The sequence below is a fragment of the Heptranchias perlo genome, chromosome 36 (assembly GCF_035084215.1).
Source record: "Heptranchias perlo isolate sHepPer1 chromosome 36, sHepPer1.hap1, whole genome shotgun sequence".
Taxonomy (NCBI): Eukaryota; Metazoa; Chordata; class Chondrichthyes; order Hexanchiformes; family Hexanchidae; genus Heptranchias; species Heptranchias perlo.
In genome coordinates, this window is record NC_090360.1 from 6,422,295 (window position 1) to 6,563,612 (window position 141,318).

Here is a 141,318-nt window from a genome sequence, read left to right on the forward strand (position 1 = left end):
TCGGAGGCTTCCCCCTTCGTCAGGTGAACGATGTGACGAAGGGGGAAGCCTCCGAAAGCTTGTGAATTTAAAATAAAATTGCTGGACTATAACTTGGTGTTGTAAAATTGTTTACAATTGTCAACCCCAGTCCATCACCGGCATCTCCACATCATGACTACAAAGCGACAACAGCGACAAAGAAGCAGGAGTCAGCCATTTGGTCCATCAAACTGGCTGCGCCATTTTATTAGCCGTGGCAGCTCACATTTCTTAACAACTCAATTAACTTTGCGTTTGAACTTCTGGAGAAGTGTGTTCCAAATGGTGTCTTTTCGCTGTCTTACTGAAGAAATGGGCAATCTAGATTAGTGAGAAGCAAAGGAAAAATTTCTGATTTTCAAAACAAAACAGTATCAGTTTTATTACAGGGCACGAGTGAATTTGCCATGCTGGTAGTTTACAACCCTGTATTTTATTACTGCAAATCCCTACATGCCCTGATCCTGCTCAAAATTCCAGTAAAGATCAGTGAAAACCTATCTGAACCAGTTGATCTGCTGAACTGTTTTGCGTTGCAATCTGGAGGAGGGAACTAAGTTCATGTAACACATTGGTTTTCAAATGTTTCTATATGGGGTCCGCCTGCAAGTATTGACACATTCCCTGGGATTTCTTGCAAATCTTGATTCGCTCCTGGGGGACCCCCGTGCTAGCTTTTGAAACACGTCGTTAGCCACCCCAAGAAAAACAGTGCAGTCATTGCAGAAAATGTTTTTTTTAATCTGTAAACCGAAAGAGTGCCATTAATGTGGAAAGACTAGAGAAGCTGGGATTGTTTTCCTTAGAGCAGAGAAGGCTAAGGGGAGATTTAATAGAGGTGTCCAAAATTATGAAGGGTTTGATAGAGTAGAGAGGGAGAAACTGTTTCCATTGGCAGGAGGGTCGGTAACCAGACGACACAGATTTAAGATAATTGGTAAAAGAACCAGAGGGAGGAGAGATTTTTTCACGCAGCGAATTGTTATGATCTGGAATGCCCTGCCTGAAAGGGTGATGGAAGCAGATTCAATAGTAACTTTCAAAAAGGAATTGAATATATACTTGAAAAGGAAAAATTTTCAGGGCTATGGGGAAAGAGCAGTGGAATGGGACTAATGGATAGCTCTTTCAAAGAGGCACGATGGGCTGAATGGCCTCCTTCTGTGCTTTAAGATTCAATGATAAATCAACAAATATAGAATAAAGAATTATCGAGGCATTCGATGCATGGATCGACATAAACCTGATGACCCCACAGATCTCCAGTAATCCCCTTAGAGTCTGTGGACCCAGTTTGAAATGGTGTAACATTGCAGGTTCAATTCAGGAAAGTTAGCTCTGTACTGCAGGAGGAACAAGGCGAGTTAACCTGCAGTTTCCAGACTTTCCGTAGTCTGTGGTGAGGACCTTTCCCTGTTGTGTCACAATAACAATCACATGAGTTGCCCAACAAATTATACGGATCCTGTAACAATTGCACTTGTATACAAAACTGACTAGACACTAGGGAGCTCTTGATACAACAATCAAATCATTGAATGCAATAACCTTGTATGACAGAGAGTGATTATTCTGTCACAGTGACTAAATCATGGCTATATTATAAAGAAGGAACTTGCATTTATAGAGGACCGCTACCCACGTCCTCAAAATATTCAACAGTGTATTTACAACCAAGGAATTACTTCTGAAGTGCAGCCACTGTTATATAGGCACATTTTACTAATTTGCTGTACTGGAAATTTAATAATTATGTTTCAACACTGCTAACATCTTACAGGATGTGGCAATATTAAAAAAAAAGTAATTCTATGGGCTACTTGTGTAATTCTTCTGCTAAGAGCACTTAATATTCGCAGTTCTGGGTGATGATTTCCTTTGTGCGCTATGAATTCTTTATGAATTAATATGATTTTATTTTTTTAAAAACACTTGCATTTATATAGTGCCTTTCATGATCTTAGGACGTCCCAAAGCGCTTTATAGCCAATGAAGTACCTTTGAAGTGTAGTTACTGTTGTAATCTGGGAAATCTCTCCTCCTCTGAAATTTCATAAAGATCCCTTAAAAAAAAAAACCCTTCTCTTTTTCTTTTAGCCATTCTCAACATCTGTTATCCTCTTTTCCCCTTCTGCTTGGCATCCATTCTTTATTTTCTGTGTCCTGTAAAGTGCTCTGAGTCGACTCTTAATGTGAGGAGTGCAGGTGTTTCTGTTTGTGCTGAACACTTTGTGGACAGCTTTACACACTGGAAGCAGGAAGCAATGGAAACATAATTATTTGGAGTTGTTATGTGCATAGATTTTGATGGTCAATATAGTGCATTTAATAAAAGATGACTGTGCTTTGTATAGAGGTGACTGAGATTCAGCTTAGTTTCCTCGTCACATTTAAAGATATCTAAATTTTTCATCTTCGTGACATGAAAAGGAAATTGGGAGTCCGAGGTGAAAGAGTGTTAAAGGACATTATGAGCAATAATGTCTTACATTATTTTAATGAGACCATTGTTTTATCTTTGACATTGAGAGATCATTCCGGTCGACATTCCACCATCCCTGTTCCACCATTGTTGGCAGAGCCATTACCATCATTTCCCTGCCTTTTCAATCATACCGTGAGATGTTTTGCTACTATTAAGGAGCTGTATGAGTGCAAGAACACTGGTAAACAAAACAATCCCGTAAACAGCAGTAGGATGGGTGACCACCTAATTTGTTTCTGGTTGAGGGAGGAATGTTGGCCAGGACAGTAGAAGAGCTCCCTAGACTTCTTCAAATTGAATCTTTAATGTTTAGACAGATAGAGCCTCAGTTCAGTCTCTCAGATGATACATCAGACAATATAGCACTCCCTCAGTCTCGCACTAGATTGTCACCTTAGATTACATTCTCAAGACCTGGATTAGACCTTGAACCCACAACTTTCTGTTGCATTGGTGAGAATATTAACAACTGAGCCAAGCTGACACACAAGTTGCAAGTTGTTGGTGAACACTCAGTTGCAGGAATATGGGTTGAGTGAATGGGTTTATATTAGAAATGCTGGTTAAACATATCTCCCTATCTGTGTGTTTACAGTTTGGCACTAACTGTCATGGTCTTTGTCAACTATGGAGGTGGAAGCTACTGGTTCTTTGAACATGCCCCATGGAATGGTATTGTAAAAAAAAGTTCTTTTTGCTTTGCATTACTGTACAAAAAAATCAGACTGCATAAAAAATGATAGATATTCAGTGCTGTGTTACACAGATGGTCAAGGAGCTCTGTGTATAGTGCAATAAGTAATCAGCATTGTTACTGACTTTTAATTTCAAGCTCATTGCTAGCTTTGAGACTGGATGATTGTGGAGACTTTTAGTGAAAAGTTTTATTTTGTCTCTTACAGAATTGGGGCGTAGCTATTTATTTTATTTTCACACAATGATTGACAGTCCTCTACCCCACTCCCTCCACCCCTACCCCCACCCTCTCCACTCCCCCCACCCCATCCCCTCCACTCCCCCCATCCCCTCCACTCCCCCCACCCCATCCACTCCCCCCCCCACCACTCCCTCTACCCCCGCACCACTCCCTCTACCCCCCCCATCACTCCCTCTACCCCCGCACCACTCCCTCTACCCCCCCCCACCACTCCCTCTACCCCCCCCACCACTCCCTCTACCCCCCCCACCACTCCCTCTACCCCCCCCACCACTCCCTCTACCCCCCCCACCACTCCCTCTACCCCCTCCACTCCTTCAACTATCAGAGAATATATTTACAAATATTTTTTGACTGCCACACTTTTTGTTGGGGGCTAGGAACAGAGAAAGTTAGAAATATAAGAAGTAAGGGATAGAGAGACAAAGTTGAGGTCAAAAGAGAGATGTAGAAAGCAAAAGATGCATTTGCACTGCAACTTATCATGTCTCAGAAATGCGTCAAAGCTGTTCACGCACAATGAAATGCAGTCACTGTTACAGAGGCAAAAGCAGAGATCCAATCAGAGCGGGAGAGACAAGCAAAGCGATGTAGTTAGAAATGCACACCCAATGACAGGAGTCGTCTGTTAACTGACATGTCCAGCTTGATTTAATTTTTTTTTTAACTCTTCCCTCACCTCCTCTCCTTTTCTTGTTGCTGTCTCCACATTATCCTCCTGACAGGAGAGAGGATGAGCTGGATGGTCCATGTCTCTGCAGCTGCGTCGATGCTGCTTTGTATCAGGCTGGCAGGAGATACATTCTGCTGGTCCAGTTATTTCCGGCTGATGTTTCTTTTTCCCTTCCCAAAATGAAGCCGCTGATTTCACAGCAAGGCACAACACTGTGGGACTGAGCCAAGAACTGTCAAAAATCACATGCTGAAGACTGTCAAGTTTGATGCCTGGGAAAGGCTGGAATTTTATGCTCTCCAGATTATAAGCCGAATGCTGTGCAACAGCAGATACAGGTCTAGAGTCTTTCCGATCTCTAATGCAGTGAAAATTGCACACACAGCATTGAAAGTACATTGTCCATTGAATCAAAGAAATTCTCTCATTTAAGCAATAAATCAAAAAGTAATTTTCACCAGAGCTTTGCAACCTGAGTCCGTGGTGTTATTGATTCTCATATTCCTGAAGGTTTTCGACCTCAAGTCAATTTTGCATGTAGCATCATCCTGCAGGGCCATACACTAAACATCCATTTACTTCTTATAGTACTCTGCAGGAAGCTTATACATCTTTCTTTGGGGTGGGGGGAGGTTATATGTCAAAATGGACACTGGAATAAATGTGTAATTGGTGCAGAACAGAAGCTGAATGTTCACTAAACAATACACCCAATACACCCAACACCCCTCAACCTGCCTCAGTTGCTAATCTCGGTAGTGCCACTGGAGGGAGACTATGAGTGGAGGCCAGATGCTTCCAGTCAGGGGAAGAGTTGGAAGACTGAAGGCATGGGTGAAGAGGTAGTGTTTTGAAAAGGCTTCTGAAGATGGGGAGAGATGTAGTAAGGGGAAGGGACGATATGGCATTAAAGCCGAACAAAGATTTCTACATATTAGACCCTATCAAAGACTATGGAAATCTGAAAGATACTAGGCGATGGATGCATGTCTGTCACTTTGTGTGTCCCTGCTCCAATGTGTACTCTTTTTATATAAGCCTTCATTTTCTCTCTTACAGGATTGACAATTGCTGACCTTGTGATGCCTTGGTAAGTAATAATGGAATATAAAACTGTCCTTGTATTCGCACCAACAATTCTCACTGGTTTGTCCATGGTTGTAGCCCACTTCCATGATGCTTTTATTGTATGTTTATGCATCTGGTTTCAACAAGAACTGCAAACTCCTAAGTGAGGTGGGAACAGCCCTTTACTGTAATGTGCTTTCAGCAGCAATATACTATGATTGATGTGTGTACTGTAATAGTCGATGTGACACAGAGGGCGAACAACAGCTGGTTCATTTTACCAGGAAAGATGGTTGACTGGGCTCATTTAAGAAGAGGCGAGATGTTATGATGGAATGATGGTAGGGTTGGTATTCTGGAAGGATGGAATCAAACAAGCTGGAGAGCCGCCTTCAGCCCAAATTTCAGGTTGAAGGTCCTTGTTGGGCAAGGCCACACTTCTGATCTTGCAGCAATATATCCTGCAATAATAAGGAAGGAAAGAACGGACTTGTATTGACATGAGGTCATATTACGTCCTCAGGACATCTGAATTGAGGGATTAATTATATTTGAAGTGTAGTCACTATTGTTATTTGGACAAATCACGGTAGCCAATTGTGTATAGCAAAGTCCCAGAAACAGCATGTGAGATGAATGTACAATTAGTCTGGGTTTCTGATGGTTTTGGTTGGTTGAGAGAGGAACGTTGGCCAAGCAATTGGAAGAACGGCCCCCTCTTGTCCAAGTAATGCCATGGGATCTTCAACATCCACCTGATCAGTCAGACAGCACCTCAGGTTAATGTCTCATCTCCAACAATGCAGCACACTCTCAGTCTAGATTACGTGCTCAAGTCCTGGAGTGGTTAAAGCCATAGAGAACTTACCTCAAGAAATCCACCAGGAAGATGTCTGGGATGGGAAACTATAATTATGACGAGTGACTTAAGAATCTGGGACTATTTCCACCGGAGCAGAGAAAGCGAAGAGGAAATTTAATTGATGTTTTTAAAATTATGAAAGGTTTTCATAGGGTGAATAGAGAAAGATTATTTTCTTTGGTTTGGGAGTCAGTGATGAGGGTTCATCAGTCACTAATGGAATGAGGAGAGAGTTTTTTATGCAGAGAGTTATTGGAACATGGAATGCTTTGCTACAGAGGTAGTTGAGGCAGAGACAATTGGATCTTTTAAGAGAAAAGTAGAATAGAGGAACATACAGGAATATGAGAAGAGAGCAGGGCAGTGGGATTAATTTGGGATTGCTGTACCAAAGAGCCAGCAAAGACAAGATGGGCTGAATGGCCTCCTTCTGTGCTCTAGGCTTCTATGGGACGTGAACCCAGAACCTTCTGACTCAGATGGAAGTGCTACCAGTTGAGCCAAGCTGATAAAATACAGGTGGTTTGAAAGCAGAACAACTGGACAGTAACAGTCTGCAAGTGAGTAACCTTTGGTATTTTGTGGACCTCTGTTATTGATATAATGCAGTCTGTGCATAGAAAGAGTGTGCTGTAATGTCCTCTGCTGTCAAGCTTTCTAAAGTTACATACCTAGATTCACCAAAAGCACCCAATTGGCAACTCTGGCTCACCTTTCACTTCTGAATAACCGCCAGAGTGAAACTAAAGTGGTCCTAAAGAGGAACAAGATTATTTTTGTAAGACTTATGTGGATGAGGTATTCCACACTGTGCATTGTTATGTCCAATGTAGCGACGGGGAATGGTGCTAGGCTCAGCCTGGGCTGGACCAGGGCAGTGTAAACAACAAATCATAGTAGCTAACCTATTGCTGAGTATGATGTCAAAAAGTTAGATAACAGAATGAAGGACAAACAGAGTCCTGTCTTAGTGCGATTGTGGTTATGATACAGTCTGGTCATCAATAAAGCACTTTAAAAAGATTGAGACAGTCACTGCAGAGAATTATTATCTACTTCACAAACCATTAACATTAATGGCACACATTGTGGAGATATGTTAGATGGAGCTCAACCAACTCCACAATAGTTGATTTACCTAGGGATTGTAGACATCACTGTGTGGTACTAGTAACAGTTGACACAAGATATACATAATCCAGAACAAGAAAGAAAGACTTGCATTTATAAAATGCCTCATCACATCTTTCAGAACTGCCTACAAGTACCTCACATACAGTGAATTACTTTGAAATGCAGTGACTGGTCTTGTGTAGGTGAAAAGCAATAGCCTGTTATTTGCACAGCAAGATCCTGCAACAGCAATAAGATGACAAACTGTTTAACTGTTTTGTGGATGGGGCTGGTTGAAGGAGGAATGTTGGCTAGGACACCTGGAGAACTCCCTGCTCTTTGGTTTAATATCTCATCCAAAGAAGGCAGTTCTGACACTGCTACACTCCCCCCACCGCACTGCAGTGTCAGGCCCAGATTATGTACTCGTATTCCTGGAGATGGGGGTCAAACCCACAACCTTCTGACCCAGAGGTGAGTGCTGCCAACTGACACAAACGCACAACTGCATTTCACAACATCACCTCTCAGCCAGTGGCATACAACAATTAGAAAAGCAAAATACTGGTCCAAGAGTATCATTTTTCATTTCCTGTTCCTAAGTTTTACTGCTCCCATTTTACAATACTCCTGATCCAGCTATAAGCAGAATTCTCTGAATACTCATTACGCCAATCAACAATGAGAGAAGCTTTAAGGTGATGTTGTAAAGATCAGCTTCAGTGTTTACTTAACAAAGGGCTATTACTTGTATTATTGCAAAAGCATCAATTGATAAAGATTTTTTTCTCCGACTACAGACTCATTCCAAACATGTTGTTTGGACAGTTGCTGTCTATAGCCTTGTACCTTTAGTTACTGCAGTTTCTATTGCTGGAATGAGTTATATTCCACAAGAAGGTTTTTGGCCTTAAATTTAGGCTGTCTGAATTCCTTTGTCCACTAGTTCAACAGAGGATCGACGGCTTCTCTTCAAACCACCCCTTCAGTGATCCTCCTGAGTGAACCAACCTTTCAACAAACCAAACATTTCAAAAACTTTTTTACTCAGCGAGTAGTTATGACTTGGAATGCGCTGCCTGAAAGGGAAGCAGATTCAATCGTGGCTTTCAAAAAGGAATTGAATAAAGGAAAAAAATTTGCAGCGCTGCGGGGAAAGAGCGGGGGAATGGGACTAACTGGAGGATTGCTCTTACAAAGAGCCGGCACGGACTGGATGGACCGAATGGCCTCCTTCTGTGCTGTAACCATTCTATGATTCTATAAATAAGTCTCCAGAATAATACCTTCTCTGAAACAGCCTAACCCTTTGAGCTCCCTGAGCGATGGCCCTTCTGAACAAGCCAGATCTTTAATAAGCCTCCTGAATGATGCCCCCTCCGAATAAACCAAACATTTAATGAGTCTCTGGAATGGTTCCTTCTCTGAAACAAGCCAACCATTCATTGAAACAAAAACAGAAAATGCTGGGCACAAATCAGCTGGTCAGTCAGCGTCTGTGGAGAGAACAGACCAGTTAATGTTTCAGGTATAATCTTTCACCAGAACTGATAGTTCAAAGCTGACTGCACAGCTGAGAGTTTCCAGCATTTTCTGTTTTCATTTCAGATTTCCAACACTTGCAGTTTTCTGCCTTTCAAACGTTCATTCAGCCTCCTGAATTATGCTCTCTCTCAAAAAAAACAGCCCTTGGGTGAGCCTCCTGAGTGGCACTCCCTCTCAACAAAACCAACCCTTTAATAAACCCCCTGAATGTCATCTGTCTATGTCTATGCATATTCTCATTAACAACTAATGTAAAATGAGGATGATATCAAAATCGTTAGCTGACAATTTTTGACACACACACAATGAACTTTTTTTTTCTATATAATCCCCAATTAACAATTCAGCACAAAACCCTATTCAGACATTTCCATTCGACTGCTGCTACACTCTAATGTTTCTTGCTCCACGTGGAAGATAATGGAAATTGATGTAAACAGTTTATTATTAATGAAACATAATCTCCTCCTGAGCCAGAAATTTTGGTGTACAGTCAGTCTGTTTTTCTATGTCCTTTAGTGCAGGGTGAATATTTTGTGAAAACATTTAACAGGCTGTGGTGGTTTTATTAAGCTGATGAACTCACACTTTCCATTTGTCTCCTATGAGTGGAACTGTTCCTTTAATTGGTCAATGTGGACTATTATATAAAAACCAGGTGCCATACTGTAGGGCCGCTGGTAATCATTTTAGGAAATGGTGTCAGCTAATTGAAGGCTCTGTACAGTCAGACCCTGAACATACACTGTGATCTGGTGTCACGTGACTGGTACTGTCCTCTCACAGTATCGTGTGGTGGAGCAAGTTTTTCTTCACTATTTTGTTGCCCCACTTTCTTCTTCTCTGTTAAAGTCACCCTGTGCCACACACCATTCCTGGCTAATAGAGATTGCTCCAATGATGCTTTATAGTTAGTCAATGTCCAAGGGTGAATAGCACTTTGTCTTCTCTCTCTCTCAGCACCTGACTTGGACACTAAGGGAATCAAGGGGTATGGGGATAGTGCGGGAAAGTGGAGTTGAGGTCGAAGACCAGCCATGATCTTATTGAATGGCGGAGCAGGCTCGAGGGGCCGTATGGCCTATCCTGCTCCTGTTTCTTATGTTCTTGTGACTTGTACTCTGTCTTGAACAGAGTTCAGTGGGGTTCAGGGACTTGTCACTGGGCATAAACGTGCCAGTTTGCTACACCAGGCATACTATCCATCAGTTTTGGTGTTTTACACTGGAATCTGTACAATCACATGCATATGCGGCATCAAGTAATTTGTGATCTGCACTTAGGTTTGTTTTCATCATTGGTACATCTGTGGCCCTGTCCTTCAGTGCCATGCTACGCCGGGGCATTCACCGATTGCAGTTGCTACGTAAGCTAACCTGGAGAACCATCATTCTGCTGCTGATTGGAGCTTTTTACATCAACTATGGCCCAGCTGATGGTCCTCGTAAGTACACAAACCCAATCCTCTGCTGTTAGGCTGTACTGTTCAAACTGGACTGAACATGCCTCTGTTTTTGATACTGCAAAGAAATTACTTTCTACTCTTGTGATGTAAGAATGTCAACTAAAATAAGCATTTAATTCTGTACGTCTGAGGTTCGCGGATGACGATGGTAAAGTCACATTTATTGCCCATGACTAGTTACCCTGAGAAGGTGTTGGTGGGCCTTCTCCTTGAACTGCTGCCGTCCTTTTGCTGATGGTGCTAGGTGGGGAATTCCGGGATATTGACCCCACAGCAAGGAAGGAATGGTGATCGATAGCCAAGAGAGGATGATGTGTGACTTGGAGGGGGACTTGGAGGTGATGGTTCCCACGATATTGCTGCTCTTGACCTTTTTGGTAGGGTTCGCAGGGAATGAAGGTGCTGTTGAAGTAACCTTGGTGAGTTGCTACAGTGCATCCTGTAGATCGTACATACTGCAACCTCGGTACATTGGTGGTGGACAGGGTGGAGATTGGGTCCAGTAGCAGAGGCTCCAATCAAGCCTGCTCTATCCTGGATGGTGTTGAACAGTAGAGTGCTGTTGTGTCTGCACCCATCCGATGGAGTAATAAGTTATATTATTGCATACATCACTATCCTGATCTCCAAGGCTTATCCTTGGGTTACTTGCTTCAGATCATTCCAGTTTAATTTCTTATTTCCTTATGTATAGGTAATATGCAAAATGGGGCCACAGTAACTCCCTCTGTGAATTTATTTATGTCATTACTATTCTATAATACTTGCATTTACATAGTTCCTTATTGTATTGAATCATCTCAATGCACTCACATGATCAATTACTTTTCGAGTACAGTGACTGTTGTGATGTTGGAAAACCATTTTGCCAGAAATGTTTTACAAACAACTCTGAGACAAATGCCCAGTTAATTTGCTTTTTGGTGGTATTGGTGGAAGTGGGATTATTGATCAGGACACTGGGAGGTCCCCTTGCTCTTCTTCACATAGTACCATGGGATCTTTAACCTCCACCTGAACAGGCAGATGGGTGTCGGTTTAACATTTGATCTGAAGTAGGTCACCTCTTACAATGCTGCACCTGCTCAGCACTGCGTGGGACACATAGCCCATGATCAGTCTCTGATGAAAGAAATGACCTTAGTACTGAAGATTGGATGCTGCCATTGCTCTCCTTGAGGCTCCTGCCATGCTGTGTAACTCTGTCCAAGAGTTGCAGGAGCCATTAGTGGGGAGGCCTATAGTCTGGAACATCTTTTGCTTGTGACCAAAGGATGGACAATGAGGGTTAGCAACTGATCTGTAAGAGGAGAAAAAAAATTTGAATAAAGGGAAATAATTTTGGAATACTGGGAGCAATTTTCAATTTCGCTCACTGGATGGTAAACTGACCGAGCGGATTGTCCAACCCTTAAAGAACCCGCCCGATTTTCGTTGTCAGTGGAATAAAACTCGCTCCGCTAGTTTACTGCTCAAACGGGGAAGGTGAAAATGACCCCATTATGCTTCTGAATATTTTGCCACCAGTGAAAGACATTAGGCACAGAAATACACAGGCTGGGATTATCACTTCTTGCCATCCAGCAAGCTTTCTGTCCCAGACTAACTGTCGCTCAGCATCACTGAAAGGCTAAAGACATTGCTGGCTGGGTTTGTCCAGACAAGCATCGTGTTATCAATGTCAGACATTCCAAAGTGGGTACTTTGGTCTGCAGCACTCCACATTAACGGGCCATTATTGTATCTCACTCTGCAGGAAAGATAGCTCTGTAATCCAGTTTACAAAAATATTACAGGCCTTTACTAGCATTAATCTGATTCAGAGAATTCTTGTGAATTATGAACGAATCACTCCAACTACTTGATACCAGACTGTCATATGATTTAATGTCAGTCCCAAAGGCAGCAGTACATTCTTGCAGTAAAGCATACTCCTTTTAAAGGCCATCATCTCCTCCTCTGATATCACAAAACCTTTTGGCCGAGAAATTGGTTCGCTTCCGACTTTGGGTGGAAACCCAGCGACGGCCACTAAATGCCGCATCGGAACTAATGCACAAGAAGACCAGGCAGAATCGGTCCTCTTCCGTCAACAGAACGTGATTGGTGTGCTGGGGACACTAGTCATACTCCAAGAGGCAGTGTGTCGGTCGCAAAGAACACGGAGATTGGTCGGTGGGGACACCGGCGCTGGACCTACAGCCAGTCCTGGAGAGTGGGGTCGGAGATCGGGAGGAGGGGTTGTGGAGATCGGGGAGAGGCGAGCGTGGAGATCGGGTGGGGGGGCACGGACTCAGAGGTCGGGGGAGAAGGGGGCTCAGAGGTCGGGGGAGAAGGGGGCTCAGAGATCTGGAGGACGGAGATCGGGGGGAGTGGGCGGAGATTGGGAGAGGTGTGATTGGGGAGGGGGAGCGATCGGGGAGGGGGACGGAGATCAGGGGGGAGTGGGTGGAGATTGGGGGAGGGGATCAGGGAGGTGGAGATTGGGGGGAGGGCTGCGCAGAGATTGGGAGGGGGTGACGGGGAGCGGGGTAGCGGAGATCGGGTGGGGGGCACGGACTCAGAAGTCGGGGGAGGAGGGGGCTCGGAGATCTGGAGGACGGAAATCGGGGAGGGGGAGCGATCGGGGAGGGGGACGGAGATTAGGGGGAGTGGGCGGAGATCGGGGGAGGGGATCAGGGAGGTGGAGATCTGGAAGAGGGAGATCGGGGGGAGGGGTGCGCAGAGATCGGGAGGGGGTGACGGAGATCGGAGGGGGCGGTGAGCGGGGTGGCGGAGATAGGGAGGGGGACGGAGATCGGGGGAGGGGGTGGCAGAGATCGGGAGCGGGGTGGCGGAGATCCGGGGTGGGGGGGGGGGGAGGGTTGGTGTGAAGATCGGGAGGGGCGGGAAGATGTTGCCAGGAATGGGGAGCTATAGTTATGTTGTAATCCTATCTTCGATCTGCATTACCTGCGGCTCCCTGCTGGTTGTCGACAGCAATGGGGAGGTGGTTTCTTTTAAGTCTTTAGTGTTGTGCTGGATTTGTCTGCTCCACATGTCTGGTGCTTTCCGGTGGAAAAATGAACGGGGCAGAGAGACGATGGGAGGGTGGTACAGTCTGGCTATCTAAAAACACCCTTATATATGCACCTCTGACTAACTGATCAAACATTGTATGCTCAGTGATATGCTTAAGAGCTGTGCAATGTTTATTAGAACAGGACAGTTGAATTAATTGGCATTAAACAGCTGTTGCACTTTTTCAATTCAATGCTCTTTTCCTCCCCTTAACTCATCTGACAGAAATTGCATCTGTAAATGTTATGGAGGGTGCAATTTAGTGCACATCTCCCCAGTAAAGATGGTTTTTAATTAAGTAATGAGCTGATTTTAATAAATCTCTTGCCGAAAGTGCATCCAAGCCCAGGGTTAATTCTCTATTCTGGTAATGATTTATACGCTGCTGATGTGCTTGTTCTGTCACACACAGAGTGCTGACCGCACTTAATCACACGAGCTGTTTCATTTAAGCATTTTGCTTGTATTTTTAAAAAATTATCAGTGATGCTTGAAAGGCCTTGTTCTTCCAACGCTGCTCTCCGTGGATATTCGTGTCAAATTCTGATCAATAACTCAAATCGCAAAGGAGACCTAGTGGAATGCTCTGGTCACAAAAAGAAATGACCATGTAGAACACATTAGCAGGCAGAGTTTCCCAACAATTAAATGTGCAATTCAGTGTCAGTTAAACAGGAGTAATATCACAGTTGATGATTTTGGTATCTGACATTATTGGCATGGCCGCTGGTTTTCATTTTTCATGATAGGACAGGCGTAATTTCGGAATGTGACTCTTCCCTCCCCCCCCCCCCCCCCCCCCAAAAAAAAAAACTCCAGTAACAATCTCAGAATTTGACCTGTGAAGCCCCAGTAAATCAGTGACCCTGGTCATTGGCCTTGAAATTGCACTGTAAAAATATCACACTCGCTAATTCAATGGAGACTAACTCATTTAAAATAGTGGGACAGGGAACTTAACCGGTTACACTGATATTCCCGCAGTGTAATTCATGGCTTTTGTGTATCAAGGACCCAGCGTGAAGCATTCAGCCAACTGCTGTACAGACAGAACATGATCAGAAACAGAATAAACCCACCTTAAACAATCAAAATCATGATATTAAAGCTGTAACGTCGATTAGAGTGCCACCAGTAACTTTCCAAGCATGTCCACTATATCTTACCATTTTATTCACAGTGAATTGGGTCTCCATTACTTTCCATAGACCCAGTGCACAAGAGTGAACATTGGGTGGCTTTACAACATTGAATTCAATAACTTTAGATCATAACCACTGCTCCCATTTTCTCGGACAGCAGGTGCTGGTAATGGTTCTGCTGTTGCCATTTATACTTCCTCTGGACCCATCTTTTGTTTCTTTACTTGTCCCATTACCACCCCCTTTTGCCTTGCACCATCATCCCTTTTGTCATTTAATCACTCCTGATTTAAATTCTATCACAGACCTTCCCCTTTGTTCTTTCCTTCCTTCCCTCTTTCCCTGGCTCTGCACTTGCTTAAAAACTGTTAAATCTCTAACTTCTTCCCGTTCTGATGAAAGGTCATCGACCCTGAAGCATTAACTCTGTTTCTCTCTCCACAGATGCTGCCTGATCTGCTGAGTGTTTCCAGCATTTTACTGTTTTTATTTCATCTGCAGTATTTTGCTTTTGTTTAGTCGGTTGCTGTTGTTGGCAGAACCATGGAAATATATTTTTAAAAAATCAACTCTGGTTATGACCATCCACGGGATTGGTTTGTGTAAATCACAGTTATTAAGTTACATCACCAATAGTGTCCAATGTTCCGGTGGCTCCAATACCGAGTTTTACCTAGGATGCTAATTGTTCATTCTGGCAGTTTGTTGGCATTATCTTCCTCCCTCCCCATTTCCTCCCCCAATACATGTTCATACTTTTACTCCCAGTGCATTTAAAAATAAAGACCACAAGCCTTTCTTAACTTGAGGCGAGAGGAAAGAGTCTGGGTCAAGGCCTGCACAGTGTTTAATCCTCTCTTTACAGCTGCTAACTTGCGATGGTGGAGAGGCTTGCGAGTCACGAGGAACCTGAGAGCAATGCAGTTGGGGGTTTAAACTCCTGGTAGGTTTTACCTTGGACAGGCCTCTGGTGAGATTCCAGACGAAGTGTAGTAACAGTTTTGAGAAGGAGAAGATGATTCGTGCTTTTAGCCTACACTTACAAACACATTCCTTACCATGATTCTAGGACTAACAGGCCTGTATTCCTCTTACAAACATGACATTTTTTTCATGGCTGCAGGGTGACCTCTGGTACCTTGCCCATGTGACCATTATCCATGTACAAGCCTAGACAACGTGAGTCAATAAGCTAGTTGACTTTGGGGGACATCATAGCCAAGCCCAATCCCCTGCTCATCTGCATAACCAGCGGGGATCACTGGTTGACAATCAGGAGTAGAACGCTGGCCAATTATTTTTTCCCTAAGTCAGGGAATTGAAGGCCAATTGTAGCAGCCCTGCTGCCACCCTATGTCATGCACGGTTGCTGACTAAGGTACAGGTCAGAACCCCATCTTATCTACTTGGTGCCTCCCTTTAGGATCATAAGCACTTTTGGGAACTCAGTTCACAGACAACTGGAGGGACAAACCTGTGACACATCACTTCATGTCACAGTGGGCTGGGATTTCTACTTGTGATGCCACTCCATTACATAAAGCAAATGTTCGTCAGTGCCATCAACAGGATGTTATAACATCTCTCTTCCTTCTTTCCAGTATCATGGGAAAGGACCAGAATCCCTGGAGTCCTGCAACGTCTTGGATTTACATACTTTGTTATTGCTGTGATGGAGACTTGCTGTGCTAAAAAGGAACTGAAGCAACACACGGTGAGGAATTCTTTAAGATGATTGACTATGCAACTCTGCCATGGGATATTATTCTTGCCAACTGGAACTGAATACATTCCATCAGTGACGGTGGTTTCACGAGGCAAGTGATTTGCTATCGCTCACACCCTCTCCAAAACCGGCATCTTCACCACCTTCGGGACAGGTAATGCAAAATCGAGCCTCAACTGTGGGGAAAGTCACAAAATGTCACAGCACAGCAAATCACTTGTCATAACCAACATTTCAGGATGTTTTACCACCAGACTAACAGTGAGTGGATTAAAAGGATGATGCATGCCTTTGAAGAATGCTCCAGGACATGGCTCTAGAACTGCCTTGCCTTGGAATCTACTATCTCAGACCATACCTCTGCGAAGATTGTGTGTGTGTGTTTTTTTTTTAAGCTATCCCAAATACATTAAAAAATAAGTCAAGTTCTCTGGCCTCTGGCTGGTTTCTCAATTGGAGTTCCCATTTCTGTTTTCAGAGAGACCCTAAACCTCGACGGAATTTCCATTTCTTATAATATACAGTTAATGATGGTCTCAAAGCTCCTCAATGTTACTGCTCTGTAACACACTTCACCCTACATGTCATCTGCTGTGGTACCATAACAGTGTTTTTTATCTTGTGTTTCTGTGTTTAATTTTCAGCACTTCTATCTTCTCATGCATCTTGTGTATATTATGATTATACCCTTAGGACTGCATTTGGGCTCCTGTTAGGGATATTCTCATCTACTGGCCAGAGTGGATATTTATGGCCTTACTGGAAACATTGTGGCTGTGCCTCACCTTTCTCCTACCTGTCCCAGGATGCCCCAGGTAAGTGGGTTAACCAGCTTTGCTTTAAGCATGCAAGATACCCATGGGATATGATGCTCATCCAATAGGCATGTCTAACTAACTTTAAGTATTAGACACAAAAGGGCCAAGTGCCTGCTATAAGGGCCAAGAGCCTCCCCCATCAGTCACACATATCGGAAAATCATCAGCAAGCTGCCCATGATTTTCCATTCATTAGTTTTAATATCACAAAGGCTAAGATCTAAGAGGTGGGAAGGACAGGGGCTGAGCCCCAAGATCCAAGGCAGCAAGGATTAGGTCTGTGAGTAGCAGTTGAGGCCTGAGTTGGTTTTGAAACATGGGGCGAGGCCAGAAAGCAGCAGGAAGAGGCTGCAGGAATGGTGGGTGCGGCATTGGAAACCGTTTAGGGCATCAGTGCGGCAGGAAGAATGGGGGGAGGTGCAGTTTATTTTTTTTAAAGTTGCACATTAAAAAGAATCAAATTAAAAAATACTGCAAGCCTTAAAATACCTGAAGCTACTCCTCACAGTGCCATGCAGGCTCGACCTGGGCAGTCTCAAACATCAGTGGCCAACTCCAGCACCTAACTAGTACGTCAAGTGAGTTGGACTCAATCAGAGGTGAGTAAAATCAAGTGTAACTATGACAGAAAAACGTGTCAAAAAATGTGTTCCTGGAAATAAAATTTACAAAACAGGAAATGTGCACAGAAAGAAAACTTTTAATGTATAAATACTTAGGATTTTGCTAGAAATAGAAAAGTCTTCACAAATGTATTTACCAAGCTATTATACCTAGCCAACAGAACAATTGAATGAATGTACTTGTATTTATATAGCACCTTTCAGGGTATCTGAAAGTGCTTCACAGCGTTTGATACAGCACAGAAGGAAGCCCTTCGACCTGTTTCGGCTCTTTAAAAGAGCTACCAATTAGTACCATTCCCCTGCCCATTCCCCATAGCCCTACAAATTTTTCCCCTTCGAGTATTTATCCATTACTTGCATCAATTACCTTTTGAAGTGTAGTTACTGTTGTTTTGTAGGCAAATGTAGCAGCCTATTTGTGCACAACGAGGTCCCACTAACAGCAAACCAGTTAATCTGTTTTGAGGTTGTTGGTTGAGGGATAAAAGTTGGTCAGGACACTGGAAGAATTCGCTGCTCTTCATATAATAAGGAGTCTTACAACACCAGGTTATAGTCCAACAGCTTTATTTGAAATCACAAGCTTTCGGAGCTTTCCTCCTTCCTCACCTGACGAAGGAGGAAATCTCCGAAAGCTTGCGATTTCAAATAAAGCTGTTGGACTATAAACTGGTGTTGTAAGACTCCTTACATTTGTCCACCCCAGTCCATCACCGGCATCTCCACGTCATGACTTCATATAATGCCATGGGATCTTTTGCTTCCACCTGAACAGGCAGTCTGGAATGGGTTAACCAGCTTCGATTTGAGCATATAAGATACACGTTGGATATGATGTTTATCCAACAGGCATGTCTAACTAAAAGACAGAAGCATCAAAAATGCAGCACTCCCTCAGTACTCATCGAGGTGTCAGCCTAGATTACGTGCTCAAGAGATGGTCCTGAACCCCCACACCCTTCTGATCTAGAGGTAAAAATGCTGCTGCTGGGCCAAGGTGACACTCACCTGTATTATTCACTGAGTCAGTTCAAAACACTGGCACACTCCCGGTATGATTGTTTGCCTCTTCAGTTTAAACTGCTAGATCGGAATACAGAACATTCACCCATTCTGACATTGTGCTTAGACTTGCCGGGTTTAGTAGAGGTGACCGAAAGTTTGATTTATGGGTTTTGAGAAGGCTTTTAAAGGTAGAGAGAGAAATGCTGAGGTAGAGGGTTTAAGGGAGGGAGTTCCAGAAACCAGGACCAAGGCAGCTCAAGACTGTGAAGGGGGTGGGGAGGGTGGTGAGAAGTACACAAAAGGTTGGAGTCAGAGGACGAAAGGGTGCGGGAGGAGATATAAAGCTAAAAGAAGTTGCAGAGATAGATGGGGCAAGAACATGGAGGGACCTAAGACCGGGACGAGAATTTTAAATTCAATTAAAGGACTTTCTCCAGTTGTTTCTGTGAGAGGACACTCCTGAAATATTGAAATTGTCATGCACTAGGCCTAGAGAGTGGTTGTGTATCTCCTGAATAATAGAAATCGGTCACAGTAATGAGGCAACTAGTCAAACACATGCTGCCTTACGTGATTTATCCTGCCAATGTTCTCAGGTCTGTCTCACAACCTCTCCTGTAACATTTCTTCCCACGTGCCGAGAATTTTGGATGGTCAAGCCTCGCAGACCTCAATCAGCTGCTGTGGGAACTCTGTTTATTTGAAGAGCTGTTCCTTATGATTTATTGCCTCATATTACAGACCTTGCTAAGGGATATTAGATAATCATATTCTGTCACACACAATAGGGTGGGCGGAATGAGAGTGCATCCATCTTCAGCCCAGAGGTGTGCCACATTTAATCTAGAATTTTCGTTATGATTCTGGTTTTTTTTGCTCTTTCAATGTAAAACCCCTAGAGGCTACAGAATGCATTTGCAAAGAAGGTGAAAGTGTGGACACAAATTTAAAAATAATTTCTAAGCTTTGGTCATCTATCTAAACAAAAAATACTTTTCAATGTCATTGCTGCAAAGTTTTTCATATCTTCATCCCTTCAGCCATTTAGATTGATCCTTTGGCCAAATTTAAATTTCTTTGAGTGTCTACCTCCTCCCCCGTGCCCCCACCCCCTCTTCCCCCACATGCCCCCTCTCCCCCCTCCCCCCGCCCCCCCCGCCCCCTGCACCGTCCAGTAGCTGGACTAGTATTCATGGGTGGTGTGTAAACATTTAGGGATAGAAACGTGACTTGGGCGATGGAGCAAAGCGGGTGATCGCGAATCTGCAGCCCGTTTTACTCGCCACTTGGTTTTCTTTTCTCGTTTTGCGTGCTGTAGATGAATTTCTATTATATTTATATACGTGCATTGCTGAGAAACTAGCATCTGACGAACAATGGATCTTCTACCATTGGGGCACCCATTGTGTTCTTCAGATCTCTTCAAATTGGTGGAAAACACAATGCTGACACACCACGTGGCCCAGGTTAAAACGTGATTCATGTTTATTAAAGTGTTAAATTATACAGCAGGAAGAATAATTAGATTTAAAAAGAATTACCACACAGCCCTTAAATCTCATTGTTATTTTAAATGGTTTCTCTTGAACCAATATAACAAAAGCCTTTTGAAGTGCTTTTTATGTAAACACATGCCATTGTGCCCACACAGTCCTGCCTCACCACAACAAACTGTGCATATCATGGAACTGTGTGGTCTGAACTAATGAACTAGGGAAAACTTCGACATATTTATCTCCAAATTCAGGCAGTTTCTGGCTACATAACTGCTGACCAGAAATCGGAACAAAATCACAAAGGTGGGAAATGGCTCACGTGCTGATTGATACTTTTTGTCTTTGCACCAACGTCCTCCTCAGCTTTCTCACAAATGTGATGCAGACTGCCTCAACTCTGCACTCCCAAGTCAAGTATAAAGCAAGTTAGACGCAAGGTGAAATTATCTCGGTTTTATCCAATTGAACATCAACAGGTCAAGTGTATTACAGGTAATGCTTCTTCCGCATTGACCAATTAAACAGTTCCAAGGCAGGTAAATTACAGGTTAACCGCAGTCTAGTGCTTCCTCCATTCTATCACCACGTAGGATGCAGGCCGACCAAGCAGGGGAATCCCAGAGGGAAAGAGAATCATGCACATTGTAGTACAATAGAAATGCCTTGCAGGACTGCTAGCATAGGATAGGTATAGCATGGACCAGAGTCACTATAAATCTCCCTTTCCATTGTCCCATTCAGTACTTCCATGTCAGTGTTTGATGTAGTATACGATATGCCATAATAGTAACTTGAATTTATATAGCACTTCAATATGCCAGACATATAAGAGAAATGAATGCCAAGCCATGGGAGAGAGGTTAGGTGAGTGATCTATAGGCCACATTGGAAAGATAGGATTTGATAAGGTAGCATAGTGGTTTTGTTACTGGACTAGTAATCCAGAGGCCTGGACCAATAATCCAGAGTCAAGAGTTCAAATCCCGCCACAGCAGCCGGGGAATTTAAATTCAATTAATTAAATAAAATCTGGAATTAAAATACCAGTATTAGTAATGGTGGTCATGAAACTACCGGATTGTCGTAAAAACCCATCTGGTTCACTAATGCCCTTTAGGGAAGGAAACCTGCTGTCCTATATGTGACCACAGCAATGTGGTTGATTCTTAATTGCCCTCTGAAATGGCCCAGCAAGCCACTCAGTTGTAAAATCTCGCTAAAAAAAGTCATAAAAAGAATAAAACCGGACGGACCACCCGGCATCGGACCACTAGGTCGACCCTGCAAAGTCCTCCTCTCCAACATCTGGGGACTTGTGCCAAAATTGGGAGAGCTGTCCCACAGACTAGTCAAGCAACAGCCTGACATAGCCATACTCACAGAATCATATCTTTCAGCCAACATCCCAGACTCTTCCATCACCATCGCTGGGTATGTCCTGTCCCACCGGCAGGACAGACCGACCAGAGGTGGTGGTGCAGTGATATACAGTCAGGAGGGAGTGGCCCTGGGAGTCCTCAACATTGACTTTGGACCCCATGAAATCTTATGGCATCAGGTCAAACATGGGCAAGGAAACCTCCTGCTGATTACCACCTACCGTCCTCCCTCAGCTGATGAATCAGTCCTCCTCCATGTTGAACACCACTTGGAGGAAGCACTGAGGGTAGCAAGGGCACAGAATGTACTCTGGGTGGGGGACTTCAATGTCCATCACCAAGAGTGGCTCGGTAGCACCACTACTGACCGAGCTGGCCAAGTCCTGAAGGACATAGCTGCCAGACTTGGCCTGCGGCAGGTGGTGAGCGAACCAACACGAGGGAAAAACTTACTTGACCTCGTCCTCACCAATCTACCTGTCGCAAATGCATCTGTCCGTGACAGTATTGGTAGGAGTGACCACCCCACAGTCCTCGTGGAGACGAGGTCCCGTCTTCACACTGAGGACACCATTCAACGTGTTGTGTGGCACTATCACCGTGCTAAATGGGATAGATTCAGAACGGACCTAGCAGCTCAAAACTGGGCATCCATAAGGTGCTGTGGGCCATCAGCAGCAGCAGAATTGTATTCCAGCACAATCTGTAACCTCATGGCCCGGCATATTCCTCACTCTACCATTACCAACAAGCCAGGGGATCAACCCTGGTTCAATGAGGAGTGTAGAAGAGCATGCCAGGAGCAGCACCAGGCGTACCTAAAAATGAGGTGCCAACCTGGTGAAGCTACAACTCAGGACTACATGCATGCTAAACAGCGGAAGCAACATGCGATAGACAGAGCTAAGCGATTCCACAACCAACGGATCGGATCAAAACTCTGCAGTCCTGCCACATCCAGTCGTGAATGAATGGTGGTGGACAGTTAAACAACTAATGGGAGGAGGAGGCTCTGTAAACATCCCCATCCTCAATGATGGCGGAGTCTAGCACGTGATTGCAAAAGACAAGGCTGAAGCGTTTGCAACCATCTTCAGCCAGAAGTGCCGAGTGGATGATCCATCTCGGCCTCCTCCCAATATCCCCACCATCACAGAAGCCAGTCATCAGCCAATTCGATTCACTCCACGTGATAACAAGAAATGGCTGAGTGCACTGGATACAGCAAAGGCTATGGGCCCCGACAACATCCCGGCTGTAGTGCTGAAGTCTTGTGCTCCAGAACTAGCTGTGCCTCTAGTCAAGCTGTTCCAGTACAGCTACAACACTGGCATCTACCCGACAATGTGGAAAATTGCCCAGGCATGTCCCGTCCACAAAAAGCAGGACAAATCCAATCCAGCCAATTACCGCCCCATCAGTCTACTCTCAATCATCAGCAAAGTGATGGAAGGTGTCGTCGACAGTGCTATCAAGTGGCACTTACTCACCAATAACCTGCTCACCGATGCTCAGTTTGGGTTCCGCCAGGACCACTTGGCTCCAGACCTCATTACAGCCTTGGTCCAAACATGGACAAAAGAGCTGAATTCCAGAGGTGAGGTGAGAGTGACTGCCCTTGACATCAAGACAGCATTTGACTGAGTGTGGCACCAAGGAGCCCTAGTAAAATTGAAGTCAATGGGAATCAGGGGGAAAACTCTCCAGTGGCTGGAGTCATACCTAGCACAAAGGAAGATGGTAGTGGTTGTTGGAGGCCAATTATCTCAGCCCCAGGACATTGCTGCAGGAGTTCCTCAGGGCAGTGTCCTAGGCCCAACCATCTTCAGCTGCTTCATCAATGACCTTCCCTCCATCATAAGGTCAGAAATGGGGATGTTTGCTGATGATTGCACAGTGTTCAGTTCCATTCGCAACCCCTCAAATAATGGAGCAGTCCAAGCCCGCATGCAGCAAGACCTGGACAACATCAAGGCTTGGGCTGATAAGTGGCAAGTAACATTCGCGCCAGACAAGTGCCAGGCAATTACCATCTCCAACAAGAGAGTCTAACCACCTCCCCTTGACATTCAATGGCATTACCATCGCCGAATCCCCCACCATCAACATCCTGGGGGTTACCATTGACCAGAAACTTAACTGGACCAGCCATATAAATACTGTGGCTACAAGAGCAGGTCAGAGGCTGGGCATTCTGCGGCGAGTGACTCACCTCCTGACTCCCCAAAGCCTTTCCACCATCTACAAGGCACAAGTCAGGAGTGTGATGGAATACTCTCCACTTGCCTGAATGAGTGCAGCTCCAACAACACTCAAGAAGCTCGACACCATCCAGGACAAAGCAGCCCATTTGATTGGCACCCCATCCACCAACCTAAATATTCACTCCCTTCACCACCGGCGTACAGTGGCTGCAGTGTGTACCATCCACAGGATGCACTGCAGCAACTCGCCAAGGCTTCTTCGCCAGCACCTCCCAAACCCGCGACCTCTACCACCTAGAAGGACAAGGGCAGGAGGCACATGGGAACAACACCACCTGCACGTTCCCCTCCAAGTCACACACCATCCCGACTTGGAAATATATCGCCGTTCCTTCATTGTGGCTGGGTCAAAATCCTGGAACTCCCTTTCTATAACAGCACTGTGGGAGAACCTTCACCACACGGACTGCAGTGGTTCAAGAAGGTGGCTCAACACCACCTTCTCAAGGGCAATTAGGGATGGGCAATAAATGCTGGCCTCACCAGCGACACCCACATCCCATGAACGAATAAAAAAACCCCCACAAAATCACAAGATGGATTTAGATGCAGGCCCAAATTTCCTCATGTTTCCAAAATATTAGCCCTAACATCTTTCGAACAGCTTTACTAATGACCCGACCAGGCAGATAGGTTCTGTATGTAACGTCACTGCAAAACTTGACTACCTATAGGTTCCTACCTCATGTAGTCCCCTCCCTCCCCCGCATCCTTCAGTGTGAAGTATTGATTTCCCTGCTGTTCTTGTACCTGTTTGAATCAGTTTGCCCACTTAGCTGCTCTTTAGCGATTAGTCCCAGATGCCATGCAGTCTTTCCAGAAACTCAACCTGTTGGAAGAGATCCAATTGTTGTACTCTGTGGAAATGTAATAAGATCAAAATAATTTATACAGTTGATGTTTGTTTACTGAGATTTTTTTATTACTGCTGCACTAAAGTGTCAGAGCAAAATTATTTCTCAACAACATTGAGGTTTTGCTTTGAACTCCCAAGCTTCCTTCTTGAAGGAGCTTTATCTTATCCTCAATAAACTGTTGTAGTTTCATTCCACATGTTTTCCATAACATATGCATAGGTGAATACTTTTGAAAAATATTACTGAATAAATTTATTATTGAATAAATCTCCACTGTGGGGTAAAGGAGATTGTATTAATTAAAACATTAACAGATGAGTCACATATTGTATAATTTTATACACCGATAGCTAAACTATGACTTTAAGATATCACTCATCACATGTGGCCTTGCCCTAGTCTTCTACTTCAGCCTCTTCCAGCCCTACATCCCAACTCGCATCCTCCGATCTTCAGGTTCTGGTCTTTGTGCCCCTCTCTCCTTTTGCTCCACCATTATTGACAGAGCCTTCAGCTGTTATGCCCTTGCACTCTGGAATTATCCTTCTAAATCACATTGCCTTGTTATATCCCTGCCACTTTTAAGAACATGTTCAAAATGTACCTCTTTGACCTAACCTTCTGTCACCTCCAATAACTCTTCTGTCTACTTCTGCTTGGTATCTGATTCCTGGATATATACTTGAAAAGGAGAAATTTGCAGGGCTATTGGCAAAGAGCAGGGAAGTGGGACTAATTGGATAGTTCTTTCAACACAGACACGATGGGCCGAATGGTCTCCTTCTGTGCTGTATGATTCAATAATTCTTTCTCTCCCTCATGGGGCATGTTGTTGATGCTATATAAGTGCAGGATGTTGTGAATTGTTTTCCACACACATTAGATAACAGGGTGTACCCCACTCATTAGTGTGTAGAGTTCTCTTAATCCCAGACCTGTGCTGGAAATTTACAAAATTCTTTAAAAAATTAAAGATCTTCCCCGCTCCCTCTGGGGTGGAGGGGTGGGCGGGGAATGAGGATCTGAGAGGTAGCACTTTCACCTCTGAGTCCAAAGGTTTTGGGTTCAAACTTCACTCCCAACAGTTGAGTACATAAGGGTAGATCTTGCACGTGTGCTGTCCTCCATTTTCCGATATGTACTGGCTGTGCATAAGTCTCTAGAGAGGCAGCATTGGACATTGCAAAAAAAAAAATCACCCTATAACTTGACGCTCCATGCAGTACTGAGGTAGTGATGTGTTGTCAGATATGCTGCCCTTTGACAAGATGTTAAACTAAGGCCCTGTTTTGGTAGTTCATCTGGAGATTAAAGATCCCTCATCACTAGTCGCAGAAAGACAAGGATTTTGTGCAGCGTTCTTGTCAATATTCCTTTCCTCAGCCAACAGATGAAGTGATCATTCGCTATTTATAGGATCTTGTGTGCAAAAATGACTGCCACCTTTTCTTACATAACAACAGTCACTGCACTTATAAAGTAGTTTGTTCATTGTGAAGTGCTTTGACCATTTCTGAGAGACATAATAAGGTGGAACGGAAATACAAGTCTTTTCTTTTTTCTTTATACTGGTTGATTTCCTCTAGCATTGCACTCGAGAAATCAAGACCAAATGTCGTGTTCAGATGAAGCGAGGTCAGAGAGTTGGTGATAATTGAACCAAGGTATGCAGAAGTAATCATGCATGCTATCCTTATTTTTATATATTTCCATTATAAATTCCTATGCCCACATCCACTGGGATGAGAGTGTAATTACAGTGTGACAAGTTTACATGGGCAGTTTCCATTATAAATGTAGACATAGGAATTTATAATGGGAAAAGTTAACAGGATGTGCGTGTAGATGCAAGATTTCAGATATAATATAGATAGTGTAACTTCAGAGTTTATTTCTAACTGCAACACTTACCTCTACTGTCCATTGGGATAAGTCCAAACAGGAGGTATAGGGTATCACGGGAGATACTAGAATTAATCTGTATCTGATCATTTTATATTGGAAGATGGATTGAGAGCTCAACCTTGGCTTATATTACTATGTTTGACTTTATAGAGGTTATCTCGGAGCTGGAGGAATTGGAGATGATGGGAAATTCCCAAACTGTACTGGAGGGGCGGCAGGCTACATTGACAGATGGCTGCTTGGAGCTAATCACATCTTTAACTGGCCCACATGCAAGGTAATGTCTCTGTGGTACCTGTGGTTTGACCTGAGATCAACTAAACTGATCCTGTGCATGCACACTAAACATTAGAAGGAAGGCATGTTTGTCATAGATTTTACCAAAGAAGAAAGGAAAATACCACACTGGCAGGGTAATTGCAAGTAAGGAGCACCATGCCCAATGTGAGCACACCAAACTGGGGTAGAAACCACCATAGGCAACAATGCCCAGGATCTGAATTTTTGGATCAGGACTTGTTAAAAATCTCAGCGTGCAGTCTGGTGGACCTGTGAAGTAAGTTGAAATGCTGCAGCATCGATATTCTGATTTCAAATATAGCAACAGGAGGAGGCCATTTAGCCCCTCGAGCCTGTTCCATTCAATGGGATCATGGCTGATCTGTGACCTAACTCCATATGGGCCTTAGCCCCATATCCCTTAATACCTTTGGTTAACAAAAATCTATCAATCTCAGATTTAAAATTAACATTTGAGCTGGCATCAACTGCCATTTGCAAAAGAGACTTCCAAACTCCTACCACCCTTTGCGTGTAGAAGTGTTTCCTAACTTCACTCCTGAAAGTCCTGGGTCTAATTTTTAGGTTATGTCCCCTAGTCCTAGACTCCCCAACCAGGGAAACAGGGTAGATGGGGAGAAACTATCAGTTCCCCTTAACATCTTGAAAACTTCAATCAAATCACCTCTTAATCTTCCAAATTCCAAGGAATACAACCCAAGTATGTGTAATCTCTCATCATAATTTAACCCTTGGAGACCAGGTATCATTCCAATAAATCTACCCTGCACTATCTCCAAGGCCAATATATCCTTCCTATAGTGCGGTGCCCAGAACTGACTGTAAAGCCAACTGTAATGTTTAGATGGGCTCTCTGTGAATCAAAGTGGCAGAACCTGGGTACAGCATTATAACAGCACAACACCCACACAAAAAATGTTGGCTGTTTATAGTACTTACTTCATTTTTTATACTTAAGAAATAAACATGTAACAATTAATGCGCAAGTTGAAAATAGATGGCAGAAAGCACTGTGATGTGATGAGATCTTTGTCATCTCTTAAATTATTAGGTCAGCCTCTGAGCATGGCCAGTGAAGTGACAAAATTATGGTACAGGCGATATTTCAATGCTGGAAAATGGGAAAATTCAGGCCAAATATTTTCAGTAAAAGTGTGAGCATGTGGGCTAGATTACCAGCAAGGGTGGTGGAACAACCTGACAGGATCCAAAAAGGGACTGAACAAGTTCCTGTCAGCAAATAGGATTCAGGGTTATTAAATTTCGAAACACATCAAGGTAATCTTTTGAGAAGTGGACCAATGGCGTACAACAGAACACAACAAAATAACACAGTGTTTTCAACTAATGTTTTTATGTCATGCTTTTACAAAATACTATCAGAAATTTTCCAAACTACTTCATACCAGTGATATAAGTATAAACACCATTTGACCATGGAACTCATCATAATGAGGATCAGTGAAATGACAGTGCGACTGTTTTGGCATCTCTGAATGATGTGAATTCCCATCCATTCCAATATTTATCTTTAATTTCAGGAATTGTACCGCACTACTGTACCTTTTGATCCAGAAGGAATCCTGGGAACCATCAATTCCATTGTAATGGCATTTATAGGAATGCAGGTAAAAATGATCAGCACAAAGTCACCTAAGCTCAATGGAGCTCACCCACATCAATTACTATTTCACCGATTAAAATTGTTTTTTCTAATTCAAAAGTTCTATTTTCAGGAAGGCAGAGCTCACTTTAGATCGTTTTGGTGGAATAACTTTCTTCCATGAAATAAGTTATACATATCACCCCATGGTATTTATGAAATATGCTGGGCGACCCAGTTGGTTGGATACTGATCTTTCTTGGTTCAAATCAATAGGATGAAAATAATCTTTGGCTATAAATGTCCTCTGTGAAATGAGGTTGGCTTCCTCAATCAGGTTCCTTGTAGCCACGAGTCTGTAACAGAAAACCACCCCCAATTTGGCAGCACTGGGCATTAAATTGGTTCAGAGAAGATCCCAAGTAGCAACGGATGAGCTTTTTCAGCCTGGAAAATAATGCAGTTAAGAGGCAACCTCACTGAAGTTTATAAAATATGAAATTATATAGATAAGGTGAACAAGAACTTTCATTCATCTAGCGCCTTTAATGGGGAAAATGCCTCATTGCGCTTCACAGAGGCCTAATCAATAAAATGGATGCGAAGCCAAAGGACAAGATATTAGGAAGGGTACATAAAACAATAACACCAACTTGCATTTATATAGCGCCTTTAACGTAGTAAAACATTCCAAAGTGCTTCCCGGGAGCGTTATCAGACAAAATGTGACACCGAGCCACATAAGGAGATATTAGGACAGGTGACCAAAAGCTTGGTCAAAGAGATAGGTTTTAAGGAGTGGCTCAAAGGGGGAGAGAGAGGCGGAGAGGTTTAAGCTCGATAAGAGATGAATTTTAAGGAGACAGAGGCATTTAGGGAAGGATTTCCAGAGCATGGGGCCTAGGCAGCTGAAGGCATGATCACTGATGGTGGGGTGAAGGGAAAGGGGTTGCAATTGAGGTCAGAATTAGAGGAACTGAAAGTTCGGGGGTGGGTGGGAGGGTGTGTACGGCTGGAAGAGGTTATGGAGATAAGGAGGCGCAAGACCATGAAATGATTTAAACACAAGGATGAGAATTTTAAATTTGAGGCATTGAGAGACCAGGAGCCAATGTAGATCAGTAAGGACAGGGGTGGTTGGTGAGCGGGACTTGATGTAGGATAGGGTATGGGCAGATTATCACTTCAAAATAAAAGAGGAATGTAAGGCTAGAGGACAGTTAGCCAAAAGTAAACTTAAAAGAGTTATCAGGAAGAACGTCATTACTGAAAGAATAAGAAATGCTTGGAATAATCTATAGGCAGAGGAATAGAGATTAAAATGTTAGGGATGTTTAAGGTACAGTTGGGTGATATGAGAGAGTTTGGATACTGGAGCGATGAGCTTCAAGTAGAGAGTTAATGTACTAGCAGGATAAGCTTCGAAGCGCGGAATGGTCTGTACTTGTGTTCGTGGGAATGAGAGCCAGTATTTAAAAACATTTTTTTTAAACAAAGTGAACACAGGTCATGGCCTACTGCAGATTCCATCAGTGCTCTCTCTCTGTGCAAATGATGAAGTGGCTGTGGTGGGAACTTCCATTTGGAAGAAAATAAATGAGGTGCTGCTGCAAATGCCTTTCAGCTGTTCCCCTTCCTCCCACAAAAAAAAAATTAAAGGAGACCTGCATTCTTCTAATATTCCACATGGAGAAAATATTTTAAAGGGAGAGATCTGTACGCTTACTGGTGCCTCTCAGCCATCCAACTTTCCTGTCTTTTATGCTTTAAAATAGCCGGTCAGAGGCAGTCTGGAAGCAGCCATTTTTTGTAGAACTCTTTCTTCAGTGATGACGAAGGGGGTCGAGTGACACGTCTAGCATTCTGTTGGCGATGTCACTACAAAGCTGATTTGCAGAAAGTTCTCTCCAGTTGCATCTGATGCTGTAGTTTCTGAATATTACTACCTTGTGATCACTCCCCGTTATCTATAATAACATAAGTACAGCATGTCTAAAATACTTTGACAAAAGACCAAGTTGTTCTTTTTTGTTCCTGGAACCTTTGGAACCGTATTGATGATGCTGCTTTAAGAATGCTCTGGGGTTGTTAAACACAGCTTATCTCAACTTCTGTTATGGCCTTACCCACTTGGGACACTGCTATTAATGTCTTGTGAACCGGAACCTCAAAATCCTTCTGCTCTTGCACATCACCCAACCTTCCCCCAATCAAAGCAGTTGTGGAGGCTTTCATGGATCCTGAAGTGACTTTTGCCAAGCTGTTAGATATTCCTTGAGCAAACAGGGACACAGCTAATAGAAAACAGGAATGCTTGCTGCACAGCTGAGGCTGCCACACCTCAAGCCAGGTGAGGTATTTCACTGTCAGGGCTATGTCTAAATCCATGTGCTATAACTGGGGTGGCGGGGTGGGGGGGGGGTCTAAAACCATGTGCTATAAATGTGGGGGTCTAAAACCCTGTGTTATAACTGTGGGGGTCTAAAACCATGTGCTATAACTGTGGGGGACTAAATACACAGAGCTGCCAAACAAAGGGTCGAACTCCATATAAACCAGAGTAATCAAACGCAGAGTCACACTGCTCTTATAGGCTAATTACAGATCTGAATAGCACAGTTAGTGCCACCTAGACCAGTGTTATCCAATACATTAGCCACTAGTCATGTGGCTAATTGGGAATCCAGATGTGGCCAGTTGCATTTCTGATTAGTAAATAAAAAATGAGTAATAGACACTGTCCCTGGGCATGTGACCCTTTTACTCATATTCGCTGCATGTATGTATGTATGTATGTATACTTTAACCTTTTTGTGTGTTTGTTGGTAAAATGCTAAGACAAAAAGCAGAGTTTGACCATAGTGAGTGCTTTACTTCCTTGATTACTGGTGGTATATATTAGTTAAGTAAGAATACACATGTGAAATACATTTACCTGTATTGTGCGAGTATATTATGGTGTTTTCTACTAAAATGAGTGCATGTGGATAAAACATTACTCTTGAATTCAAGAATGGAGGATGGTGGGAGCTCCGAGGAACATGGAGAAATTGTATTTTGCCGCCTCTGGATAAGCAAAGCTATTCCCACAACCTAAATGGATTGGAGAAATTGTGGGTATGACAGTAGTGATGAATTTGCAGGGGACACCATGGTGGAATTGGCTTGAATTTACTGGACAAATTGAGATCAATGGGCATGGTTCGACTGGACTGACTGAATTCAGCTATAGAATCATGGAAATTATGGAACAGAAGGAGAAGGAGGTCTTTCGGCCCATCGCGCCTGGTCCGATGCTGACTGCTCACCTGGAGCTATCTCCTCGGATCCCATTTCCCTAACCTTTCCCTATTAACTTTTTTATTCTTTCTTTTCAAAAACTTAACCAATTCCCTTTCAAATGATCTTATAACCTTTGCCACAAATGTCACTTGTGGCAAAGCATTCCATGTTCTAATATCCCTCTGTGTGGAAAAAATAATACTTCTAATTCTCCTCTTCTTTCCACTATCTGGTGATAATCCTGAGTTTATGCCCATTGAAGTATAGCCTAAATGGGGAAGCACTGAAAGCGATGAATGAACAAAGGGATTTAGAGATCCGGGTACAAAAGTCATTAAAGGCCAGCACACAGAAAAAGTGATCAAAAATGCTAATAGGATGCTGGGCTTCACCACGAGAGGCATATAAAAGATAACTATGCTGGCCAGATTTCATTAAGAATATTTGGGAAGATTTTCCACTTTGACACTTGCAGGTAGATGTAAAATATCCCACTATTTGAGGAAGAGCAGGGGAGTTCTTCTGGTGCCCTGGCTAACATTTATCCCTCCACCAACGTAATCAAAACCAGATTATCTAGTCATTTATCCCATTGCTGTTTGTGGGACCTTGCTGTGCGCAAATTGGCTGCTGTGTTTCTCCGCATTACAACAGTGACTAGACGTCAAACAAAAAATACTTAATTGGCTGCAAAGCGCTTTGGGATGTCCAGAGGTTGTGAAAGGCGAGGTACAAATGCAAATTCTTTCTTCTCCTTTTCACTGATATCCAGCTGTGGTCTGGGGGCCAAATGCAGCCTGGGAACTTCACTGAACCTGCCCTCTTAGGCCCTCGGACCTCCTTTTCTGAGAATGAAAGCTCAGCTCTAGATACAGGAGCTCACACCAAGAGATTCCAGACAAATAGTGTTATAGCTGATATCCTGTGAAGAATTTATGGTATCATTAACTAGAGGTTAAAAGTTGTGGAAGATATGTCATGGCCTGTCTGTGACACAGTCAGGATAATGCAAGTGCCTCAGTTTTTTTAATCTGAGCGTTAGAAGTGATTAAATTAATATCACAGTTAGAAAGGAAGTAATAAATTAGTAACCATCACTGGATTGGAAACGTTTAGAGCCAATATTTAAAATCACATACAATGAACAGTACAAGCAGTGGAAATCTCCAGCAATGATTTTGCCCCTGTACTGGGTTTGTATGGATTTAACTCCAGTGTATGCTTAGAGCAATGTCCTTCAATTCTGAATCATGTTGAATTGACAGATGAGATAAGTGGAGTTCATGGACAGGCTTAAATCTGGCCCAAATATGTGGAAGGAATATCTCTACACTCTGATGATGAATTGTGTGTAACAGTTTGTGATAGAGGAGTGCCCTTTCACTTTTGGAATCTTGGTTTGAATCTAGCCCAGGCAAAATGATTGAAATTCCTCCTCTTACTGATGTCTGTAGAACACCCCAAGTCAAGTGATATTGCAACTTTTGACAAAAAAAACACTCTGTAAATCTATAGATTCTTACATTTTTTAAATTTTCCCTGTAAGTTTGGCTCAGTTGGTAGCCTTCAGGTCAGCAAGTTGTGGGTTCTATTGCCACTCCAGAACTTGACCACATAATCTAGGCTGATATTTCAATGGAATAATGAGGGAGTGCTGCATTGTCAGGGGTGCCATCTTTTGGATGAGTTATTAAACTGAAGCCTTGGTCTCGATTTTTGGATGTCCGAGCGGGTGGGTTCGTGGCGGGGGGGCTCCGAAAATTGGGGATTCCCGGTGCGGATCTGGAGCCCAGCTCCAACCCGCCCAATTCCGGGTTCCCCAGCTTAGATGTGCGCGCAGCCCCCGCATGCGGGACTCCCACCAGCAATTAAAGCTGGCGGGATCCCACTTAAACCAATTAACTTGATAGTTCAGGTCGTTAGCAGACCTGATTTGTAGGATATTTTAGGAGGGGTGGGATTTTCATCTAAACTGAGAGTGTTTCCAGTACCTGGGGAGACACTCCCAGTTGAAATGGACGTGTTGCAGCCGCCAGCCTGTGGCAGCTGCAAAGGTCCATTTGACAGGTGCGGGGGGAGACCCTCACTCATTGCAGGAGGCCGCTCTGTCACTTTGGACAAAGTATGGCCTGCACCACCCTCCTCCTAACACTAAAATTCACAAACTTGCAACCTAACTCCGGTGTGCAGACACATTTACCTACCTTGCAGACCCCCTCAAACATACATCTTCCGGATGGGAGCCGCCGTAGCTGCAGTCATGACCTCCTCGGAGGACGAACAGCATCACCAGCCTTGCCCGCCACACCGTCCACCTCTGACACGTGGAGCTCCACAACACAGTGCTGTGACACATCTGCCTGCACACCAGGAGGGAGGGCAACCGCAGAGAGAGATGCGTCGCAGAGGGCACTACCCTCGCCACAGGGTCTACAGACTGAGGCTCAGCTTCCTGGACCTCTCTGAGCAGCAGTGCACACGGAGGCTCAGGGTCACTCGACATGTAGTCGTGGACATCTGCAGCCTCCTTGATGCCGAGCTGCTCCCGGCTGACCCAAGCACCATCTTCTTACCTGTTGCTGTCAAAGTCACCACTGCCCTCAACAACTTCTCCTCCGCATCCTTTCAGGGTGCCACCGGGGACATCGCCGACGTCTCTCAGTCGTCTGCACAAAAGAGCCCTGCAAATACACCTACACCCACTCTGCAGTGACGCAATGGGTGGCATCAGTTGTGGGTCTTCATTGTGATCCTCAGGAAAGGGCATTATTGCACAAACCAGACAAGATTTTCAAAGACGTGGCAGTAGTGGTGATAACTATTTTTAATGATTTTTTGCAAAACAAATGAAAATAAATCAAAAACATGACATTTTGTCTTACATCCTTGTGCATCCCCTTTATGCTCTCAAAACCTTTGTGCCTTACGTTTACGGGAACCCTTACGTGGTGCTACCCCTGTGGCTTCAGCAGAGGTAGTGGCAGGTTGCTCTTGTCCGTGCCCTGACCGATGAGATGCTCTGCGTGGACTCTGGGTTTCGGTGCCCGTGAGGGCCCCTCCAAAGACTGCTCCACCTGCACCTGTGCAGGGGCAGATTCGGCCACCTGGAGAGGGGGCAGCATTGCGGGTACTGGTTGAGAGGGGGACAACGGGTGAAACGTGGGAGTGCCTTGAGTGGCGTCCCCACTTCCATGTCCCCTTTCACAATCATCCCTCTCCTGGCCCAGGCCCACATCACTCCTTCCACCCTGCTGGACGACAGTTTGAAGGACTTGTGTGAAGCCTTGGAAGGCCAGTTGTAAGGTATCTGTCAGGCTGTTTAAGGCGGCAGAATGTTGCTCACCCTGAATCCGAATGGCCGTTGTCAGGGCCTGAATGGACTCATTGTTGAGCCGTGCTTGACGCTCGATGGAGGCTAGCCTTTCCTCCATCGCAGACATTCCCGCACCTACCCGTGACACTATCTCAGAGATGCCTTCTCGTCCCTGTGACAGTATTTCACTCATGCAGGAGTTGGACTGCTCCATCCTCTGTGCGATTGTGGAGAGTGCGCGTGACAACTGTTCCAGTACCTCGGCAATGTGCTGCTGCTCCTCGATGACTCTCCTTTTCACGGCTGGCCCCCAGGGTTCAGCATCCGGGTCCAGCTGAGCAGAGCCTAGAGAAGAGTGCTCCCATCGACGTGGACTCTCCACGGCTGCCCCTGCCACCAGGGTCTGCTCGTGCTCACATGTGCGTGGTGACTCACCATGTGCAAGCCCAACTAAGTGAGGACGGGGACCCACCGAGATGTGTGTATCTGCGCTGGTGGATGGCTGGCTCAGATGTGATGATGCACCCTCGGAGGCCGGCAGGTCCTCTGAGGAATCGCCCTCCACTGTCACGGTGCTCGCAGATGGCGCTGCAAGAGAACAGAATGCAATATTAAGCACGTGGACAGATGTTGAGGTGCTGCAGATGCCAAGTGACACTAAGATCATTCACTATCATGAGTGCTGAGTGTTAGATTTCCATCACCAGCCGCTTGTGCACTCCCAGTCTCGGCATCCACCACAGACAGGCACTCCAGCGTCCGGCTTATTTCGAGTGCCTGCTGCTCTGCATCTGTTAAGGCCACCTGGTGTGGTGGGCCCCCTCCGGTCCTTGCCCTCTCCCGGGCATTCTAGCATCTCTTCACCTATCAAGGCAAAACACAGAGGCGTGATTGAGTGATGGTTGCATGCATTGGTGTGGATAGGGGTGAGCGTGAGGGAGATGCATGGGAGGGTGCGTGTGAGACATAGCCATGAGATTGTATGAGGATTGGGTTGCGTGGTATTGTTCGAATGGGAACTGGGGCGGTGAGTACGTGCAGGCAAGGTGAGGATGATAGTTGAGTGGATGTGAGAAGTGATGTGAGAGCGTTGTGGTGGCAGTGCACAAGGAGTTGTGTGGTGGTGGAGGTGATGTGGAAGATGGAGTGTGGGAGAATGCGTAAGTATACTCACTTTGGCTGACCTGGTTAGTTAATTAAATCTCTTCCTGCACTGCACCCAGGTTCTGGACACATTGCCGCTGCTGGTGACCTCCTCGGCCACCTCCAGCCAGGCCTTCTTGCTAGTGGAGGGAGGACACTTCCTCCCATCCAATGGGAAAAAAAATTTCCCTCCTCATCCTCACCCCATCAAGCAGCACCTGGAGTGAGGAGTCAGAGAACCTTGGAGCAGACTTGCCTCTGGCCTGCTCCATGATCCTAAATTGGTTCTTTGCTGCAGGAGGAGCATTGGAGGACTGCCCCTTTAAATAGGGCTCCTCCTGCTGACAGCCTGTGATGCGGGTGCGCAGTGCACCCGCTGCCCAGGTCTAGAATGGGAAACCCGGAAGCCAAGGTAAGTGCCTTCAATTAGGCTGCGATCGCGTGCGGAGCACCCCAAATTCACTGGGCGCGTTACCCATGCACCCATGCGCCCAGTCGACCCCCTGCTGCCAACCCGCCTCCCTCTTAATATTGAGCCCCTTGTCTGTCTGTTCTTGTGGTTCAAGTAGATGTTAAAGATCCCATGGCACCAATTGAAGAAAAGCAGAGAGTTATTCAGCTGTCCTGAACAAGATTCCTCCTCAAACAACACCAGCTAAAGCATAATAATTGGTCACTCATTTCATTGCTTTGTGTGGGATCCTACGATGTGCAAAATGGCTGCTGCATTTGTCAACATAAGAGCAGCCACTTCAAAGTAATTCACTATATGGAAAGAGCTTTGAGATGTCTGAGAAATGTGATATGTTTCTATATAAATGCAAGTCTTTCCTTTATAGACATTTACAAAATACTTGTTTAAATTGTATTTTTAAACGCTGAAGTGGTTTGTGCTATTAGTGAAAAATTATTGATCCTTCTGTTGTGACACTCTGATAACTAAACTATTTTTACCATAGCCCCGTCAGTTGCTGTGCTGAGATCAGAGATGTGCATTGTGGGATGGTAGTGAAAAACTCTGAAACAAAGATTAGGAGAGAATTAAAAATGAAACTCCAAAACCTTCCAAAAATCAAGAAGCCTGCAATGCAAATAGGTTGAACTTGGGCTGTGTGCCATTAGTAACAGACATGCATTTGCCTTTATATAGAGCCTTATCACATCAAAGTGCTGCACACAGTTATATTATGGAATGCAGTGACTATAGTTATGTAGACTGTCCCAGTAATGTCCCATAAACAGTAAATAAAATTCATTAGTTAGTCCATTATAAATGGTTGGCGTCTTCATTAAAGCAGCAGGGAATTCACACAATATGTGATAGTGTGATTTCGAAGTCTGCAAGTGTTTGAAACACATCAATCTAAAATGGATGTCATTTCAGGATGGAAATTGCACACAGCCCCTCAGAATGGCCAGACTAATTCTGCTATTGGAATTTGGTGGCTAGTTCTGTCAACTAGTTTGGCTGTTTGAAGGAGCACGATGCCATTTACGTTTTAAGTTTTTTGTTGTGGGTTTTCTGATATACGTTGTACAATTGTTTTTTTTGACAGGAGTCAAAAATAATTCCTGCCAAAGAAATATTTTCGTTCCCTGTATGCAAGAACTGTGTGCACTTTAGAAGTTGGATGGAAAGTTTAGTCATTAAATTGGTAAATTAGAAATATTTTGCTTTTGAGAAATAATTGGCTGTTGACCATAGACACTTCATTTATTAAATTGACAAAGCTTAGTTATAGTCACCTTGAAGTCTACACAGCTGTGTGAACAAGGCTAAGGAAAATGGTCCTGGGAATATCTCATATTTCCACTCTACTCACATTAACAGCTATGTTGACTACACAAGACTCCCAATTGGGTCCAGCTGCCTTCTGATGTCACTGGGTCTGATTGAGAATTCCCTGTATGTCAGCCAGAGTGCGGAGAGAAATGTACAAGAGAGAATTCCACAAACACGATTTAAAGAGACAGCTCCTCAGTCTTTGCTAAAAGCCTTTCATTCAACTGTCACAAGAAGAAAATGAACCTGTGGGAGCGAAGTAGTTTAGAAGCAGTTAACAGTGCCTTGAATTGGGAGACTTGAGTTCTAGGCCTTATAACAGCTACAGCTAGTGAACCTTACAAGCAGATTTAAGGCTGCATCTTCCATATACCTTTAACAGCCTTTAGTCTTTGAACCTTACTTTCTAAACAAGAGAGCCTTCTGTCTCCAAGCCTTTTAGAAGTCTCCTACTAGTGAGCTGCTGCCAACAGAACTGAGATAATAATGCTTGCATTTATATCTTATCACTTCAAAACATCTCAAAATGCTTCACACAATGAATTACCTTATAACATAGCCATTCTGTATCAATAATGTTCCACAAACAGCAATCAGATGAATGACCAGTTAATCCATCTTTGTTGTGGGTATTGATTGAGGGAGGAATGTTGGCCAAGATACCAGGAGAATCTGCTGCTCGTCTTTGAATGGTGCCATGGGATCTTTAACATTCATCTGAACAGGCAGATGGAACCTTGGTTATCAGCAGAAGCACAGCACCTCCAAATGAAGTGTCAGTCTAGATTATATGCTCAAGTCCTGGTGTGGGATGCAAAACCATAACCATCCAATTTAGAGATGAGAATGCTATCCACCACACCAAACTGACATGCTCGTCCATAGTCTGCAGCCAATGAACTCCTACAGGTAGAACAAAGAGGCACTTGCCCAAACTAATGCTGTGTGTTGCATGGAGCCCCTGAAGTCAGACAAGGCAAGGGTTCCTCTAACATCAATGAGTAAGTGCAAAAAAATGCAGCTCATGAAAACCATAGAACCCAACACAGCAGCAGTCTGCTATAGTGAGCCTTACCACAGAGCTCTGAGATGCTGGCAATAGTCTGTAGCCTGTGCGATTCTATGGGCAGAACTAAGTAAAAAAAGAAACAACTTGCATTCCGGTAGCACCTTATCATGTCCTCAGGATGTCCCAAAGTAGTCACTGTTGTTACATAGGCAAGCACTGCAGCCAATTTTGCACACAGCAAGATCCCACAAATGAGGTTAATGACCAATTCATCTGTTTGTAGTGGTGTTGGTTGATTTAAGAATGTTGGTCATGAAACCAGGACAACTCCATGCACAGTTAGCCTGAAGCTGTTATCAAGATGGATGATGAATTAAAATTTCTTGTTGATTCCCAATTGCTCAGGAACATCTTAGAGTGTTATCTTTGAGGTGCTCCAGTGAATTTAGACATAGCAAAAAGTGGAGAAAATAGGAGATTTCATAGAATGCATATGACTGGCCGATCAGTTTGTGGTAAAGCTTCAGCAACCACATCATTTCTGAAGTTCCTAAGGGACCTGAGAGCCCAAAACAATACAGAGGAGTTACAATTACATTGGTTGTGGGCTTACTTGGTAGCTACTAATTTAGAAGCTCTCGGTCACATTTATGACGCAAAACAAGTGGGAATAAGGATTAATCACAAGTTTTTCCAAGAGTCTGAAAGCTCAAGGCGGCAGTTAATAAATTTAGAAATTTGTGACATGTGTTACATGCAGATTTCCCGTGCGCAAATCTCTGCTCCACAGAGAGTATCCGTTGCCGTGTACTTTGTGTTGCATCCATCAAACACAGAGTATTGAAAGTACAAAGTTGGCAGCTTTTAATTCCAAGTACATCAGCTTTTTAAAAAGATTGTGTTGCCATAGCTCGGGCTCAAACTTTTTAGTTCGTGCTTGCCCCATGTTGACAGCTAAGAATTTTTAGTTTATTTTCCGTATGTAACTTTTTTTGAATATCTTTTTCTTTGACATGAATTTGGAATTTATCCTTGGACTGTGACCATTCATCTTAGCTTGGTAATATTTTCACCTGCATCAGAAGGCTGTGTGTTCAAACCCCGCAAACATATAATCTATGCTGACATTTCAGTGCAGAACTGAGGGAGTGTTGCACTGTGATAAGTCATCTTTCAAAACCAAGGCCCTCCACTTACAATAGAGGAGAATGTTGAAGGGCCTACAGCATAATTCAGAGAGAGCAGGGAGTTCTCTCTGTGTCGTAGCCAACATTTCTCCAACAACCAATGCCACCAAAGCAGAGTTAAGTGGTCATTCACCTCATTGCTGTTGGAGGGACCTTGCTGTGGGCAAACAGTTTCCAACTTTGGCTACACAACAGTAACTACACTTCAAAATAATTCATTGTATGTTAAGGACTTTTGGATTTTTCTGAGATGTAATCAGGCACTATACAAATTACATTCTTCCTATCTTAAAATCCAATGTACAAGCTGCAGCCTAAGTACTTGTCTCAGATGTCCTCTAAATAGGTGGGAGAATCTAAATAGATACAAGCAACTTATATACTGGCACAACTGTATTGTTTTTCAAAACAGGAACAATAAATATAGGAGAGTGATTTAAACACAAATCCAACACTTGGAATCATTACAGTTTCTTACTTTCTCTTTGTTCTGTCTCTTGTTTGTTGACTTTTTTTAATAGTTATTCCTTCAGTCCGAGATTAAGTTCTTCCTATAATGAATGCCCACCTTTCTCTGTAATGAATGACCTGTTAACAAAACTGCATCCTCAACAACCACATATCTCAAGCAACACATTCTTTCTGAGAATTTATGGAGAAAAACAGACATTCTCCCATTTTGTTAAAAAAAAGAATATTACATCCATCAGTGTATTTATTAAACTTTCTGGCCAATGAAACAAAACCTTCCAGGGATGAAATAGCACTATGCAACTTTAGCAAATAACTCATGAACACATAGTGTGATTTCACCATGTTTGATTATACTCAACCATGTAGTAATAGAGATAATGATGAATGGGTGAGAGTGATTATGAGAAAAGATCTCTCTGGTGTTGAAATGACAGTTGAACAGTTTGTCACTAGCCACACTATGAAGATAAATAAGACTTGCAATTGGACATGTTGGGCCGAAGGGCCTGTTTCCATGTTGTAAACTTCTATGATTCTATATAGGAGCCTTACGTGTCTCAAAAATATTGCAACATATAATTAATTACTTTGAAACGCAGTGACCATTGTTGGTTATGCAAGGCTTCACAAACAGCAGTGAAGTTAATCTGTGTTTTGCTGGTGTTGTTCGAGGAAGCAGTGTTAGTTAGGACACCAGGAGAACTCCATGCTGTTCCTCAGATAATGTCATGGGAGCTTCAACATCCACTTGAAACACCAGAACATCTCGTCCGAATGTATGGCAAACCCACGACTTTTAAATAACTGAACGTGTGCAAATGTAGATGTACATAGCGTGGTAGGATCCAAACTGCAAACTGAATGTGATGGTCACCACAACATCAGGTATCTCAGACTATCGAGCAGAACCACTTCAAGAAGTAAATTTACACAAGTGAAAGAGTCTCTGTCACAGATTCCCTGTCAATAACCCAGTTATCTCACATGTAGAAAGGAAGTTTGTTCACAAACTGCTTGGCCTGTTCACAATGTAGATTTTTCCTGAACTATTTATGCTGTTAGTAAGACTACCTTGGCAACTATTTATCCCCTCCCCCCACCAAAAAAAAAGCAAATGAGAAATGCAACACAGATTTTCAATATTTTGAAATTTCATAATCTGAGATTATATTTTCTAGTATATCATAAGCACTACAGAGTTTTGAAAAGATGTTGGAGTTGCCCCCCCCCACCCCCCCCAACAATGGTTGAACTTCAGACAGACTTAAATAGGGGAGCAGCTGTGTCCTGCAGCCTTTAGCTGGGAAATATACTTAGAATTGGCTGCCCTTGCAGAAAGCTGAAATTTATCAATCAGCACCCTGTTATAAAGGAGCTGGATGAAATGAATGCTTTTCATGCTGTTGTGACTTGCTTTGGAAATTCTGAGAGTTGGTGGTGAAATGTTGTGTGATTGATGAATGGGTCTGGCCTTGCCAACAGCTGGTGACCATGTGCTGTTTGCACCTTCACCAATACTAACTGGAACACACAGACATCTCCAACCTTCGAAATCTCAACTCAGGGGCACATCGCAAGAGCTGTCATTCCACCCTTCACTCTCATTCTAAAATACTCTAAGCTAGAACATGTGCGAGGAATGTCAGTGTGGAGCATTTTCTATTGCACTTTGCTTAGATCAGAGACAGCACTTTATTTTCAGTCAGCAGTGGATGTACTATACCTCAGCTAACTTAAATCGGAGGAACTCTGACCCAGCCTGGGTGTGGAATAATTACGTACAATACCGGAAATGCAGCATCTTTTGGGACTTCTGCACATTGCTTGAGCGTATTACCGAATTCTTGAACACTTATCCAAGTACAATAACTTAATGTATTTTGAAGACTGCTTTTAATGGGACAGATTTGGAATTATTTAAAACTCTGAGCACAATAACTACAGTTATACAACCTTTACTGCTGTACAAGCTTGTGCATTGACTTTTTATGTAGGTAAAAACAGCAGCCATTCTGTGTCAGCATCATGCCACAAACAGCAATGAGATGAATTAAATTGTTTTTGAGGTGGTATTGGTTGAGGGAGCAGTGTTGGACACCAAGAGAATGCCCTGCTCTGCTTCAGGTGGTACCATGGGGTCTTTAATGATCACCTGAACCACCAGAATAGATAGACAGAGCCATGGTGCAATGTCTTATGCCAAGCATGGCACCTCTGGCAATATAGTGCTCCATCAATACTGAACTAGAGTGCCAGCCCACATTATACACTCAGGTTCTGGAGTGGGGCTTCAACACACAACCTCCTATCCAGAAGCAGAGGTCCTGGGGACTGAGCCAAATTGATAAACTATTAATGGGTAGGAGTGAGAAAGTGAGTGATTCAGTCCATCCAACTGGTCTTGTTTTGGATCTTTGTTCAGATCCTCCATAGACTATTTATATCTCCCTCCTACAATAGCTTGGTGGGAAATTTCTCCAGGTATAATTAAAAGTTGAAGCAGCCCTCCTGTGTTCAACATCTGTCCTTATGTCATCTGTTTGGAAGATATTTAAACGTCTTTGCCCAAAGGGGTTTATTAACAGTGAGGCATAGTTTTAATAATTAAACCTTTGAACTCCATGATCGACTTTCTTAAATTTGTGTAGTGTTTAGATACTCAACACATGGGGGCCTTGTGGTTTTTCTTGTTTGTGGTTGGGAGAGCACGATGAACTCTGAAAATGTTTTCATTGATTAAAGCTAAGATGTCTGATGAAATGAAGATCTATTTATTCTAATGGGTGTAAAAGTCCTAAGTGAAATGAGTTTGGACAGTTTTATCAGGAGAACTTGGCAGATTCCTCTTGGCAAAAAAAGTCCTCGAGACTATTCTGTTTTATTCTGTTCTTTAATGAACAGCTGTCAGAGTCAGGATTTCGTTTCCAAAGTCAGTAACTTCCTTGGAGTTCGAGAATAGATATAAAGTATTTTAATAAAAATCTTAAATCTGCGTGCACTTCCTGTCTGCAAAACCCTTACTTTCTATTGTCACGTTTTTGTATCATCTTTTCCCTATTATAATTTCCTATGTCTACATTTAACAAGGAAACAGCCTATGTAAACTTGTCATGTTGTAAGTACACTCTCCTTCCAATGGTGGCGCTGCAGCACTTCAATTTTGCATCTCCCAGCTCCTCAGCTTATACTGCAGAGAAACGCCTCTGCTCCGACCTACTCTGCTTCTCTACTTCCCAAATTTTCCTAAGTTTTGCTCTTTCACTATATTTAATAATAGAAAATCAAAGTATCATGTGAAAATAAGGACAGAATGTGCAACAGAATCATGTCTGTTCCCACTTCAATTATGGTGGGAATTTCTCCAGGTATAATTAAAAGTTGAAGCAGCCCACCTGTGTTCAACATCTGTCCTTACTTCATCTGTTTGGAAGATATTTAAACGTCGTTGTCCAATGGGGTTTAGTAACAGTGAGGCATCATTTGTATAATTGAACCTTTGAACTCTTAAATTTGTGTAGTGTTTAGGTACTCAACACATGGGGGCCTTGTGGTTTTTCTTGCCTGTGGTTGGGAGAGCACGATGAACTCTGAAAATGTTTTCATTGATTAAAGCTAAGATGTCTAATGAAATGAAGATCTATTTATTCTAATGGGTGTAAAAGTCCTAAGTGAAATGAGTTTGGACAGTTTTAATTATGTCCTGATTCATAATTATGTCCTGACCTCTACTCCCACTTCACCTGAAGACTACAATCGATCTTGAATCCCATGTGCAGTGCCACAGGGGATCGTCAAGTATGGTTTGAGAAAAGGCCTCAAACCTACCAATCCTTCCCTACTGCTGGGCCATGTACAATCTGCACTGCCATAGACAGTGCCCAACATTTTAATTTCTATCTCAAATCATATTGAATTTATGGGGAAACATATGTGGGCAGATTTTCTAGGTCTGGTCTACTGGATCATCTGAGCGCAATGGATGCAGGAAAATTGGGCAGGAGGAGAACATCAGTATAGGAGCCCACCCGATTTTTGATTCATTATGGGCATGCACTCCTCAAGTACTTGCTGTGCCCAGGCAATTTAGTACAGCCTGGCGCAGGACCGGGAAAATGTACCCTATCATTTTTATATTTCTTCTTGTTTAAGGTGTACTTCCTGTCACTTCAACACTTTCTAACCCTAACAACTAATATTCAAAATAATGTATTTCTTTAAATTATGTAAGATAAAGCACTAGTCATGAGCAATAGTCTGCTGTGGCATGAACTACTTTGAAGCCAACAGAATGTTAATGGCAAAAGAAAAACATTGGTGCAGAGAAGTCCCAACCAGTAACAAATGTAGAACTATGTTTGTGCATTACATGTGCCACTGTTGCAATATTGTCATGTTGCTGTGCATCTGAGTGAGCCCAGATTCCACAGTTTCATTGACATTGGAACAACCTGATTGACATTGGAACAACATATTGAGCCAGTTTCTTCTAGTTGCATGCTCACGCGTGGTGTGTGGTGGAGCGATGAAGGATCAGCACTGATCCACTGTGGTTGATAGGCAGCTATATCTATTTCACTAGATTCTCTGGCTTGTATAGTGCAATCCAGACATAGCCTTGAAGACTGTTATTCGAAAGACGTGTGATGTTTTCAATCTTCAGTTGGATCCTGGATCCCTTGTCTTTGGACTTTGTGCTCTGCTTCCCTTTTGCAACATCATCTTGGTTATTGTCACCTTCTCTTCTGACATGATGTGATGTCTTATACTTGAGCCCTTAATACATAGATGTGAAGATATAAAATAATTTTATTTGTGGATTTTGGCTGTGTGTGTTTTAGCAATTTTATTCCTTCAGAAGGCAGACAACAAAAGAATTCCACTCAGTCGCCAGTGTGGGAAATTAATACATCACGATACAGTAATGAATGGTCTTCTAAGGTTGTGGGCAAGAATTACGCTGGTTGCTGTTCGTAGGAACATTGCAAATGCATTTGAGAAGATCGCCTAAGTTTGGTATTTCTAGTAAAGTCATAAAAAGATTCTTGATGAACTTGTTCACAATTTCAGTTGAATTACTGACTAGTGAAAGTCTTCACAAACATGTTTACAGTATCACTAGACACAACATCAATACTCTTGATTATTGGTGTAGTGTAGAGACACTTTTACTAACTCTCAAGTCTACATCAGAAGTCTGTGGGTTCAACTCCTACTAGAACCTTGAGCACATAATTAGGGCTGACACTAAAGATGTGTTGCATTATTAATCGTGACATCTTGCAGATGAGTTGGGAAACCGAGGCCTCATCTGCTGGTTCAGAAGGATGTTAAAGATCCTATGGCACTATTGGAAGACGAGCAAGATGTTTTCCTGGTATCCTGACCAACATTCCTACCTGAACCAACACCACCAATAATAGCTAATCTAGTCATTCATTCACTTGCTGATTGAGACCTTGCAGTTTGCAAACTGGCTACTGTGTTTTCCTACAAAACAATGACTTGAAAAGTAATCCATTGGGACACCCTGAGGAAGTGGTGAGATGCAATATAAATACCAGCTCTTTCTTTCTATGCTCTGCTTCAGACCCAATCTGAGTGTGCTTAAGACTGGCGCTAGACATAAAACAATGGAACAACGTTCCCTTTCCAAAATCTTTTACTTTGTCGATCAGAAAATTATTAAAAGAGAAAGTAAGTGAGCCCTAGTACTCCATTGGTAAGTCCAGTATCTACTGGAGAGTTAAACTAAACTTGGATAAGCAGTTAACAGAATACATTATATTCTGGCCATGGATTCTCTTGTTAATCAACTGCTAATTATTTCTCAATAAGCTTGTAGTATTGACGTCACTATCATTAATCCTGCAGTGTGAATATCTGCACATGCCAATAACACGGAGTACGTTGGCACCCAGCCCAGAATTGGAAAAAGAAACATCCTAGAAAATTATAACTGAGCTTCATTTTAAAGGAGCAAGGTGATCTTAAGGGCAATAATCGAATCTTAGATTCGATTATTAATAATCAAATTATTAATAAATCAAATTAATGATTAATAATCAAAGATTATAAACCAGTTGCACGTTAGCTCTTCTGGTTTATGTCATTGCCTAATCCACTGGGTAGATTGCTGCCTTGTAATTGCTCCCATTTTCTCAGCACAATATTCTACAAGAACCAACAATACCCCTTAAACTGCAACTTGGTAGTCACTCCAGACTAGAATGTTATGTGGATAGTCAGCGTTTGGGAGCCAATGTTCACTGGTCTCCATTTAGATGTTAGATTAATGAAGTTGCCAACATCCCTTCTGCAGAGGTGGCTCATCACTCTATGGGCGGTTATAACTCCCAGTGGGAAGCCGGCAATCCCACACAGGAGTGCGAGTTGAGGCCTGGCAGATTTTAACTGCCGAGCCTCATTCGATTCTTGCAGGTCAGCTGCTCGGCTTTTTACAGAGGAAAGTGGCAGCTGGCCAGCCGGGAAGGACTCGGATCAGGCGGCCCGGAAGAAGAAGGCTGTCGGCAGCTAGGTAAATCCGGGGTGGGGGGTTGGTGGAGGTGTTCTGGGGGTCTTGCGGCTGGGGAGGGGGAGCCTGGGGCAGCAGAGGCTCAGACTTTCCTGCTCCTCCGGGCCCCACTAAAGAAAGCTTTTTTGACTTACCTCGTCTTGCTGGCTTCCTGGCGGGGCGCCATGACAGATGCCCTGCAGGTTAAAATTCCATCAGGGTCCCACATACGTCTCTGGATGTTGGCGATGCTGGCAAAGTCACATTTGTTGCCCATCCCTAGTTTTACTGAGATAGTGGTGGTGGACCTTCTTAAACCACTGCTGTCCTTGTGGTGATGGCGCTGCCACTATGGTGTTGGGTAGGGAATTCCATGATATTGACCCAGTGACGATGAAGGAATGGCAATATGTCCAAGTCAGGATGGAGTGTGATTTGGAGGTAATGGTGTTTCCATGACGTACTGCATTAAACTGAATAATGAGGAGTCAGTGCTGAAGTATTACCTACGTTATCTGAAGGGTATTTGCCAGATTTATATGATATAATTAGATTTAAATAGCTCCAGTGGATGATGAGTTACCTCCACCGTACCCAGATAATAAATCTACGCACTTGCATCAGTGATTGAATATTGGATAAATTGGCAGATTAAGTTACGACAAGCTTATTACCCACTGCACTTTCAGTGCAGCTACTTATTTCCACATGTCATAGGCCTATATTCAGAACTGTTTTGAGTTATCCCTTGCTGTTTGTGGTATATATTAATGATTTGGACTTGAATGTAGGGAGCATGATTGGCTAATTTGCAGACGACGCAAAAATTCGCCGTGTAGTTGATAATGAAGAGGCTAGCTGTAGACTCCAAGAAGATATCAGTGGGCTGGTGGAGTGGGCGGAAAAGTGACAAATGGAGTTCAATCCAGAGAAGTGTGAGGTAATGCACTTAGGGAGGGCAAACAGTAAAAGGAATACGCAGTAAACGGGAATATATTGAGAGGGGTAGAGGAAGTGAGAGACCTTGGAGTGCATGTGCACAGGTCCCTGACGGTGGCAGTACAGGTAGATAAGGTTGTGAAGAAGGCATACGGAATGCTCTCCGTTATTAGCCGAGGAATAGAATACAAAAGCAGGGATGTAATGGTGGAACTGTATAAAATGCTGGTAAGGCCACAGCTGGAGTATTGTGCACAGTTCTGGTCACCATATTACAGGAAGGACGTAATTGCTCTGGAGAGAGTGCAGAGAAGATTTACAAGAATGTTGCCAGGGCTTGAAAATTGCAGCTACGAGGAGAGATTGGATAGTCTGGGGTCGTTTTCCCTGGAGCAGAGGAGGCTGAGGGGAGACTTGATTGAGGTGTACAAAATTATGAGGGGCCCAGATAAAGTAGACAGAAAGTTCCTGTTTCCCCTAGCGGAGAGTTCAGGAACTAGAGGACATAGATTTAAGATGATTGGCGGAAGGATTAGAGGGGACATGAGGAAAAACTTTTTTACCCAGAGGGTGGTGGGTGTATGGAATTCACTGCCCGAATTGGTGGTAGAGGCAGAGACCCTCAACTCTTCAAAAAGTATCTGGACCTGGACCTGCACCTGAAGTGTTGTAAGCTGCAGGGCTACGGACCGGGTGCTGGAAGGTGGGATTAAAATGGGCACCTGGTTGTTCTTCAAGCCGGCGCAGACACAATGGGTCGAATGGCCCCCTTCTGTGCTGTATCTTTCTATGGTTCTACGTTAGTCAGCTTTTGCTAGTTTTTGTTCAGGTTGTATTGTATGCTGGAAATCAATCACAGGTATCCAGTGTCCCATAAATAAATCATTAAAATCTATTCCCTGTATCTATGTGGTTTATACAAATGCCATTGAAGGCCAAGATGCTATAGATAAAGATTATATTTTACCACTCTCTCCCTGATGGTCTTTACTCACTCCACAAACTTCCTCGCTTATTGTTTCTGTGGCTATGATATTTAAAATCTGCTGCTTGCTCATGAGCAAAATGTTTTATTGCTGACCCAAGTGTAAAGCATCATTCATATTTTTATGACCTCTCAATATAAGGGTGTCAGTGGTTTACAGTGACCGACTAAGTCAAATTCCATTTTTTATGGGATTCCGAGATTATTGCTGGTGTTCTTGGGATGCAATCCATGTTCTATCCATTTTTCCATGAAAATCGAAAACCGGTAGCCTTGGGGGTGATTCATAAACCGGTGTATCTTGTAGGGTCTGTTCATCAAAAAGGCAATCATAATATGGGAATTATTTACACATTGGGTCTGACTGTAAATATAAATAAAGATATATATACATAGATATGAAACCTTCACCTGAAATTGAATAATTCTCACTTTGTGGCTCAGACAACACTCCCTCCCTCTGAAATGAGTTTGATAAACTACAGCTAAATTATAAGTGATTGCAAGGATTTGTGCCCACGAACTGTGTACTGGGAGTTTGAAATAGCCAAATTGATTTCACTTTGGACACTTAATAGTCATCGGACAGAAGGAGCACCATCCACTCTTCTCCTTCCACTACTCAGACTTTGGTCCGCTGGATTCGGACCAAAGTCTGAGTAGTGAAAGGAGAATTTTTAAACATACTGCACCTCCTAGTCACCCATCGGAGGAGAAGCTTTCATTTCCTCCAATTGGACTGAATGTTGGTGCTAAAGATGATATCACAGTGTTTCTCTGAGAAAGGAAAGTTTCATCCCCTCTGTTCAGGTTGTATTGAAGTCTAAGTTTCAGAGATCAAATGACAGTCATAATATTCAGGATCTCCCTCCCCCCAACTCCCCAGCTCTTCCGCTAGATATAATCGTTAATTTGTTTTTTCTAATCTCTTCATAGGCTGGAAAGATTGTTCTTGTATATCGCCCTAGCAACATCAGCATCCTAAAGCGGTTTCTCATCTGGGCTGTTTTATTGGTGAGTCAAATTAGCCGCACCCACAACAATGAGCTCGTGCCATTGAGTTCTGTTTGGTTTCAGAAGTGATTTTCAAAGGGAGACCACAGAGCCCAGTGACATCAAGTTGTTGGTACTGCTGAAGAGAGCAGAGTCTACTGCAATTTTTACAAACTTCAATCCATTTTAAATAAATGAGTTAATGCATTTGTTAAAATGTCAGATAAAGGACTTTAATGTGAACATGTTAACTATAGCGTTACTCGTATTGTATAGCGTGAGCTCAACAACAAAGATCAGCTTACTTTTTTGGCAACTAACTAAATTTAAGAGGAACGGAAAACTGAAGGCAGAATCAACACGGGGTCTCCGAGATATTTAAACTATTTGTTTTGCTCGCTGGCTATTTTGAGGCACAGAGAGTGACCTGTAAGCATGAATTGCTCTACCTGGTTCTCAACATTGAAATGCTCAGCAGCTTATTTATGGAGAACAACAATAGGTGCAGAGGGAAACATAAAAGGTAAGAAAGAAAATACTCGGGGATGGAGAGAAACAGAGAGAAAGTAAAAAAAGAGCATGGAAATAAATAAAAGACCCAAAAAGAAAGCTGATAGAAATGGATTGGCTCCCAATGTCCCAACATCTCAAATTTAAAATTCTCATCCTTGCGTTAAATCCCGCCTTGGCTTTGCCCCTTCCTATCGCTAACCTCCTCTCCCTTAAACTCTTCGTTCTTCTGACTTTTGGGCATTCTCCCCTTCCTTTGCCCAACTACTAACAGCTGTGCCTTCAGCTACATAGTGTCAGCTGTGGCTCATTAGGAGCACTCTCACCTCTAAGTTAGAAGGTTGTTGGTTCAAGCCCCACTTCAAAGACTTGAGCACATAATCCAGGCTGACACTTCAGTGTAGTGCTGTGGGAGTGCCGCACTTTGGAGGTGCGGATGAGACGTTAAACTGAGGCCTTGTCTGCTCTCTCAGGTGGATGTAAATGCAAGTTTTTACATTGGAAAGCATGTAGGACACATTTAGATTATTTTCTTTACTATCTAGGAAAATATCAGTAATCTAGGTTGACATTCCAGTGCAGTACTGAGGGAGTGCTGCATTGTCAGTGGTGGCATCCTGTGGATGAGATGTTAAACTGAGGCTCCATCTGCCTGTTCTAGTGGTTAAAGATCCCATCGCACTAATGGAAGAGGATCAGGGCGTCCTGATCAACATTCCTCCCTTATCCAGCACCACCAAAACATTAGCTTTTCGTTCATCTCATTGTTATTTGTGGGATCTCGCTGTGGTTGCTATGTTTGCCTAAATAACAACAGTCATTGCACTTCAAAGTAATTCATTGTATGTGAAATACTTTGAGACTTTTTGAGAGATGTAATAAGGGACCATTTAAGGTAAGTCTTTTATTGTTACTTTGTCGATATTTTTTCTGGTGTGTTTTTATATTTAGGAGAAAACAAGGAAAGTACAAAGGAAGAAATGGTAACGTACAGGAACAGTGGAGACAAAAATCAAACTAACCCAAAACATATTTATTTGTGAAAAGGTGCTACAAGCCTGGTTTTGCCAAAATGCCTGTTAAAGGGATGGACATTATTATGTTTAAATTAGTAAGAAAGATTTGCCTTTATATTACACTTTTCACATCTGTGAGAAACATCTCAAACAATTAATTACTGTGAAATGCAGTGACTGATGTTAGGCAAACACGACAGCCATTTTGTGCACAGCAAGATCACACAAACAACAGTGAGAAAATGACCAGTTAGATAGGAATGCTGACCAGAACACGGGGAGAACTCCCTGCTCTTTTTTGAATAGTACCATAGGCTCGTTAATATCAACCGGAACTACGAAAACACGGAGTGAGGGCCTTGGTTCGACATTTCATGCAAAGGACAGCAATTCTGACAATGCAGCGCTCTTTCAACACCACACTGGAGTCAACTTGGATTATGAAGAAACGTACAGAAGCAAATTTACGGCCTACACTAGTGGTATTAAAGCTCCTGATTCTCTATCGGCTGCTAAATAAAAATCTCTGCCATGCTCTCTGACAATCTGGAGTCTTCTGTCGCTCTATTTCAGAGGTGTTTAATGCTCCATCCATTGTACACCACTGTGCGGCCCATCAAACCGTATGAGGTTCACATCACAAAAAGCTTTAGGACAATCATGGACAACGATGTATTTAAAAAAAAGAATCAACCTTTCTCTATTTATCCCCTTCCGATTCATAAGCAGGGGCAAATTTTTTGACAGCTTCCATGATCCAAAAGGTAATGGGTGGTTGAGAATCGTTGCTTTAAATTGATGATGCCAATTTTCTGAAAGCGATGATGTAATGATTTATAACCTGACCCTGGAGCACTTCCTATCTCTACACAGGACGTTTTAACTTGTGCTTTGAATCCATCTGAGATTCATTGAAAATTGTGCTGTCTCAGTGGTACTTACAAAGAAGTGTACATCCGATGGCACACAAGGAAAGAATTCATTACTTTTTGTCCACTAGATTACTAAAGCCACAAGGGGACAATAAATTCACTGAGACGCCGTCTCTCCTGCTGATCATTTTCAAATCCAGGTTCCGGAGGTGAATGGACAGTTTTCCAACAACGTTGCGCCATCCAGTTAATTATTGAAGTGAGGAGACCTTTCATCCCTCAGTCTGGAGGTAGATTTAAACACAGATGCTAAGCCTACGTCCTAGCAAACTGTGCCACCCGGTTCCCTTATAGTATCGGTTGAATTTAAACAGAAAAGACCATACTCCAGCATTGACTTAAAATATCTTACAATATGTACAGTAGTTTATATTGTGCACCTCATGAGATACAATATTGAGGCACAGTTTTCATTTGCAATTTGACCAATTGGTGGAGATGCTAAGTTGTGTTGCCAATCTGATCTTTAATTATTATTCCTAAAGTAACAAGCATTGCCTTTACATTGCCAGTCTTTCATGACATAACATTGTCACTATGCATCATATCACATTGACAAAAAGTTAATCGGGGTGAAATTGGATGTGGGCAGGAAGGCGAAACAGGCGGAACTGCATTGGCCGACCATTATACCACACACCTGATATTCCATTCTATTGAAGTCAGCGGAGCAGAATATTTGGGCGGGGGGTATACCAGGGCGGTTTGTGTTCCTGCTCATGTTCAATTTCACCCCCAATGCTTTCAAATGTTTTAAAACACCGTTTCATAATGAAACCTAATGCTCATGACAACAGCAACAATAACTTGTATTTATATAGTCTCTTGTACGCAGCACAGTGTTCCAAAGGCTTTTCGAGGAATCAACACTGAGCAGAGAGAATTAAGGGAGTTGATTGAAGGCACGGTTAAAGAGATGGGTTTTGAAGTTTTTGAAGGAGGGTAAGATGTAGCAAGGCAGAGGGGTTTAGGGAGAGAATTCCAGAGTGCAAGGATGTGATGGTTGAAGGCCCTGCCACTGATGAAGTGTGTGTGGTGGGGGGGTGCATAGTTCACTTGAATCGAAAGAGTAGAGGTTGCAAACTGTGCCATAGGCAAGACGAGGGTGTAGAAATAGAGTGCAGTGAGATCATGCGAGGGATTTGTAAATGAGAATGAAGACTTTGAAGACCTTGCACTGGTGTACAGGAAGCCAGTGGAAATCTGGGAGGGCAGGAGTCATTGGTGAGTGGGATTTAGTATAGGTTAGGATGTGGGTGATGGAGTTCTGGATAAGTCGGAGATTGAGTAAGGGTGGAGCTCAGGAAGCCAGTGAGGAGAATGTAGGAGGTGACCAAGATGTGGATGAGGGCTGAACAGCAATGGAAGTGAGGTAGGGATGGAAGCAGGAGATATTACGAAGGTGGAAAGGAATGGTCTTGGTGATGGAACCAAAGGATAAATAAGAAATGTAGTTATGTTGAACATGATATTTTAAAACTCTCAGTGAATCTCTTGTGATCCATACTTGTGTCACCTGATTGTGTGTAGATTCCTCAGTTTGCATTCTTTAGAATGCTGGTTAGTTACAGGAATTTTCATATTACAGATGGAAATTGGTGCTCAAATGGAGACCTTCAACCTCCATGCACTGCTCTCCCTGATTTACCTCCAGATCTGTTGGGAGTCCATTTTGTAAACTTTGCACAAATCAGCAATTCTGGAGCTGCACACGGATGGATTGTTGACCTACTCGTGTAGCTGCATCCTAGGCTAAGTTCGGGCCTTGCTTAAGAATCATTGTGTCATGTTGCAATTTGTTACCCTCAGATGCACATGTTTAGAAGTTGGATAGAGGAAGCCGGGACTCCAACAGCAGTCTGTAGGATCCCAAGAAAAGATGATTCCTTGATCTTATTAGGTTCACAGAGTCCAGGTTGTTTTGTTTATATTTGGTGCACCATTAATGGCAGAGGACTTCAGTGGCACTCTATTAAAGTAGAAGTTCCTCTGTTAGATATTGTCTGTTCTTCATATCATGTTAGGCAAAATGCCTATCAACTTTTCATTAGTTTCTAATAAGTTTGGGTAAATTGGGTGAACAGAAACTAACAGAAGTCATTGTCCCATATCAGTCAAATTTTATGTTTTTTTTTCTTCTCAACAAAGTAAAGCCCCAGGAAATGGAACATTTTACCATTTCAGGCTGCCAAATAAAAGCTCCCTCGTCTAAGTGAGAGGTGTGTTCTCAGAAGTTAGCCGCAAGACAGAATTCTGCAGCACGTTTCAAATTGACTAAGTCCTTTTTCCTGGAACATTAAACCCTTCTTAAGTGCAGCTTGTCCAGAGAATTTACTGATCTACTCCAACCCATTTCACATAGAGCAGCTGTTGATGCTATCAGTTTATGTTAGGCTGATATGTGAAGTGCCCGAGGAGCCCCAGTTACCGCCGTGTCAGCACACATTTGTGCTGTGTGTGGTGAGCCATGTGAGAGAACAAACAAAATTTTAATACATTTTGCCACTTTTGTTTTGCGCTTTGGTGGTTCTGCAGTCACCAAATTGAACGTAGCTCATTAAATAGGAGCCAGAATGGATACTGCATCCAGTGAAAGCACTGAACAGTCACAGCTCAGACCGGAACGAATAAGAATACCAAGGCTTAAACTATACAAGTGCAAGGTGGCAGTGAACCTCACACACCACAGAATATTGGGGAAAATCACCCTCCCCGCCCCCTGCTCCCTGCACCACCCATTGATCCCTTATTTTAAAGAACCCTAAGGGGTAGGTTTTCCACTTTGGCACTCGAAGTGTGGAAAGGTGTTACTGGGAATGGATATCTGGAAACTGCACACTGCCTGCCCGTAATTCTTGCCTCAGTGGGACATTTACTCTTGTGTTTCTTTCCTTACCTGCTCAGAAAAAAAAGTCAGGCAGCACTGTTAATATCTCTGATAATATCCCTTTCTCAATAGGTATCGATCCAGCCCCCTTGTGACTCTGTCAAATGATCCTGAATCAACTATTTACTCCACACGTCCACACTCTTGTTTTTTCCAGTCTCTAACCTTTGCTTGAGGCTTGCGAATTTTGAACTTTTTTCCTCAAGTCCTGTGCTCATTGTCCAAATTAAATAGTTTTCTTATTTCGCACAATATTGAATTCCTCCTACCTTCCCCACACACTGTCCAATCTTTCACTAAGATCTAGCAAACTTACCAGATTTCTTCACTGAGGAGTTTTTTGTTGCAGCCCGTGATGCATCTCTTCATGATTGCATTTTTCTTGATTAGTAGTGATTTCACTAGCTAGTGGAAATAACGACAATTTTTAACTTCCGTTTGCACTTCTAAGGAAAAGTTGCTGGGACTTCCATTAATGTGTGTCAGCTGGGCTCTGTTTTTAGAACTCTCGCCTAAGGTCAGAGGTTGTGGGTTCAAACCCCACTCCAGAATTTGAACATATAATCAAGGCTGGTATTCCAGTGTAGTGCTGAGGGAACACTGAATTGGTGCAGATGCCATCCTATGGATGAAAGATTAAACAGAGTCCCTGTCTGTTGGTTCATATGGATGTTAAAGATCCCATGGCACTATTTGAAGAAGAACTCTCCTGATTTCCTCACCAACCTTCCTCCCTCAGTTACTACCACAAAAACTGGTCATTTGTCTTGTTGCTGTTTGTGGAATTTTGCTATTTGCAAAATGGCTGTCACAATTGCCTGGTAATGAGTCACTGCACTTTTGTAGGTGAAGTGCTTTAAGATATTTCTGAGAGATTTGCTAAAATGTGATATAAAGGGAGTCTTCACATGAATTAAAACTGTGGGTCTATCAGCAAATAATTCAAACAAATAATTGTTTGACTGAAGGTTTCATTACAGAATGGTTTATGCTAATCCATCAACACCCGCTTTCAAATCCTCGGCCCAGTGAAATATGGCCTGACGTCTCATTATTGCCTCATGTCACCAGCTGGGATGCTTTGTCACTAATGCAAACTGTCAGCACAGGGAAAGGATCAAACCTAATTCTGTTATATGGCATCGCCCGAGTGACGGGAGCAGGCTACACAAATGAAAAGTTGACAGATGGCACTTTAACCAGCTGATGTGATTTTTTAAAAAAAAGATGAGAAATCCATGATTGATTAGTCATAACCAATTAGGCAAGGTCATTGACACCACTTGTATGTTAATTATTAGGTTTGAACGTGACTTCCTTATTAATCAGTGTTCATTTTTAAAAACAGTCACGATGTAATTTTACTGATGGTTGCGTTATTTCTATATCAGCTTGGTTCGGTTGGTAACATTCACTTTATCACATCTCTCAGAAATGTCACCAAAGCGCTTTACATACAGTGGGTTACCCTGAACGACTGCGGCCATTTTACACACAGCAAGATCCAACAGAAAAATTAATCAGACGAGTAACAAGTGATCTGTTCTTGTTGACCTTGGTTGAAGCAGGAATGTTGACCGGGACACCGGGGAAGAACTCCCTGAGCTTTTTCCGAATATTGCCACGGTATCTTTAATAGGCACTGGAATTGGCAGACGGGACCTCGGTTCAATGCCCCACCTGAGAGGTGGCACCCCTGACAGTGCAGCAGTGTTACACTGGAGTGCCGCCCTTGGTTATCTGCTCAAATGCTGGCGCAGAGCTGGAACCCACTTGATCAAGAGGAGACATTGGCCTGCTGTACACATGAGGGGAGATCTGGTGTGCCATTGGCTCGTACATTGAGAAATTGGGCACTAAATTATAACTGGTTGAAAATCAGGGGCTGAGGAGGCGCTTTGTGAGATCTACAACAACAACAACTTGCGTTTATATAATGCCTTTAACGTAGTAAAACATCCCAAGGCGCTTCACAGCAGTGATTATCAAACAAAATTTGACACCGAGCCACATCAGGAGATATTAGGACAGGAGCTTGTCAAAGAGATAAGTTTTAAGGAGTATCTTAAAGGAGGAGAGAGAGGTAGAGAGTTGGAGAAGTTTAGGGAGGGAATTCCGGAGCTTAGGGCCTAGGCAGCTGAAGGCACCAATGGTGGAACAAAGAAAATCGGGGATGTGCAAAAGGCCAGAATTGGAGGTGATTGCCGGGAACATTAATACGGAAATCTTCTCCTATAATGTTTAATTCTTGTAAGATCCCAGTGCATGTGTGTACAATGAAAGGATGTGGCTGTTCATTTCATTAAATTAGTTTGTAGACTGTCTATAAGAATGTGGCTGGTTCAATATAACTTGCTTATAGGTAGAGTGGTTACTTAAAGATCAATATCAATGAAGATCAATTTTCAGCAGGGGGATTGTCACCCCTTTGATGTTGTTGGGAGAGCTTTATCTGTCTGTAAACACCCAATGAAACAATGTCATTCACATTGTAAAAATGCCTCTCTGCCCTGACACTATCATTGCCTCATTTGCTAATGGCCTGACCTTGAACCGGAAGGTTTTTTTTAAACTGGTGTGAATGAAGATTTAAAACTTCTACAATAAGAAACAAACCACGATCCCAATGTGAGAGTCTGCATCTCACTAGACAGGTTCACATTTTCCAGCCCAGTGTCTGCCTCACTGAACTGCAAAAGTAATTTTAACATTGGAGTTGGTCACATTTTGGAAGGTAAAGGAAAAAAAAATCAAGAAAATCAGGATTGAAAAGCAGCAGCCCTGCCTGCAGGTAACCCATAATGGTCACCCGCAAATCTGTTCGAAAAAAAAACATTTTGCTAAAGGTGTGTGAATGCATATCACTCCCCATATAGAAACCAGATACAGTCTCTGAGGCTACCTTGCATTACAAGTTTAAAAGAAAAGACTTGCATTTATATAGCGCCTTTTACGACCTTAGGACATCCCAAAACATTTACAGCCAATTAAATATTTTGAAGTGTAGTCCCTGTTGTAATATAGGAAACGCGGCAGCCAATTTGCGCGCAGCAAGGTCCCACAAACAGCAATGTGATAATGATCTGATAATCTGTATTGGTGACGTTGGTTGAGGAATAAATGTTGGCCAGGGCACCGGGGAGAACTCCCCTGCTCTTCATTGAAATAGTGCCACGGGATCTTTTACTTCCACCAGAGAGTACCACCACTAAAATTGTGGATCACGAAAATCATCAGCCGTTCCAACAGATCCTGGCCATGGGTCTGGGGAGAGTCTGCTGGAATGGCCACGAACTTGGTCCAGGATATGCAGGGTTACAACACCCTGGCACTCAGTCAGGTTCCGACATAGCTTGGGTGGAGGCACAAAGTACATCACATTGACCTCTGGTGGAAGTGTGGCCCATCACTGTGTCCGAGCTAGGGTTGAGCCCCAGACCCCTGAAGAGGGGATCAAATTTTATGGCCACTTATGCTGTTATATGTTGCCTCTTCTGCTGGGAACCTCAAATGTACGCCTCCCATCACAGGTACCAAAGGCCCACTTCCTCTGGCCCCGCCCTCTTGGCCCATGAACTTTGACAGGGTCAGCAGCAGCTGTGGATGGACACTTGCACCGTGGGCGAGCTCCATGGATTTTGGGTGCCGTGTGGTGTTAATCAGTCCACCGTGATGCAGAGTGAGACTCCCTCCTCCAGAGAGTCTCACTCCACTGTGCTTTGGTGTCAGGTTGGCCCTGACTCCAGATTCAAACTGTATTTACACTACAACTGTAGCGTCAGTGCGCAGCATAACTGCACCAGTTGTAGTGTCAATCCTTCAATTATTGTAGTGATGATCACAAGATAGGGACAGCTGGGGAAAGTGTTTCCGCCCTTCTTGGCTCATCCATCCAGAAAGATCCCGAAGTTTTCCCATCACCGTCGGTGTTCCTTAAAGGATTCCAGGCTTATTCCTGAACTATCCCACACGGAGTCCATTCCACAAGTCCATTACATGTGTTGATAACTCTTTGTATGAAGAAGTACATCTGTCCTAAAACATGATTTTACTAATTTAACTTGTGACCCTTTGCCCTTCTGACAAGATATAATTTGAATTAGTGTTCTAGATTTACCTTTGTACCTCACTGAGATCCCCTCTCGGTTGTCTTCTTTCAGCAACTATCTGTGTGGTTAGTCTGATGCATTGTTTGATTGTTTAATCAATGAGAACACTTAAAGATTGCCCTGGACATCTCTCTTGTTTCTCATTCCACGCGCGCATGGATTTCCTTCCTTTAGCTCTGTATTGACCAACTCTGTCTTTCCTCTTCCCACAGGGAATTATTTCTGCTGTTCTTACAAAATGCAGAAGGGAGGAAGGATTCATCCCTGTCAATAAAAACCTCTGGTAAGCATTGCTTCATTCTACCGGAAAAAGCCATTCCATTGGAAGAGGACAAATGGGAATTCTTTAATTGGAGGCTGTCAAAGTGTGACTTATATGGTTTTTCAAGCTGTTTAGGAAAGAAAGACTTGCATTTATATTACTTCCTATCATACATCTCTGAAATATCTCAAAGTGCTTTACACAATCTGAAGTGCAGTGATTGTTGTTACTTGGGCAAATGTGGCAGCCATTTTATACACAGCAAGATCCCATAAACAGCAATTAGATATTTTGGTGGTGATGGTGGTTGAGGGAGAATCGTTGGGAAAACTCTGTGCTTTTCTTCACACAGCACCATGGGATCCAGGAACGGGAAGGCGGGGCCTTGTTTCAGTGTCGTATTTAAAGGATGACACCTCCGACAATGCAGATCTCCCTTAAAACTGTACTGGAGTGTCAGCCTAGATTATGTACTCTATCCTGCTTTGGGGCTCGAACCCACAACCACTGACCCAACAGTGAGAGACCCACCGACTAGCTGAGCTGATAGCTGTAACTAACTATCTTCGAAATGTTGGAACTGAACAATAAAAATAGAGGTGGTGTGAAATTTTTTTTGATTAAAAAAAAAACTATTTTAAAATTATTTTTTCTTTTCTTCCTTCCTATTTGAACCTGGATGTATGAAGCTGTTCTGCGACTTACATCTAGTGGGCCTGCTCCAAAGGACATGAGGGTAGTGACTCAGGCAGCATTATTTGCATTGCCAGTTGTTTGGCAGGGTATAACATCTGTTTGCCACTCATCATGACCCCAGCAGGGAGCTGTCTTCAAAGGGAGTGAGGGTTGTAAATAGCTAGCACCTAATCTCTGACCCACATTCCCTTTGACCGTGGCTCCCAGCTGGGAGTGCGGGATGACTGAATTTATGCTGTAAGTTAATAGTCATTGGAACAGGGTGCAAAAAACCTGTAACGGTGAAAAAGAAAAGGGTAATGGGCATGATTATTGACCATTCACTGAAACTGTCCACTCACTGTTAAGCTGTTATGAAGAAAGCCAATCAAGTAGGATCCATCCCAAGAGGATTTGACTGTACTTTGATTTTCCAAGTACATTCTAATAGTGAGGTACCTCAGTAACCCATTGTGGGCACATAATAGGGAATCAACCCTTAAAGGAAAATCATGGCTTGTGCATCCGATATGTGGCTTCGGCAGGTGAGGCTTTGCATCAGAAGCATATAAGCAGAAAATTTACCCTGTTATTGTGTAGAGCAGGGGGAGAGCATTAACCATGCACACAGAGCAGGGAGAGAGGATTTGCATTGTGCACAGAGCAGGGAGAGAGGATTCACAGGGCGTACAGAGCTGGGGGAGAGCATTGACAGTGTGCTCTATAGCAGGGGGGAGAGCATTGACAGCGTGCTCTATAGCAGGGGGTGAGCATTGACAGCGTGCACAGAACAGGGGGAGAGCATTGACAGTGTTCTCTATAGCAGGGGGCGAGGATTGACTGCGTGTATAGAGCAGGGGGAGAGCATTGACAGCGTGCACAGAGCAGGGGGAGAGCATTCACAGTGTGCACAGAGCAGGGGGAGAGGATTCACAGTGTGCACAGAGCAGGGGGAGAGGATTCACAGTGTGCACAGAGCAGGGGGGAGAGCATTGTCAAAGGGTATGAAAATAGAATTTTTATCAGCACCAACATCATTGGACTTCCCTTTTGAAGGATTGAATTGGGAAAACACCGATACCATTTGATCAGGACTTTTACAGTGATTTAGAAATAAGGGTGATTTCTGCATTGGACCTGGACACTTTAGGTCTTTAAAAAAAATGGCTCCTGATCTTTGTTGTTTATCCAGTTTTCAACCTTGATTCAAATTATTTTGCATACATAATCAGCTGTTGGCAACCACAAAATCTTGTATTGTTCATTGATTATCTGCCTCCTGACATACATGAGATGCAGCAAGAGGCAACAATGTATTTCCTTGTAATGTCGGCTTTCATTAATGGTCAGTTTATGATTGGAGAAATAGACAGTGACAGTTAATGTACTTAAATGCACAGGGTATGCTTAGATATGCAGGCCTGATCTTGCATTTCCAGTGAGTGGAAAGAAAGCTTCCCTATTCTCCTGACCCTCATTCACAGGAATATTTTTTATCACACTGACTATTCTATTAAGAACTACTGATTTCCATAAATGAGTTAAGGACTTTAAAGGAGTTGTTTACAGCTTGACTCACTCTTTCTTCTGGGTTAGATCACATAGGTTCAAGTCCAGTAAAAGGACTTGAGCTCATAATCCAGGCTTACTCTCCAGTGTAGTACTGAGGGAGTTATTAAGAGTTACTTCAGAGAAATAGAGAGTTTTATCACATTTTAAATCATAAGAAAGCCTCTGTGTTTTTAATATCTAATGTCTGGGAGATGGCTTCAAATGTGTCTTATTACAACTTCATCAAGCTCAATATGCAAACATTACCGAGAAACTCAGTAACCAGCTGTAGTAAGACAATGTTTCATATGCTCATGTGTCAATTACAATCTGGTTTACTTGCTTTGTTCTGTGAATGATCAATTGAGTCTGAAGGGGTCTAGATGGCCTTAATATGCTAGTGTTTTAGTTGCAAAGTCATCAGCGTTGATCAAAGGTTGGCTACCCTCAACCTTCGCTACCTTTCTTTCTGGCTAGCTCTATGATCGTTATCTATCAATCATTGGGGCAGCCAGGGTTATAATCCCAAAGTGGTGGTGGGAGGGGCGGGGTCCATGCATACCAGTTCTTTATTGTATTACTATTCCATGACTCGTATGCCGGTGGTCTCACGGAGCTCTGAGGGCCATTACAGATCACCTGGTTACAGTATGGATGTCGGCCTAGGTTTAGTATCAACAGTAGAATTAGCAAAGTGTCAAATCTTTAATTGTTTTGTACCGGGGGAAGGAGTATGAGTAAATATAATACAAGTTGTTGTATTGTCCCTTGCTACTGTTTATCTGTTACTATAAATTATGGAACAGGTTCATTAAAAGCATGAAGCACAGTCTGGTAGAACAATCTGGTTGATTCTTCCACTATGTCTAGGAGCTCATGAGCGGGTTCATGTCATTATCTAGTAATGGTGACCTGATTATGAAAGAGTTTGATAGGGTAGACATAGAGAAGATGTTTCCACTTGTGGGGGAGTCCAAAATTAAGGGCCATAAATATAAGATAGTCACTAATAAATCCAATAGGGAATTGAGGAGAAACTTCTTTACATAGAGAGACGTGAGAATGTGGAACTCGTTATCACAAGGATTAACTGAGGCGAATAGCATTTAATGGGGAGCTAGATAAGTACATGAGGGAGAGAGGAATTGAAGGAAATGTCGATAGGGTGAGATGAAGTAAATAGAGTGGGAGGAGGCTCATTGGAGCATAAACATTGGCTTTGGGCTGAATGGCCTGTTTCTGTGCTGTAAATTCTATGTAGTAATTAAATATAGTAATACAGGTTTCTGTTCAACCCTTGGCCAATGATATGTTACCAAATTTTACGTGTATAATGTCACAATTTGGTCTGAAGGGAGCATGGGCTCAGTTATGGCAATTACCTTTAACCCTTAGCAGGTGTGGCCCTCGATGCTGAGGGAAATATTTGGTGAAAGCCAAAAACATGACAATGCCGTCTTTAGGATCAGATATTGAACTAAGGTCCCGAGTCTGATCCAGGACATAAAAGATCCCATGGCATTATTCAAAGAATAACAGTGAGTTCTCAGTGTCCTGTCCAGCATTCCTCTCTCAAACAATCACCAAAAATAGATTAACTGGGCAATCATCTCATTGCTGGTTGTGGGGTCTTCCTATGCACAAGATGGTTGCCACATTTGCCATCGTAACGGCCACTGCACTTCAAAGTAATTCCTCATATGCAAGGTGTCTTGCTGTGTTTCTGAGAGATGTGATAAGGTGCTACATAAAGTCTTTGTTTTTTCAACAACAATAACAACAACTTGCATTTATATAGCGCCTTTAACATAGTAAAACGTCCCAAGGCGCTTCACAGGAGGGTTATCAAACAAAATTTGACACCGAGCCACATAAGGAGATATTAGGACCAAAAGCTTGGTCAAAGAGGTAGGTTTTAAGGAGTGTCTTAAAGGAGGAGAGAGAGGCAGAGAGGTTTATGGAGGGAATTCCAGAGCTTAGGGCCTAGGCAGCTGAAGGCATGGCCGCCAATGGTGGAGCGATTAAAATCAGGGATGCGCAAGAGACAAGAATTGGAGGAGCACAGAGATCTCAGAGGGTTGTAGGGCTGGAGGAGGTTACAGAGATAGGAACGATTTGAAAACAAGGATGAGAATTTTAAAATCGAAGCGTTCCTGGACTGGGAGCCAATGTAGGTCATGGTGTACAGGGGTGATGGGAGAATGGGACTTGGTGCGAGTAAGGATATGGACAGCAGAGTTTTGGAATGAGCTCAAGTTTATGGAGGGTGGAAGATGGGAGGCCAGCCAGGAGAGCTTTGGAATAGTCAAATCTTGAGGTAACAAAGGCATGGATGAGGGCATCAGCAGCAGATGAGCTGAGGCGGGTGATATTACAGAGGTGAAAGTGGTAATGGAGCGGATATGTGGTCGGAAGCTCATCTCAGGATCAAATAGGATGCCATGGTTGCGAATGGTCTGATTCAGCCTCAGACAGTGGCTAGGGAACAGAGTTTGCAGCGGGGATCAAAGACAATGGCTTTGGTCTTCTTAATTTTTAGTTGAAGGTAATTTTTGCTCATCCAGGTCTGGATGTCGGTCAAGCAGTGTGACAAATGAGAGACAGTTTTCACATTTAAAGGTGCATTCCATAATCTGATGCTTCCAATGGGGAGTGCATCTTGAGAAATAACGGGCGCATGGCCACTGATTTTGTTCTATTTGTTGATTTAATATGAGCACATTCTCCATAGGAACCTTTGAATCACAGAATCACCCCTTTGAATCAATACTTGGTTCAGAATTCTGTGTTTATAGCAGATGGATTTATTTAATGTCATTTGTGCTTTCTATTAAATACTATATTTACTGGCATCTTTTTAGGTCCCTGTCCTTCATCACCACAATGGGTTGCTTCTCCTTCATCCTGCTGAGTCTGATGTACTACATTATAGACATGAAGGAGTGGTGGGGTGGAGAGCCATTCATCTTCCCAGGTAAGCAGCTGGAGTCATCTTCGTGTGTTGTGCACTAGATCCTAATCCTTAGTATCCAAGTAGCAAGAACCCTGAACACCTTTCTAGATGCAGAAGGCATCAAGAGATATGGGGAGAGAGCAGGAATATGGTGTTGAGGAGGATCAGCCATGACCATATTGAATGGCAGAGCAGGCTTGAAGGGCCAAATGGCCTACTCCTGTTCCTATTTTCTATGTTTCTACGTCACTCACAATTGCATTGTGTTTTGAGTAGCTTGGAACAAAGTGAAGTGACATTCAGATATTTCATCCAGTTTCATCACACTGAATGAAAAGGGCTCGGGATATTTCTGTAGCTTAGCTTCAGGCAGCCGTTGAATTTCATGAGCAATGTTGCATTATTTCTGTGACTTTGATGAATGTTTTGGTGTTCAGTGCTAGAATGGTGAAAAGAGAGGTGCATTGCAGCTGAAGGTCCACATTAATAGAGTAAAACACCCTGAAGCATGTGTTGTAAGCACAAAAGCAGATTATCTGGTTATTATCACATTGATGTTTGTGGGACCTTTTGAGCAATTTGGCTGCCGTGTTTCCTACATTACAACAGTGACTACACTTCAAAAAGTACTTAATTGGCTGTAAAGCGCTTTGGGACATCCTGAGGTCATGAAAGACGCTATATAAATGTAAGTCTTTCTTTCTAATAGAAAGGACAGAAGGGGGCACAGAATAACTGTACCAGTCACAAACCTGCAGTGCCATTTGTGCCCTACTGATCACATTCTGCAAATAAGTACTTCAGTTGCACGTTGTCTTCTGTCTTGGTCAGTTAGGCCACTACATTCTAATAGTCTATTAGTATCTGTAGGTTAGAAATTGCTGTTGGTTATAATAGTGACAAAGGCAGCTTAATGCCTCTGTTGAAATAGCAGACAGAGAAATATTATACGAATGCATTGAGAGTTAATTGCTATTGCCATCAATAATTTCTAGCCTCGTGACATTAATGGGTATAGAGACTATTTCTGCTTATAGAATATATATAGGATGTTCAATGGCTGGCAGTGAATTACGAGGCAATAATCCAGTTGAGGGGTTCAGGTGGCACAAACCTAGTGGGCAAAGGTTGATTGATTTGTCTGTCATCTGAGTCCTGATGTTAGATTGCAGCTTATAATCCGTTGCTGGACAATTAAGGGCTGATTTTCCGAATGGCGCTCTCAATGCAGAGCCTCCCCACCCACAGGAAACCGTGGGTACACTCCGTGTGGTTTTCCATCCAGGGAGCATGTCCGTGATTTCCCGAGGTGCTCTCCCAATGGATGAGGCTATGTACTGGGAACGCACATTAAGAATGTTCACCTGCAGTGCTTTTTATATAATGCGGATTTCATCTTTTTGACAGGGGCAGCAGCATTTGACATTGTGGGTTAGTACCGAGTTAGGTGAGAGCCTGACTGGATACTGTATTATCTTGGATTGGATTTGATTCTTATACAAGATAGGATCTCTCCGATGCTGAGCTGTGTAGTAGGATCTCAGAATATTTGGGGATATAGAACCTCATTGTCTTGGATAGTGACGGTGGAGAGATTTCAAACACCAAATACGGATTGGGAGAAGATTTATGGAGGTAGCTGAAGGCAAGGTCAAAGATATAGGTTTGAGGAGACTTTTGAATGTAGGAAGAGTTGAAGCAAGGCAGAATAATTTAGTAAAGGAGTTCCAGAAAGTAGGGCTGTGATAGCTGAAGGCTCTAGCTCTTACTCTTGGAAGGAAGGCTCCTGATCTGGTCCCAGACTTCTACCAATATTGTTGTGCAATCAACTACCAGAGATATACAAGAGTCAACCAACGAGGTGACTCTTCATCCAATTTCGCTCACTCCCTCTCTGCACCTGTCTTCCGCTTATCGCCTGCCGTGATGGCACAGTGAGGATGGGAAACTTGTCGTGTGGCCGTACGAAACCGTGACGCACAGAACAAGAAATAGTGGGAAAAGAAATCAGTACAAAAATGGAAATAAAAGCAGGTAATGTACTGAAAGCTGTAGCTTCTCTGCTCAGCAGTATTTCTCACGTAAGTCTAAAAAAAAACACACTCCAGGGTCTGATAGAGAACCAGTATCATTCCCATTTATACTCGGTGTAAATGAGAACAGATGGAATGTGGACGGTTTAATGAGGGAAGAGAATGATCTTGCAGCAGCTATTTTCTGTCTGTCTGATGCAGTTAGGAAATGCATCATTTGAAATGAGCTGACCCAGTGCCTCTTTATAGTGAAGCCCATGTGACTACTAAAGCAGTGATGTCATTGAGTTATTTATTGATGTAAATGTACCAATTGCCCAGGCAGGATTAAGCTCTCTGTTTAGTGGTCATGTTCAGTTTGAACAGGGCAATGAGGCACAGTTGTAGCAACCTATTTATTGACATACTGTGAAATTCTTTATAAATGTTTTATTTTGAAGAGTTAATTCATTTTTTTTTAAAAGTGTTCACAATTAGGAAAGGTTATTGAGAGAATAAATAGTGAAAGATTATTTCCACTAGTCAGTAAATCAAAGCAAGGGGGCAAAAACGTTTTGGATTGGATTGGTACCAGAAGTACAATGGGGGGGAAGTAGGAAGGAATTTTTTCCGCACACGGGGTTATTGGAACAAGTGGCTATTAAAGCTGGTTCAGTCGTGACATTTACAAGGGAATCAGATAAAAACTTGAAGAGCAAAGATATTAAAGGGTACAGGGAAAGATCAGAGAATTGGCATTAGATTAGGTATCTTTGGAGTAGGACCTCACCCAGGCACAGGGATAATGTACCAAATGGCCTCCTTCTTTACCAAAATTTCTATGATTCTAGGCTGTGAAATTCCTTGGTGCTCCCACTCCGTCGCCTCAACTTTGCCGGATTTGCAGCAGAAACAGCACTTCTGGCGAGATTGTGGCTGCAGGAGCAGGAGCACCTCCGAGGAATTTCCCGGCCTATGACCTAGCAAATCTCTAGTATAAAGTAACATACATTATCCTTACTGAGAAATTGAAGGCCTTTCATGATATCTTGCACTGTTATAAAGATACTGTCAAACCCAGAGTTCCTCTACAAAGGGGGAAGTGAGAAGAAATCTTTTCACACAGAGGTTATTAGAACTTCATCGGGAATACTTCACCACAAGTGAGGCAGAGACAATGACATCATTTAAAAAGGAATTCGATCAGTCTTTGAAAAGGAAGAATTATAAAATGGCAGAGAAATGCAATTAGAGCAAGTGGCCCAATCTTTCTCTGGGGTTCCACTGGATTCTTGCTGTAACTCCAGTGGAGTCAGGCACAAACCACCAGAGAACAGGAGGAACCTCCCCCACCCCCCCCCCCCCCCCCCTGGCCTCCAACAGCAGGCACTGGATACTCCGGCTGTGTGGGACAGGTGCTGGAGAAAACAAAAATTTAAGGAAGGAAAAGGGAAAGGTAGGAGGGGATGACTGAAAGAACAGTCAAAGAGAATTTTTTTTTTAAGGGGACTTTTAAAGGCAAAGAGACAAAATAGTTTTGGAAGAGAATTCCAGAGGGCAGGGCTGTGGTTAATGAAAAATCAGCCCCCTGTGGTGGAGCAGAGGGAATAGGGGAGAAGTGAGGTGTGTGCAGGGACATAGGACAATAGAGCGAGACTGTGGAGGGAATTGAAGACTAATCCTAATTATTCTTGTTCTCTGTTGACATACAGGAATGAATTCAATCTTTGTGTATGTTGGGCACTCTGTATTGGGCTGGTACTTCCCATTCAGCTGGGAAATGAAATACAAGAATTCGCATGCTGAGCGCCTCCTCCAGGACCTAGTGGGAACGGCAGTCTGGGTGTTCATCGCGTACCTGCTGTACAGGAAGAAATTCTTCTTAAAAATCTAATTTGCACAGGAATAAATGGAACCAAGTAATTAAATGTTAAAGATTGGAATTAAAACAAAATCGTTGCATTATTTTGTTAATTTCCTTCTCTTTCTTTTCTCAATCATAAGCCCATCCTTACCCCTGTCCCTTACCTGCAGAACGGTCTGTACAGACAGGTCCATCAGGGATCCCTGCCAGTCAACACAGGCTGCCTGAATTACAATCAGGGCCACTAATCTAGATAGTTTATCACATTGGCTTCTGGGATTTTAACCAGTGTCTGGGATTTTAACCACTGTAAATCCATCCCTTTTTCTATGAAAACTGAAAACCAGTAGCTGTGATAAAGACCAAGAAATCTTTTGTTGGGGAAGGGATTTTCGTGCCAAAGGCTGTTGACAATTAGAAGTGACATTTTTTCCACTTTTAGTATCCAATGTCAAATCAAAAAAAAAAGAACTTGTATTTATATATCACCTCATCAAATCACTGAATCATTCCAAAGCATTTCAATTTACTTTGAAGTGCAGTGGTGGCTGTTATGTAGGCACGTTCTCTCTCATCCGACCCGGATACAAGGTAAAGCTTACTGTACACTACCCCAACAATGCAATGTAACCGCAACCTCAAACAAGCATCCCTTACTACATCAGCATGGCATTTCCACACAAGGCGTCCTTGATCTAGATTATCAATTTAGTATCAAATGTTAGACTAGGAGTGGGTTGAGTCTGGCTAAACTTTGTTTACTTCAGACATTTCCAACAGCCCATATACCATATATCTGCTCTAGAATGACAGTACAGAAGGAGGCCATTCAGCCCATGATGCCTGTTCTCTTGTTTCTTTTATCTTGCCATTCATTCTCCTGGTCTTAATCCTGAGTCTATGCCCCCTTATTACCCCTTTGCCAACCAGTGGAAACAATCTTTCACTATTTACCCTCTCAAAATCTTTAATTAAGTTTGAAAACCTCTATTAGATCCCCCCTCGCCCTTAACTTTCTCAGTTCTAGTGTGAAAGCCCCAATGTTTCAAGCCATTCTTCATAAGTATCCTTGGCACCAATCTAGTGAATCTTCACAATCCTGATTTGATGCAGACCACACCAATGAAAGTAGCTTTTTAAGTACCCCTTAACTGTGATGGCAAAATTGTGGCAACAGAGGAGCCAACAGCATGACCAATAATGATTAATCTGTTTACTTTTAGACTGTCTTCCCTGAGTCTAAGTGATAGCTCAACCAGAAATGTTAGACAATTGTAAACAATTTTACAACACCAAGTTATAGTCCAGCAATTTTATTTTAAATTCACAAGCTTTCGGAGGCTTCCTCCTTCGTCAGGTGAACGATGTTACATCGTTCACCTGACGAAGGAGGAAGCCTCCGAAAGCTTGTGAATTTAAAATAAAATTGCTGGACTATAACTTGGTGTTGTAAAATTGTTTACAATTGTCAACCCCAGTCCATCACCGGCATCTCCACATCAGAAATGTTAGAAACAGGGCAGGAGATTTGCAAATCTGTCAATTACCTCTTTTCATGAAAACTGTAGTCACCGTCAATCATAAACTGCTTGATATATACCTTAAATGCAGGAAGTGAAATGAGACCTCAGCAATGGAATAAATGGAGTAGATTTTATGCATTAGTGCCAATTCAGGTGGATGTTGAAGATCCCATGGAACTATTTGAAGAAAAGCAGGGAGTTTTCTAACATTCCTCCATCAACCAACACCACCAGAAACTGCTCACTGCTGTTTGTGGAATTTTGCACAAAACTGCTGCATAACAAGTTACTGCACTTCAAAGAAATTCATTGTATGTGAAATACTTTGAGATGTGATGAGGCACGATATAAATGCATGTATGTTTTTCTTTTTTAGACTTACTGTAAGAGTTTTAGTCTATGCTTTATAAAGTATACCTTGTTTAAAAAATATCACTAAAATGCAAATACCCAAAAGCTAATTAAAATAATATATTTGAAAGGCAGGTTAATAGAACCATAGAATGATTCCACAGAAGGAGGCCATTCAGCCCATTGCGCCTGTGCCAGCTAATAGGATTTAGTGCTCATCTGAAAGAGATGCTTGTGCCACAAAGTAAAATGACTCAGCGAAGAATGTCCATCTGAATCCCTCAATTATATTAGTGCTTTCTAGTCAGTTTGGTGGGTCCATTGATCGCTTCCATATAAAACAGCTGAACCTCTTTCACCCCCTCCTCTGCCAAGATTGCTATCTTATAATCACCTGCAGATTCAGCAAAGTCTACTTGTTAAGAGTTAATCATTGCAGAGGAGTTTGCTGTTTGCTCATTGACAGGAGCGTAAGTTGCCCATTTTGATTTATTTTTCAAAAATTGTTCCCTGCAGCTCAATTTTTAGTTAATCCCCACCCTCCCCCTTTAAAGACCTCCAGAGCTTGGGTAGTTTTCGGGGTGAAAGGATGGGCTGGCAACCTGCTTCCAAACTTCTGAAAATAATCCTCTTCCTGAGCGGTAATTCTTCAGCTGCTTTCTATTCCCTGTCTGCTAGGAAAACTTGCCTTTTCCTGTTGGAATGGACAAGATCAGGAACTTGTCCTGTGGATCCAGCCCTCTCAATTGTTTAGCAAGATTATTGATGAACATCAAATACTTGAGAAAAAAAGATATCTTGACCATCTTGTGGTCTATACAACAGAAAAGATCCAGCGGACGTATGGATTTTACTGATGAATGATTAGGTTTCTGAGATGTGCTACATCCCAATGGAATTTGGCAGCAGGTTGTCTACACTTTGTGTTAGTTGGAGCACATTTCAGGTGAAATGAAATGTGAAGGACACATCTCAAAACTTTTTATGTTATTATTTAAAATCTAGCACATGTCCATCGCACTTCAAGGTGTTAAAATTATAAAAAGAGAAATAAAAGCTAGTTACTTTTCTGACCACGAAAACCCAGCCTCCCTTTGATGGCAGAAGCTGGGATTTACAATCAGCTGTCAGTCTACAAGCAATTTGCCCAGCAATTAGCCTCTAAATATCCTCAGCATCTGCCTATTAGATCACGTACCGACAGAAAGTACCCAAGTTTAGATATTCTGTAAGCCATGAGAGAGAAGCTTCAGCAATTCATTGTCATCTGATGTATTGGTACTTTGTGATTATACCCTCTACGTATTATTTTATATGATGTTTTCCCAGATTTTTTCCTCTCCTCTCCTGAAGGAGTTGACTCATATTGGGATGTAATTCCACAAGTTTTGGCTGCCCTCTGATAACGCACCCAAATTACCATTCTTCAAGGGTGAACGTTAGCAACAACTGTTTGAATATAGGCCACATCGCAGGTGAGCCTAATTCCGTCCTCACCTGCGATGAGGATTTCCTCTTGTTGCTGTGTAGTGACATTTTAAACATAGCGGGAAAGATTTCCTTTGCAAGCAAGATTGTAAAAACATTTAAAAGAAGCTTTAGCTAGAAATAATGACTAAAGGAAACCTTCCCCCATATCAAAACAGGCACAAGGTCACTCAACAAGACTCTCTGATTTTTGCCTCTTCCTAAAAGATCCCATGACACTATTGGAAGGAGAGCACGAGGTTCTCCCGGTGCCCTGGCCAACATTTATCCCTCAACCATCATCACTAAAACCGATTATCTGGTCATTTATCACATTACTGTTTGTGGGACCTTGCTGTGCGCAAATTGGCCGCTGCGTTTCCCTTCATTACAACAGTGACTACACTTCAAAAGTACTTTATTGGCTGTGAAGTGCTTTGGGATGCCCCGCGATCATTAACATTGCTGTATAAATGCAAGTTCTTTCTCCTTAGCTGAGGGACATTGAGGCCAATGTAGCACCCCCACTGTCTTGCCCAAACTCTGAGCAGAATAAGGATTGAAGCTGGGACCTTCCTGGCCTGTAAGGCTCAGTACTGCAGCAGATGGTTCATGGGAAAGCTACATCCTTTATATCTGGAAAATTAACTAATTTCATGAAAATTGGTCACAAAATTGAGTGAGCCACACGAATGACATAATGTGAGGTCATGTGACTATATCACTGTGTACCACAACGGCAAAACTGCAGTGATGTTGAATTTTACTGAATGCCACGTGCCTTTTATTTATATATATATATATATATATGACGCCCCAGCTGCTGTACGTAGACTGCACCCAAAGTGCAGTCACGTTGATGTATAGTAAATATTCAATGATACAAACCCTTTCTATCAGCGCAATGATTGCCAATAATCCATTAGATGAGCTCGGAAACACTTCTGTCTCTGACTCCTGTGCAAACTTATGCAGTGAAGAGATGTGTCAGGCCTGCGAAGAGCTTCTGTGATATTAAAACTCTGTGAGCTATTACCAAATATTTACACACAGTATCTAAGGACAGTGCCTCAGCTCCTTCTAAAAAAATCAATGATCCTGTCTGCAGCCATTGAGGGTCATTTTGATGGTAATTGTGAGGTAATTACCCTTAGTTCCCACCCAACCATTAGATTACCCAACCCTGCTTTTATAATTGCAAGTTAATCTGCTGCTGACAGTGAATTAAGCCATCCAATAGAACAGTATACTTGCGTTCTACAGCGCTCCTCATGTAGAGGGACATCCCAGGGTTGGGCACCAAGCAGGAAAGGGTAAGGTTGGGGGCAGGGAGGGGTTTAAAAATGGGGAGAGATGTAAAACTGGGTGCCGACTTGCTATCACTGGTTTTACACCATCGCCCAAATTCAAGATCCACCCCAGGCACTGAGTACAAAGAGGGAAATTCTCCACTGTTATTATAGCTCAACTCGATGAGCCCAAATTAAACAAAAAACAACCTTTACTTTATCCACTCCTCCATGTCCTGGACCCTTTTAAAAGGTGATGACATTCTTCCTTTGCATCAACTACAGTGAGCAAGAGGCTGGTGAAAAGGTTACCAGTTATATGATATTTAGCTAAAACACAATCAGTATTGCTAAAATGGAGGGAGTGGTTAATGACCCCTAGCATCGGCAAACGCAAACACTCTTCAAACATGTCACTGCAACTGTTCAAACAGATTTTATTACAAATCTTCTGAAATGTCAGGGCTCCAGAACAAATGGAAACAATCGTGTATGTTTAAGAATTCTTGTCAAAATATTGATGGCTGTTAACTACTTATACACAAGGTTGAAATCTGCTCCCTGCCTCTTCTCCCCACTCTGCCATTCATACTTGCTCTCTCTTCTCCCTCAATCCCATCACTGTCCCCTTCCCGATTCCTATCCAACACAAACTGTTGTAGACACAGTATGGAACTCATCTCCAGTCTCCGTCTCATATTGGCCTATTATCACACTACTCTGGCACATTTTCCTCATCTAAATTCCTCACTCTCACTACTTTTCCCACCTTTTCTTCAAGATTCTGATCACCTATGACCTTCCCTCAGTACATTCCTGACAAAATCTACTTCTGAGTATCAGCTTGGCTCAGTTGGTGGCACTCTTGCCTCTGAATCAGAAAGTTGTTCAAGGACCACTCCAGGACTTGAGCACACGATCCAGACTGGCACTCCAGGTCAGTACTGAGGGACTGTGCTACACTGTCAGAGTTGCAATCTTTCAAATGAGATGTTAAACTAAGGCCATGTCTGTAAAAAGATTCTGTGGCAGTGTTTGAAGAAAAGCAGGGAGGTGTCCTGGCCAATAGTCTTCATCAGTACTCTATCCTTGGTCCCTTTCGGTTCATTATCCAAATGCTACCCCTTGATGACATCATCCATGGGCACTAGACCGGCCCCTACATGTATGCCAATGACCGCCAACTCTTATCTATTCCTCCGATTCCAGATTATTCCTTCTTCCCCATTCCTTCTGTTCCCCTGACCCTAAATGACTACTTGTTCCCCATTCCCTCTGACTCTGGAATAGTCCTTATTTCTTGATCACCATGTTCCATTCATCCTGGATTACTCCTTGTTCCTAATTCCTTTTGGCTCTGACTCTGGATTACAGCTTGTTGCTCGCTCACTCTGCTCCACCATCAAAAGTTGTTCTTTTAACCACCACACCTTTGTAATTCTCTGCTGAAACCACTATAGCTCGCCACCTCCCTTCTTATCATCAAAAGCTTCCTTAAAACATATCTTTAATCATGTCATCAGTCTTCCTGACCTCTCGTTCCCAACTCCTACACTTTGTGCTCAGTATCCATCTCTCCCATTGCAATTCTAATTAAAATTCTCACTCTTGTTTTCAAATCCCTCCATGGCCTCGCCCCTCCCTACCTCTGCAACCTCCTCCTGCCCTACAACCCTCTGAGATCTCTGAGCTCCTCCAATTCTTGCCTCTTGTGCATCCCCGATTTTAATCGCTCCACCATTGGCGGTCGTGCCTTCAGCTGCCGAGGCCCTAATCTCTGGAATTCCCTCCCTAAACCCCTCTGCCTCTCTACCTCTCTCTCCTCCTTTAAGATGCTCCTTAAAACCTACCTCATTGACCAAGCTTTTGGTCACCTGTCCTAATACCTTCTTATGTGGCTTAGTGTCAAATTTTGTTTGATAATCGCTCCTGTGAAGCGCCTTGAGACATATTACCTCGTTAAAGGCACTATATAAATGCAAGTTGTTGTTGTAATGGTCTCTGACATGTTCTCCTAAATGAGTAATGTTCTGTAAGTTGCTGCTTGTAGCTATAGGATCTATGTGTGCCCACGAGTACTGCAACATTTTGATATTTCTCCCTCCTCCCCCCTCCCCAACCATGGTTTGAATTATAGTTTCCATGGTTACTGGCCAGGGCACTGAAAGGAAGTGTTGAAGGAAGGTGTTTCAGCCTTGGGGTGGAGGTGCCAGACAGGGTGATGAGTAGAATCGACCACCTGTCAGCTTGGAAGACTTGAATTGTGCATCTTCTGAACCAATTGAGGAGTAGTGTTGATACCAGTCATGGATGAGTAGATGTCAAAGACCATCCCATTCTCTTAGCCAGAGAACAAGGCATGGTGGCAAGTGACCTGCAGTTTGGAGAAAATGCAAAGTTTTTTTAATGCTCAGTTTTAATTGTGGTTTCATTTACTTTACAGGCTTCACTACAACAACCCATCTTCCTATTCAAGCCAACAGATAGGAACTGAACACTATAACCTTTGTGTAATTAGGATTTTAAGCTCCATTCAATCATCTTCTTCATGTGCCACTAGGAAAAGCTGTACCAGCCAACTGCAGCACGTAAACCTCGGCAGGTGAGCTATTGCTGTTTGTTTGTGAGCATCAAACTCTCAGCAGCCTCGATATCGGCAAGATAAAGTGAAGCTAGTTAGACATAACTCATCTTGTAATCAGGAGCAGCAGATTGAGCAAGGCAAACAAATCTGGAAGCTAGCTTTTACACAACAGAACACTATTCTGTACTTAATGCAAGATTTAATTAGCATTGGTGTTAAATGACCTGTAGTCTGCAGGTCAGGCACATATTTCCTCTTGTAGATATGTGAGCAAAGAACAACTGTAAAACTTTGTATGTCAGAGCTGTAGTCTACTGGGTCATAACATGGTTGGATATGGATTCAGACCCATGATTCCCCATACGTTGAGTTCCTGATTTCAACTGTACCATTGCAGAAAGCTCCTTAATTTAAAAAATTCGCGGGATATGGGTGTCACTGGCAAGGCCGGCATTTACAGCCCATCCCTAGTTACAACTGAGTGGCTTGCAAACACACTTCAGAGGGTAGTTAAGAGTCAACTATGTTGGGAAGGGACCGGAGTCCCATATAGGCCAGACTGGGTAAGGATGGTAGCGAACCAGTTGGATTTTTATGACAATCTGACAAATTCATGGTCACTTTTACTGAAACCAGCTTTTTATTTCCAGATTTTTTAAAACTGAATTCAAATTCTCATACTGCCATGGTGGGGTTTGAACTCTTGATCTTCTTGATTATTAATCTAGGCCTCTGGATTACTAGTCCTGTAACATAATCGCTACACTATCGCATTACCGCAGTCAAGATCACTTGCCCCTTGGGAGGGAAAGAAATTCTGGTGGTTGGGGGATCCTCTAATGGCTCAACTGGTAAAGGCAACTTTTAATTGAGTTAGAAAGTTCAAGGTTTGATTCTTGGTCTGTACTGAGGTAACTGATCTCAAGGGTAGAAGTAAAGATTCTACACCTGACCAATTTCAAATTCTAATGGATTTGTATTAATGTTTTAAGGAAGACTTTCATTTATATTGCATCTTTTGCTGTCCCTCCGAAATGTCTCAAAACACATAACATATTTTGAAGTGCAGTGACTGTTGTCATGTAGGCAAACATACTAGGCATTTTGTCGACAGTAAGCGTATACAGAAATGATGTGATTGACCAGTTAACCTGGATTCGTGGTGTTGGTTATAGGAAAATAGGAATATAGGAACAGGAGTAGGCCATTCAGCCCCTCGAGCCTGCTCCGCCACTTGATAAGATCGTGGCTGATCTGTGATCTAACTCCATATACCTGCCTTTGGCCCATATCCCTTAATACCTTTGGTTGCCAAAAAGCTATCTATCTCAGATTTAAATTTAGCAATTGAGCTAGTATCAATTGCCGTTTGCGGAAGAGAGTCCAAACTTCTACCACCCTTTGTGTGTAGAAATGTTTTCTAATCTCACTCCTGAAAGGTCTGGCTCTAATTTTTAGACTGTGCCCCCTACTCCTAGAATCCCCAACCAGCGAAAATAGTTTCTCTCTAAACACCCTATCTGTTCCCCTTAATATCTTATAAACTTCGATCAGATCACCCCTTAACCTTTTAAACTCCAGAGAATACAACCCCAATTTGTGTAATCTCTCCTCGTAACTTAACCCTTGAAGTCCGGGTATCATTCTAGTTGAAGGAGGAATGCTGGTCAGGGCACCAGGTGAATTTGATGCTTTTCTTCAAATAATGCCATGGGATCTTTAATGTGCATCCAAAGCATTAGAACATGCAAACTGGCCTCAGTTTAACGTCTTATCCAAAGGATGGCACATTTGATGATTCAAGCTTCCCTCCATGCAGCCTAGATTATGTGCTCAAGCCCTGGGCTAGGAATTGAACTCACAAATGTCTGATTCAGGCAAAGGTGCTAGCACCTGAGGCCAGCTGATCATAGGTATTACAGAAAGACGCTGTCTGTCTGATTGTATTGGCTCTGCCGAAACTGCCAGGAGTATTTGTTGGTGTACTGCCATGGCATCAATCCACCCGTCTTTTGGACATGGATGGTGTGATAATTGGAATTGCATCTATGACTGACAGCTGGCCGTACAGGGTAAAGTGATGCCGAGTATCTTTGTACCCAAGCTCTGATCACAGCAAAGAATTTGTTACTGATTATTTTATCATTTTGCTAAGATTTCTGTTCAGTTTTTTTCTTGGCTTATGGGCAACTCTAGCAAGGCCGCAACTAGTGCCCATCTCTAGTTACCCTTAGAAGGTGATGGTGGACCTTCTCCTTGAATCACTGCAGTCCGTGTGGTGTTAGGTAGGGAATTCCAGGATTTTGACCCAGCAACGATGAAGGAAAGGTAGTATATGTCCAAGCCAGGATGGTGTGTGACTTGGAGAGGAACTTGGGGTGATGGTGGTCCCATGATCTTGCTGCTCTTATCTCTCGGTGGTAGAGGTCGCGGGGGAGAGAGGTGCTGTTCAAGTAACTTTGTGAGTTACTGCAGTGCATCCTGTAGATAATACATACTGCAGCCACAGTGAGCAGATTGTGAAATTGAATTCAATAATTCTGGACTAGCACCAAGAAAAAATGGTGATGAAAATTGCATTGTCATAAAAATGTACTTCTGGAACCCCTACCTGGTTTGGCCTACACGTGACTCTAGTCCCACACTGCATGGTTGACTCTTACTGGAACATAAATTACTACCTGACTTGCCTTGTCTAGGTCCCATTCAGACCATTTTCACCTGTCTCCCTGCCTGGTGCTGAGCATCATATCTATCTGCTTCCTGTTCTCAACTCCTATTGCATGCCTTCACGCTCACTGGCTAAGGTACTGTACATGAAAGCTGCTGCACTGAATTCGTTTTAAAACTGACACTGGCTCCTTTTAGGCTGCATCACTTGCTTCACAAACAAAAAAAGTCTAGCATGCAAAACACTCAGATTTCCAACACAGCATGGGGCTTCAAAACGGCTACAGACAAATAATGTGCACACATTACAGCGAAGCACAATTGCTAGACATCTATTTCATTCTTTAACCTGTTGTGTCTCTCATGTTCCTTTCTAAAAGTTTAATTGTCAATGGGATAGACATGCGATATTTCAAAAGACCTTGCTAATATGCCTTTCATTCCTCTTCAGGTTGATGAAAGACAACAACTGGGTTTTCCTGTCCAACAACCGTATTTTCAAACCCAGTGAGTTGGGAAGAATATCTTCTGGATGGTCCAAGACCTTTTACCATGTAGTTTGAGGAGGTTGTTTAAACACAAAGCTCTTCACAGTTCTGTCCCATTGCGACCATCATCCCAGTTGCAGCCATCCTGTCTCCCTTGTCACTTTGCCCAAATGTTATGCTAATAGACTTGTTAATAATGCAAAATATTTAGTGAATCATTATCCAAAGTAACTTGCTTGTAGTGTGTTGGTTTGGCTCAGTTGGTAGTACTCTCATCTCTGGGTCAGAAGGCTGTGGTTTTGAGCCCCATGCCAGGACTTGAGCTCATGATTGAGGCTGACACTCTAGTGTGTTGGTGATGGGAGTTTTGCACTGTCAGCTGGTAGGGTCCTTTGGACGGGATGTTAAACCGAGGGCCTGTCTGTCAGCCTGTTCGATGGTCCGGGTGGAAGATGAAGATCTTGGGGCACTATTTGAAGAAAAGCATTAGGTTCTTCCATTGTCCTGGCAAACACACCTCCCTCAACCAACACCACCAAATACAGGTTACCTGGTCATTCATCTTATTGTTGTTTTGGGATCTTGTTATGTGTAACGTGACTGCTTTGTTTGTCCACATAACAAAAGTTTCTACACTTGTGGAATGGTGCTAAATAAATGAGTGCCTTTCTTTCTATATAGTACCTTGTTTTGTTCAGTAACTGGAAAGGCTGTTTGGGTGTTAACCATTTTATTAGCGACCGAGCAGATCAGTTGCTGTTTGCTGATCCATTGCATCATAGGTTACCATTCTTGGAAAGTTGTCATTCAATGGCATGTTAGTCCTTAACAGACATAAAGGAGCCACTGGACCTCAGCCTTTGAGTATGATGGTAGATATTTAGAACAGACCCACCAGAAAATATAGCACATTCTGGGTCAACTGATGCTTTTAACTAGAACTGGATCAATAGCTGTTGAGAAAGGGGATTGAGGGTTATAGAGATATTAATTGATCTGTTTAATTCGCATGGGAATTGGGAAGAATACAAATATCTTGAGTGGGAGTGGGGCGCCAATAATTGAGGCGGTCAGTATGGAAGAACTGGGCTTGATGGGTCAAATGGCCTTTTCTTATTCCGTGCTCTCTTATGCTCTTAATGCTCAGTGGTGAAAGGTGAAAAAAGATTACGAAGATCACGTTGCACACTTTATTGGGACAGAACTGTCAAGGAATTCTAGTCAAGGGATATATATATATACCTGTGCTTGAAGTATACGTTTACAGCATGGAGGTGCTGTACAATGTAAATAATACCGGCTGCATCTTAGTGAATTACAAGGAAAAATCTATTGGGGAGGGATGAGGGTCACATGATGAACATAAACTGCTTGACTTTTGTGGTTTATGGTGTAATCCAACCTTTTGATTGGATTACCCAGCATCCTTTTTGCGACCCTGTTAACTCAACACAAAAGGCATCAAACACTAATTTTCAGTTTCCAGTCCCGATAGTTTATAATTGTCCCTATCATTGTATAACTGTAAACCGAGATAGAATGATTGAATTCAACCAAATGTTTTTTTTAAAAGAACAGAAAATCAATACTAATCTTTTAAGTACCTCTTTTTTTAATGGTTTCAGAAATTACCTGCTTTGCTTTCCTCATTTATTAGAATCTGAGCTGTTACTATAACGATGAGGTTAGATGGGGTCAAAGATGTCACTAGAAATGTGAATCTATCCAAAATCATTACAATAAATATGCTTTAGGAGAATTCCTAAAGTAGATTCTTTTACCAAAAAGCTTGCACCCATTTCCTCTGTATAGGGATTTTCCATCTTTTACCAAAGAGGGATAGGTGGATGCTGCAGCTGTTTTATAAAAGTCACGGTTTGAAACATTCTACATGCTGTGATGGACCTACATTGTCATTATCCTCTTCAATTAGCAAAACCTGTTTACAAATACAAACTTCTGCCCCATTGCTAACATGTTTGGAGCTTTGTCTGATTCTGTCTATCCTTTTCAATGACAGGTTAGGACAGGGCTGTATTGTCGGAGGAGTATTGATCAGCTCTGGGCAACATATGGCTCCTAATCTTTATCTGATATAGAGCCATCTGATCCCTAAAAGAGGCCATCAGGAGGATATCTGATCCATCCCTCCACATTTTCACTGTCATTCCAACAGATTAGAATTGGGACAAATGCCTAACAAAGCTTTCCTGAGTTCTCCTAAGAATTCTCCTAGTGAGAATAATGCCTGTGCCTATAGTCTCATCCAGGATGTCAAATGGATATGAGAATCCTCGATAATTATCATTGTACACAGGTAAAACCTCTCCATGAAACTGCCTTTGGGAACCATATAAAGACGTCACAACGAGGTGTATTATAAATGGATTGTGTTTTTTGTAGCGTCTCTATTGGAGAGGGAACCACAGCAGTGGATCCAGTGTCAAAGGTCATGGAGTATGTGACAGTCTTACAGAGAAGGCTCTGTTACAAAGAGAGAGACCTATAAATAATGTGGATTGTCTTAGAGAACGTGGTTTGGGGGGTTTCATGGCATAGTGAATTAGCACACAGTCCCATTGCCACTGGACCTTGGCTTGTAATCCATTTCAGGAGGGAATATCCTGGCTTTTCTCTTTACAGATGGTGACCGACCCATTGTGTAGTTCCAGCGTTTTCTCTCTTTATTTCAGATTTCTAACATCTGCAGTTTTTTTCTTTCTATTTTGTGGGACTGAAGTCTCCTTTCTCCCTGCCAACAGTGAAATGAGTTTCAATAGCTTTTACCTGTCTCCCAGTGATAGCAAATCCACATCATGTTTCAGCCATAATTCAGCCCTTAACGGTCTCATTTTGAGAGGCCACAAGAATGGCTGGAGTGAGAAATGGGTGAAGGGGGAATATATAAATTAAGGTTATTTGACGCGGATGTGCTTGGAGCATTTTGCGAGTCGTGTGAGTTAAGAATGGACATGTACCAATGAAAAGAAATCTAATTGAAAAGAATATTGACATGTTGGTTCGTAAGCAGTTGTAAACATAGGATATTGGATTTAAGGATAGTAAATAATTACTTGGGCCTGGGCCATCCCACCCTTCATTTAGACGGCAATGTCCAGAGACAAGAAACACTCGGATAAGAATAGAAAATGTTGGAAATACGCAGCACAGGTCAGTTAGCAACTTAACTCGTTATAAAAATGATCTTGAAAAAAATAGGTCTATTGGGCTAGCATGAATCCCTGCATTGTTCACCGTTAGTTCCACATTTAAAAAGGGTCCAACAGTGATTGTATTAACGAGGTTCAACATAAAAAGAACAGTGTTTCTGCTGAGACATTAAATTTGCTGTGGCTTATTGTAAAGTTTGGACTTTGCATTTGCAACATTTGAAATTGAAGAATAGAAGAAGATTTGTATAGCACTTTATCACATTGAAATACCCCAAATCACATCACACAAGGAATTCCTTTTTGAAGTGCAGTGACTGTTGTTATGTAGTTTTGGGACTTTAAGGTATTTTTATTGCAATTGTCTTCACTTTTCTGATCTTGCTTTTCTTTGCATTCCTTTGTCTTGCTCTGTCAACTTTACTGTACATACAATTCAGGCTCTTGTAATAAGCTCTCAGCTATCCCCCCCCCACCACATGACACTCCATTTTCACACACAGCAGCTCCTCACTGCACGCACATACTCATTCTATGTTTCCAGTTGATGCCTAAAACCTCCCAAATGACTAGTCCAGGTTTCCCTGCATAGATTCTCCGCAGAGCCATGTTAAAGGTTCCAGATTTTACCTCTTGCACAAGCTGATTAATACTCTCAGGATTGCTTGAGTATTAATGAGATGTTCCTGCGCCCTGGTCACATTCCAGATTTCTTCATATGAATATTACCGAATCCACGCTGATCAAGGGTTCCAGGAATAGGCACTCCACAGATCCCAGTTAAAGTCCACAGGCTTTGCTGCAAAAACGCTCCACAGGTCATAATGGATAATTCCAGACTTCAAGGATGTGTATACGTGCATTGCTATTTTGATTCTGGTGATATAATGTCAGTGACATTGTCATGATATTGACAGAGTATTTCAATGTAAGTCAATCCATGTGAGATTTGGTTTAAAGGGGCCTGACATGGAGTGGCCAGTTTTAGTCGTAACCAGGTTTTAGGGTTTCTTGTATTTACAGTTAACAATTCAGGTTTTGTTGATATCATTCACCTTTCTTTTAAGGTACTTTTCCAATCTGTGAGGTGGATAGTAACATACAACAGCTCAATCACTATGTTGTCTAAGCAAAACCAAAGCACAGTGGATTGTTGTGAATCTGCGGTTGTTTTGCATTTCATATTGTAAAACTTTCCACGTTAAAGTTTCAACAAAGTTGCATTTTATAACATCTTTAGGGTAATAAAATGTCATAAGATGTTTCACCTAAGAGACCACGGATGCAAGCCGGTAATATTTTTTTTATTATTCGTTCACGGGATGTGGGCATCGCTGGTGAGGCCGGCATTTATTGCCCATCCCTAATTGCCCTCGAGAAGGTGGTGGTGAGCCGCCTTCTTGAACCGCTGCAGTCCATGTGGTGACGGTTCTCCCACAGTGCTGTTAGGAAGGGAGTTCCAGGATTTTGACCCAGCGACAATGAAGGAACGGCGATATATTTCCAAGTCGGGATGGTGTGTGACTTGGAGGGGAACGTGCAGGTGGTGTTGTTCCCATGTGCCTGCTGCTCTTGTCCTTCTAGTTAATATGAGTTAAGAGAGATGGCTGAAGGCACAATTGCAAAGATGGGTTTTGAGAAGTCCTTTAAAATCAAGAAGTAGCAAGGTGAAGAACATTGGAGAGAGAGTTCCTGAGGGTAGGGCCAAGGTGACTGAAGACTATTCCATTGACAGAGGAACAGAGGAGTGAGGAGGAATGTGCACAAGACCAGAGTCATAGGACCATAGAACATGGGTTGGGATGCAAGGCTGGAGGAGGTTGCAAAGGTGGGGTAGGGTGGGGTGAGGCCATAAAGGCATTTATAAACTAGGAGAAGCACTTTGAATTCTGTGCATTGGGATCAGGGAGTCAGTGGATGGGTGAACAGGACTTGGTATGGGACAGGATGTGGGTGATAGAATTTTCTGTTTCTTTGTAGAACAGATTTGGGCAAACACCTAGGCATAAATTCAGCTAACTTTAAACTGGAGCACAAAATCAGTACTGGAACTCTGGTTAAGTTCATACAGCCCTCACATTATAACCAATCACCTCAAATTACAGGGAGATACTGTTTTTTTCTAACTTTGAGTTGGCTTGTAAAAATGTCAGCTTGGCTCAGTTGGTAGCATTTACACCATTAGGTCAGAAGGTTGTGGGTTTAAGCCCCACTCCAGAATTTGAGCACTTGATACTCTAGTGCAGTAATGCGGGAGTGCTATGTTGTTATGGATGCCGTCCTTCAGATTAAACTGTGGCCCAGTGGTTCAGGTGGATGTTAAAGATTTGAGGAAGAGTTGTCTCGGGGCCCTGGTCAATACCTCCATCAACCAACACCACCGGTAACAGATTAATTTGTCACTCATGGTTTGTGAAATCTTGCTGTGTGCATAATGAGTTTGCCTACACAACAGTCAGTGCACTTCAAAGTACATGCAATGCTTAAACAAATTCCTAAGGGATGTGATCAAGCACTCTATGAATGTAGTTTTTTTATGTAGGTTCTTTTGCGATCAGCCAGAATACCAACAATACAAAATAGACTGTTCCAATGATTGGACAACTCACTCTTGTTAAGTTTACTCATTGGATGCTCTAACTAGTGATGAGCTCAAACTCCTTTTTACTGTTTGTCTATTTAAAATAACTGTCTAATTCACACTTAGAGTTTAACTACAGTGTCATCAGTATGAATACTATAGAGATTTCTTTTTTTTTAAAAAAGCCTATGTCTAAAAATTGAGGCTGTGATACATATTTGCTGCCATCTTGGATTCTCCAAACTGGTCTCTATGTTAGTGAGCAGGGCTATGATTAGCCTTTAATACTGTTGAAGCCAATTTTCACTCAATTTGATTTAAGAGTGGCTCCGAGCATGACTGTGTGAATGGCACATTACTGATTGTTTGTCTAACAGGCCCACACCCTCTTTCCTCCATTGGACACGCTCTTGTTTTTAAATTAATAATTAATTGTGATGGATTTCGGTTACAGATTGCTGGGTTTAATGCATCAACTCTATAATAAATCTCTCGCACATTCTCTTTCTCAGACTCATTCTCATCCATTTAAAGCACGTGTCACCCAGATTTAGTCCAGATTTATGTTTTGAATTAAATCTCATCGATGTAAATGTAAACTGTACCTACTCAGATGTTGGATCAAGGTAAAAATTTTCTCCTAGCTACTGATAAATCCAGCTTTAAAACAAATGGATTGGTATCAGATTATTTGTTACTGTCAATAGTGTGTGCAGGGTTAGGGCACAAGTAAGGGTCAGCACTGGGGACATAGAAAGAAAGACTTGCATTTATACAGCACCTTTCATGACGTTCCAAAGTGCTTTACAGCAAATGAAGTACTTTGAAGTGTAATCACTGTTGTGATGTAGGCAGCCAATTTGCACACAGCAAAGTCCCACAAACATTTCATAGAATAATAGAATGATATAGCACAGAAGGAGGCCATTCGGCCCATCGTGCCTGTGCCGACTCTTTGAAAGAACTATCCAATTAGTCCCATTCCCCTGCTCTTTCCCCATAGGATGGGAAATTTATCCAATTTTCTTTTGAAAGTTATTATTGAATCTGCTTCCACCAGGCAGTGCATTCCAGATCCTATCAACTCGCTGCATACATTTTTTTCCCCCTCATCTCGCCTCTGGTTCTTTTGCCAATTACTTTACATCTGTGTCCTCTGGTTACCGACCCTTCTGCCACTGGAAACAGTTTCTCCTCATTTACTCTATCAAAACACTTCATGATTTTGAACACCTCGATCAAATCTCCTCTTAACCTTCTCTGCTCTAAGGAGAACAACCCCAGCTTTTTCAGTCTCTCCAAATAACTGAAGTCTTCCATCCCTGGTACCATTCTAGTAAATCTCCTCTGCACCCTCTCCAAGGCCTTGTCATCTTTCCTAAAGTGTGGTGCCCAGAATTGGACACAATACTCCAGCTGGGACCAGTGTTTTACAAAGGTTTAGCATAACATGCTTGCTTTTGTACTCTATGTCTTTATTTATAGAGCTAAGGATCCGTATGCTTTTTTCACAGCCTTTTCAACTTGTCCTGTCAGCTTCAAAGACTTGTGTACGTACTCCCCAGGTCTCTCTGTTCCTGCATCTCCTTTAAAATTGTATCATTTAGTTTATATTGCCTCTCCTCATTCTTCTTACCAAAATGAATCACTTCACACTTCACTGCGTTAAATTTCATCTGCCATGTATCTGCCCATTTCACCAATTTGTCTATGTCCTGCTGAAGTCTGTTACTATCCTTCTCGTTGTTTACTATATTTCTGAGTTTCGAGTCATCTGGAAACTTTGAAATTATGCCCAGTATACCTAAGTTCAGGTCATTAATATATATCAAAAAGAGCAGTGGTCCCAACACCAACTCCTGGGGAACACCACTGTATACTTCCCCCCAGTGGGAAGGGTAGTAAACTGTGAGGAGGATAGTGATAGACTTCAAGAGGATGTAGACAGGCTGGTGGCATGGGCGGACACGTGGCAGATGAAATTTAACGCAGAAAAATGAGAAGTGATACATTTCAGTAGGAAGAATGAGGCGAGGCAATATAAACTAGAGGGCACAACTCTAAAAGGGGTACAGGAACAGAGAGATCTGGGGGTTTATGTGCACAAATCGTTGAAGGAGGCAGGACAGGTTGAGAAAGCGGTTAAAAAAGCATACAGGATCCTGGTCTTTATAAATAGAGGCATAGAGTACAAAAGTATGGAAGTCATGATGAACCTTTATAAAACACTAGTTTTGGCCACAACTGGTGTATTGTGTCCAGTTCTGGGCACCACACTTTAGGAAAGATATGAAGGACTTAGAGAGGGTGCAGGAGAGATTTACTAGAATGATTCCAGGGATGAAGAACTTTAGTTACATGGATAGACTGGAGAAGCTGGGGTTGTTCTCCTTGGAACAGAGACGGTTGCGAGGAGATTTGATAGAGGTATTCAAAATCATGAAGGGTCTACACAGAGTAGATAGAGAGAAACTGTTCCCATTGGTGGAAGGGTCAAGCACCAGAGGACATAGATTTAACGTGATTGGCAAAAGAACCAAAGGTGACATGAGGAAAAACTTTTTTACACAGCGAGTGGTTAGGATCTGGAAAGCACTGCCCGAGGGGGTGGTGGAGGTAGATTCAACCATGGCCTTCAAAAGGGAACTGGGTAAGTACTTGAAAGGAAAAAAAATTTGCAGGGCGACAGGGAAAGGGCAGGGGAGTGGACTAGCTGGATTGTTCTTGCATAGAGCCGGTGCGGACTCAATGGGCCGAATGGCCTCCTTCCATGTTGTAACCTTTCTATGATTCTATGATTCAGTCTGAAAAACAACCGTTCAGCCCTACTCTCTGCTTTCTGTCCCTTAGCCAATTTCATATTCACACAGCCACTGCCCCTTTAATCCCATGGGCTTCAAATTTGCATTGGGAATCCTACTGATGCATGTTTGGAAATTGCGCACAATGCATAGACTTGTGCTACAGCTTCCCCCTTTCTCTAAAAAAGCAATAGCTCTAATAAAAGAAACAACAGCCAACACAAAATTTTGAGAGACTCTGAGGTCTTCAAGTAAAAATATTAATGAACATACTAAAAGACACAACAGACATTTTCATTGTTAACATTCATCATATTATGAAATATGTATTTGTTAATTTTTATTATGTTACAAACTTTATCATCACCCTTTAGTTAACAAATTGAGGGGAAATATTCAGTGAAACAACAACAATTTAATTGGCTCATCTGATTCACCATCTCGTTTTTAAGAAATTGGCATGAATTCAAGTTATAATTAATAAATTCAAATCACCATGAATAAATGTGCATATTAGCCAATTAAGTGGATAAAATTTGAACTTTGAATTTAAATCACAATGAATAAATTTGTATATCAGCCAATCTTGTATAAGAAACTTGAATTGAGGTGTGAGACAAATTTCTTAAATGTCACACACAAATTTGTATAATAAAGTTCCCTGTGCTTGCCCTGCCTTATCTTCAGCAACCTCTTCCAACCTTATATTTGCTTAATGCACTCTTCAGTCCTCCAGCTGTGGCCTGTCATGTCTGCTACAGCCCCACCATTGCTGGTAGAGTCATCAGCACCTAATCCTACTGTTTGGAACTTCCTCCCCAAACCCCTCCACCTCCCTCCTTCTCTCTCCACCCTTGAAAATCTTCAAAACCCACTATTGATCACTTCTCCAAACTCTCACACTGGCGTGGCTTCCATTCCCTCTATCTACTTTATTTATTTAATTCTTCCCCTCCCCATTAAGTGCCATGGGACATTTTTCAAGTTAAAAGCATTATATTATTGTTTATTTTTGTTATGGTGGTGCTAAAGTGTTGAATAGGAAGGGTGACACCACAGTGTGATACCTGAAGTACACACTAGATCCACTGTGTTATTAAATATTACTAATTAATCAGTGGCATTGCACACAAGTGTCAAGACCAAGTGTAGTGATCAGATGTAGGTTAGAGGCAGGAGGAAATATTAGACCAGGGCATACAGATGTCATTCAGTCCCCATTCTGTCCTTTATTCTTATATTTCCAGTTGATTTTTCGAAATGAACAAATTAAATAAACAGTTTTTTTTCCTTTTTTTAATATAATGCAATGAAATGCATTCTTTTGCCTCTTGTTTGTGTGACAATGATGTGACTGTGATGGGGTGAGGCTGCTCTGCTGCTTATATCCTATCCCATATTAAGTCCCTCATATCTATTAGCCCTGTTCTCACCAAACTCCAGTGGCACCCACGCCTCAGTATATTAAAAGCCACCTCCGCACCTTCAGTTTCCTCCCTAACTCTACCTATCCTTCAAACTTTTTCAGCCCTACATCACAGTACATCCTCCTCACTCTTCCAGCTCTGATCTACTATCTATTCCCTCCCTCTCTCCAATGTCAGTGACAGAGCTTTTAGTCATTGCACCAATGCTCTCTGAAACTGTCTCCCTAAACCCTTCAGCCTTGCTTCCTTGCTGCTCACTTTCGAAAACCTCCCCAAAACCTATCTCATTATCCGCATCTTCGGTCACTTCTCGTAACCTCTTCCCCACTTCCTGGTTGATGTCCACTGATCCCCTGTAAAATGTCATGGGATGTTTGTTAATCTTCATCTTTATCCAAAAAAAAAGTTTGTCAAATACTTTTATGTATAGAGAGTGCCTCTTTAGCATCTGTAGTGTCCAGTGGGCACTCTCATCTCTGAATCAAAAGATCATCAGTTCAAGCCCCACTCGGGAGACTTGAGCAGGTAATCTAGGCTGACACTCTAGTGCAGTAGTGAGGGAGTGCTCTTTCGGATGAGAGGTTAATCTGGGGCCCAGACAGTCCTCTCGGGTGTGCAGTATTCAAATAAAAGCAGAGGAATTCTCCCCTGTGTCCTGGCCAACATTAGTCCTCAACCGACACCTAAAACAGATTATCTGGTCATTTTTTCTCATTGCGGTTTGTGGGATCTTGCTGTGCAAAAATTGGCTGCCACGATTTCCAACAAAACAGTGACCACACTTGGACAGTACTTAACTGGCTGTGAAGCTCATGGGAAGTCCGAAAGACTTGAAAGGCGCTATATAAATGCAAGTTCTTTCATTCTTACAATTAAACCTTAAACGTACTAGAGACACGATGGATGTGTGCAGAGATTTACTGATTTGGGAAGAAATCCATTCCTGCCAATTGACTTAACAGTGACTTATGCTGCAAATATCGACAGCGCGTGTGAAGCAATGAGACCGGGGAGTTGTAGTTGCACTGCTTGTTCACCGCGCTGTCAAATTGAACACTCCCAACTTCTGTACAATCACACTCCAAATTCAGACAGCGTTAAAAAGAAAAAAAAATAAACTGGCAACCTGAAATAAAAACTGAAAATGCTGGAATTACACATCAATTCCGCCTGCATCCGGAAAAAAAAACTGGTTAATGTTTTGAGTGTAAAGCCTTCCTCACAATTCAGAGACTGCTGTTACTGACTCCAGTACGTTACTGTGGGACAACTTTCCAACTGGTAAAAATTGAGTTGTTGACTGTTATAGCGTTAAAGTAAAAAAAAAATTTTGAAAAGAATAAGTTAACCAGCTTTACACCAACTGCTGTTAGTGACAACCGAATAGGTTGAAAGATGATTGGAAGCAATCTCCCTTTTTTCAATACAGACTCGTTCATGACAAAAAAAATCTCGGGGCAGCCAAGGTGCAGTGCAAAGACTGCAGAAAGGTTTGGGGGGAAGGGGTGAAATTCTGCAGCATTGTTTCCGATGTGGTTTTGTATATTTTTCTTCGGAAAGTGATCATTTTGTTACTTCACTGCACACAAAGTGAGACACTGTAGATCACTTTACCAATAGTAATGCAGCCTTTAAAGCAGGTCATGTGGACTGTACAATTGGATCTACGTATGAACACATTCTGTCTTTCTCTACACACACTCCCTCTATTGACATGTCATTTAAGATGAAGCATATTTCTAATCTCCATGACTTGCAATTTTTCTCTCATTTCTTATAGTTATTTTTTGAGTCTGGTTTAATCCTGCTCTTGCCTTTATATATAATCTTATTGCTTCCTCTTATTTTCATTGTGTTAATTTCCATTTACTCCCCTTTAGCTCCTTGCTAATTTAATTTATTTCCCTCTAATTGGCATCCCTTTTGTGTGCCTGCTCATTTTTTCACACACCCTTGCTCTTTCTGAATCACTATTACTCGCTTGCTGGGTATAATTATACCCAATATCTACTTTTAAGTTAAAAAAAATACTAACACTCACCTTCCTTGTTCTCTCCACCTGTCCCTGTCCGATATATTACACGGGAACGGGAAGTTCCTTCAAACTCACTGTCTTAAAAAGTCCCCAATAATCCCGAGTCCTGCATTATTTGCATCACTAACCCGTGGGCCCTAATTAATTTGCCATCACCACCCAAAGTCTACAACAGCGAAGAGCGATGTTGTTGGCAGAGGTTTCGAAATCCGTAGACACCCCATCAACCGGCCTGGCAGAGACTTTAACCGGCACGGATTCAATCTCCAGAGGTTCAAATGTCCAGCAGATCACTGCTCTGGTGGTTTATGATTGTCACCCGAACCCCTCGATTGGATGACTGGCGTCTCATCCACTCCCACCCATCCAGTTTCCTCTATTAATTTCCTGGGTATTTTAGTTCTTGGTCTCACCCTCTACCGCCTCAGCTTCAATACTTATTTCCTAAGTATAAGCTACACCCTCCCACATCTATATTTCCCCCTACACCCTAACGCTTTCTGTTCTGACAGATCGCTCCTAAGTATTCCTCTCGCTCCCTATTATTTTCCGAGTGCTGTAACTCACACTCTTTGGGTTGTTTTTATACGTTAAGCATTGACCAATTCCCTTCCAATCGTCACTGATCAAACCGTTTCTTGATTCATTCTCTCTCTCCTTATTTTCTGGTGTCGCCCCCTCCCTCTTATGTTTGACCATCCTCGCCCCATCACCCACTGGCCCCCTTTCTGTTCCCATGGTCGTGTGGCAAGTTCCTGTCTCATCTGTTGCCTTGTTCTGACCCACAGCGTCACCAGGAGTCATGTTTGAGAATTTCCCAGGCAGCCGCCTCTAATCTCTAATTAACTTTCCGCTGGTGATCAACAGCAGAAAAATAACCATCTCCTACCAGGATCAGGATGGGGGCAGTGTGAGAGAGAGGCAGGAAGAAAAAAAAAACACCACACTGAACCTTTCAGACTAACAAAACCAGCCTGGACACAAGGGGATCTGGTAACTGGGAGGAAAATAACAGCAACCGGGGAACTACTGGACTAAGTGAATGATGTTTTCACTGGAAGGATCTTGCACGTTATTCGTTTTATTGCTTATCGAAGGTAGGACGATTTTACATAAAGAGTGAGATGTATATATAGGGGTGAAAAGTTTGAAGAGAGATTGGACTACACGGTGTAATTACATCCTGTGAAACTGACATATAGGTGAACGGATTTCATTATGGGATGTAAACTTTGAAATATGGGAGGGGGTGATTTTAACCGATTTATTTTGCAACGAATTTTGACAACATTTTTTGAGTGGATTTAAAAAAAAAATTGTAATGCTTTGTTCTGTTAGCCTGTTACAAAAATAAAGTTTGTTTCATCTCCGTTGAGATGTGTCTGCCCGAAGGTCTCCGGTTTAAATCTCCTGCAGTGAGTGCCGCAAATTAGCATTTAAAAAAAAAAGCTTCCAAAAAAAAAAATTCAAGTTGTGTGTTTGGAGTGATGGAAGAAAAGCTCGTCCATCCTGATGGTTGTGCTGCCCTCCTGGCCGTGCACTCGCTGTCTTCTGTTGCTTGCTGGGGTCTTCCCCAGCTCACACAGATTGTCCCTTGAACATTAACTGGAATCACCATTGATGGGCGAAACTTGGAAAGTGTTAGTGGGGCTGTGGGTTTAAACAAAAAGGGGAGAGAACAGAACGGGCACCCGTCGTTTGCAGCTGATGCAGAAAATTAGATTTTTTTTTTATTTGGTGGAAGGGACAGAAGAAAGATAAACAGCCCCAGAGCGGCGAAAAGTACAAAACGTGTTTAATACAAGTTGCACCATCTGTGAAATCAGATTGAGAAGTCACCTCCCGATACTAACAATTTTGCTTTGAAATTTTACACATAAAGAAATCTAATTATCCAGTTGTGATTACTGTTGATTGGTCAGTAGTGAATGTATCAGATGAAACTCACCTGTTAACATAGCGAAGGAGAAATAGAAACTGCAGATGTTGGAAATCTGAAATAAAACCAGAAAATACACAACGGATCCATCAGTAGCAAGAAAAGACAGGTTAATGTTTGTGGTGCGGACCCTTCAGTCTGAACACTTGTAATGAAGGTTCTACACCCCTTATGATAACTTGTCTCATCTCTTTACAGAGGGGTCAGCATTTTCTGTTTTTAAAAATTGTTTTGTATGAATTCTCTGCTTCTATCAGTTCAGGTTATTTGAGGACTCATATTATGTCAGAGCATGTTACAGGGCTGTGTTCATTACACACAACATACTTTATAAGGATTTATTATTAGGCAGGAGTGTTGCATGTTATTTCAGAAGTATCTGGGCATGTCAATGTTATAGTGAAAGGTTTCTTACATTCGTTATTATTAAAGACTCACTGTTTAGGGGGTGTATATTTCGTAAGGTGGGGTCTGTGCTGTATCACTTACAGTGAGGGGCATGAGGTATGGATTGTATGTTTGTGACTGAGCTGTGAACGTTGCGTCTTATGTCAGCGTGCTTTTAAATGGATCGTAGAAGGGAAGTTGTATCAAACGTGATGTATTAGTGCAGACGCTTTAAATTGATGGTGTGCGAGAGACTCGCATCAATCTGCGAGGTCATCAGGTTTCTGCTGGTCTGGGGCTGAACATACCGCACCCAGCAAGCAGTGTCTCGAGAATCCTGTCTTCCACATTTGTCTTACTAGCATGTTATTTCTGCTGTCTTATACTGATAAAAACATGTTTTCTGTCTTCCTTTGGGTAGCGGACACTGCCTCAAAAATGAGGACAATTGGTTGTGGCAGTTTGTCAATATTTATAGGGGGCCCTTGTAGTGTGGGTCCCGCCCCTCACATAAAAAATTGAGGAAATATTAGAGTGAGGGTATTTAATATGGTTTATCTGTAACAGTGATTCCGAAGTAATAAGTGTTTATAGTAAGCAATTTTACATTAGAGGAGCCTTATCAAGAAAGAACTTGCATTTATATAGCACTTTCATAACCTCAGGATGTCCAAAAGTGCTTTACACCAAATTAAGTACTTTTACAGTGTAGTCACTGTTATAATGTAGGGAAGCACGACAACCAATTTGTGCACAGCAAGGTCCCACAATCAGCAATGTGATAAGTGACCAGATAATCTGTTTTTAGTAATATTGGTTGAGGGATAAATATTGCAGGACACGGGGAGAACTCCCCTTCTATTCTCTGAATAGTGCTGTGGGATATTTTACGTCCACCTGAGAGGGGGGTCTTGGTTTAGCATCTCATCCACAAGACTGCACGTCCGACAGTGCAGATTTAAAGCATTTGGCAAAAGAGCCAGAGGTGGAGAGGAGAATTTTTTTACGCAGCGAGTTATTACGATCTGGAACGCACTGACTGAAAGGGTGGTCGAAGCAGATTCAGTCATAACTTTCAAAAGGGAATTGGATAAATACTTAAGGGGGAGAAAATTGCAGGGCTATGGGGAAAGAGCAAGGGAGAAGGAAGGATTGGTTAGCTCTTTCAAAGAGCCGGCACAGGAATGATGGGCCGAAGGCCCTCCCTCTATGCTGTAAGACTCTATGATTCTTTGTACATGAATGTGGCATCACAGATGCTTCTTTCAGAACTCATCAGACATGCTCCACTAGGACATTATCAGCACTTGTGCTAAACAAGTCCTCACCACTACAATCAGTTACAGGCAGAAGAACCATTGGAGGTAGCTCAAAATTTATTTGAAAGCTGTTTTATTATTTTGTCCCACTTGAAGGGTTAACCATGAACCAAGAACATATTAACTGGTCGTTCACTTCATTTGCTCTTTGTGGGATCTTGCTGGGCCCAAAATGGCCGATGCGTTTTCCTACATAACAACAGTCACTGCGCTTCAAAGTAATTCATTGTATGTAAAGTGCTCAGACATGATAAGGTGCTATATAAATAAAAGTCTTTCTATAAGTAACAAGAAGAAGGACCCACAAATGTACTTCACAATTTCACTCTGCGGTTCAGTCTTCAGAGAAATGATTAAAATTATTTTGATTTACCTGCTACTAAATATTTCCAGGGCTGCCATTTTGGAAGTTGGATGTGAAGCAGCTGTGCCATTCTACAATGCATTATATAGCACTGAAATGAATCAAATCATAATTTAAACAAACGTCAAGCATTATAAAACTGCTAAGAGTAAGACTGCAGTGACCCCTTCAATTTTTAAAGGCCTTAATAAGGCTACATTTATACATATGTCTTTAATAAAAGTTCTGTTCTTTTAAATTCAGTGGCATTGTTGTGTGTCAGCTTGGCTCAATTAGTATAACTCCTGCCTGTGTGAAAAATGGCTGCTATATTTGCCTACCTAACAACAGTTAATGCTTGTAATAGTAAATTCATTGTATGTAGGAGACATAATATGTTACAAAGTACATGCAAATCTATCTTTCCAAATATTGTACGATTGAAAAGATGGATATTTTTGAAAGGTTAATGACTCAGTATTGAATGGGTTAAGTGGTGTGAATTATATTAAAGGGACGTTGTATTTCCGAAATACGATACTGTTTTCCTTGGTTAAGCACGACTGGGTGAAGATATTGAATTATGAAAATGTTGTTTGTGTATGTTATCAATGTGACAAAATTAATTCACAGCTGTTCACTACTTTCTCCCAGACAGCCAGATATAAACACAGTGCCCCTTTGAGGTTCTTCTCCTGGTAGAAAATAGTGGGTCTTTTTCCCTATTTACACAACTTTCTCCTTGTTTTTTTATGTATCGCCTCCATCTCACCATCGTCACCCTCTCAAGCCAGCTCCATTTATCCTTCTCCTTCCAGTGCATCTTTTCTCCCTCCCTCATTTCTTTCCCCTCTGCTCCTCTTCCCTCCTTTCTATTTCACTTAAACCTCCCCTTCCCCCACCTCTCCTAACTCTTTCTCCAACTCTCTCTCTCTCTCTCCCTCCCCATCTCTCTCTACTGCATGAATCACTCTCTGACTAACAATATAGGCAGATGTCCTGACCATGAGATGATGTTAAAGACTAGCAATGGGTGGCTTGTTGCCAATGTATCCCTCTCCCCCCACCTCCTAGACAGCCCAACAAACGCATAAGTGCCCATTTTATGTTACAAAGTTCTTTTTTTAAAAAAATGTTGCTATCCAAATATGTTGCACTATTTCCCAACAGCTTTGGTCAATATTGATGACTGCTGCCCAATGTTTTAAAGTCATGAGTAATGTGTGTAGTAAGCAATGGTGGGTGGGTTGGTTAGTTGATGCACAGCATTGAGTCAGAGATAGAAAAAACATTTTCACTGCACTTAACATGTATTGCCCGCGTAGTCAGTCCATGGGGGCTGTTATTGCATAATTAATTGCAGAGACCAATCAGTCATGCAGTGCGCTTTTTAATAACAAGAGAGAGATAAATACCTTATCTCATAGTCCTTTATTAGAAGCCGTCTTAAGTTTTTGCTTTGGGAGTGGGGGGTGGTGAATGTTACTGTCGTTGGAAAAAGTAACACAACTGGGAGGAATTCAACCTGTGACCTTAGACATGGCAATCCTGGTGCCTGTTGCTGTGTGCTGCGCTAAGTTGGGTACTATAATATGGTGCCAGCCTTGAGCACACCTGGCACTGCGCATGTTTGTCCACCAATGGCATGACGCTGTCAATTTGTACTTCATCTTGGGTTCAAAGGCCCAGGTTATGCCTTCAGCTGCCTGGGCCCTAAGCTCTGGAATTCCCTCCCGAAACCTCTCCTCCTCTCTACCTCTCTCTCTTCTCCTTTAAGATGCTCCTTAAAACCTACCTCTTTGACCACGGAAACAGAAACATAGAAAATAGGAGCAAGAGTAGGCCATTCGGCCCTTCGGGCCTGCTCTGCCATTCAAAATGATCATGGCTGATCGTCTAACTCAGTACCCTGTTTCTGCTTTTTCCCCATATCCCTTGATCCCTTTAGCATTAAGAAATATAACTATCTCCTTCTTGAATATATTTAATGACTTGGCCTCCACTGCCTTCCGTGGTAGAGAATTCCACAGGTTCACCACCCTCTGAGTGAAGAAATTTCTCCTCATCTCGGTTCTAAATGGTATTCCCCGTATCCTGAGACTGTGACCCCTGGTTCTGGACTCCCCAGCCATCGGGAACATCCTCCCTGCATCTAGTCTGTCTAGTCCTGTTAGAATTTTATATGTTTCGATGAGATCACCTCTCATTCTTCTAAACTCTAGTGAATATAGGCCTAGTCGACCCAATCTCTCCTCATACGTCAGTCCTGCCATCCCAGGAATCATGTTGCACTCTCTCCATGGCAAGGACATCCTTCCTCACATAAGAAGACCAAAACTGCACACAATACTCCAGATGTGGTCTCACCAAGGCCATGTATAACTGCTGTAAGACATCCCTGCTCCTGTACTCAAATCCTCTTGCAATGAAGGCCAACACCCAGGTCTCGTTGCACCTCCCCTTTTCCCAATCTATCACCATTCAGTTAATAATCTGTCTTTCTGTTTTTTCAATCAAAGTGGATAACCTCACATTTATCCACGTTATACTGCATCTGCCATGTTCTTGCCCACTCACCCAACTTGTCTAAATCACATTGGAGCCTCTTTGCATCTTCCTCACAGCTCACATTCCACCCCAGCTTTGTGTCGTCTGCAAACTTGGAAATGTTACATTTAGTTCCCTCATCCAAATCATTGATATATATTGTGAATAGCTGGGGCCCAAGCACTGATCCCTGCAGAACCCCACTAGTCACTGCCTGCCACCCGGAAAAAGATCCGTTTATTCCTACTCTCTGTTTCCTGTCTGTCAACCAATTCTCAATCCATGCCAGTATATTCCCCCCAATCCCATGTGCTTTAATTTTGCACGTTAACCTCTTGTGTGCGACCTTATCAAAAGCCTTCTGAAAATCCAAATACACCACATCCACTGGTTCTCCCTATCTATTCTACGAGTTACATCCTCAAAAAACTCCAGTAGATTTGGTAAGCATGATTTCCCTTTCATAAACCCATGTTGACATTGTCCAATCCCGTAAATGCCCTCCAAGTGTTCTGTTATCACATCTTTTATAATAGACTCTAGCATTTTCCCCACTACTGATGTTAGTGATCTGTAATTCCCTGTTTTTTTTCTCCCTCCTTTTTTAAATAGTGGGATTACATTTGCCACCCTCCAATCTGTAGGAACTATTCCAGAGTCTATAGAATTTTGGAAGATGATCACTGATGCATCCATTATTTCCAGGGCCACTTCCTTTAGTACTCTGGGATGTCGATTATCAGGCTCTGGGGATTTGTCAGCCTTTAGCCCCATTAATTTCCCTAGCACTTTTTTTTTACTAATACTGGTTTCCTTCAGTTCCTCCCTCTCACTAGACGCTTGGTTCCCTAACATTTCTGGCAGGTAATTTTCTGTCCTCCTTTGTGAAGACAGAATCAAAGTATGTGTTTAATTGTTCTGCCATTTCTTTGTTCCCCATTATAATTTCCCCCATTTCTGACTTCACTAATCTTTTTCTCTTGACATATTTATAGAAGCTTTTACAGTTTTTATGTTCCCTGCTAGTTTACTCTCATACTCTATTCTCCCCTCTTAATCAATCTCTTTGTCCTCCTTTGCTGAATTCTGAACTGCTCCCAATCCTCAGGCTTGCTGCTTTTTCTGGCAATTTTATATGTCTCATCTTTGGATCTAATACTATCCCTAATTTCTTTTGTAAGCCACGGTGGAGCCACCTTTCCTGTTTTATTTTTGCGCCAGACAGGAATGAATAATTGTTGTAATTCCTGCACACGTTCTTTAAATATTAGCCATTGCCTATCCACCATCATCCCTTTTAGTAAAGTTCCCCAATCTATCATAGCCAACTCGCACCTCATACTTTCATAATTTCCTTTATTTAGATTCAGGACCCTAGTTTCGGATTCAACTACTTCACTCTCCATCTTAATGAGGAATTCTATCATGTTATGGTCGCTCTTCCCTAAGGGACCCCGCACAACAAGATTGTTAATTAATCCTTTCTCATTGCACAATACCCAGTCTAGGATCGCCTGTTCTCTACTTGGTTCCTCAACATATTGGTCTGGAAATCAATCATGTACACACTCCAGGAATCCCTCCCCCACAGTATTATTGCTAATTTGGTTTGACCAATCTATACGTATATTAAATTCACCCATGATTTTAGATGTACCCTTCTTGCATGCGTCTCTAATTTCCTGTTTAATGCCCTCCCCTACATCTCCACTACTGTTTGGGGGCCTATAGACAACCCCCACCAACATTTTCTGCCCCTTGGTGTTTCTTAGCTCCACCCATACAGCTTCCACATCGTGATTTTCCGAGCCAATATCCTTCCTCACTATTGCATTGATTTCCTCCTTTAGTAACAATGCTGCCCCACCTCCTTTCCCTTTTTGCCTGTCCTTCCTAAATACTGAATATCCCTGGATGTTCAGTTCCCATCCTTGGTCACCCTGCAGCCATGTCTCCGTCATCGCAACTATATCATAACTGTTAATAATTATCTGCACTGTAAATTCATCTATCTTATTGCAAATGCTCCGCGCATTTAGACACAATGCCTTTAGACTTGTCTTTTTAAGATTGCTAGTCATCTTAGTATTATTTTGCACTATGGCCCTATTTGTTTATCGCCCTTGTTTTCTCTGCCTTCCACTATTGCTTCTTCCCTTTCTGTCTTTTGTTTCTATCCTTGTTTCCCCCTCCTCTGTCTCCCTGCTCAGGTTCCCATCCCCCTGCCATTCTAGTTTAAACCTTCCCCAACAGCACTTGCAAACACCCCCGCGATGACATCGGTCCTGGTCCTGCTCGGGTGTAACCCGTCCCACTTGTACAGATCCCACCTTCCCCAGAACTGGTCCCAATATCCCAGGAATCTAAATCCCTCCCTCCTACACCATCCCTGCAGCCACGCATTCATCTGGTCTATTCTCCTGTTCCTATACTCACTAGCACGTGGCACTGGTAGTAATCCTGAGATCACTACCTTTGAGGTCCTGCTTTTTAATTTATCTCCTAACTCCTTAAATTCATCTTGCAGGACCTCATCCCTTTTTTTGCCTATGTCGTTGGTACCGATATGGACCATGATTACTGGCTGTTCATCCTCCCCCTCCAGAATGCCATGCAGCCGCTCCGTGACATCCTTGACCCTAGCACCAGGGAGGCAACATACCATCCTGGAGTCACGTTTGCAGCCGCAGAAACGCCTATCTGTTCCCCTTACAATTGAATCCCCTATCAATATAGCCCTGCCACTCTTATTCCTCCCCTCCTGTGCAGCAAAGCCACCCGTGGTGCCCTGAACTTGGCTCTTGATGCTTTCCCCTGATAAGCCATCTCCCCAACAGTATCCAAAGCGATATATCTGTTTGAGAGGGAGATGGCCCCAGGGGACTCCTGCTCTACCTGCCTAGTCCTTTTACTTTGCCTGGCGATCACCCATTTCCTTTCTGCCTGCGTGATCTTTACCTGCAGTGTGACCACCTCACTGAACGTGCTATCCACGATAATCTCAGCATCGCGGATGCTCCACAGTGAATCCACCCGCAGCTCCAGCTCCGAAATGCGGTTAGCCAGTAGCTGCAGCTGGACACACTTCCTGCACACATGGTCGCCGGGGACACCTGTAGTGTCCATGACTTCCCAAATAGTGCAGGAGGAGCATATCACAGGTGCGAGCTCTGCCGCCATGACTTGCCTCAGATTTACACTGCGTTCACCTCGCGGACTCTCCTCTTGCTCTCGGATTCTTCTTTTACACTGCGCTCACCTCTCGGACTCTCCTTTTACATTGCGCTCACCCCTCGGACTCTCCTCCTGCTCTCAGACTCTCCTCCCGCTCTCAGACTCTCCTTTTACCCTGCGCTCACCTTGCGGACACTCCTCCCGCTCTCAGACTCCCCTCCCGCTCTCGGACGCTCCCTTTACACTGCGCTCACCTCTCGGACTTTCCTTTTATATTGCGCTCACCTCTCAGACTCTCCTCTCGCTCTCGGACTCTCCTTTTACACTGCGCTCACCTCTCGGACTCTCCTCCTGCTCTCGGACTCTCCTTTTACACTGCGCTCACCTCTCGGACTCTCCTCCCGCTCTCGGATTCTCCTTTTACACTGCGCTCACCTCTCGGTCACCTGTCCTAATATCTCCTTATGTGGCTCGGAGTCAAATTTGGTCTGATTAGACTCCTGTGAAGCACCTTGGGGCATTTCACTGTGTTAAAGGCGCTATATAAATGAAAGTTGTTGTTATTATGTTTGATTAGAATTGTTTGGTTGTTACTGATTAAAGATGGTGCTGTACTTGTTCAAGTTCTTGCAGAGGAAGTGAGGCAGAGAGAAGCAGGGACTGTCCTTGCTTTATTGTCAGACCTAATATAAATAATTTACGCTAAATAGAAGATAATGGTTCTATCTAAGTGAACTACAAAGTAATAATTTAATCTCAGTCTTCAGATGACATCATAAATCATAAGAGTAAAAGTTGAGTCATCTATGAATGTCGTCTGAAACCTGAGCTGAGATCTGTCTCTGGATTCATCGTTTCTGTCCTGGGAGGGCATCTGTTTCTCTGTCTTCTTCTAGAGCTCCCCTCTATCTTCACCGTTAGATGTTATAAAAGTGCACTGGCATGATTGTCCCACTGCCAGCTGCACTTGGAAACCCAAAAGCACTGACGTGCTTTGTTCTGGAGGCAGTGGCGACCCACTTTTATCCGGGTCTTATGATCTCCTGCTGGTTTCTCTGGCTTTACTTGTTTCTGGCGTCTGATGGAGAATCCACCAGGGGGAGGGGGATGTGGGGAGAGGGGAAACGGGAAGTTGGCATCGCAGTACTGTCCTGAAACCAAATCTGCAAAGTGCTTTCCCTTTTTCCTTTCTCAATCCCTGTTTCTACCCCTCCAGCCAGTAACAATCATTGCTTCCTTATCTGGTTTCCTGTTGCATCTAATCCTTTGCAGCCTTCTGGTAGTTTCTCCCCACCCAACGTATTAACCCCTCCATATATTGTTTCTAATATATAGTAGCACATTTCATTATCCTTCACAACATTTATTGGAGTGTGTATTTTCTTTTATTTTAATTTGGTTTTCTTCCTATTACAGTATTGTTCAGTGATTTATTTAAGTCGAGTTCTAGGATATTGTTTCAAGGCGGTGTAGTGTGATGCGGGTCATGTTTTTACTGATATAGAAAGAAAGACTTGGCCTTATGTAATGTTTTATCACATCTCAAAGCACTTCATACAATGTGACAGCCATTTTCTACTCAGCAAGATTCCACATACAGCAATGAGATGAATAATCTGTTTTTGATGGGAGGAATCTCGGCCAGGGGGCCCTGAAAGAACACCCTTCTTTTTGAATAGTGCCATGGGATCTTCAACCTCCAGCTGATCAGGCAAATGGGACTTGATTTACACTTTATCCAAAGGACAGCATGACAGTATTGCATTGAAATGTCATCTGAGCTCAAACTCCTGGGTGTGGAGCTCGAACTTTGTGATCCAGAGGCGAGAGTGCTACCAATTGAGCCAAGCTGACACCTAAAAGTATGTTGAATTTATAGTATTGGATTCGAAGGTGCATTGGACCAGGTGACAGACCTAATACCAGGTTATCTCGAGGGTAGGATTACAGGAAGATTCACCATTTTGTGTCTGTTATTGTTGAATAATACACTGTGCCCATCACAGGGCTCTGCTTCTAATCTGACTGCAATCATTGATCTGAACACTAAACCGTTGGAAAATAATAGGTCTGACCAGTCAAGCCAATGTGATGAAATGATTTTCTGACAGTCCACTTACAGACCAACACTCCAAATCGGGATCTCTGCCTGTTTACCAGTTGTTTGTTCAGTTGCTGCAGATTTAGATGCAATGCCTCAAGTTCCTTATTGTTGCTTAGTATTTGTATTGTATTTTTGTCTTGAGAATTTGTTTTCATTTCTTTATATTTGGAGCAATTCCCCTGGTGTGAAGTATTTACTTGGCTCTTTTTCTGTTTCTGTGTCTATATTTATTTTTGTTGGAGTGTCTGAATATTTATCAACAGCCAATATACAGGGATGTGGATGACATTTATTGCCCATCACTAGTTGCCCTTAGAAGATGGTGGGCCTCCTCCTTAAACCATTCCAGTCCTTTTGGTGATGTTGCTCCCATAATGGTGTTAGGTAGAGAACTCCAGGATACTGACCCAGCAACGATGAAGGAATGGTGAAACACGTCCAAGTCAGGTGTGGTGTGACTTGGAAGTGAACTTGGAGGTGATGGTGTTTTGACAACATTGCTGATCTTGTCCGTCTTGACGGTAGAGGTTGCAGGGGAGGGAGATGTTGTCGAAGTAACCTCATAAGTTGCTGCATTGCATCGTGTAGATTATAGATATTGTAGTCTTGTGGAAGGGGTGGCTTTTGAGCCCAGTGGCAGGGACACCGATTAAGTGAGCTATTCTGTCCTGGACGGTTTCGAGCTGCTTGTGTATTGTTACCGCTATACCCATCCAGGCGAGTGGTGGGTATTCCAGCACACTCCTGTATTGAGCTTCGAAGGTGGTGCAGAGGCTCTGAGGGGTCAGGAGGTGAGCCACTCTTTGTAGTGCATGTAGCCTCTGCCCTGCTATTGTAGCCAACAACACTCAAGAAGCTCGACACCGTCCAGGACAAAGCAGCCCGCTTGATTGGCACCCCATCCACCACCCTAAACATTCACTCCCTTCACCACCGGCGCACTATGGCTGCATTGTGTACCATCCACAGGATGCACTGCAGCAACTCGCCAAGGCTTCTTCGACAGCACCTCCCAAACCCACAACCTCTACCACCTAGCAGCAGGCACATGGGAACACCACCACCTGCACAGTCCCCTCCAAGTCACACACCATCCCGACTTGGAAATATATTGCCATTCCTTCATCGTTGCTGGGTCAAAATCCTGGAACTCCCTTCCTAACAGCAGTGTGGGAGAACCTTCACCAGACGGACTGCAGCGGTTCAAGAAGGCAGCTCACCACCACCTTCTCAAGGGCAATTAGGGATGGGCAATAAATGCCGGCCTCGCCAGCAACGCCCACATCCCATGAATGAATAAAAAAAATATGACTGGCCGAGTTAAGCGTCTAGTCAAATCCCACTTCTGACTTTAGTTTTTTATCCTCACAAATGCCGTCAGCGTCAAAGACCCTGCTCAACTCTGCTTCAATTTACACGTGGCTGCTTCAAGTACCTCAACGGTATTGCCGTTTGCCAACAAAAGCGAATTAGATCAATACTTGAAGGGAAAAAAATTGCAGGGCTATGTCGAAAGAGCAAGGGAATGGGACTAATTGGATAGCTCTTTCAAAGAGCCGGCACAGGCACGATGGGCTGAATGGCCTCCTCTTGTGCTGTACCTATTATGATACTCTGATACCAATGGTGACCCCCAGGATGTTGATGGTCGGGGACTTGGTAATGATGAACACTGTTAGAGCCTTACTCCTGACCTTATGATAAAGGGAAGGTCATTGAAGCAGCTGAAGATGGTTGGGGTGAGGAAGTTTCCCCTGGGGAACTCCTGTATTGATTCGCTGGGACTGGGATGACTGGCCTCCAACAACCTGTGAGTCAGGTATGACTCCAGCCACTGGGGGGTTTTCCCTCTGACCCCCACTGACTTCAGTTTTTCTGGGTTCCATACTCGCTCGAATGCTGCCTTGCTGTCGAACACAGTTACTCGTCTCTCCTCTGGCATTCAGCTCCAATGTCCATGTGTGGATCAAGGCTGTGACGAGGTACGGTGGAACCCATACTGAGTATTGGTGAGCAGGTTGTTGATGAGTAGGTGTTGCTTCATGGCACTCCTTCTATCACTTTACTGATGTTTGGGATTTGGCTGGTTAGACTTATCCTCATCGAAAGTCACTTACTCTGCAGGCTCCATTTCTTTTGGCATTGACTGCCAGAACCAGCTGCCCATCTCCTCGCTGGTGACACTACTTCATTTTGAAGCCCTGCTAGTTTGGCACATTTCAACATGTTTCCAGATTTAATATATTACGGTAAACCCTCGAATAACAGGTTAAATAAATCCACTGAAAGCAGGACCAAAAAATTGGACCACAACCTAGAAAACTGGACCTTGGTTGACTGGTTTAAAGGTAAAATGAAATAATAGAGATATTGAAGCACTGAGTGATTGTTTTCAGGGCAGAAAGTGGCAGCCACTTAGCTTTCCTTAAAGTAGGCTCTCAACAGGGGATGGGAAAGGGGAGTCCATGAGCTCTGGACAGAGTGAGACTGATGGACCAATGAACTGTTCTCACTCTTTCCATGTTCTTGTACAATGCTCCAAGACCTTTGATTTGTGATTCTGCTGTCAACCACTAGGATATGTTTAAGTAGTTCCCCTCCATGCACCATGCTGACTTGGACACATATCACCATTACTTCATTGTCGCTGGGTCAAAATCCTGGAACGCCCTGCCTTAACAGCGTTGTGGGAGTACCGTCACCACACGGACTGCAGCAGTTCAAGAAGAAGGCTCGCCAACACCTTCTCAGGGCAACTAGGGATGCCCACATCCCAAGAATGAATGAAAAAAAGAAAGTGATTAGTCTGAGGAAGTGACTAAACTCTTACTTTGCTCATCATCCAAGATGGGGGAATTGCAAGTGCTAAACAGTGTCCTAGCACTCAGTAATGTCGTGTCTCGATACATTGACAGCTAAGTGTGTAAATCATTCATAGTGCTGATGGGTCTTTGTGGTTACAAAAAACCCAGGTGCCAGTGCTAACCATATCTGTGGAGATAGCCTTAGTGGCACAGCAAGTGTTAGCAGGTGTCACATTGTCCAGGTGCTGCTCCTGTTTGCCTGAATGAGAAAAGCTGCTGCTTTGGAGAAATAAAGCAGCTGCTTTACAAAAATGCTCCCATCAGCATGACCAGGATGAACAAAATGAATAGTAAATAGTTGGTGCAGTAAAATACGGCAGGTAACGACCTTTATTACATGCAAGACCCAGGCCTCATAATTCATGAGCAACCATAGCCTGAAATGAGTTATGTAGGCTTACCTCATGTATGGAGTATAAAGTGGATTCCTCCCCCACACTCACTGAATATATTATTAGGGCAGGTGTTCTTGTCAAATTTATAGTTTTTGCTATTTATTGATTTTTTTTGGGTGGGGTTCAGAGCTTTAAATTACATCATTGCAGAGTATTGAACTCTGATATTTTGTTGAATTTGTCTGTGGTTTCGCCATCTGGGGCAGAAACAGTGGACCTGGATATAGATGCATCTCACTGTCGACACATAAATCTTTTGTTGCTGAGGATTGTACCAGAGGATGTGTCCTGGCCAGCATTATGACATAATAAATATCTCCACCAGACAGGGTGACCAGCTAACTGATGAGTCACAAGATATGAGAGGGAAAAAAGGCTTGTATGTACACATCACCTTGTCAAATCTCTCAAACATCTCAAGCACGTCACAACATACAATGAATCACTTTAAAGTGCGGTGACTATTGTTAACTGGGAAGATATAGCAGCTATTTTGTACACAGCAAGATCCCACAAACAGGAATGAAGTGAATGACTAGGTGGTGTTAGTGGATGGACAGGACACCAAGAGAACTCCCTGCTCTTCTTTGAATGGTTCCAAGGGATCTCATGTCTACCAGAAGCAGCAGACAGGACCTTCCATTCCAAGGAAAGCATTTTCAAAAATACAGTGCTCCCTCAGAACTGCACTGAAGCGTCAGTCTAAAGTCTATTCTCAAGCCCTGGAGTGGAGCTCAAACTTACAACCTTCTGATTCAGAGGCGAGAGTGGTACCAGTACACAACCCATTCCTGTGTACAGATTTTTGCCTTTGTACAAAAACAGAATTCTTCCTGTCAACTATCAGCCCCCCCTCCCTCTCCCCTCAGATCCAAATCAGTTGTCAGATGAGGGGACGGATATACAATGTTTTCCTAGACCTCTGGGAATAGCCCCTGTTTAACCATTCACTAGAAGGTGTGTGAAAGATATTCTAAACACTCCAGACTTCAGACTTTGACACATTGGTACATCTGAGTGCACCGGTCAGTGGAATAAAATTGATACTGTTAGGAAGGTATAGGAAGGTGATACACAGCATTTACATTCCTATGAATGGGCTGTGGAAATTACTAAAATTCCCAAGGGTTGGTAGTTGAGGTCATGTTGGCTGTCTTTTTGAGATGTTTAGATTAAATTACCAAGCCTAGCATTACTTTTTGAATACGTGATTTTGAGGTTTGGACTGTGCCATGGGTTAGAACATTTCAAATCCAAGAACTGGGTTTGAATCCAACTATGGATGGGCTGTCCACCCATTCCTGGTTCAAAGCAGCCTATGTGAAATTAGTTTCACCAGTTTCACCCCGATTCCAAATTGGCAAAGTCTGTATCATATTGAACAAGTTGAGTGTTGGAGTGAGAGAGGCCACAGGGATGGATCACGGGTGGTAGGACAGTCGTGAATGGTGGTGGACAATTAAACAACTAACGGGAGGAGGAGGCTCTGTAAACATCCCCATCCTCAATGATGGCGGAGTCCAGCACGTGAGTGCAAAATACAAGGCTGAAGCGTTTGCAACCATCTTCAGCCAGAAGTGCCGAGTGGATGATCCATCTTGGCCTCCTCCTGATATCCCCACCATCACAGAAGCCAGTCTTCAGCCGATTCGATTCACTCCACGTGATATCAAGAAACGGCTGAGTGCACTGGATACAGCAAAGGCTATGGGCCCCGACAACATCCCGGCTGTAGTGCTGAAGACTTGTGCTCCAGAACTAGCTGTGCCTCAAGTCAAGCTGTTCCAGTACAGCTACAACACTGGCACCTACCCAACAATGTGGAAAATTGCCCAGGTATGTTCTGTCCACAAAAAGCAGGACAAATCCAATCCGGCCAATTACCGCCCCATCAGTCTACTCTCAATCATCAGCAAAGTGATGGAAGGTGTCGTCGACAGTGCTATCAAGCGGCACTTACTCAGCAATAACCTGCTCACCGATGCTCAGTTTGGGTTCCGCCAGGACCACTTGGCTCCAGACCTCATTACAGCCTTGGTCCAAACATGGACAAAAGAGCTGAATTCCAGAGGTGAGGTGAGAGTGACTGCCCTTGACATCAAGACAGCATTTGACTGAGTGTGGCACCAAGGAGCCCTAGTAAAATTGAGGTCAATGGGAATCAGGGGGAAAACTCTCCAGTGGCTGGAGTCATACCTAGCACAGAGGAAGATGGTCGTGGTTGTTGGAGGCCAATCATCTCATCCCCAGGACATTGCTGCAGGAGTTCCTCAGGGCAGTGTCCTAGGCCCAACCATCTTCAGCTGCTTCATCAATGACCTTCCCTCCATCATAAGATCAGAAATGGGGATGTTCGCTGATGATTGCACAGTGTTCAGTTCCATTCACAACCCCTCAAAAAATGGAGCAGTCCAAGCCCGCATGCAGCAAGACCTGGACAACATCAAGGCTTGGGCTGATAAGTGGCAAGTAACATTTGCGCCAGACAAGTGCCAGGCAATGACCATCTCCAACAAGAGAGAGTCTAACTACCTCCCCTTGACATTCAACGGCATTACCATCGCCGAATCCCCCACCATCAACATCCTGGGGGTCACCATTGACCAGAAACTTAACTGGACCAGCCATATAAATACTGTGGCTACAAGAGCAGGTCAGAGGCTGGGTATTCTGTGACGAGTGACTCACCTCCTGACTCCCCAAAGCCTTTCCACCATCTACAAGGCACAGGTCAAGAGTGTGATGGAATACTCTCCACTTGCCTGGATGAGTGCAGCTCCAACAACACTCGAGAAGCTCGACACCATCCAGGACAAAGCAGCCCACTTGATTGGCACCCCATCCACCACCCTAAATATTCACTCCCTTCACCACCGGCGCACAATGGCTGCAGTGTGTACCATCCACAGGATGCACTGCAGCAACTCGCGAAGGCTTCTTCGACAGCACCTCCCAAACCCGCAAACTCTACCACCTAGAAAGACAAGGGCAGCAGGCACATGGGAACAACACCACCTGCACGTTCCCCTCCAAGTCACACACCATCCCGACTTGGAAATATATTGCCGTACCTTCATTGTCACTGAGCCAAATCCTGGAACTCCCTTCCTAACAGCACTGTGAGAGAACCTTCACCACACGGACTGCAGCGGTTCAAGAAGGCGGCTCACCACCACCTTCTCAAGGGCAATTAGGGATGGGCAATAAATGCCGGCCTCACCAGTGACGCCCACATCCCATGAACGAATTTAAAAAAAGGACAAGCTGTTCAGGATTGGTTTTAAGGGATATTTACCGTGAGATTAGGCTTTTCAAGTATTAGCCTATGATCGCTATTTAAAATGGGTTGGAGACTCCATTAAAAAAGCAGTGACAGTTATTTCACATGAACACATTGGGTGAAATTGGTTTTGGCGATAGCGAATTGGCAGCTTGATTTATACCCTGCTTGATTTTCATTTGCATTGACTTCAATGGAAAAGAAAATCAGGCACGGACTCGATGGGCCGAATGGCCTCCTTCCGTGCTGTAATCTTTCTATGATTCTATGATTCCAGGATGTAAAATGGGCGGCCGATTCGCTTTGGCCCATTTTACACTATGGCCCAAGGCAAATTTCACCCACTAACTGTTCAGGCACTATTGTGCCTAATTTCAAGGGAATTGCTGGGGGAGAATGGAGGGAGCTCGACCTTGTATCTAAATCTGTGCTCTGCCATGCCCAGAGTGCTCGACGCTGACAGTTTGCAAAACGTATTCCGTTCACCGTTGTTAACATTCTGTACCTGGAACAGCACAAAAATAAATATTGTGTGCAAAATAAATCAATTCATCAAGAGAATGAGTCTGAGTGCTATACTGGAGACCCAAGCCTTCAGATTTTTAATTATATTCTTCAGATATTACATACATCAATTAGAAAAGAAAGCTCAACGTGATTTTAAAAGCAAAAATTAAGAAGGAAGGAAAGAAAGAGCTTGCATTATATAGCACCCTATCATATCCTCAGCACTGCACAGCGAATTCATTATTTGTGAAATGTAATTAATGTTGTAAGCAAATTAAGTAAAGCTTTTAGCAAGCATTGCAACTGCCATGGTGAGTTTGCTATTGAAAACATATTATTTTTTCTGTCCTAAATCACTACTTTCAAATAGAGTGTCAGCTTGGATCAGTTGCCAGTACTTGCTTCTCTGAGTTAGACGATTGCGAGTTTAAATCTCACTCCACGACCTGCATTGCACCACTGAGGGAATGCTCCATCGCTGGAGGTGCTGTTCTTTGGTAATTTAACAGTAAAGATTCTGCGGTGCTACTCAGGGAGCAGAGAGTTCTCCCAGTGACCTGGCCAACATTCTTCCCTCAACCAATACCACTAAAAACAGATTGACTGGTGGTTCATCACGTTGCTGTTTGAGGGATCTTGCTTTGTAAAAAAAATGCTGCCATGTTTGCCAACCATCAGTGCATTTCAAAGTAATTGATTGTATGTAAAGCGTTTTGAGATATTGATATGGTGCTTTTTTTTTAATATGAAGTGTAAGTCTTTTTTTTAGAGAATGTTGACAGTGCTCAGTAATCTCGACCCTTCATTGTTAGTTCTCTCCAATCTTAGACTTTGGAACCAGCAGTGCAGGATCAATATTAGTGCAATTTGCAAACTGTGTTATTCAAACCAAGGTATCAACTCAACAGAGAAATAGAGAAAGCACACACCAGTCCTCACTTAACCAACCCGTGGGCCCAGCCAGTCACAATTGCAATTATGAGACCTGTGTATTAATCTATTTATAGAACTGTTACATAACTTTTTTTTAAAGAAATGGAGGAGTGTCCTTCTATTGATGTGAATCATTGTGAGCTGCAGAAGTTGCTATGATGGCAGTTGCTGTGGATGCATTGAGGAAGATTATGGTGGAGGAGGGATGAAGTCTGGGCTTCCTGCTATTGTGGTTGATGTGAGAGCAGTCAGGAGAGCTTTATCTGAATTTGTGGCACGGAAGATCATGGATTGGGTGGTTTGAATGTCGATCATAAGTGGATCATTCGTGAGTTAATCTCTATTATTTTTGGGGTCTTCTCACAATATTTTCACAGTATTTCAAGTGTTGATTTTTTTTATAGCACAATTTTAATTGGCACCTTTGAATGACGGAGAGTGACAGAAGCGATACAATTTCAGGTTATGTGGTTTATACCTCACGATGGCTGAAAACAGTCTTGTGAAAACATGGAGTCCCACCAGTGTCGGCACACTAAGGTACCAAATGCAATAAAGGCATCATCTAAACAGAGCAGTGGATTCCTGGGAGTGATTGCATGACAGTAATCTAATCGAGGGGTTCAGAAGGTTTATATAGAGAATCACGGATACTTGGGATTGATTACAAGGCAGTAATCTAATTGAGGGGTTCAGTTAGACCACAGTGGTGAAATTATCAATGTTTATAACCATCATTAGAGTCCCAATATTAGATTATTGCCTTCAAATCAAACTGGGTTATGCTAATTTTATTGGATATTTTCATTTAGTTTGGGATCCCTCACAGTGACTGCAGTGTGAACGCCTATTAGCTGATGTGTGGTGACAATCACACCGAGGGGTAAATGACTGTAAAACCATTACTGTAAATTAATGAGGAATAACAGAGTTTATTACTGAGTAATTCTATGTCCAGTATATGAGAAAGAGACTTTATCATCTAGGCAATAAAGTCTTACAAGACAAGAACACTGCTTAACTCTGTGTTACCCTTCATGGCTGCTATAACCCGATGAGGATAATTCAGGGTTACCCAAGATGGTGGCAGTAAATCCACTGGACCAATTTAGCATATTCCAATATACCAGAAGTGGAGTCTGTTGGAACTTTTGTAATTCATATTTTTTTTGGAACAGTTTGAAAAAGCAATATGTTTGAAATTGTTCAGAGCCTAATTATGACTTTCTCCATGATTGCTTCTGTATTAATTACCTCTAATTTGGAATTTTAATTTTGCAAGATACCCTTTAATTAAGATGTTCGCAGAATAGTACAGTCTGTGTTTGTACTGACTATCCATTAGATTTATTCCAGCTGGTGTCCTACTGCAGGTACAAGATTGATTCATGTATTGTTGAGACTCGTGTAAAGAAAGAACTTGCATTTATATAGTGTCTTTCACCGGCCTCTGGACGTCCCAAAGCACTTCACAGCCAATTGAGTATTTTTGAAGTGTTGTCATTGTTGTAATGTAGGAAATGCAACAACCAAGCAGCAAAGTGATTAATGATCAGATAATCTGCTTTTTAGTGATGTTAGTTGAGAGCTAAATGTTGGGGTGGACACCAGGAAAATTCCAATGCTTAAATAGTGCCATGGGATCTTTTACGTCCACTTGAGAGGGCAGATGGGGCCTCGGTTTAATGTCTCATCCAAAAGATGGCACCTCCAACAGTGCAGCAGTCCCTCAGTACTGCACCGAAGTGTCAGCCTGGAATTATGTGCTCATGTCTCTGGAGTTGGACTTGAACCCACGACCTTCTGACTCAGAGGTGAGAACCAAATCTGACACATGTAAGGTGGTCTTTCTGGACACGTGGTCTCCTAAATCAGGTTCATATTTGATTTGAATCTTATTGGGACTGATGTAGGCTGCTGTTTCTTTAAGGGTCTTTTCAATGACCATTTTCACTGTATTGCAATAACTATTCACCAGGGCTTCCAATAATCCAAATTAAATTTTGACCTTGTCATTTGATCTTTTAACCTATAGATTATTTCCGACGCCTGTGCATTTTGAAGTTATTTATAAGCAGTGTTTGACAGTGTTTTATTTTAAGATGAAGGTTTCTTTTTAGATTGTGTGGTATGAGTTATTCTGAGTATGTAGAATTATGAGTTTAGACTTATTTTTAAATCGTGTTGTGCCAGTTTATTTTTGATTCTTTGATTTTAGACTCTATTTTAAACTCACTCTTTTTCCTGAACCCGTCTCAAGGTTAAATATTTTTCTTGCTGTGGTGAGTTCTACTATTTGGGATCTTTTTAATTAACCCATCTCATTTGTTGCAACTTTCTCCAAACATATCCTAGATATTAGGTTCTAGTGCATCCCTACGTATTAGATTTTGGTACACTTTATCATGGTCCAGTGAGATAGATATCACAGTGCTGCGCTAACACATTGAGTCCCAGCACTATTAATCCTTTATATCATTGGGAATCCATACAGTATTAGAAAGAAATAACTTGTATTCATACAGCAGCTTTCACCTCCTCAGGAGGTCCCTTAGCACATTCCAGCGATTGAATTACTTTTAAAGGCTGTTGTTTTGTAGTCAAACGTGTCAGCCAATTTATTCACAAGAAAGTGCAATGAGATAAATGACCTGTTAATTTGATTTTTTTGTGGTCGTTTTGGTTGTGAGGAGTCGTGGTGTAGTGGGATTCTACACAGTAACAGCAATAACTTGCACTTGTACTGCGCATTTCATTATATCCTAGATATTTAGACCCGATACCAGGCTGTCAGATCCGGCCTGTAATACAGTAGGTGATCCTTTAAACTGGATGGTGTCTAGTGCTAGAAAGTTTATTTCACATCAGAGTCCAGTTGCTGCCAAGGTGTCCATTTGCTAGGTTGGGAGCATTCTCACCTCAGAGTCAAGGCACTGTATGATCAAGCCTTGACTTATGCGCTCATGACTTGAGCACATAAACTAAGTGCTGTCATAAGTGCTGGCCTTTGGGTGAGACATCGCCTATCAGTTCCAGTGGTTTAGGTGGATGTTAAAAATCGCATACCACTATTGAAAGGAGAGCAGGGAATTATCCTGGTGTCCTGGCCAACATTCCTCCCTCAACATACACCACCAAAAAACAGATTAATGGGTTACTCATCTCACTTGCTGTTTGTGGGACTTTGCTGTGTCTTGTGGGACTTTGCTGTGTCTTGTGGGACTTTTCTGTGTGCAATATGCTGTCTTGTTTGGCTACTTCATTGGATTTGATGCGCTTTGGGAGGTCCTGAGGATGTGATTAGGTGTGATATAAGTACATGCACTTTCCAGGGTCAGATAAGGCTGGTACTTCTCTGGAATCAAGTGCAACAGTCAGGAAGGATACAATAGAGTTTTCCCTCCTGGTAGTTTTACTTGTGATTACTGACCTCCCTCAGATAGGATTTGGTAAATTGGGTGTAGTCCACGGTAAAGGGAATTGTACATGATTTAGTGCAAAGAATGGAGCTAATCACCAGAGAGCCTTTCTTTGTTGGCTATGAAAGGATTTTCCTTTATACAGGGATCTAGTTGGAAGCAGCCCAGAGAAATGGTTGTTAGAGCATGGAATGCTTTGCCACATGGAGTGGTTGAGGCAGAGGCCACTGCATCTTTTAAGGAAAATTTGGATAAATATTTCAAGCAGAGAAAGATACAAAGCCATAGGGAGAGAGTAGGGCAGTGAGATTAGCTTTGGATTGCATTTTCAAAGAGCCGGCACAGACACGATGGGCCAAATGGCCTTCTTCTGTGATACAAAATCCTATGGTTTCTCCTGTGCAGTCTCACACAAGTTGACAGTTACTCCATGCTCAATCTTCAGGAAATGTTGGCTCAAGTTTTTTCCTGGAAAATGTACTACACTACGCTATCTCTCCAGCGACTATTCTCAACTCCCTTCTTAATTTATAGCTTACTGAATGCCTTGTGTTGTGTTATATCTGGGAGCCCGTTTCTATTTTTCTTCTATTGTATACTGATATTCTACTCCACTTGGTAAATTTATAAAATGTAGCTTTTTATTTCTCCTCCTCTCAATGGACTGCTGCACTATTACAAGTTGAATCTCCGCTATGGGCCTCACTTTGCCTTTTGACATGATTAGTGGATAAAGCTGAAAGGATTTATACGCAGACAGAGCTATAGGAGTCCATGTCAGTGAAGAATGTGACTGTGTTATCTGCAGACGTCCAGCAATAGGCAGCTCAAACAGACTGTGTTTGCATTTTCCAAGTATTATTCGCTTCCCTCGTTCCTTTCCTGACTCAGATTGAGATACTGTTCCATGGGAGATGGCAGCAACTCCAGTACTTCACTCAAATGGCCATTTTTCATGTACGAGCCTAGACTGTAAGGCCTGGCAGGCTGCTCACCCGTTGGATGAGGACTCCAACCCAGCCCATTCCTTCCCTTACCCAATGTGCATTCAGCAAATAGAGATTAGGAATTGTGACAGAAAGTTTGAGTTGAAGAAAATGCAGGTCCTTTCTTTGCTATTTTAACAGAGGGATTAATCCGTTGGCTTAGTGTTTCTCTTAAAACATCGGGCAGAAGAATGTTTTACGAATGTGTTAAGTGATTGTATGCTATATTGCAAGCAGTAATTTCCAGTTTTGGGAAAATTAGGAACAGGAGTAAGCCATTCAGCCCCTCAAGCCTGTTCCTCCATTCATTCAGATCATGGCTGATCTGTACCTCAACTCCATTTACCCATCTTTGATCCATATCACTTGATACCCTTACCAAACAAAAATTTATCGATCGCAGACTTGAAAATTTCATTTGACCCAGCATCCACAGTCTTTTGGGGGAGAGAGCTCCAGATTTCCTCTACTCTTTTTATGAAAAAGTGCTTTCTGATTTCGCTCCTGAATGGCCTAGCTCTAATTTTAAGATTGTGTCCCCTTGATCTGGATTCCACCACCAGAGGAAAGAGTTTCTCTGTATCTACCCTATCGAATGCCTTTATCACTTTAGGCACTTCAACTAGAACACCCCTCAACCTTCTAAACTCAAGGGAATACAACCCAAGTTTATGCAACCTCGCCTCATTATTTAACCCTTTAAGACTCAGTATCATTTTGACAAATCTGCGCTGTACCCCACCCCCCATAAGACCAATATATCCTTCCTGGATGCAGTGCCCACAACTGAACCTAATACTCCAGATGGGGTCTGACCAAGGCTCTGTACAACTGAAGCATCACTTCCTTCCCTTTGTATTCCAGTTCATTAATGAAAGCAGAGCAGCATTGGAGGAATCAAAGTGTGTGGAGATGGAGTGTGGTGAAGGGACTGGTGATAAGTAACATGGATTGAAATTCCGGTATCTGAGTTTATGCAAAGCAGCAATTTGCATATCTGCAAAGATTTTAGTGAGTTATGTGGATGTGTTAAATGTAAGGGGCACATCTCCATTGCATTGCTTAGAGGCAATTGGACTAAGGTTGCCAACTCTAGTTGGACATATCCCTGAAGGTTTCATCACATGACCTCCTGCCTCCAACTGCTCTGCCCCCATGCTCCCTCCAACTAATAAACAGAAGAGGATGAAAAAAAACAGAATTTCTTTTAATGCCTCTATGATTTTTCTCCTGGGTTGCACACCACAGCGTCTTGGAGATTAATCTTTAATTCCTGGAGACTCCAGGACAATCCTGGAGGATTGGCAACCCTAAATTGGACTGATTTTAAACTTGCAGTTCAAGGCAGACTGTTTGTTTGGTTTGCACAGTGTACAAGGGCTCCAGTGATGCAGAGTGGGGGAGGCAGATATCTCCGTGAAGTGTGCACCTCAGCCAACATTAACTTTTCTCCATAAAAGCAAATCAAGATTTATTTCCTTTTTTCTAACCTGCCTCTTAATGCAGTAAAACTCAGGAGGGAGCAGACAACAGCTTACGTTTCAGTAGCGCTCCTCGAACCGTGAAGGGTGCCCGATCACTTAACAGAAAGGTGGACACTGAGCTGAAGAGAGAAAGGAGAGAGAAAAAGAAAACAGAGTGTCTAGGGAGGCAAAGCACAGTCAGTGAGAAGAGATTTAAGGAGCTTTATTGAAAACAGGGAGGAAGGTAAAGAAAGAAAGAACTTGCATTTCTATGGTGCCTTTCACAACCTCAGGACGTCTCAAAGCGCTTTACAGCCAACGAAGTACTTTTCAAATGTAGTCATTGTTGGTAATGTAAGAAACACAGCAGCCAATTTGTGCACAGCAAGATCCCACAAACAGCAATATGATAATGAGCAGATAATCTGTTTTAGTGATGTTGGTTGAGGGATAAATATTGATCCGGGACACCGGAGCAAACTCCCCTGCTATTCTTCAAAAATACACCATGGGGTCTTTTACGTCCACCTGAGAGGGCAGACAGGGCCTCAGTTTAACGTCTCATCCAAAAGATAGCACTCCCTCAGTTCCACACTGGAGTGTCAGTCTAGATTTTTGTGCACAAGTCTCTGGAGTGGGACTTGAACCCACAATCTTCTTACTTGGAGGCGAGAGTACTACCCACTGAGCCACCGCTGACCCAGTGAGCTGGGGGAGGGGGGTGGACTTTGGAGGAGGGTCCAGAGGACAGAAGCTGAAAGAATAACCATCGGTCGTAGTAGATGCACTGGGTCACTCTCCCCATAGCTCACCAAGAGTCAAACTCTATAAAATGCTCACAATGACAGGTTTTGACGGCAGTGTCTCAACATTCAGTTTAACCTATCAACCCTCTTAAAGAGACTTCTTTTCCTCAAAGGAATACATTTCACGTCGTACAAAAGGATCTTTTTTAAAAAAAATTTCGGAAGTGATTAATGTTCGTCTAATTTGTTCAAGGCTCCAGAGGCTTTTCTGAAACTGACCAAAAAAAAGAGAACTTTTTTTTAACTTGAAAAATGTAGCAATATTTCCCCTGCCCTCAGTTTCTGAATCAATTCTCTTTTGAGTTATTTCCTGTGTGTTTTCCCCAACATTCTCATCAATAATCCTCTCCAGCTCCCTGTACAACGGGCTTCCAGTAACAAAGTCAGGCTGAAATATTACATGCCTTGCAGCCTCTACTCTTACTGCAGAAACACACACATGACCTGCCTTGGTCATGTGCTGGGATTTGATTGGTGCAGATAGGGATGTCCATCCATTTTACATGCAACAGTGGATGATTCAAACAACTGTGAGGGCCCATTATATATTGGGCGTAGCTAGCGCGCAATTGGTAATCCTTTTCCTTCGCTCAGATGGGTCAGAAAGTTGTGGTTTCAAGCCTCACTCTGGGACTTAAACTTGTAATCTAAGCTGACTCTGCAGTGCAGTTCTGAGGGAGTGCTGCATTGTCAGAAGTATCATTCTTTGGACAGGGTGCTAAACTGAAGCCCTGCTGGCCTGCTCTGGTGATTTAGGTGAACGTAAAGATCACATGGAACGATTCAAAGAAGAGCACAGATTTTTTCCCCCAGTGTCTTGGTCAATATTTGTCCCCCACCCAATGCCAGGAAAAACAGATTAACTGGTCAGTTATTTCACTGCTGTTTGACAGATCTTGCTGAGTGGCTGCTGACTTTGCCTACATAACAGCAGTCACTGCGCTCTGAAGTAACTTATCGTATGTGAAACACTTTGGGATGTTTCTGAGAGATGTGATAAGGTGCTGTATAAATAGTCCTTTTTAGCAAGCCTTCTGTCATTCATAATTGAAAAATAACCATGTTTTTCTGACATCATGTAAATTGGAGGTAGCTTTAGTTTGACAGACATTGTGAAGTTTAGAGATTGAATGGGAACTTATTTCTGACTGCTGCCCACTCTTTTTGCTTTGAAAAATCAAAAGAGTGCATGTTTTTAAAATGGGGACTGAATTTCATCTATACGTCCTGCTCCAAATAGCCCCTGGCCTCTAAGCCTGCCTCACCAGACGTCTACACTTGATCTGACTCCCCCTGTGCAATGTAACAGCTGATTAACCAGTGCGTGTGTATGTGTATATAATATGTGATGCGGACTTGGGAATTGAGGGAACAATACCACAATTTGCTGATGACATCAAATTTTGGGAGGGAGTGTATAGCAAATTGTAACAAGGTCTATGGGAGCTTGCAGGAGGAAATAGGCTAATGGCATTGGTAGCTGGGCAGCAGATTTCATTCAATGTGGGAAAGTGCGAAATGATGCCAGCAACCAATGGCATTGCAGTCCCACAAAAATCTGGGTCAACGAGGCTGCCTCTTGGAGTAAACACAGGGAGCCCAGTTCCATCTCTGGGGGAAAGATCTCCTCTGTGATCTAGGTGTCACATTTAGAAAGAATGGGTTTATGATGTTGCTACACCTAGTGCACAGGGGAAATCTTTGCCCTTGGTCTCCGATCCCAGGGCATCTACAGACTGGTCAGCTCCCAAAGAGGAATGTAAAAGGGAAAGAGTGATAATCAGATTCCTCCCTCAAGCAACATCATCAAAACACATTACCTATTTATTCCTTTGCTGTTTGTGGGACCTCACTATGTGAAAACTTGCTTCTGTGTTTGTCTGCATGACAGCAGTGACTGCACTTCAAAGAAAAAGTAGTCATTTGATTGTAAAGAGCTTTGTGATGTGATAAGGTGCTATATAAATGCTAGGTCAATTGAAAATTTCAAAACTGAGATTGATAGATTTTTGTTAGGGAAGGGTGTTAAGGGATATGGAACCAAGGCGGGTAGATGGAGTTAAGATACAGATCAGCCATGATCTAATTGAATGGCAGAACAGGCTCGTGGGACTAAATGGCCTACTCCTATTCCTATGTTATTCTCCCAGTTTTGGAGCCCAGTGCTTAAACATAAAAATGGCTTTAGAAAGACAAGAACCTGTGGGTTTGACGGATCTAATGTGCTTAAAAGCTTGGTCGATAAACCTGTCGGAGGCTTCCTGTTGGAATGGAGCCCAAGGTGCTGAAACTCCACCGTGCCAAGCTGTTTGTTTTACAGTATCTCCGTTTCAGACTGTTAATCTGCCTCGTGATGGAAAGCTGCTGGTGTGTTGAGGTAGAGCCTGCTCTGATTGTGCACGTACAATACCTGCTCTTTATGGTGACTGTTGATAGAGACGGTGTCCAGGTGCAGGGCCAGGTGTACCCAACACTGTGCAAACATACTGTTTACTCAAGAGACAAGAGTTTACTGAAGAAAGATTAGCATCAGCTCGCCTATGACGTCCAGTTAATTACAGCCAGGTGAATTGCCTCTCTCTCCCGCAATTTATTGTTAAACAGTCTGGTGCTGGCTATATTTTAATATATTATTATTAATACATCTTGGGCTGCGTCTGACTTTCTGTCTACATATCACCCGTTTGAAATAGTGTCAGATAATGTACAAATTAAGTACAGGGTTGAGTTTGTCTGTTCTCAGTCACAATAAAAGAAAATGTTTTAAGGGCATCCTTAAGTGCGCTACTGAGATTCTTCCTATCAGGTGAGATAACCCTACAAGCCAGTGCCCCAGTTCTGACGAAAGGTCATTGACCTGAAACGTTAACTCTGTTTCTCTCTCCACAGACGCTGCCCGACCTGCTGAGTGTTTCCAGCATTTTCTGTTTTTATTTCAGGTTTCCAGCATCCACAGTGATTTTGCTTTTGCCCTAATGTGTAGGATGGTCTAAGCTGGACACGAGACAGGAAATGTGCCCACGGTCTGTGCTGTACTGTTTTAGTTGGTTGAATTACAGCAGTACCCCGTGCGCAGACATGGAGGGAGGGGGCGCTGCCTAACACTTGGGACCTTGCCTGCTCCTAAGGTCTCTGGACTTAGTCAGTGGGATGTGTCCCTGTGGGGAGAGAGCGTGCACTCCGTATCAGACAAACAGAATCTCTGCCTGTGCAGAGCCTTTTAAACACAACGATGGGTTTCTGCATGTGTCAGACACCCGACTGAGCAAAAACCATGGTTTATTGCAAAAATATAAATGTACTGGAAAAAATTGAAACCAGACCTTGTTAAGGGTTTAATAAATTCATAATTACTAACCATCTTAGGGTTTAATAACACAACTGGAGCAACGGTGTAACATGGTTTCACTTACATCAGAACTGTAGCGTTACTGTGATATGGTTTCACTTACACTAACTGTATGTGAGATATAGTTTCATTTACATTGGAACTGTAGCATAACTGTGACATAGTTTCAATTAGCCTGTAACTGTAGCGTAACTGTGATATGGTTTCACTTGCACTGTAACTGTAGCGTAACTGTGATATGGTTTCACTTACACTGTAACTGTGTCAGCATGATATAGTTTCATGTACACTGTAAGTGCACCATCCATGTGACATGGTTTGCTTCACACCAACACTAGGTTTAAGGGTGGATTTTTCGAGTGTGTTGCTATGGGGAGAATCGTCCAGCAGCTCCGCATATCCCGAAACCACAGGTCCGTGATTTTCCATCTTTGATTTCAATGGATGGAAAATCAAAGGCTGTGTGTGCCGTGATTTTCCGATGTGCATGGCCTCTGGACCAGGTTCTCTGTCGTCAGTGCGTTGTCCAATAATGGGAGTGCAGCCTAGATACGGAGTCAGGGCTTGACTTGACTTCCAACAGGAATCTGCTAAACTCAAGGGCCCATTTAACGGAGGGAAAACCATTGACGATGCCCCAGTGATTCCCCAATCTGTGAGGCCAATGGCCATGGCTCCCGGCCAGTAGTGCCCATTTATAAAATTGGCCTGCAATGTAAATGCATCCTTAGACCTCTACAGCTTTTGAATCTGTCATTCTTTCAATTACACTGTAACTTTAGCATTACTGTGACATGGTTTCACTTACACTAAATTATTACTCGTCTTCCCTTAATTTGTTGAACCAAATCTCTGCACCTGTGAAATCAAACTCTTTTAAAACTCATTCGCGATAAATATATAACATACTGGCAGATCTCTTGCGGTGTGCTTAGGGTATGATGATTAACTGTTTTATAAGGACAGGAACATTGTACCATGCAACGCACAATGTATTATTCAGTTACAGCATAGCTGTGTGTAATTTAATGCGTCACTTTAAGGCGCAAGGTGTAATTGCTGTGCCTCCCTGGGTCAGTTAGAGAGTAATCGTTCTTCGGCGTATCCTCAGGTCAATTAGAGGTCAGACTGACTTTTTAAAAAGATATGAAGCCAATTAGAAGCTCTGTCCTGTTTGTGGGAAAGCTTCTCCATGCATTGAAAATGACTGACTTCCTTTTTTTAAATATGCTTTTTAAAATATGACACAAATCTTTGCACGTGGGAGACCTGATCTGTCTAGAGACTTATATATTACACTGTAAGTGTCAGTTTAGCTCAGTCCCACACCAGAGCTTGAGCACATAGTGCGGTCTATTATTAAGACAGTGCTGCATTGTAAAATTGTAACAGCGAAACATCCTACATTGCAACAGTGACTACACTTCAAAAGTTTTTCATTGGCTGTAAAGCGCTTTGGGACGGCCTGAGGTCACGAAAGGTGCTATATGAATGCAAATCTTTCTTTTATGTTGGAATTGCTGGCCTTCATGTGGGATGTTGTATTGAGACCTCATCTGCCTGTTCTGGTGGTTCAGGTGAATAATAAAGATCCCTATTTGGAGAAGAGCAGGAAGTACTCTGTTACTCAAGGTGTGGCCAACTGCACCTATATGGAGTCTACTGATTTATCCCAAAATTATTTTGGGAGGGGAAAAAACACACAAAAATAAATTAAGCAGAATTGAAAATGTGTTCACGAGAAACAGAGATGATGGAAGCATATGTGTATGTCCTTGAGTGACCAGTTTGAACACTGATTGATTGAGCGCTCCTTGAGACAAACAGGTCTCTGGGATTAAATGATTAAATCCTGAGGGGGTTGGAGGTGGTAATTGGGTAAGGCAGTCAAGCGAGATAATTTTCACCATGCTGTCCTGTTTTCTCTATTCTCTCCCTGCCCCAGGCAAACATTAATTCATTATAAATTCATTCTCTCTGTACAAACACTGCAGCAGCTTTGACCATATAGTAGGACTAAGATGAACAAACTGTTAGATGTGAAATACCCTTTTCTGCCTTTGCACCGTCCTGTCAATGCAATGCTGTGGCTTTTATGTTGCACTGATCATTATGTTTATTTTATATTCTAAAACTCTTTAGATAAAACCTAACTTAATGTCCTGTAGACCTGTACCCAGAAATCCCTCTGCTCTTCCATAGCATCGAGCCTGCTTCCATTCAGAGTATAATTACTGCTGTTATGTTTTTAAATTAAAATGGATAACCTCACATTTACTGCCATTGAATTCCATCTGCCAGTTTTTAACCCATTGCCCCATCTTATCAATATCCCTTTGTAACTTTGTTTGGTTTTCTAAAGAATTAACTACACTTCCAACTTCAGTATCATCTGCAAATGTTGACCCCACCCCCTCTAGGCCTATATCCAAATCATCGATGTACGCAGAAGTGGACCCAAAACTGAATCACGTGGGACATCACTGCCTACTTCCAATTACGCTGAAAAACTGCCTTTAAGTCCTACTCTCTGTTTTCTCCCTTTTAACTAATTTTTAATCCTCCTTCCTGATTCCACATCCCTTGATCTCCTTTAGTAATATCCCATATGTTAACTTGTTAAAGGCTTTCCTAATGTCCATGTACATTACATCCACTACAATTCCCCGTCTATTGCGTCTGTTACCTCCTCAAACGATTCTATGAGCTTTGTCAAGCACGATCCTCCCTTTTAAAATCCATGCTGGCTGCTTCTAACTATGTTCTCTTTATCTAGATATGTGGTGATCTCATCCTTAATTAAAGACTCTAAAATGTTTCCTACCACAGATGTTGAGCTAACTGACCTGGAATTACCTGGATTAACACTGTCAACTATTTTAAAAATGGATATTACATTGGCCGCTCTCCAGTATGTTTGGTGGTGTTGGTTGAGGGAGCAATGTTGGCCAGGACTCCCTGCTCTTTTTCAAATAGTGCCATGAGATCCTTAGGGATGTTTTACTGGTACTGTACACTAGCTATGTTATTATTTACACACTACACTAACCAGGTAATAACTATATTATTGTAGTAATGAATTGTTGACTTTAATTTGATAAACTAGTAACTGTTCTGTTATGTTCAGGAATCCTTCATTGCAGAAATTGGAGTTATGGTAGACACTAGCACACTGTATGTCAGCTGCACTTCACTAAACAACCCGTGCAGACTCCTTATACAAACTGTGAGATGATCTCAAGAATGTAATCCCATCTGTGGGTTCAGCTAAGAGGTCACCCTCATAGTTTATGACATAATTTAAGGCCCTTGATGAGATTACAACCTTGTAATCGTTCCCAGGGATCCATTATTCTCTAAAGGCGCTGAAACATCATTAAACTATAGCCCACAGCGAATGTGGTTCTCCTGTCGTCTCATTCATCTGTAAACATAAATGACCAGGTTCTGATGGCATCTCATTTCTGTTGCAGTGCTGCTTCTGAAGGTGGGCTGGCATTGGAAACAACACTGTAGTAAAAGGGGCATTAGACTTTTGCCTTGTAAGCAATTATCTAATGCTCTGTAATTATTGCTAAGCTCTCCATTATTCTGCACATAAGCGGAGAGTAGGAGTAAGTGGATGTCTCTTGTATTGGCGAGATGGAGCTAGTGGTGTGCCTCGGGCAACTGTGTTGGGACCTCTCGCCTTCTCCATGTGCAGAAAAGGTCTAATATCAAAATTTGCTGGTGATACCAAATCATGGGGCATGGTAAAATATGGGGAAAGAGCAGGGAGACATAAGAGGACATGGAAAGGTTGGCAGAGTGGTAAAGGCAATTCAACACAGTTAAATGTGAAGTACAAAAGAACACAGAATTGCCCTATGAGTGTGGATATATAGATCTAAGTGTATAGGTACACAAATCTAATAATATGGGATATACAGATCTAGGGGTGTGGGATATAGAGATTCAAGGTATGCGGACATACAGATCTTGGGGTGCAGATATACAGATCTTGGGGTGTTATTAGAATATGGAATGTCTTATTTCAAGTGGCTATTGAAATGAAGTCAATTGGGTCAAGGGAATTAGATAAAGAGAAAAAATATTAAAGGGAAGCAGCAGGGAACTGGTATTAGAGTGGAGAGTGGAGAGCTCGTCTCTGCCCCTGCCTCAGCTCATCTGCTGCTGAAATCCTGAAAACTGTTAAATTACTTTAACTAAGGCCCTCTCTTTCTGCCTATGTGGGATGAGAGGTACAGATACAACAACAACAACAGCTTGCATTTACATAGCACTTTTAATGTAGTAGAAAGCTCTAAGGCGCTTCACAGGAGTGATTATCAAACAAAATTTTACACCAAACTACATAAAGAGATATTAGGACAGGTGACCAAAAGCTTGGCCAAAGAGGTAGGTTTTAAGGAGGGTCTTAAAGGAGAAGAGAGGCAGAGAGGTTTAGGGAGGGAATTCCAGACCTTAGGGTCTAGACAACTGAAGGCACGGCTGCCAATGGTGGGGAGATGAAAATCAGGCCAGAATTGGAAAAATGCAGAGATCTCGGAGGGTTGTAGAGCTGGGGGAGGTTACAGGGATAGGGTGGGCGTGACCAAGGAGGGATTTGGACACAGGGATGAGAATTTTAAAATCAAGGTGTTGCCGGACTGGCAAAGAAAGAAAGAAAGAACTTGCATTTATATAGTGCCTTTCATGGCCTCAGGATGTTCCAAAGTGCTTTACAGGCAATGAAGTACTTTTGAAGTGTAGTCACTGTTGTAATGTAGGAAACGTAGCAGCTAATTTGCGCACAGCAAGCTCCCAAAAACAGCAATGTGATAATGACCAGATAATTTTTTTTTATGATGTTTGGTTGAGGGATAAATATTGGGCCAGGATACAGGGGAGAACTCCCCTGCTCTTCTTCAAAGGCGCTATATAAATGCAGGGTGATGTTGATTGGCTCCTTTAGCCCGGGGTTGTTTATATCTTGTTTTACGCAGCTGGCGGAGGGGTAACTGGGCACCACCTGCTGCCTGTACCCCTAGAATATAAAAGCCCCTTATATTTGCTCCCAATGCGATGTTATAAATCTCCTGGCCTTGGAGACCCTCCTAATCACTTTACCGAAATGTTGTCTGCATGAAAATATTACGATAAAAAGGTTCCTAAATCAGAATGTTTGGGTCGAAGCAGGGTTAGAGATCATAGAGCAAAAACCAGTTAGGATCGATCCCCAGCGCCTTTAATGGAATCAGTGATCTAATGTATCTGTGAAAGGCACTCGTGTCTTATGGTTTGCTCTGGTTTTATAAATACTCCGACCTGTTTGGACACCAAGAGCGTAGGTTTTGCAAACTGATATTCACAGATATTAGGGGTGCATGAAGTTGGGGGGTAGGGGTGGGGGGCATTGGTGAAGTCATCAGATTTCTGTCTGTCTGGGGCCAGACAAACCGTGTGCTGTGACCACAGCTTCTCAAGTATTTTTTCTGTATTTATTGACTTACGAACACATTATTCAGGTTGTTGTATATTAATAAAAAAACACTTCTCGGTTCCTGTCTGGGGAAAGTGACCTCCGCACAGCGCTTTCCCTTCCATGATATGGGGAGCCGGCCTCTAACCGTGCTGGGCTCTGCTGTGTGATACAGAGACCCTGAGTGCATGTGCATGGGACGAGCCTCCTCATGTACTTTCCTTTAACAGGCCATCTTATCCTGACAACAGATTCTGTGGGTCTATGATGCTCTTGCGTCTCAGACTTTCGATCATTTAATGATTCCAGCCAACAGAGCGAAACTCCCAATTAATAAGTCTTCTATTGGTTTCAAATATTCAATATGTACTTTAACTTGAGTTATCATTTTTTTATATTCATTCTTGGGATATAGGTGACACTGCAAGGCCGACATTTATTGCTCATCCCTAGTTGCCCCTAAGAAGGTGGCAGTGAGCCACCTTCTCTTTGAACCGCTGCAGTCGGTGTGGTGAAGGTGCTCCCACAGTGCTGTTAGGCAGGGAGTCCAGGATTTTGACCCAGCGATAGTGAAGGAATGGCCGATATATGTCCAAGTCAGGATGATGTGTGACTTGGAGGGGAGCATTAAATGGTCCATATCTACATCGTGTTCCTCTTGCTGTTTGTTAAACTTGTGATATCCTCCAGTGAAAAAGGTTTATATAAAAAGAGGACAACATCATAATTTTTGCTTAAAAAGTTCAGATGTAGAATATTGAAAGTTGATTTTTGTTGGATCCTTTAGATGCTAGAATTAAAAAGTATATACACGGTGGGTCAGAGGTTTACTTTAACAAAGTGACCTCTGCATCGAGCAGCTATGACTTCTCAAATTTCAAAGTGAGGTTTACTATCCAATCTTCAGTTTCAATCGGCTTTCAATTTGCAATCGATATGAATTAGTCCCAGTGGATACACAACTCCAGATGCTATTACCTAGCCTGACTGGAGCACCCTCTACTGTTCAGACACAGTATTTAAAGGATTCACATCCCATCCCAACATTCAGGTTTTTGAGGGTCTTTCTTGCGATGCTGTTAAGAGTTTCAGAGTATTTTTTTTTTACTACCTTCTCGCTCAGTGACCTAGCTACAGTTTCCATTAAATGGATGTTTGGCCACTACGATTTGGAATCAACCTCTTCTCTACCCTTGCAGAGATGAGTGCCACTATCTAACAATTACCCACTGGCAGTAACCTGCCGACTGGATTTAGTCCTTTGCAGCACGCTACCAAACTCCATTTGAAACGGCAGATATTACCACACAGAACGGGATGTTTCCAGACTAAAGGCACCAATAACTTTACAAATAGTAGTAAGAAAGAAAGGTGTGCATTTATTGTTTTCAAATCCCTCCATGGCCTCACCCCTCCTTATCTCTGTAAGTTCTTCCAGCCCTACAACCCTCCAAGGTCTCTCGCTGCTCCAATTCTGGCCTCTTGTGTATCCCCAGTTTCCTTAGTTCCACCATTGGCAGCCATACCTTCAGCCGTCTAGGCCCTAAGCTCTGGAATTCCCAACCTAAACCTCTCCACCTCTCTCTCCTCCTTTTAAGTCGCTCCTTAAAACCTACCTGTCACCCGTCCTAATATCTCTTTACGTGGCTCGGTGTCAATTTCTGTCTGGTAACGCTCCTGTGAAGTATCTTGGGACATTTTAAAGTGCAGCCACCACGGAATAATCCATTTCTTTAGCTGCTTTTTTATTGGCGCTAGTGCCATCAGCTTCCCCACGTACAGGTGTAGCGCAGCTGGCTACAAACCTAATGTAAAATTGTAAGGATCCGCGAGAAGCAGCTGGTCTCAGTGACTCCTGGGTGTTTTATATTTGGTTTGCAGTCGACGGTACAAAACCTGCACTTGGGGAACCTGGAGTCTCGTTATGGGTCTCGTACAATATAAAAGCACCTTTCATGTCTCAGGAAAACTCGACCATTTACATCAGTGAAAACATTTGTAATATTAATCAACAAATAGATGTAAGATCAAAAGCTCCCTTCAAAATTAAAGTTGAAGAAACAAACCTTTCAGACTCTGCCACGACAGTGTGTCTCACTGCTCCTTGTTGGGTACTCTGTTTATTCCACAGGTAGACTAGTTTTAAATGTATTCAAAAGTTATCTATAATTGTTTTGAAACAGTTAACTGCTGAAGATCTTAGTTAAAATAACTAGGCTGGGCCGGGTACATGGTGCAAAGAGAGAACAGAAGGAGAAAATAAATGTGTATTTTTTAACACTCTGCTTAATTAACATAGGTTAAACTAGCTGCTTTAATATGGTGTTTGGGAATCATATAAAATCTCTGTTGGTGCGTTTTAAGAGAGTTCTGTTTACTTCTCTGGAATTACTGATTTTGCAATGGAATCAGTCAGTGATTTTTGCTGGTGTATTTAATTTTAGATTCCAAGTATTTAAGTAGCAAAATTAATAAGATTGTAACTATATAGTATACATAACGCAGCATGTTACAGTATGTTACATTTGACTCTTTCTATGTGGGTGGCCCATGCAAATACTGACACACTCCCAGGGACCCCCTGCAAATACTGACACACTCCCAGAGACCCCCTGCAAATACTGACACACTCCCAGGGACCCCCTGCAAATACTGAGACACTCCCAGAGACCCCCTGCAAATACTAACACACTCCCAGAGACCCCCTGCAAATACTAACACACTCCCAGGGACCCCCTGCAAATACTGACACACTCCCAGGGAACCCCGTAAAATATTGACACACTCCTATGGGACATCCTAAAAATATCAGTACCCTCCTGGTCACTCCCTAATACTGCTACACTCCTGGGACTCCCCTCCAAATTTGAAAACACTCCTGGAGACCCTCTGCAAATAATGCTAATGAGTCAACAAATACAGAAAAATATAGAACACAGAATTCTCAGTGTGTGGCATGTTCTCCCTCCAAGACTAATAGAAATGTGATGACCTGGTGAGCGCTCTCGGGTTCCGTAGAGTCCGAAGACCCCAGTTTGACATGGAGGACAGCAGATAGGCTGGAATATGTTGCATTCCTGCTGACACACAGACTGGATAATGATACAAAGCAGAAACACATTGAAGGGTTCAGGAGAAGCTATAAACAATGAGAGCAAAGCTTTAGCAGTTTACCCATGGGGTGCTCTGCATGCTGCAATATGTTGCAGACTTCCAATGCACTCCATATATATCTTCATTATAATATACTAGCAGATCTCCCGTGGCGTTGCTCGGGACTGATGTTTAGCGGCTAACCTGACCTGTCCCTTTAAGGCTACTGCGGCGAACAGGTAACTGCAGCTCCATATAAGCTGCAGAGATAAGTCGGAGCGACTGTTAGTAAATTTCAGGCTCCGGGTCAATGCTTGGCCTTCTCTTTTTAAGATTGTTTTGCATCTGAGCAGAATGCATTGCCCGTTGTGTGACTTCTGTTGTGTGAGGTCTAGAGTGTGACTGTGGAGTGCGATGGACAAGCATGTGATGCAAGACTTGTTTTTATTAGGATAATAACAAATATAGAGTTGGAACGTCCGGGGACGGTTTGACTCAATTTTCAGCAATTTGTTTGTCAACAGTGACAGGTGGCCATGTTTCCATGGTCAAATTGTGCGATTTGAACTCCAGTGATCAGGGACATGTCACAAGAGAACAGGATCCCCTGCGTATGTTATACAGAGTTAGGCAGGGACCACTCAGTCTGTAGCACAACAGCACATACTGTATTAATGCAATTCTGAATTAAGCCCTGTGCATGGCACCTGACTTCCTGCCTCTGACAATAAGAGTAGACTTTAGGCTTCCTGTCACTGAGGAGAAATAAGGTTCAGAATCTTCAACCTTTCTACACAAAGGGTTTGATTTAGTTGCGTTTTGTTCTCTTGCAAGACGTTAGTATGGCATTGGGGAATACTAATGTATTGCAAGAGAACGAGATTGGGAAGATAACGCAGCTCGGTGGACATGTTTTATGCTACTTGCACCATGGATGAAGGGGAACACCAGCAGCATCACCTAAGGCTTTTAGCGCTACTCCGTGTTTCCTGCTTTTTGAAAAAAGAATTTCTTAGCACCATAATTTTGCTGTTAATTTAATGCCCCCTACTTAATAATGTCAATTAAGGGCTTGTTAGTGGCTCTTAACGTCAATTGTTGCTGTTTTCCAATCACTGCTTTAAATTTTCAACTGGCAGCCATTAGCCAGTGCTGGAGTTATTGTATTTCAAACATGCTGGTGAGCATTACAGCTGCAACATGTGCTGTCCTCTACAGGATTGAATTGGAGTTGATGGTATTGCCACATCTGATGATTTACCACAATGAAAATTATTGCACAGGATGATAAAACTGCCCGGTGGATTACCATGGAAAAAAGTTCATGTCATTATACTGCGCTAAGTCTGCCAGTCCTGGTTCACCATGACCTACGATGGCAAACATTTCAACAAGGTTCAAAAGAAGGGAGGTGTTCTAAACTGGGTGGGGGGGGGGGGGGTGGTGGTGAGAAATCCAAGCTTTGTGTCATTGTGGGCCACATAGGTTAATGGATTGGAACTTTGTGGGAGTCAGATGTAAAGGTTAGCGCCATTAAAGTTTTCCTACATTACAACAGTGACGTAGGAAAACTTTAATGGCGCTAACCTTTGGCTGTAATGCACTTTGGGATGCCCTGAGGTCATAAAAGGCGCTATATAAATGCAAGACCTCCAGGCCGACAAAGTTCCAAACAAGATCAACCAGAAGTAGAAAGCGAGTTTCCTGGGCTGGATTGTCGGGGCTCCGTGACTGTATGTGTTCTGTGCTGCTAGTTTGGATACCTCCTTTTCCAATCTGATGTTCGATCTGGTTGCAGTATAAATAGGATTTACAACATGGAAACCATGTTTGCGAACAGCAAACATAATGTCCTTAACTGGCCTTGATCTCAGATATATTGAGTGTTTATGCTGTAAAGGTGCAGATGATATTACAGCTCCTGGTTGGGGTGACCGCTCAAGCAGAAACAACGATCTGTCAGATATATTAGAAGGGTGCATCTTACCGGAAGTGAAACTGTTGTTATTAATGTAATTATATCCACACACTGCAAAAAAAAATCCGGTGTATTAGTTAACCGGGACTGCTAATGCCATTACGAAGGCAATATTGACTTATTCTATTAATAATCTTCTATCCATGGTCAAGGATAGGTTTTCACCAATTAAAGGAGTATCGTCTTTCCCAGGACATCATTAGCCACGGTTAACTTTCAGCTCTTCCGACCGACAGTGACTGTTCACCACTGACAAGGCACTAATGATGGTGCCTGTGTCTACAACAGGCCTCAGAAAATGTTCAGGAAATTGCAGGCACCTGTTGAAAATATCCCTTTTTGCCATCCTCGGCCCTCCTATAAGAAACCCTGCCTGCAAGCCCCTTAGCTCTCTGAAAATATGTTGCAAGGTCATTTTGCTGCGGAACTGGGAGATGGAAATGGAATTTTGGCAAAGCTTTTGAAAGAAAGACTTGCATTTATATAGCGCCTTTCATGACTTCAGGACGTCTCAAAGTGCTGTACAGTTAACAAAGTACTTTTGAAGTGTGGTAATGTAGGAGAACGCGGCAGCCACTTTGCGCACAGCAAGGTCCCATAAACAGCAATGTGATAATGACCAGATAATCTGTTTTTTATTGATGTTAGTTGCGAGATAAATATTGGCTGGGACACCGGGATGAGTGGAAATCCAAGCCCCAAATTTGCGTTTGTCTGGGTTTGGAACTGAGCCTTAAGTTAGATTCACCGGCTTCAGCCTGGGAAACATAAACAACCTGGGGCTGTGCTTCACTCTGCCTTAGAGCTGGTGGATGGAACAGCAGTTGTAGCTGGTGCAGATTTGGCCTTGAGTCAGTGGGAGCCCGTTCTCCCATTCCTGCTCTATAATAACCATCTGACAGTCTGTACGTTTTGGCATGGTTCTGATAGGAGGTCGCTCACTGTTCACTGCCCCATCTGCCTTTCTGTCTGTTCAGATTTGTATCAGTGTGCACGTATCTATCTATCTATCTGTATATCTGTGTATATGTGTTTATATCAGTGTGTCTGTGTGTGTGTGTATATCAGTGTGTCTGTGTATCTGTGTGTGTGCATCTGTGTGTGTGTGTGTGTCAGTCTGTGTGTGTGTGTATCAGTCTATGTGTGCATGTGTGTGTGTCTCAGAGTGTCTGTGTATCTGTGTGTGGCCCTTCCTCTGGGTAGCTGTTTGTGTGTGTCTGTTCACTGAGGGGGTCCCAGGGAATTTGCCACACCATCGGATTTCTATCAGTCTGAAGCCCGGTGCACTGCACACTGTGAGCAACATCGCGAGTATTCGATACTTATTGTATTTGTTGATTTAATAGTGGTTATTTCTGTTGCTGTCCACTAATAAAACAGACTGTGGAATGATAGTGCTGTTTTATTTTATTTGGCTGACAGTCTCTTTCAGAAGGGGATTTCTGGGAATGTATTAATATTTGTGGGGTCTCTGGCATTGGCTCAATACTTTCACAGGGTCTCGTCACCTTGATATACACAGACTGTGGGTTGCTAATGTAACTTCAGTAAATACATTATATATTCAGTAAATAATTATACCAGAAGTAATGTATTATAGACAGTATCTTTTCACTGTTTAATGTTCCTGCACATTAAGATGGTTCTTGTAGATTATATATTTTTAATTATCCTTCTGAATGAAAACTTATTTGTGGAAGAAAAAGGGAAAGTAAATGACACCCACCCAAAGACCTTTTAGACCCACAGTTGAGTGTTGTCTCAGCAGGGAGTGGTTAATAGTAGCCTTAAGGTCTTCCAAATTATTGGGAACCCATAGCTGCATACCAGAGAGATGCCTTAACATGGGGTGTGTAACACCAGCCTGGAGAGCTTGCACAGTCAGCAGGGACCCACAGCTGCACTTCAGACAGCTTTCCAGACATAATCGCTAACACCAGCCTAGACATCTGGTCATTGGAAACCCATGGCCACGTACCAAGGAGCTGTCTCAGCATGGGCTGTGTAAACCCAACAGCCTGGTGATCGCCCAACTCATTGGGAACATACAGCTATAGAGCAGAGAGAGGTCTAAGTATTAAGTTAATGGGGACGGTGGTGATGGGGTGGGGGGAGGGTAGATTTTTCTGAGTCTGATCCCAGCTGCTCTGGATTGCCAGGGCTGGGCAAATACCGGAAAATCGGGCTGGTCGGAGTGAACACCCATAAGGGAACCCATCCGGTTTTCCAGTATTCACTGTGCCCAGCCAACCAAGTGTGTCCGGGCACAGACCCAGCAAAAGCTCCATCAGTAACACCAACCTGGAGATCTTCCAAATTAAGGAGGATTAACTGAATAAGACATTTCAGTGATAAATGCCCTGAGTTTAACATCATCTGAAGGCAGGGACATGTAGCCTTGTCCAACAAAAGCGAAGCATAGCCCAACATGGCAAGAGTGCCCTTTTAATAAGGAAGAGGGGGAGACACAAGGAGACTGACGGACTCTTACATGTGCCACATACATCAGTGCAGCTGTCTACCTTAGAAGTAAACAAAATCTAAAAAGCGTCTTTAAGTACTATTAGAGTAGAATCGGGTTTTAAAGCCTGCTGTAATGCTTTCCCAGATAAAATCCCATTACGCAGCGGTGATCGCTGTAAAAGATTACCATCTCTCTGCCTGATTTGTAAAGTGGTTTTACTGAGGCTTTGCTGTTCTCCCGCCCCCCCCCCCCAAACCATCCCTCCGCCCCCCCCCCCATTGCCTTGAGATGCAAGTTGTCCTAATCTCCTTCTGTGCTGTAGCAGAGACCGAACAGCAGCACCGTAGGGAAATGAGATCATAGCACAGCTTTACCAGACTAACAGAATGGTGAGTACTTGGACTGGGCATTGCAATGGGTTTAATACATTGCTCTCATACCACTGGGGGTAGATGTTAACTTTCAAGGGGCTGACTGGCGCACACTCAGCCCAGCTGTTTCCGAAATGGCAGTCGAGGCCCTTGTTACATCATAGGACCCCGATTTGCATATTAAAAGGGCCCACCGCCTGAAACAGGCCGCCCAGCAGCAAGCCCCTTTAAAAAATGATGTTAGTGCATCATTAACACCGATTTGGCCAAGTTAAAATTGGCCCGGATGAGACTGCGGTTTGATCCCAGTGCACACTGATGGGATGAATGTGTCTCCCTTCGATCAGTAAAGTCCCAAATGAAATGAGTTTTGGGCAATCTGAGGTAGATTTTGACTTTGTGCGATAATGTAAAACAAGTGATAGCGAGTCGGCAGCCTGTTTTACATCTCTCCCATTGAAGTCAATGGAAATAAAAATCGGGAGAGATGTAAAACATAGAATTTACAGCATAGAAACAGCCATTTGGCCCAACTGGTCTGTGCCAGTGTTTACGCTCCACATGAGCCTCCAACCATCCCTCTTCATGCAATGCAATAATCGTGGGGGCGTTTAATCTTCATATAGACTGGGCAAATCAAATTAGCAAAAGTCGTTTGGAGGACGAGTTCATGGAATGCATTCGAGACAGTTTCCTAGAACAATACGTCATGGAACCAACCAGGGAACGGGCTATTTTAGACCTTGTCCTGTGTAATGAGGCAGGGCTAATTAGTAATCTCATAGTAAGGGATCCTCTGGGGAAGAGTGATCATAATATGATAGAATTTCCCATTGAGTTTGAGAGTCACATACTTAAGTCCGAAACTATAGTCTTAAACTTAAACAAAGCCAATTACATAGGTATGAGGGGCGAGTTGGCTAAGGTTGATTGGGAAATTCGATTAAAAGATATGACAGTAGATAAGCAATGGCGAACATTTAAAGAAATACTTCATAATTCTTAATGAACATACATTCTATTGAGAAATAAAAATTCCATGGGAAAAGCGATCCATCTGTGGCTAACTAAAGAAGTTAAGGATAGTATTAGGTTAAAAGATGAGGTTTATAATGTTGCCAAGAAGAGTAGTAAGCCTAAGGATTGGGAGAGTTTTAGAAACCAGCAAAGGATGACCAAAAGATTGATAAAGCAGGAGAAAATAGAATATGACAGTAAACTAGCAAGAAATATAAAAACAGATTGTAAGAGCTTCTACAAGTATGTAAAAAGGAAGAGAGTAGCAAAAGTAAACATGGGTCCCTTAGAGGCTGAGACAGGAGAAATTATAATGGGGAATAAGGAAATGGCAGAGATGTTAAACAAATATTTTGTATCTGTCTTCACAGTAGAAGACACAAAAAAATACCAGAATTAGTGGGGAACTAAGGGTCTAATGAGAGTGAGGAACTTAAAGTAATTAATATTAGTAAAGAAAAAGTACTGGAGAAATTAATGGGACTAAAAGCCGACAAATCCCCTGGACCTGATGGCTTACTTCCAAGGGTTCTAAAAGAGGTGGCTATACAGATAGTGGATGCATTGGTTGTGATCTTCCGAAATTCCCTAAATTCTAGAATGATCCCAGTGGATTGGAAGGTAGCAAATATGACACCACTATCCAAGAAAGGAGGGAGAGAGAAAACAGGGAACTACAGACCAGTTAGCCTGACATCAGTCCATCAGGAAAATGCTGGAATCCATTATTAAGGACGTGGTAACAGGGCACGTAGAAAATCATAATATGATTAGGCTGAGTTAACATGGTTTTATGAAAGGGAAATCATGTTTCACAAATCTAATAGAGTTTTTTTGAGGATGTAACAAGGTAGATGGAGGAGAACCAGTGGATGTAGCATATTTGGACTTTCAAAAGGCATTTGATAAGCTGCCACACGAAAGGTTGTTACATAGGAACATAGGAACAGGAGTAGGCCATTCAGCCCCTCGTGCCTGCTCTGCCATTTGATAAGATCATGGCTGATCTGTGATCTAGCTCTATATACCTGCCTTTGGCCCATATCCCTTAATACCTTTGATTGCCAAAAAGCTATCTATCTCACATTTAAATTTAGCAATTGAGCTAGTATCAATTGCCGTTTGCGGAAGAGAGTTCCAAACTTCTACCACCCTTTGTGTGTAGAAATGTTTTCTAATCTCGCTCCTGAAAGGTCTGGCTCTAATTTTTAGACAGTGCCCCCTACTCCTAGAATCCCCAACCAGCGGAAATAGTTTCTCTCTATCCGTTCCCCTTAATATCTTATAAACTTCGATCAGATCACCCCTTAACCTTCTAAACTGTAGAGAATACAACCCTAAAATAAGGGCTCATGGGGTTACACAAGATAAGGGCTCATGGGGTTGGGGGTAAAATATCAGCATGGATAGAGGATTGGTTAATGCTTAGAAAAGAGAGAGTAGGAATAAACAGGTCATTTTCAGGTTGGCAGGTTGTAACTAGTGGGGTGCCACAAGGATCAGTGCTTGGGCCTCAGCTATTTACAATCTATATTAATGACTTAGATGAACGGACCAAGTGTAATGTATCCAAGTTTGCTGACGATCCAAAGCTATGTGGGAAAGTAAGTTGTGAGGAGGACACAAAGAGTCTGCAAAGGGATATAGACAGATTAAGTGAGTGGGCAAGAAGGTGGCAGATGGAGTATGATGTGGGGAAATGGGAGGTTATTCACTTTGGTAGGAAGAATAGAAAAACAGAATATTTTTTAAATGGTGAGAACCTATTATATGTTGGTGTTCAGAGGGACAACCTTGTACATGAAACACGGAAAGTTAACATGCAGGTACAACAAGCAGTTAGGAAGGCAAATGGTATGCTGGCCTTATTGCAAGGGGATTGGAGCACAAGAGTAAAGAAGACTTACTACAATTGTACAGGGCTTTGCTGAGACTTCACCTTAAGTACTGTGTACAGTTTTGGTCTCCTTATCTAAGGAAGGATATACTTGCCTTAGAGGCGGTGCAACAAAGGTTCACTAGATTGATTCCTGGGATGAGAGGGTTGTCCTATGAGGAGAGATTGAGTAGAATGGGCCTACACTCTCTGGTGTTTACAAGAATGAGAGGTGATCTCATTGAAACATATAAGATTCTGAGAGGACTTGACAGGGTAGATGCTGAGAGGCTGTTTCCCCTGGCTGGAGAGTCTAGAACTAGGGAGCATAGTCTCAGGATAAGGGGTCGGCCATTTAGGACTGAGATGAGGAGAAATGTCTTCACTCAGAGGGTTGTGAATCTATGGAGGGCCGTGGATGCTCAGTCGTTGAGTATATTCAAGGCTGAGATCAATAGATTTTTTGGACTCCAAGGGAATCAAGGGATATGGGGATTGGGCGGAAAAGTGGGGTTGAGGTCAAAGATCAGCCATGATCTTATTGAATATCGGAGAAGGCTCGAGGGGCCGAATGGCCTACTCCTGCTCCTATTTCTTATGTTGTTATGTTCATCTTACCCTATCAGCATAATCTTCTATTCCTTGCTCCCTTGTGTGCTTATCTAGCTTCCCCTTAAATGCATCTATGCTATTCACCCCTGTGGTAGCGAGTTCCCCATTCGCTGCCGATTCGCTATCACCTGTTTTACACCGTCTGTTTTACAAAGTCTGTCACAGATCACATGATAGAAGGTGAAGATCAATCAGTCCATTCCAGCTCATCCGTCCAGAAAGAGCCCACAGCCCCCTCACCACACGCATCCAACCGTTTCTTCAATGACGTCTGTGTTTTCACCTCCACTGCCTTACCATCCCACGCACTGATCGCTCTGCAAGGAGGACATCTGACGTGAAGCCCTAAGTTTACCTTCTGCCCTCTCAACGTGTCCTCCCCTGTTCCACTGTTTAATCTGAAGTAGCGATCTGGATATTCTCAGGCCGTCAAACATCATCCTGTGAATATTAATCTAAAACGCAAAATTGAACAAATATTAACGTCTCAATGCTCAACACATTCGTATGAACGGAAATAAATAGATTTGAACGGAGGCATGAACTCCATTAAAACCTGTTTATCTCCGTTCATACGAGTGTGTTGGGCATTGAGATGCTAATATTCATTCAATGTGAGAATATCTGAAACACAGCATCATATTAAACCACGATGACAAGTTCAAACTGTGGAAAGGCAAATTAAGGACTGATTAGTACATTTAGAAATTTCAAAGGTTCAGAGTTTTGAAATTTCCTACTATCTAAGTTTTTACTGCCAACTATTACATCGTTTATTAGAAATATAAAACTGATATTTGTTTTCTTTTTCTCTTTTTTTCTCTTTCTTTCTTTTTGCTGTCGCTCTCTTTGTCTCTCCCTTTTTCTGTCCCTCTCTCCTTTCTGGTCTCTTTTCTCTCCCTATTTTCTCTCTTCTTTATCTCCTTTTTTTTCTCTCTCTCTTTCTTTCTCTCTCTCTTCTCTGCCTCTGCTTTTCTCTCCCCTTCACACATTTCTTGATCCATCCAGTTGCCCTTGGATTATACTTCCCCAGGAAGACTTACCAGGCGACTGTATATGTTGGTCAGCCAGCAGACACTCCACTCCTCCAGGTCTATGCTTTGCCTGACGAAGGGGATCGCACGGCTTACTTTGGGTTCTGTAACAACCTGTTAAGTGGATTTCGACAGCACTGGTTCAGAATTGATGAGCGATCTGGGGTCTTTTACCTGAACAAGTCATTGGAGGACAGCGACCTCAGCCAGTTGGGTAAGCAAATCCTTTCTAGCATAATATATGTGATGATGTACTTAATATTCATATTTCGTGGATGACATCATCACATAACATTAACATTAATAAATTAAAAAGAATGCTTTGTAAAGAATGGTGTAGTACAAGAGAAAAAAAGATGGCATTTATATTGCCCCTTATCATCTCAAAGCACTTCACATATAATGAATTTACTTACAATAACTATTGCCTTGTGTGCAAATGCAGCAGCCATGACTGACAGTTTGCACACAGCATGATCCCACAATCAACAAGTGAGATGAATGACTAGTTCATCTGTTTTTGGAAGTTTTAACTGAGGGAGGAATGTTGGCCAGGAGAACATGGGCTCTTCTTCAAATAGTGTCATGGGATCTTTGATGTCCACTGAACCAACACATCAGATAGACAGGGCCTCAGTTTATTATCTCTCCTGAAGGACAGTACAGCATCCCCTCAGTACTACACTAAAGTGGCAGCCTAAATTATGTGCTTAAGTCCTGGAGTGGGGCTTGAACCCACAACCTTTAGACTTAGGGGTAAGAGTGCTACTGAGTGAGCTAAACTATTTATAGTCGCAATAACACCCACCAGCAAACAGTGCAGTAATTGGAACTATATTGCCTTCAACTAGCAGAAATGATCACATCTACATAACCCTTAAGTGTATTTAAAGAATCTTTACAGAGCTCCCCCTATGGCTCTGTTGGTAAATGCCTGGTGTGGTATGAAGTCATATAGACCAGGAATACCAGGCTAAATTTCTTTCCCCAACTCAAGCCTATGTTCATTTAGCTGACCTCAGATGGGTTGGTGATCGGCCTACTATATTTGGGCTCAGTCCTTCAGGCCTAAGGAGTCAGATAAAGTCAGCCAGGGACGCTGTTCCTGATTGCTATCTCCTAACCCTTGCTAGGGAGAGCGCATGAGTGGATATGGGGAGGCAGCTGAGTGGGGCTAAGGGCTTCCTCAGAGGAGCAGAGAGATAATCATTGGATGGACCTCTCTTCCACGTCACAGGCGGTTGACTCAAGGGATCCGTTGGTGCTGGACAGGTAGTAAGTGGTACGTGTGTTCTCTTATCTGAAAGGGTTACCAAGCTGACAGTGTAGAGAGATGAATTAATGTCAGCAAAAAAATACTCATTAACCTGGTCTGCTCAGTTATCGTGTCCCTTCATGTGTGCGCTCCCAGGCACATTAGGTCAGTCCCCAGTGATATCATTCACATTCATTGATCAAACAAAGCGATTTACGAATGGACAGGAACCAACAAAAAGGAAATGAATTCGAATTCTACGTAAGCATTTGATTTTTTTAAAGGTTACGGGGAGGCTCACTGTTTAAAAGAGGGTTTTGATGGTGAGACTCTTGCACTGGACCGTCAGTATGGATGACAGGCTCAAGTCTTTGGAGTGGGATGCAAAGCCACAACCTTCTGACTGAGAGGTGAGAGTGCTACCAACTGAGCCAAGCTGCCACATGAGGGTGAAGGTTAAAACCTACATTAAGCGGCATACAATTGGAATAGCCTTGATTGCCAGCCAGAGGCCCTTCCTAAAGGGACCATCTATCCACTAGAAAAACTGTACATTTCCTGATATTTTGGTTTGATTCCTAGAAAAAAAGCTGTGGCTCATTTTGAAAATAGACTAAAGAGGATCAACTCCACCCACCACCTAAATGAGATACCACATGTGTCCCGATTTCAACTTGGAGCAGGATTTGGGCGGGCAATGAATGCCAAACAATCCTCCACCCACCCCCTAGCCTTGGCAGCGTGAGGACCAACAATTTTAACACCCAGGCATCGTCTGCATGCCACCGGTCAGTTGCCCGCCCTAAATGGGCGGGCAGCAGCAGCAGCTGGCCGGAGGGTGGGAGCGGGCGTTCTGGAGGCAGAAGGGCGCCAGGCCAGCACCAAAGGTCTGCAAGAAGGTAAGTCGAGGGGAGCGGGAGTGTTTCTGGTGAGTCTCGCAGGAGGGGGACGGAGCCCGTGGCAGGAGAGGCCTAAACATTCCTCCTGGTCTCTTGTGGTCCTGGGCTCCTCTTCTCGCTGTCTTCACCACAACAGCTTCCCGGCTCCGGCCACTGTTAAAATTGCAGCCGAGGCCCGATGGTGTCGGCCTGCGATCGGCCTGTTTTAAGAAGGACCCCGCTGGCTTCAAGGCGGGTGTCTTTGAAGCCTGCTCAGAAGAGTGAGTTCAAATTGAAGATGACTGGAGTCCAAGTGGGAACGTCACCCGGCCAATTTT

At 42.9% G+C, this 141,318-nt stretch overlaps 1 protein-coding gene across 1 annotated transcript; it reads left to right on the forward strand.

Annotated features, from left to right (window-relative positions):
- Window positions 1-1,248: 1,248 nt before the first annotated feature.
- si:dkey-192p21.6 (uncharacterized protein LOC565246 homolog) lies at window positions 1,249-68,812 on the forward strand. Its single transcript, XM_067972329.1, has 12 exons — window positions 1,249-1,286; window positions 3,102-3,178; window positions 5,176-5,206; window positions 9,988-10,148; window positions 15,973-16,085; window positions 16,791-16,912; window positions 26,598-26,724; window positions 28,289-28,375; window positions 49,913-49,990; window positions 59,636-59,706; window positions 64,773-64,885; window positions 68,589-68,812. The coding sequence occupies exons 1-12, from the start codon at window positions 1,249-1,251 to the stop codon at window positions 68,768-68,770; spliced, it is 1,200 nt and encodes a 399-aa protein (XP_067828430.1). The 3' UTR covers window positions 68,771-68,812.
- The last annotated feature ends 72,506 nt before the right edge of the window (window positions 68,813-141,318 follow it).

Bases quoted from the DNA above. Each gene is read 5' to 3' on its own strand.
- si:dkey-192p21.6 (XM_067972329.1), top strand. From the start codon at position 1,249: ATGGATCGACATAAACCTGATGACCCCACAGATCTCCA. The intron at 16,913-26,597 runs GTAAGTGGGTTA...TTGACTTTATAG, and splicing joins CCTGTCCCAGGATGCCCCAG to AGGTTATCTCGGAGCTGGAG. The intron at 26,725-28,288 runs GTAATGTCTCTG...CTTTAATTTCAG, and splicing joins TTAACTGGCCCACATGCAAG to GAATTGTACCGCACTACTGT.